Genomic DNA, 142,029 nt, shown 5'->3' on the forward strand with positions numbered 1-142,029 from the left:
ACTACTGGGAAAACCATAGCTTTTACTATACGGACCTTTGTTGGCAAGGTGATGTCTCTGCTTTTTAGCCATCTTCAGATGTCTGTTGCATGGAAGGTGGAACAAGCTTGTTTTCACCTGCTCTGGAGGGGTAGGACCCGAACCAATGGATTCAAATTGCAGACAAGAGATTCTGACTAAACACCAGGAAGGCCTTTCTGATGCTACGAGCTGTTTGGCATTGGAACGTACTCCCTCGGAAGGTGGTGGACTCTCCTTCATTTTTTAAACAGAGGTTGGATGGCTATCTGTCATGGATACTTTAGCAGTGACTCCTGCCTTGCAGGGGGTTGAAAACAAAGGGGCACCACCCCCTAGGAGAGATCTGGGCACTGTGAATATGGAGAGTGCAAAGAGTTGGCGTATTTAGGTTAAAGTAAGGCTTGCATTTCTCCCCTTCCTTTCCTAGGATAGGCAAGAGGGTTTGTGATGTAAACAGTGCCTGTCCTTAGATGGAAACGAGAAATAAAGGAGTCTGCTTCGAAGCCTAGTTCTAGCAAAGGGGAGCTAGAAGCAGTTTCGAGCGAGTTCAAGGCCATTCACACTAGAGTCGAAGAACAGGCATCTCAGGGTTGAGTGCAGTCTCAACCCGAGAAGACAACGTCTCTGTTTGGAAACACTTTAAGTCTTCGCCGTCTAATTAGTGGCTAACAAATCAGCGAAGGCTCTAATTAGGGCTTCCCAGAAAACTCCAGCTTAAGAGGCACTGCCTCCCCCCCCCCCGCACCCCCCAGGAAGTGGGATCTAATTAGGAGAAAAGATGCTCCTGTTATTCCAAACAGAAAAAGACCAGCCATCTGCCCTGCTGGAAACCCCAGTAACTCAGAACCACAGAATGTGGGTTTTTCCCTTCTTCTTCTTTACAAAATTCTCCCTATTCTAAAACCAGCCACCGTGACGTGTTCCAGGAAGGAGGAAAAATAATCAGGTGGATGGATGACTGTGCTTCAAGCTCACCCCAAAGTTTTGAGTCCAGTGCTGGCTGGTCCATTAGGGCAAGTGGGGCAATAAGCTCCATCTGCCCCTGACTAGCCCTCCTTACAGATGACTAACTTTGTGGGTGGCACGGGCTGTCAACCTCCTCTTTGGTCTTGCCTTTGTAGAACTCAGCAAAGAGGGAAATGGAGTCAAAAGCAGGATTAGTTCATCACCACCATCACCATTTTTAATTTGTATACCGTCTTTCTACTGTTTACAAGCTGAAGAAACAAAAAATGTACATCTTATAAACAATCTAATGCAATACAAAAATGTGATAATTAAACGTAACTTTAAAATAGGCAAGCTACATCAAAAAAGTAACATTCGACAATCTTTAGAATAGTATTAAATAATAATAATAATACAGTCATACCTTGGGTTAAGAACTTAATTCATTCTGGAGGTCCGTTCTTAACCTGAAGCTGTTCTTAACCTGAAGCACCACTTTAGCTAATGGGGCCTCCCGCTGCCGCCGCACGATTTCTGTTCTCATCCAGAAGCAAAGTTCTTAACCCGAGGTACTATTTCTGGGTTAGTGGAGTCTGTAACCTGAAGCGTCTGTAACCCGAGGTACCACTGTAACATATAAAAGTTAAACAGAAATCCACTCAACAGTTACAATAAATGATTTCTAAACTATAGTCAATAAAACAACAGCAAGCCACAGTACATAAAATAATGCAATACAAAATGAGAAGCAGAGACTGGAGGGTGGGGCAAGGCAGATGGAAGGAGGCCTTGCCTGATGAAGTCTCTCCCCTCACAGTTCTTCCTTTAGGACCTTATGAGGACTCCAGTTTGCATGGGCTGGCCTTCAGTGTTATTCTTTGGAGACTCACGCCCAGCCTCAGTAATAGTAATTGGCTATGGCTCCCCCTGCTGTTGGCCTCCCGGCCTTCCGCCCTATCAGCCCCAGGAGGAACCAGCCTCTACTGTCTGAGTCTCCCCAGAGTAATCAGTCGGGGAACCCAAGGCGAGAGTCTTCAAGGAGGCTGTGCACGCCTGAATCTTCCTTCCCCTTGCCTCTTCCTCCGCAGATGGTGCTTGTCATCTTTAATTGTGAGCCATTTGGGACAAATGCATCGACGTAGCAGGTGTTGGCAGAGGAAGCAGCCAGAGGGGCTGAAGGAGGAGCTGGGTGTAAACCGCAGGCAAATGCACACCATCATACACCTTGGCAGGGGGAAATGTGGCCGGTGCATTTAGATAGCTGGGAAGCTACTCAGGTGCTGGGGCTCCAGCTTGTTCAGAACCAGTGTGGTGTATTGGTTAGAGTGTTGGACTAGGACCTGGGAGACCAGGGTTCAAATCCCCGCTCGGCCATTCGCTGGGTGGCCTGTTATCGCTCATGTGCTCTCTAGGTCACTTTGGGCCAGTCACTCCCTCTCAGCCTAACCTACCTCACAAGGTTGTTGTAGGGGTGGAAAGAGGAGGGAGTGAACTATGTATGGCACCTTGAGCTCCTTGGAAGACAAGGTAGGGTATAAATGCAATAAACATACAACACCCCTGTCATTTGGGAAGCCTTTTGCCTCTTCTTTGACAATCACTCGTAGCCAAGTAAGATTGTCTTCCATGAACACGGTCTTAACAGTCAGTCTGGGAGTGATTATGCAGGCCAATTCTGGATCCACACATCCTTCTACAGTGGGGACATAGGTTTCCGGGCGAGAGTTGCTCATAGTGTGGATTTGCCAAGTGTCCCTTCCTCTTAGCATATTTCTCCCTTTCGTCCTAAGTTTGAGCCTCTCCAAAACCCATGACACCTTTGGTAAAGGTTGTTCTCCAACTGGAGTGCTCGCAAGCTACTGTTTCCCAGTTGTCGGTGTTTATACTACATTTTTAAGATTTGCATTAAGAGAGTCTTTTTTAAAAGATTTGCCTTGAGACTGTCTTTAACCCTTTTTTGTTGACCACCAGCATTACGCTTTCCATTTTTAAGTTCAGAATAGAGCACTTGCTTTGGAAGACGATAATCAGGCATCCGCACAACATGACCAGTCCAACGAAGCTGATGTTGAAGAACCATTGCTTTGACACTGGTGATCTCCGCTTCTTCCACTACACTGGCATTTGTTTGCCTGTCTTCCCAAGTAATGTGTAACATTTTTCGGAGACACCGTTGATGGAATCTTTCGAGGAGTTGGCGTTTATAAGTGATCCATGCTTCACAAGCGTAAAGTTGGTAGTGCAATAGCTTTGTAAACAAACATTTTGGTTCCCCTTTGAATGTCCCAGTTCTCAAACACTCGGCACTTCAATCAGCAGAAAGCTGCGCTTGCAGAGCTCAGGCGATGGTGGACGTTGGCCCTTGTGAAAAGATAACTGCCCAGGTAGGAAAACTGATCAACACTTTCCAGCTTTACACCATTAAGTTGGATTTGTGGCGCCGCAGAGGGGTTGTTTTGTGCTTCTTGGTGCAGCACTTTGGTTTTTTGGATATGGAGCCATAGGCCAAGTTTTCCATAAGCTTCTGTGAAGATTGTTGAAGGGAAACTCCCCACTGGGGTAGAAATCATATATCGAATAGATGGAAACCTCTTTCATCTGAGTAGACTGAAGAAGAAGAATTTGGATTTGATATCCCGCTTTATCACTACCCGAAGGAGTCTCAAAGCGGCTAACATTCTCCTTTCCCTTCTTCCCCCACAACAAACACTCTGTGAGGTGAGTGGGGCTGAGAGACTTCAGAGAAGTGTGACTGGCCCAAGGTCACCCAGCAGCTGCATGTGGAGGAGCGGGGACACGAACCCGGTTCCCCAGATTACGAGACTACCGCTCTTAACCACTACACCACACTTCTACACACTGAAAGCAAAGAGTTTCAGACACGGGCCTTTCCCTGGAAATGCTAGGGGCCTTCTGAAAGTGGGGGCCTTCTGAAAGTGGGGGCCTTCTGCATGCCAAGCACCTGCTCTGTCTCGGCCTCAGTCCCTTGTTCCCAGCACTTGGTAATCAAAGGAGTGTGCTGCTTCAGAGCAGATTAGGAGCAGCTGGTGAGTCATATCAGCAAAGGGGTTTCCTTTGTTGCATTTTTTCCTAAGGGGACTGTTTCATTGCAGGTATGTAGGGAGGTCAGGCAGCCTCCTCTGCAGCAGAAGCCTGGAAGACTTATATGAACACAGCCGGCAGGTGGACCTCAGAGGACGGGTGGAAGAGAGAGGGATGAGAGCCTGAGCAAAGCTCTTATAGCGTAGCTTTCTGGTGGTTGGCTTTGGTTCTGCAACGCTGTGCTCAGGCGGGCAGCGTTTCACTGGCCCCTGTGTCAGAGCGCTGCATGCCCAATTTCAGGCAGGTAGGCAGGCGGTGGTAGGACGCGGGTGGCGCTGTGGGTTAAACCACAGAGCCTAGGACTTGCCAATCAGAAGGTTGGCGGTTCGAATCCCTGCGACGGGGTGAGCTCCCGTTGCTTGGTCCCTGCTCCTGCCAACCTAGCAGTTCGAAAGCACATCAAAAGTGTAAGTAGATAAATAGGTACCACTCCAGCGGGAAGGTAAATGGCGTTTCCGTGCGCTTTACCTTTAGGCAGACGGTGGTCGATCATACCTTTTGGAGAAGGGATCTGGGAAGGGGGGTCGGCAGCTTACAGGAACTGGCACCACAGCCCAACACAGGAACACTGGCTCAGCAAAAAAAGCAAAACAAAGCCTCCAGAGGGCCCCTTGCCTGTGTTTTCTTCTCAGCAGCAGGCCTGACAAGAAGGTTGGTGGCGGATGTGGGAAGGGGAGGGGGAGGCGATAGATGGAGATTCTCCCTGGGGATCCAGCAGGGAAGCTGGCAGAGCAGGGCAGCTGCAGCAAGAACAGGAGGGGAGAGAGAAGGAGGAGGAGTGTTTGGGGGGAGAGAGATTATTGCCTAGAATTGCTGTGTTGCAGATTCCGCGGTCCCAACCCCTCCACCTGCCCTGAGTTAAAACCGATACTTCATCCAGGAAGGTGTCTCTACCAACAAAGAGATAGATAAGTCTCCCCCGTAAAGCAAGGAGTTCCAGATTTCTGTTCAGAGCTCAGCTCAGGTTTTGTCGACAGCGACTGGCTTTCTGGTGGCAGTTATAGCAGTACAGCGGAACCTCGGGTTACAGACCCTTCAGGTTACAGACTCTTCAGGTTACAGACTCCGCTAACCCAGAAATAGTACCTCGGGTTAAGAACTTTGCTTCAGGATGAGAACAGAAATCGTGCGGCGGCAGTGGGAGGCCCCATTAGCTAAAGTAGTACCTCAGGTTAAGAACAGTTTCAGGTTAAGAATGGACCTCCAGAATGAATTAAGTTCTTAACCTGAGGTATCACTGTACTGCTACTAACAATAATCTATATTTATCTGCCTCCCATCTGACTGGGTTGCCTCAGTCACCCTTGGCCACTTCCAACAAATTCAAACATCAAACAGAGTAAAACATCAACCATTAAAAATTTCCTATACAGGGCTGCCTTCAGATGTCTTCTAAAAGTCAGATAGTTGTTTATTTCCTTGATATGGGATGGGGGGGGGCGTTCCACAGGACGGGCGCCACCACCGAGAAGGCCCTTTGCCTGGTTCCCTTGTAAACTCACTTCTCACAATGAGGGAACCGCCAGGAGGCCCTCAGAGGTGGACCTCCGTGTCTGGGCTGAACGATGGGGTTGGAGATGCTCCTTCAGGTATACAGGGCTGGTATACAACAAATTGCACTGATACTGCTTTTTTATATAGCGTTTTAGATTGTCTTCCCCGGCCACACACCCACACCCAAAGTGCTTTTCAATGTGCATTGTGCTTTATCCTTGTTGACAGCCAAGCTCACTTAATGGGCCTGTGGCAGAATATGGTATAAAAACTCTTCTTCCTGGTGGTGAATATTCCATTGGGTGGAACGGCTCACCAAGTCTGCCCTCGGCCAGCCTCTATTTGCTTGCCTTCTTACTTGCATCCAGCCCAGAAGATGGCACTGGATGTTGGCTTCCTCTTCCTTTGTCATCATGTTGCAGCTTGTAGAAGCCGGCAGGAACAATATTAGTTGAATCTGCCTATCTAGTGCCACCTACTGTTGGCCACCTACTGTTGGCCACCTACTGTTGACCCATCACTATTGCTTCCCAATGCCAAACCCCATCTCTTTTTATTTCTGATGTCATTTTTATTGGTGATGGCTCTTGTTATGTAAAAAAACGAAACAGCATTATAAAAAAAGACAAAGACAAAATAATCCGAAGACTAAATAAACCATTCATCATAATTACAACAAACCAAGTGTTTTCTCAACAGCAGCAGGTGCGTTGTTAAGATGCAATATATACTTGCTCTGAATTTTCCATTTTAAAAAATCCAACCCATAAATAAATGCATTTACTTCCAAAATGACTGCATCTAAAGTATATTAGCTTCCCTTCACATAACTAGATATTTCGTCCATTGCAGCTACATTACTCAAATCTATGCATCCACTCCGTCACATTAGGTAGATTTGTGTCCTTTCAAATATTTGCTGTGGAGATTTTCGAAGCTACTGAATAAATTGAACCAAGGTCGTGATCTTCCCTCCTAACGAAACCTTGAACACATCCTAAGAATAAAACACCAGGGGCATCCAGAAAAATGCAAGCAAGGCAACATCTCTACCCAGTTTTTCATTTGAAACCTGGGCATCTTAGGCTGACATAGCTGGTGATCCACTGAGCTGAATGCAGCCGAACCAGCCATGCAGGGTTCCCTGCCAGATGCTTAATAACTCTCCACTGCCCCTTGGTTTATTTGGTTTCTTTGGCAGTTCCAGATGGGTGATGAAAACAGGGAGCTCCTCAAGCCCTGGGTGGGCCTCCATTTTTGGCTTGTGAGCTGCAGTTACCTTAGCACAGGCATGGCCAAACTTGGCCCACCAGCGGTTTTGGGACTACAACTCCCATCACCCTTAGCTAACAGGACCAGTGGTCAGGGATGATGGGAATTGTAGTCCCAAAACAGCTGGAGGGCCAAGTTTGGCCATGCCTGCCTTAACAGGTCACAGATTGTACAGGCCTGCTCTATCCAGTGCACCAGTGACATAGGCAGGGAGAACCTGGGACCAAACGCATCCCTCCAGGCCTCTCTGTCTGGACCCTGAGGTCTCTCCCCCTGCCACACACCCCTACTTGGCTATTGCCACTCATCAGCCTTGCTTCACACCTTCCTAATTTTCCTGGCCTCTGGCCCCGCCCACCGCTGGCATGTGGCCCCTGGAAAGTTGCTCAGAAGGCTCAGAAAGGTTCCCCATCTCTGGGTTACCTTTGTGAACATTAAGTCACTGTTATAATTGTTGGCATCTGTCTGTCTCAAGAGACAATGGAGTGTGCCTTCAAGGGTGAAGTCAGACCACTGTGTTAGCAGCACTGAAGTGACATCTCTGGGCCACGTGCCCTGCCAGTCTCTTAGTTTGGCCCCAAGGGAGGGCATATCTTCATAATAAATGTATTGTTGCTTTCAGTTCCATGTTTTAACTTATCACAGCTTCCCCCAAAGAATCCTGGGAATTGTTGTTTGGTGAGAGTCCCAAGTATTAAAGGTTCCTAGCATGCGCAAACACACTCCCACATAGTCGTTGATGCCTGTTGGTTATGGGGAAAGCTGGGCTGAGCACAACCAGAGGAAGATTATCAGGTGTGCAGGACGGAGAGTCAGGAGCTGATTTAGAGCAGCCTGACTTGGTTGCAAGGCAGCATTCCCTTGCTTCTAGGTTATTCTACCCTGGAGGGGCTCCAGATCATTACACATTGCTGCTGTATATACTGTGCTCGCCTGCCAGGTAGCCTTGCGGGTGGGTGGATCTATATTCTGTATGCTGGGAAAAGCCGAGGTCTACGCTTGGAATACCTTAATAGCCGTCATTTATACTGCCCTACAGTATGTTATTTGGAGGTTTTGCTTTCGGGAGGGAAATGTCCTAGCAAGGACGGCCGGACTGGATGACCTGATATGAAAAAGGACAAAGCTCTTTTTCTTCGTAGTTGTGCAAAAGCAGCCGTTTCAACAGGTGCAGCTCATCGTGTGTCTCTGGGGAACATTACAGGGCTGCCAGCTTTCCCGGGAGCCTCTGCAGCTGTGCCACCAATAGCCATCAGAGGTGCGTGCAGATTTTAGGAGCCAGTGTGGTGTAGTGGTTAAGAGCGGTGGACTTGTAATCTGGGGAACCGGGTTCGCTTCCCCGCTCCTCCACATGCAGCTGCTGGGTGACCTTGGGCTAGTCACACTTCTCTGAAGTCTCTCAGCCTCACTCACCTCCCAGAGTGTTTGTTGTGGGAGAAGAAGGGAAAGGAGAATGTTAGCCGCTTGGAGACTCCTTCGGGTTGTGATAAAGTGAGATATCAAATCCAAACTACTACTACTACTACTACTACTACTACTACTACTCTTCTTCTTCTTCTTCTTCTTCTTCTTCTTCTTCTTCTTCTTCTTCTTCTTCTTCTTCTTCTTCTTCTTCTTCTTCTAGGGGGCAGTGGCATTTATCCCCATGTTGCACTACTGCTGTCTGCGCATCAGGCTGAAGCCTCTGGGAGCAGTCTAGGCTGGCCATGCGCCCCCGAATCAGTTGGCACCTTTAGTGAGAAAAACTGTAACTGCTGTAGTCACCTCTTCCCCAGGTTCTCTGTCTTCCTTTCCATCTGATCTCATCCTTTTAGTTGGGGAACATAAGACTTGGGGTGGTATTCAGCTAACTTTTACTCAGGGTGGGCCCACTAAAATGGCCAAGTTAGTCAGAGCCATTAATTTTAATAGGACTCCTCTGTGAAAAAGTTTTGACTGCAAGCCCTGGTTCCCACATGCAGCAGAAATGAGCTGGTATAGTCCTGAGGTGTCAGAGTGGACTGTACCACCATAGGATCTGCACAGGATTGTTGGGCCTAATGAGCACAACAACTCATCTGTGGCAGATTTTGCCCCCATCCTGAGACTGAAGGTCCCCTCCTCCCCCCAGTTGCCTCCAATCCAGGGTTTTCCCCAAGCAATCTGAGACTGCGCCTGCATGACGTTAGTTTCTCCTCTGCCCTCTTCATGCCTCTCCTGGTTCTGGGAGATGAGGGGGGGAGGGGAGCTTGTTGCAGCAGGATAGGGAGACAGACACCTGTGACTCTTCGCTAGCCAGACTCATCTCTTGCCTCTTGGCAATCTCCCTCCTCTCCTGCTTCTGCCTCCGGTTCTGGACTCCTCTCTGCCACAGACTCCCCCTGCTCACAAAGCCCTGTTATCTCTCAGCTTTTGACACCTCCTCCTCCCAGTCTTCTCCCCCTGACCCCTCATCGCCATCCCCCAACCAGTCTCCTTCTTCCCTTGGGGCTTCCCCAGCTGGACCATTCCTCTGCGTCCAACCAGTCCCTGACATTACAGTGGCCAGCCAGAGGCCAATGGGAAGCCGCCGGAAGGACCAGGGTGCAGCAGCCACTCTCCTTGTTTGTGATTCCCCCGGCAACTGGCGTTCAGAGGCCTACTGCCTCCGACAGAGGAGGTGGAACATCCTAGGCGATGGGCACTGCTTGGCCTCCAACGGAGCTCCTATTCAGGAAGGTTGAGGAAGCCTGAATGGTGATAACTGCTTTCCCCTCTTGGTATTGCACCAGGGCAGTAGAAGCCAGGCCTTACCTGCTGAACCTCATCCTGTCAGGTGGCCACTAACGCCACAGGAGCCTGTTTAGGGGTCAGCAGCCGGGAACAGTCATCAGAAGGCCGCACACGGCTGCCAGCAGCATGGCTGCCTGCCACGTTCTTGCATTCCTCCAGACTGCACTGCTTTTGCGCTTCCCCTCCATGGCTCTTTGCTTGCTTATTCCTCATTTGTTCAGCATCGGCTTTGACGCTTCGTTCTATGACAGCACCTCATCTTTAACACCGGAGAGGGAGAAGAGAAGCAGGGAGAGAATGAAAACAAAAGCACAGCATTTTGCTCCTGTGTCCTTGGTGGCTCAAGGCAAAGCAATCATTCTCCAAATAAGTCTGCCTCTCCCCTTAATTGCTCCCTTCATGTCCTGGCACTGCAGCTGACGCACAGATTCACTTCTAGGAACCGTGCTGCTTGCTTCTCTCGTTGCCTTTAAGCTGCCGGTCCCTGGGTCAGTCACACTGCCTTTACTCATCCCCAGTGGGAAATGTGTGCCCCTCCCGATGTGGCTGGACTACAGCTCCCATAATCCCTTGCAGCTGGTGATTCATGCTGGGTCTGACCGGGTCACGCAGAACCCTGGTTTCTTAATCTCCACCATTTCTCCAAGCTGGACTGTCACACATCTCCTTCCTGTTCTATTAAAATGTGAAAGGGGTATTTAAGTTCCCACCTGAGATACTACCTGGCGCCCAGACCATGGCTCTCATTGGTCAGAAAGAGCCATGGGTCTCTCGCTCTAGGAAAGGGGAGACAGCCTTTAAAAGCTGTGATGCTCTTGAAGCCTGAACTCTCTCTGTCATCATGAATGTTGTGTCTGCCCTGAGATCTATTTGGTATAGGACGGTACAGGTAAAGGTAAAGGGACCCCTGATCATTAGGTCCAGTCGTGACTGACTCTGGGGTTGCGGCGCCCATCTTGCTTTATTGGCCGAGGGAGCTTCCGGGTCATGTGGCCAGCATGACTAAGCCGCTTCTGGCGAACCAGAGCAGCACACGGAAACGCCGTTGACCTTCCCGCCAGAGTGGTACCTATTTATCTACTTGCACTTTGATGTGCTTTCTTCAAACTGCTAGGTTGGCAGGAGCAGGGACCGAGCAACGGGAGCTCACCCCGTCACGGGGATTCGAACCACCGACCTTCTGATTGACAAGTCCTAGGCTCTGTGGATTAACCCACAGTGCCACCCACGTCACAAATTGAATAAATAAAATAAAATCATCATCAGGGACCTGGGTCAGATCTTCTAGACCAACTGGATAGAGGCTGGCCACTTTTGCTGCCTACTCACAAGTAGACATAGACCATTGTGTTGCTAGTAAGTAGCCTAGAAGTGAATAGGCTAGAGACTGGGAGGAGATACAAAGGCCATTGTCAAGTATCTGAAGGGCTGTCTCATGGAGGATGGAGCAAGCTTGTTTTTTCCTCCAGAAACCCAAAACCAATGGCTTCAAGTTACAAGAAAGGAGGTTCACACTAACCGCCAGGAAGATGCTGGACAGTAGAACAGACTCCCACGAGAGGTGGTGGATTATTCTTCTTTGGGGGGTTTTTAGGCAGAGGTTGCGTGGCGAGTTCCTGACCCCCCCAGGTGGAAATAAAGACACGATTATTAAGGTTAATGGGCTAAAAAAAGGCCACAGCATTATTGGTTACAGGTGATGAGCGGTATTGTCTTAGGCAGGGGTCCTAACCGACTATATCCGACTCCAGCCCATCTGCTTGAAGTCCCGGAAGGGTTAACCACCAGTAGGGGGAGTCCTGCTGATGCACATCAACTAGGAACTCCCCCGGGGTCACCGCTAGGGGGCGTGCCTTAGGCCCTCACCTCCTTAGGCTTCGGACAGGGCCACGCCCCCCAGAATCCTTTAATGGACTACCCTTCAATATGTGGGGCAGGTGATGGCGCTACCTCCCCTCTTCCATCTACAGAACAATACCAGTGCCTAACCGCCAATACCCAGAAAGTTGTGACGATTTGCTACGAGGTAGGCGAAAACCAGGAACAGCTGGGGGCAGGCCACGCCCCCGAGCCAGCCAATTGGCCGGCTAGGGAGTGACGCGGCCGGGAATCCCCCCAATTGCATGGGACTGGCCTCCACCCGCCTCCTTAGGCAGAAGTGGCTTTGTTTGGCCACCTGTCATGGATGATCTAGTTGAGATTCCTGCATTTCCAGGAGTTGGACCAGGTGACCCTCAGCATCCCTACAATTTTATGATTCTAAGTAGTCCGGTTTTGGAGTCACTGGGCTCTTTGTGCTTTGAAAGTTTCCGTTGGACCCAATTGCCCTCTTCCTAACATATCCCTAATAAGGTTTTCCAATTAGACTTGTGTTTGCCACATTCAAGAATCCCTAGGCGTCCACATCACACTATTGGGGGTCTTAAGACCACGGCTACGGTGGGTAAAGCCAGGAATTAGCCTGTCCTTGGGGAGAAGCAGAGGGCTCTGTGTCATTTGCAAGGGGTTGACCGGAAGCAGGAGGTGTGCTCATCTGGGATCCCAGGATTTACCAATTCTTTGGATGTCCCCAGTTTCCCCGCTGCCACATGGTAAGACTCAGCTGGCAGCACTGCAGGGCTGTTGTACAGCAGTTGGGCAACAAAGGGGTGTGAGATATTCTTCTGAGTGGTCCCTCTTCCCCACAGATGGGGGTTAGAGTCCAGCGATAAACATCAGGAGAGATTCCAGGCTCCTGTATCCCTGCCGCTTGCCAGGGATTTGTTATCCAGCCCCCATTTGTTGTCTTATTTATTTCTGGGAAAGGGCCATAGGTCAGTGGTAGGGCATATGCTTTGCATGCCAAAGGTTCCAGGTTTAATCCCTGGCATCTCCAGGTAAGCTTGGAAATGCCTCCCCACCTTTCTGAAATCCTGGATAGCCTCTGCCACTCTTGGTCCCTTCCAACTCTTATGATTATATGAAATGGATTGGTGGTTTGTTTCAGGATAAAGTAGCTTCCTCTGTTAAGAACTTTCCTGTAAGGAATGCAAAGGGATGCCCATGGTTCTCACGCACCCTGCGCTTACACTCACAACAACCCTGTGAGGTTGGGGCTGGCTTGGAGGTCGCCCAGTATGCTTCATAGGAATCCTATGCTTCATCAGCCAGATAGCTCAGTTGGTTAGAGCGTGGTGCTGATAACGCCAAGGTTGCAGGATCGATCCCTGTGAGGTACAGCTGCATACATTGGCTCCCAGTATGTTTCCCAGTATGTCCTAAGGGATCTTTACTGGCTCCCAGCATGTTTCCAAGCACAAGTCAGCGTCTTGGTGATGACCTTTAAAGCTCTAAACAGCCTCAGCCCAATATACCTGAAGGAGCTTCTCCACCCTCATCGTTCAGCCCAGAGACTGAGGTCCAGCCCTGAGGGCCTTCGGAAGGTTCCTTCACTGTGAGAAGTACAGGGAACCAGGGAGAGGGCCTTCTTGGTAGTGGCGCCCGCCCTGTGGAACGCCCTCCCATCAGATGTCAAGGATATAAACAACTATCTGACTTTTAGAAGACACCTGAAGGCAGCCCTCTTTAGGGAAGTTTTTAATGTTTGATGTTTTATTGTGTTTTTAATATTGTGTTGGGAGCTGCCCAGAGTGGCTGGGGAAACCCAGCCAGATGGGTGGGGTATAAATTATTACTATTATTATTATTATTATTATTATTATTATTATTATTCCTGCATTGCAGACTGTTGGACTAAATGAATCTCAGGGTCCCTTCCAATTGTATAATTCCGTGATTCTAAGATCAACAGCCTGTGCACAAATAAAACGAAAGGGGTGGGGAGAGAAGATACCACTGCTATTAAATAAGCACTGTTTTTGATGGAGTTCATAGAATTGTAGAGTTGGAAGGCACCCTGAGGGTCATTTAGTCCAACCCCCCTTGCAATGCAGGAATGTCCCATAGGGGGATCGAACCTGCGGACTTGGCACAATCAGCACCACTCTCTACCCAGCTGATCTGTGTCCTCCTTGGCAGTGCTGGGCTCAAACTAGTCAAGAAAGACGCTGTGATTATTACTGAAGGAAGGTCACATCAGGGCACTCTCCAATCCAAGTACCCCCCCCCCAGAGTCTTAGTGAGCTGTGCTCTTCCTCCCCTTCACTTCCCATATTGTCTCTCCTCCCCCCCCCCTGCCGCCGCCTTTCCTCTGCCCTTTCTGCCAAACTGGGCTTTTAATCCTCGCCCTATTAGGATGGGGTTAAAATGCGTCACGCAGAGGCTTTAGTCCTTTTTAATGACACATCTGTTAATTCGGCAGCCTGGCAACATCTGGAACCTAATGTCACTTTCTCCCACGGAATGTCATTTCCCTACAGCTTAGTCCCTCTCCCTGAGCTCCTGTCGCCCACACACAGAACTCTCCCTTCTTTTACCTCAGGAGATGGTTGGCCCTTTTGCCAGGATTGTCATTCCGGTGAAAAAGAGATTTCTTGTAGGGGGGAGGCGGGAGAGAAGATTGACAGCGCAGGTTCAAAAACCTCTTTGCAATAAATTTCGCAATGAAATGTAAACGTTTCAAGATGCCTAACCAACAGAGATATGGGTTCTCCTGAGGTATAAGGGCATGTGGTCTGAACATGCAGGGAAAGGCACATTTGTGCTTGTATGAGGGGACGTCTCCCCCCCCCCAAATGGCACTCATGCCCCCAGGCAAAAAACCGGCCGCATCCCGTTTGCTGTTTTCTGCTCTCTCTTTCGCCAAGGGAAAGGTGCGTGGAGAGTTCAAGAGAAGGTTTCTTCAGAGAACAAATATCTACGGTGTCGTTGTGATAATCTGCCCCTTCACAAATGTTCAGCTGGAGCAGAGATGATGGAGGTGCAGAAATAAGCACACGTAGCATACTGGACCTGCCTTCAACAACTTCATGCTCTCTTCAGGTGTTTGTGGACTACAACTCCCATCATCCTCCAGCTGTTGCAACTGGGGGCCAGTCAGCTTGGGTTGATGGGACTTGTAGTTCAAAACATTTGGGGAGAGCATGAAGCTGGCCAAAGCTGTACTGGGTTCACAGCACAATCCTTATCCAAAACAGTTCTGATCCCTAACAAATACAGGCTACTCTCGAGAAGTTTTTCATGTTCGACGTTTTATTACATTTTTATATTTTGCTGGATGCCGCCCAGAGTTGCTGGGGAAACCCAGCCAGATGGGTTATAATAAAATTATTAGCATTATTATTCTCATTCCCATATATATATATTCATTCCCATATATATATATATATATATATATATATATATATATATATATATATGAATGAGAATAATAATGCTACCTAAAATATTATATTACTCAACCTAAATAGGTCGCAATTTCATCCTACAAATCTTCAGATAGCCCTGCAAATTATGGTAATTATTATTATCCTACAAATCTTCAGATAGCCCTGCAAATTATGGTAATTATTATTATTCCTAGGAGTTAGCTCTCCTTACACTCCAGACTGAGGCTAGCAGTATAATTCTATACATGCCTACTCAGAAGTAAATCCTGTCACGTTTTCATGGGACTTACTCCCGTGGTGAATGCGTAAATCGACTCCCAAGTCAGTTTCAGGTATTTTGGTCCCATCTGCGCTAAACATTTTAAAGAGTATCATACCACTTTTAAAGTTGTGGCTCCACCCCCCCCCCAAAAAAACATCCTAGGAACTGTAGTTTGCTAAGGGTGTTAAGAATTGTTAGGAGACCCCTATCACCTCAAGGTCTGCTTCTCCCCATATGAACCAATCTGGGCTCTGGGCTCATAATCTGAAGCCCTTCTTTGTGTGCCTCCTCCACAAGAGGTCTGGAGGCTAGCAATACGAGAGCAGGGCCTTTTCTGTGATGGCTGCCCGTTTGTGGAATCTTGCTTTTATATGTTTAGCACCAGGTGAAAAACATTCTTCTTCAATCATTCGCTTTGTCTGATTAACATTCTATGGCCTTTTAAGTGTGTTTGTGAAGGGGGGGGGAGAGCTATTGTTTTGTTGTTTTTCTTTTAACTATTTATTTGTGGTTTTTATCTTGTGTTTTTTTATCTTGGGAATGACTGCCCTGCCATCTTTTGATGAAACGGCGGTATATAAATTTAATAAATAAAGCAATTAATAAATATTGCCCTCACTGAACTACAACTCCCGGGGATCCCTGGGAAGAGGGTTTGATTGTTAAACCAGTCCAGGGAATTGTAGTTCTTTGAGGGGGATACAGTGGTACCTTGGGTTAAGAACTTAATTCGTCCTGGAGGTCTGTTCTTAACCTGAAACTGTTTCTTAACCTGAGGGACCACTTTAGCTAATGGGGCCTCCCGCTGCCGCCACGTTTTCATCCTGAAGCAAAGTTCTTAACCTGAGGTACTATTTCTGGGTTAGCGGAATCTGTAACCTGAAGCGTCTGTAACCCAAGGTACCACTGTAGTGAGGTCTCTCAGCAAACCCATAACAGACTGCAGCTCCCTGGATTCTCCTTGGGGAAGCCATGATTGTTTTAAAGAGCTATGATCCTGCTTTGAATGCAGATGGGGCATTTGAAGGCAGGTGTGCTACTCTGCGATGGTTTCGTAGGATTTCAGGGGATCTTGTGTAGACCATCCTTAGCGCCACATTCAGAGAGGATCAGGCTATCGGGTCCTTGCTACTAGCCATGATGTCGGTGGGAGCATGTCTCTGCGCACCAGTCGTCGGGAATCACAGGTGGGGAGAGTGGCTGTTGTGCCCAGGTCCTCCTGCTTGCGGACTTCCCATGCAGCTACCTTGTCGGCCTCTGTCAGAACAGGATGCTGGACTTCAGCATGATCCAGCAGGGCTTTCCTTATCCCCTTGTGTCCTCTGTCTCAAGGCAGGGAATCTTCCTTCGTTCCCTGCACTCTGTGCAGCTGCTCCTCCTCATCTCTGGCCTCCTGCTGGGTTGCTCCTAAAGCTTCTCAGATGCTCCAAATTAGCAAAGTACCCCTTCCATCACGGGGGATTGGTGCCTTGTCGCAGAGAACCTCCCTGCTTCTAATTTGTGGTCCCCCATTGTTTGCGCCTGACTCATACGACGCAACCCCCTCCTATTAATTTGTTTTTGCCGAGGGAAGAAAAGATAAGCCCTCGAGGGAGGTGCGCTGGTCTCCTTGCCGAGGGGACTCTGAGAAGGTGGCGAGGGAAAGGCGGTGGTGTGAGGGGCAGGGAAGACAGCCAAGACTGAGCTTCTTCCCACACCAAAGCAGCCTTGAGAAACTCCGGCAGGAAAAGCTGCAGCCCACGGGGCCTGACACAGATAATCCTGTCCCTGCCTTTGCCTCCCGGGCCTTAAAGCCCACTGCCTCCTTCAAAACCTTTCTGGGACAACCTTTGCCTTTTGCTGGCCACCTCTCTGCTGCTTGGTGTGGGAGCTGGTGGGTGAATCTGCGTGGACGGGGCTACACGACTGCATAACAAGGACGGTCACCTTACGTAGTTGAGCTTGCTTTCTTCCTCCTCCCTCCCCTTCCCTTTTTCCTCCTGCGTGATTGTCCGCTGCAGGGCGGAGATGGTCTTACTAGGGATTTCCGCAAGCTTGCTATGGGAGAGCACCTTTCAGCTCAAGAGCAGGGATGTAGATTCAGGTTTTGGAAGTAGGAAAGCCAGGCTCAGATAATAATAATAATTTATTATTGATACCCCGTCCGTCTGGCTGGGTTTTCCCAGCCACTCTGGGCGGCTTCCAACCGAATATTAAAAACAATACAGCGTCAGACATTAAAAACTTCCCTAAACAGGGCCGCCTTCAGTTGTCTTTCAAAAATAAAATACAGTGGTACCTCAGGTTAAGTACTTAATTCATTCCAGAGGTCCATTCTTAACCTGAAACTGTTCTTAACCTGAAGCACCACTTTAGCTAATGGGGCCTCCTGCTGCCACTGCGCCACCGGAGCACGATTTCTGTTCTCATCCTAAAGCAAAGTTCTTAACCTGAAGCACTATTTCTGGGTTAGCGGAGTCTGTAACCTGAAGCGTATGTAACCTGAAGCATATGTAACCTGAGGTAACACTGTAGTTGTTTATTGCCCTGCTGGGAAGGTGTTCCACAGGGCTGGTGCCACTACCGAGAAGGCCCTCTGCCTGGTTCCCTGTAACTTGGCTTCTCGCAGTGAGGGAACCGCCAGAAGGCCCTCGAAGCTGGACCTCAGTGTCTGGGCTGGATGATGGGGGTGGAGTAACTCCTTCAGGTATACTGGACCATATGCTGACTGTACGTTCCCAATATATAGAAGTCAATGCTATAGGAGTGGCACGCTTGGTTTTCGCTTGCATTGAAAGGGGATTGAAGCGGACAAGTGATCAGGGCTGGCCTCAGCACCCAGCATTCTTGGACAGCTCCAGCAACGATTGATCAGGGCCCATCATGGATGTCTGCCTAGGAACCCTGTCCCACCTGCCCCCCAGCCCTCCAAGCAGTGAAACCAAAATGCTTGTTTACAAAGCTATTGTTCTGCCAACCTTACTGTATGCTTGTGAAACATGGACCACTTATAAACACCATCTCCAGCTCCTCAAAAGATTTCATCAACAGTGTCTCCAAAAAACCTTACACATCACTTGGTAGACAGGCGAACTAATACCAGTGTACTGGAAGAAGCAAAGATCACCAGTGTTGAAGCAATAATTCTTCAACACCAGCTTCGTTGGACTGGTTGTGTTGTTCGGATGCCTGATGATCGCCTTCCAAAGCAACTACTCTATTCCGAACTTAAAAATGGAAAGCTTAATGCTGGTGGTCAACAAAAGAGGTTTAAAGACTGTCTCAAGGCAAATCTAAAGAAATGTAGTATAAACACTGACAACTGGGAAACACTGGCTTGCAAGCGCTCCAATTGGAGAACGGCCTTTACCAAATGTGTCATGGGCTTTGAAGACACTCAAACTCAGGACGCAAGGGAGAAACGTGCTAAGAGGAAGGCACGCTTGGCAAACCCTCACCGTGATCAACTCCTGTCCAGAAACCAGTGTCCCCACTGTGGAAGGATGTTTTGATCCAGAATTGGCCTGTGCAGTCACTTACGGACTCACTGTTAAAACCGTGTTTGTGGAAGACAATCTTACTCGGCTACGAGTGATCGCCAAAGAAGCAGCACGTGTTTTTTGCATGCATTGAACACATGACAAGCTACACCTGCTGAAATTCTCTCTTTTATATACCTGTTCGAGTTGCAGAAGCCCCTTTCTCTTTCCCCCCTCTGTCCACCCTACCTGTTACCTTTGTGGTGCCGGGTGAAGATCTTTTATCTGCTCTGTCCTTTGAGCTGTTACAACAGGTTCATTTTTAATTTTGCCGGCTTTGGGTGCATGTCGTTTAAACAGAAAAAGTCCGCTTCTTCTTATGCCATCCTTTTCTTTCTTTTTTTTAAAAGATATTTATTGGCAATTTCACAAATTTTATAAAACATAAAAATCACAAAAAAGACACAAAAAAGAAAAACAAAAATACATACAGCTTACAAGAAAAAACCACATGTATAACTTCATTCCCTTATATGCATGAAACTTACTTTCCCGACCTCCTCATACTTCTCCTTACTGTATTCCATTCTCTAATTAAGTCTCTTCAACAAATCCTTCCCTTAATTTCTATTAGATTTTTAAGCTTACTTTCCATATTCACATAAATGTTACAGCTAGCAACCCCTTAATTTCATAATCCACATCGTCTTAGCATTCCACAATTTTACAGTATTTCTTAAGATAGTCTTTAAATTTTTTTCCAATCTTCTTCCGTCTTCTCTTTCCCCTGGTCTCGGATTCTGCCGGTCATCTCTGCCAGTCCCATATAGTCTATAACTTTCATCTGCCATTCTTCCACGGTGGGTAGTTCTTCTGTCTTCCAATACTTTGCAATAAGTATTCTTGCTGCTGTTGTAGCATACATAAAAAAGTTCTGTCCTTCTTTAACACCAGTTGGCCGACCATACCCAAGAGAAAGGCCTCTGGTTTCTTCACTTATGCCATCCTTTTCAAGGTTTCTTGTTATTGGCTGTTTTACATGATTGTTAGCCACTATTGTTTATTTATTTAATTAATTTGTATGCAAACACACACCTCAGGGCAGTTCACAGCATAAACTATGAGAATGTAAATGTGTCTTCATTTTGTATGCTTATGTTGTGAACCACCCTGTGGTCTTTGGATGAAGGGTGGTATACAAATTTAAATAGCTCAATAAATAAATATTACACACACAAACACACACGCGTGCACACACACACACACACACTTCAATAATAATTATTAATCAATGCCATTTATTGGTCGCTTTATACCACTGTTTGGGTCTCCAGCTATTTTTGGACTACAGTTCCCATCATCCCTGACCTCTGGTCCTGCCAGCTAGGGATGATGGGAGTTGTAGTCCCAAAACAGCTGGAGACCCGTGTTTGGGAAACATACAAAAGGAAAAATCTCAAATTGGCTTGACAATAAATAAAAATAGTCCAGATTATTATTTTTTTGTTTATTTCAAAATGCACATCAAAGCAACACTTTTCTTAGGACCAACTGGGGGGGCAGGGAAGCATCGCCAAACCATGAGCAAGCTTTCGGGCTTAGCTAAGGCCCGTTTCGTTTTCACGGGGAGAATTTCACATGGCTGCTGTCTCTATTAGGTGGCCAGGTGCAGATGAGGACTCTGTGTTTTCCTGGCCATTGCCCACAGCTGCCCAAAGCCAACTGCATGGTTAACCCTGCGTTCATTAAGAGGCAGCTGCCGCCCTGTGTCACAGAAGGGACATCGGGGAGATCCGATTGTGGGCTGAGCAATGGTGCATCAAAGAAAAGAACCCTAAAGGGATGAAGGGGGAGGGGGGATTTCATGCTGCGAATTTTCACCCTGTCATGGCTCAGCTGGCTTTCCTCAATCCTTGGAACAGACAGAGATACCTTGGCTTTGATCTCTCATCCCAGCACAGTCGGATTCTGGCCCCATCTGCATTCGAAGCAAAATCTTATCAGCCCTCCTGTGGCGCGATGGATCAGTGCGTCTGGATGTTAGCCAGAAGGTTGGTGGTTCAAGCCCACCCAGGGATGGCTTTGGGCAGGGTTCCTGCATTGCAGCGGGTTAGACTAGATGAGCCTCAGGATCCCTTCCAACTCTATGATTCTATGATAACCTTGGTTCTCAGTCCGTTCCGAAACCAAAGTGTCCTAAAACCAAGGCGTGCTTTCCCATAGAAAGTACACTGGTACCTCAGGTTACAGATGCTTCAGGTTATAGATGCTTCAGGTTACAGACTCCACTAACCCAGAACCTCGGGTTAAGAACTTTGCTTCAGGTTGAGAACAGAAATCGTGCTCTGGCGGCGCAGTGGCAGCGGGAGGCCCCATTAGCTAAAGTGGTGCTTCAGGTTAAGAACCGTTTCAGGTTAAGAACGGACCTCCAGAAAGAATTAAGTAACGTACTTTTCGCTCTATAAGACGCACCAGACCATAAGAAGCGCCTAGTTTTTGGAGGAGGAAAACAAGAAAAAAATAATATTCTGAATCTCAGAAGCCAGAACAGCAAGAAGGATCACTGCGCAGTGATCCCTCTTGCTGTTTTGGCTTCTGGGATAGCTGTGCAGCCTATATTCACTCCATAAGACGCACACACATTTCCCCTTACTTTTTGGGAGGGAAAAAGTGAGTCCTATAGAGCAAAAAATACGGTACTTAACCCGAGGTACCACTGTAATGTGAAATGGATTAATCCATTCCAGACTTTTAAAAACAACCCCTAAATCAGCAATTTAACAGGAATTTTACTATCTAACGAGACCATTGATCCATAAAATGAAAGCAATAAACAATGTGCTGCAGTCACACAATCCATCAGTAGCAGAACCGGGTTCCACACAGTCACCAAAACAAAACAAAAAAGCTGCAAAAACACAAAATAAATAGTCAAAACAGACAGACCTCAGTATAGCTCAAAACTGAAGTGTGGCACTCAAATTGGCAACATAACATTCAAAATGGAAGCATGGCACTCAAAACGGAGCATGTTTGGCTTCCGAAAAAGAGCCAGTGTGGTGTAGTGGTTAAGAGCGGTAGTCTCGTAATCTGGGGAACCGGGTTCGCTTCCCTGCTCCTCCACATGCAGCTGCTGGGTGACCTTGGGCCAGTCACACTTCTCTGAAGTCTCTCAGCCCCACTCACCTCACAGAGTGTTTGTTGTGGGGGAGGAAGGGAAAAGGAGAATGTTAGCTGCTTTGAGACTCCTTAAAGGGAGTGAAAGGCGGGATATCAAATCCAAACTCTTCTTCTCTTCTTCTTCGCAAACCGGAACACTTAACTTCAGGGTTTGCAGTGTTTGGGTTCAAAGTTGTTTGAGTACCAAGGCGTTTGAGAACCAAGGCACCACTGTACTGTGATTCCGTGACCACTTTAAACAGTCATGGCTTCCCCCAAAGTATCCTGAGAACTGCAAGTGTGCTGTGAGTTCTTAGGAGACCCCCTATTACCAAGGGCAGACCTTTGTCATGTGCCCTGTGCAAGGCCAAAATTTGACGCTGCCCCACTCCCTCCAGCCTTCCCAAAGCTGGGCAACTGCTAGCTAGGCTTTGGGAAGCAAGAAGGAGGACTCTAGGACCCTGTTGGAGCCCTCACACCTCCTTCCCAAAGCCCAGCACTTACTAGGTAGGCACCCCATTGGCCCCTATGCCCACCTCTGCTTTTATGATTTCGGGAGCCACAATTCCCGGAGTTCCCAATGAAGGGGGTTCCAGAATTGTAACTATGCAAGGGGAGCCAGAGGGTCTCATCACAACTCTCAGCACCCTTTGGAAGCCAGTCACCTTAGTTATCAGGGGGAAGCTATGGCTGTTCAAGAGGGACGCGGGTGGCGCTGTGGGTTAAACCACAGAGCCTAGGACTTGCCGATCAGAAGGTCGGCGGTTCGAATCCCCGCGCCGGGGTGAGCTCCCGTTGCTCGGTCCCTGCTCTTGCCCACCTAGCAGTTCGAAAGCACCTCAAAGTGCAAGTAGATAAATAGGTACCACTCCAGCAGGAAGGTAAACGGCGTTTCCAAGCGGCTTAGTCACGTTGTTGTTGTTTAGTCATTCAGTCGTGTCCAACTCTTCGTGACCCCATGGACCAGAGCACGCCAGGCACTCCTGTCTTCCACTGCCTCCCGCAGTTTGGTCAGACTCATGCTGGTAGCTTCGAGAACACTTTCCAACCATCTCGTCCTCTGTTGTCCCCTTCTCCTTCTGCCCTCCATCTTTCCCAGCATCAGGGTCTTTTCCAGGGAGTCTTCTCTTCTCATGAGGTGGCCAAATTATTGGAGCCTCAGCTTTAGGATCTGTCCTTCCAGTGAGCACTCAGGGCTGACTTACACACGCACACACACACACACACAAACAAACAAACACACACTTGTAAATCTGTCTGTACTTTGTTACCCAGAGCTCAAATGTACGACATTTCACACATATGCAATACATACAGGACAGGGCAAAAAATAAATACAGTGGATGCTCAGGTTGCGAACGTGATCCGTGCGGGATGCATGTTTGCAACCCGCAGCGTTTGCAACCCGCAGTGTAACCTGAGGTATGACTGTAAATAGGGGGTCTTATTCCAATGAGGGGCTTTATTCCACATCAGGCATAGGCAAACTCCGGCCTTTCAGATGTTTGAGACTACAATTCCCATCATCCCTAGCTAGCAGGACCAGTGGTCAGGGATGATGGGAATTGTAGTCCCAAACATCCGCAGGGCCGGAGTTTGCCTATGCCTGTTCCGCATGTTAGATGTTTGAAAGGTAGAGGAAACAATGGGGTAGGGCAAGCCTTGTGGGGAGCTACTTCTCCCCCACCCTAATCTCTCAAATACCATGCAGGTAATTATGTTCAGAACTTCTAGGCCACACTGACACAAACCCCCTTGTTCGTAGAGTCCCCAAACCTGTTGCTCTCTGAAGGACTGAGCCTGGCACTCTGCATCCTGTATTGAATCAATGCAGGGTGTAGCATTCCACACTGAAATACGGGACGATCCCGTATTATACAGGACAAGTGGCAACCCTACCTGTATACCTCTGAATATTTGTGACTGGGAGGGTGCTGTGGCATCTGTTTGTGGGCTTCTCACAGGCATCTGGTTGGCCACTGATATTGGATTCTGGATTCTGAAGGCCCATTAGCCTGATCCAGTAAGACTCCCATGCCAGCACTGACCATGAGGCCAGGAGACTGGAGCGCAATTGCGGGCAGAAACACCTGCTACCTGCTTCTTGTGAAAGTGGCCGTGGTGCCTGCATGCTGTTGCCATGGAGAAGGGGATTAAGAGGCCCTTTTTCCTGTCACCCAAACTCACTCTCTTTTCCTTTTGGAATCGGGAAGGCAACGCCACCTTTTGCACAGGGAAAGAGAACAGATTGTGGAGAAAGGTTACCTACATTGGTTCCCAGTACATTTCTGAGCAGAATTCATAGTGTTGGTGCTGACCCTTAAAGCCCTAAACGGCCTCAGCCCTGTATACCTGAAGGAGCGTCTCCACCCCCATCGTTCTGCCCGGACACCGAGGTCCAGCTCGGAGGGTCTTCTGCCAGTTCCCTCCCTACAAGAAGTGAGGTTGCAGGGAGCCAGGCAGAGGGCCTTTGTGGTGGTGGCACCCGCCCTGTGGAACGCCCTCCTATCAGATGTCAAGGAAATAAACAACTATCTGAATTTTAGAAGACACCTGAAAGCAGCCCTGTTTAGGGAAGTTTTTAATGTTTGATGTTTTATTGTGTTTTTAATATTCTGTTGGGAGCCGCCCAGAGTGGCTGGGGAAACCCAGCCAGATAGGTGGGGTATAAATATACAGTGGTGCCTCGCAAGACGAAATTAATCCGTTCCGTGAGGCTCTTTGTATAGCGGTTTTTTCGTCTTGCGAAGCAAGCCCATTGACAGCTTAGCGGATTAGCGCTACAGCTGTCAAGTGGCTTCCAGCGATCAGCTGTTAAGCGGCTTATCAGCGGAACAGCTGATAAGCGGCTTAGCGGCTTAAGAAAAGGGCGAAAAAAGCGAAAAAAACCCGCGGGGGGATGCAAGATTTTTTTCGTCTTGCGAAGCAACCCCATAGGGGAATTCGTTTTACGAAGCGCCTCCAAAACGGAAAACCCTTTCGTCTAGCGGGTTTTTCGTCTTGCGAGGCGTTCGTCTTGCGGGACACCACTGTAATAATAATAATTTATTCTTTATACCCCGCCCATCTGGCTGAGTTTCCCCAGCCACTCTGGGCAGCTTCCAATCGAGTGTTAAAAACAATACAGCATTAAATATTAAAAACTTCCCTAAACAGAGCTGCCTTCAGATGTGTTTTAAAGATAGGAGAGCTGCTTATTTCCTTCACATCTGAAGGGAGGGTGTTCCACAGGGCAGGCGCCACTACCGAGAAGGCCCTCTGTCTGGTTCCCTGTAACCTCACTTCTTGCAATGAGGGAACTGCCGGAAGGCCCTCGGCGCTGGATCTCAGTGTCCGGGCTGAACGATGGGGGTGGAGACGCTCCTTCAGGTATACTGGATCGAGGCCATTTAGGGCTTTAAAGGTCAGCACCAACACTTTGAATTATGCTCGGAAACAATATTATTATTATTATTATTAGGTTTCGGCCGCCCTTGTTTCTGTGTGTGTGTGTGTTGTTTTAAACCTGACTTTTGGGTTTATGCGTATTTAGCTCAGCAGCAGGGCAATCTATACAAATGATTTAACATATGCAAATCAAGCACTCCCCCTAACTGCTTTATTTCCAGAACCATATTCCAAGGTCTTGTAACCGGCTCTTGAGGCACACTGCTTGTGCACATCACAATCTCAGAAATGCCTGGTTGCTCTGTCCCACTCCTAAGTAAATTTGCACAAAAAGGACATTCAAGTGTTCTCTTCTTCCAACCATACTTTGAACTAAGTGTGTTTTGGAGTCTTACATGTAACCTATGATTTCACTTTCATTCCACCAAGGAGTTCAGGGTAGCGTACATGTCAGTATTCGTCAATGTTCTTTTCTAAACATAAGTTTTAATCATTGATGCATCTTCTGTTTCTGTGACTTCAAATGATATTATGCTCATCAGCCAATGTCCCAAACTATTGCTGAAAGCAAGGTGAAAGAGCAATGTCGTCCATCTTCCAAGGGTTGCAAAATCACCTGCTTAGAACTATTTTTGAAATTTTGGGCATTTAGAACTCATGAATCAGAGAATTCTGCAGAAGAAGGTATAACCCATGAGGAAAGATGACCATTCTAGGTCTGGCATGTGAGAGGTTCATAGACCTTCACTCAAGAACCTGAATTATATTTGACTTCACTTTCTTCATGTTTGTATACATGTTGTTGATACATGGCTATTATGACAATCTTTCAGTTCCTGGATTCAACAAGCCGAAGTTTCCGAATTGTGCTGGTTTTGTGCAAGGTTGTATCTTCTAAGTTTTAGATTTTTGTACCTAAGGGAGGAACTCAACATGTTGTCGGTGCAAACAGACCAATCTCCCCTCTCCTCCCTGTTTCAGGTCGTGTTAATTATCATTAAGGGTCAGGCAGGAGTATTCTAAAACCAATAACTTTATTTAAACAAGCTTTCTTCAATGCCTAACTCTCTCTGATCCTCCTGCTCTTTGTCTATATACTTTCTGGGCCACATGACTTCTTGGTAGCTGTTCCCTTAACCTGTGTCTTCCCTCTCTGTGTCATTAAATTGAAATTTGAGATAGACTCCAATATGGATCTGGCGAGAACTCCCAAAAGATGGGCACCAATAGCCTGGCAGAACCACTGAAGCTGGCACTGGCTAGTAGTAGTAGTAGTAATAATAATAATAATAATAATAATAATAATAATAATAATAATAATTTATTATTTATACCCCAGCCACTCTGGGTGGCTTCCAACCAAAGCTCTACAAGCAAAAGGCATAATTTCCCCAAGTAGATAATACTACAGCATAGATCAGCAGCCTAGTTATTCTCCTAACCCTCTTGCTTAGTTCCACATACAGTGGTACCTCGGGTTACAAACACTTCAGGTTACATACGCTTCAAGTTACACACTCCACTAACCCAGAAATAGTACCTCGGGTTAAGAACTCTGCTTCAGGATGAGAACAAAAATTGTGCTCTGGTGGCGCGGCGGCAGCAGGAGGCCCCATTAGCTAAAGTTAGCTAAAGGTTAAGAACAGTTTCAAGTTAAGAACAGACCTCCAGAACGAATTAAGTACTTAACCCGAGGTACCACTGTACATTGATGTGCTCCCCACCATGCACTGTTCTGGGGGTTCTCCTGAACCCAAGCCAATGTGATGAGAGAGAAAGCTCCATGTTGCTAGCAGAAATCCCCGTGTGGGCTTCTCCTAGCAGGACCCGTTAGTTGAATTTAGCCTCGTTTTTTAAGTCTTGCATTTATGAGCAATTTAAATTCCGCTCTCGTCACATGCTTATATAAACATTGCAAATGCATTTCTTCTTCTTTTGCAATGCAGCTGTTAAGTTGACTTTATAAGATGGTGAAAAATGCAATATATTTTTCATCTAAGCTCCCCCCCCCCCCGTTTTTGTTTTTTTTACCTTGACCTTTGTGGTCTGCGTTCTTTGCTTCTGGTGCACAGTCAATTATATTTTATCTCCGTTCTGGTTTGTTTTGGAGAAAGGAATTGTGTGTGTGTGTGTGTGTGTGTGAGAGAGAGAGAGAGAGAGAGAGAGAGAGAGAGAGAGAGAGAACTGGGGAGAGAATGAAAGAGAAGACCTTTCATCTCACGCCTTGCCTTCCCGCTCTCCATATCATATCATTAACCATTCCAGACATTCCTGAGCAGAGAGGTCTCCACGTGCAACAGGGACACCTCAACCTTGGTGTATCAGGCAATTTGAATGCAAATGACTTTGGTCTTTTGGTGGGGGGGGGCAGCTTCAAGAGCAGAACAGAATCCTGAGAGAGACTGATAAGGGGTGGAAGAAAGGTGTGTGCCTTTGTAGGGCGTTAGGGATGAGTTAGGAATGACCAGGCAGTGGAGATTAACTAAAGAAGAGGGTTGCGTTGTGACCCTTCTCTCTTTTGCCCCTTTTCCTACGGATCTCTTCCTGAAGGCGATCCTGCATCTGTACACTGGGGGGGGGGGGGGGGAGAGAGAGAGAGAGAGAGAGAGAGAGGACGTTGACAATATGTTCCAGAATAAGAGCAGCCGTGCAGAGTATCCCAATAGCCTGCATTTGCTCAGCAGCTCTGCTTTATAGAGAAGAGCAGGGGTGTGTTTTTTGGGGTGGGGCAGGAAGGGCATAATAGCTCAGTCATGGAGCATGTGATTTGCATACATAAAACCTCAGCTGGACTTCATGGCATTTCAGGTCGTAGCATAGGGCTCGGGAACCATTTCCAGCTTCCGAGGAGGGAGAAAGAGACTGCATGATGGTCACCAGCCTTGATAGTTATGCTCTGATTCTAAAGTTGAAGGCAGCAATGCTTCTGAATAGGTAGAAGGTAAAAGGTAAAGGACCCCTGGATGGTTAAGTCCAGTCAAAGGCGACTATGGGGTTGTGGTGCTCATCTCGCTTTGAGGCCGAGGGAGCCGGCGTTTGTCCACAGAGAGTTTTCTGGGTCATGTGGCCAGTGGGACTAAACCACTTCTGGCCCAACGGACACTGTGACAGAAACTAGAGAGCATGGAAACACCGTTTACCTTCCCACCACAGCAGTATCTATTTATCTACTCACACTGGTGTGCTTTCAAACTGCTAGGGCAGGGGTCAGCAAACTTTTTCCCTAGGACCTTATGGGGGGGCTGGACTATATTTTTTGAGGGGGAAATAAATGAATTCCTATGCCCCACAAATAACCAAGAGATGCATTTTAAATAAAAGCACACATTCTACTCATGTAAAAACACCAGGCAGGCCCCACAAATAACCCAAAGATGCATTTTAAATAAAAGGACACATTCTACTCATGTAAAAACATGCTGATTCCCAGACCATCCACGGACTGGATTTAGAAGGTGATTGGGCCGGATCTGACCCCCGGGCCTTAGTTTGCCTACCCATGTGCTAGGGTGACAGGAGCTGGGACAGAGCAACGGGAGCTCACCCCGCTGCGGGAATTCGAACCGCCGACCTTCTGATTGGCAAGCCCAAGAGGCTCAGTGGTTTAGACCACAGCGCCACCCGCGTCCCTGCTTCTGAATACCAGTTGCTGGAGGCAACAGGAGGGAAGTGTGTTCTTGCAGCCGAGAATCCTGGGAGCTGTAGTTTGTTAAGGGTGCTGAGAGGCAAGGACCCCCCCCCCCCATTCCCCTCACAGAGCTACAGTTCTCAAAGCGGCTTAACAGTCAATCTCAAGAGCTCCAGGAATGATACCTCTGGGAGGGGAGGGAATAAAGACATTTTGGTGACTAAGGTGACCCGAAATGGCACCCCCCCTCCCGCCTAGGGAAGAAGGGATGAGTGAAGATCTACATCAGGAACACAGGGAGGGATAAAAATCTGCTTCAGGATCTGCTGCCCCTAGGAATCCTGCTACCCAAGGCCTTACATTGCCTCATGTACAGGCCGGCCTGGTTCTTTGCCAATAGTGCACGGATGTTTCTTGGGGCTAATTCCAAAAGGCAGGGGCCACCACGCTGAAGGCCCTGACCCCTCAGTGGTCTTGAACACAGATGCACCATGTCTATCAACACAGAATCCTGCCTCAAGGCCCACTTTTCACTAGTTTAAACCAATTAATTTATCACCCTTTCATACTATAATTCCAGATGGGCAAGCACTGGCCCTCCCAGATGCCATTGGACTCCCATCATCCCTAACCATTGGCAATTCTGGCTGGAGCTGTACAATGTGAGTTTCAAACACCTGGGGAGGCAGGGTTCCTATTTCCGTTCTACAACACCTAAAATCTACTTGCTAGTGTACAAAAATAAAACAGAAGACAATTCCTGCCCACAGGTATACACAACCTAAATAAGGCAGGCAGCCAAAGAGAGTTCTGGGAGAGCCAGTACGATTTTGAGCACAATTCAAAGTGTTAGTGCTGACCTTTAAAGCCCTAAACGACTTTGGCCCAGTATACCTGAAATAGCGTCTCCATCGTTCAGCCTGGACACTGAGGTCCAGCTCTGAGGGTCTTCTGGCAGTTTCCTCACTGCAAAACGTTACAGGGAACCAGGCAGAGGGCCTTCTCGGTGGTGGCACCCGCCCTGTGGAATGCTCTCCCATCAGATGTCAAGGAAATCAACAACTATCTGACTTTTAGAAGACATCTGAAAGCAGACCTGTTTAGGGAAGTTTTAAATGTTTGATGTTTTATTGTGTTTTTAATATTCTGTTGGGAGCCGCCCAGGGGGGCAGGGTATTATTATTATTATTATTATTATTATTATTATTATTATTATTACTACTACGGTTTTATAATTTGTTCCAAGCTGCCCAGAGTGGCTGGGGCAACCCAGTCATTATGGGTGGCATATAAATAAATTAGTAGTAGTAGTAGCAATAATGATGATGATGATAGGGCAGGGACGGAGTACAGTGGTGCCCCGCAAGACAAATGCCTCGCAAGACGGAAAACCCGCTAGACGAAAGGGTTTTCCATTTTGGAGGTGCTTCGCAAAACGAATTTCCCATGGGCTTGCTTTGCAAGACGAAAATGTCTTGCGAGTTCCTGTGGGGGTTTTTTCCTTCCCCCCCCTTTTCCCCAAGCCGCTAAGCCGCTTAAAAGCTGATCCGCTAAGCCGCTTATCAGCTGATCCGCTAAGCCCGCTAAGCCGCTAATAGCGCTAAGCCGCTAATGGGCTTGCTTCGCAAGACGAAAAAACCACAAGACGAAGAGACTCGCGGAAAGGATTATTTTCGTCTTGCGAGGCACCACTGTACCAAGATGGGACAGGAATAGCTTGTCATTTTACAGGTTGAACATTTGAAATGGCTCTTTAAAAGAAAAAGGGAGAGAGAGCTTTGCTCTTCTTAACCTGGCAACCTTTCTGCATTAGGATTCAAACCCCAGATCCTCAATTGCCGGATGCTGGTTTGTGTTCATAGTGCCAGGCTCTGTGGATGCTGTTGGTGAATTTTTAGCCACCCATATGCTCATTGAAAGAGTGGAAGGAGATGAGGGGGGGCGGGGAGAGCCTTGAGGCCTCCAGGCACAACCTCCCTCCATCTCCATGCTCCCCTCCTGTTTGAGCCCAGCTGCTGCCTCCCTCTCTCTGCCACCTAGGCCAAGACCAGGCAAGAGTTCCACATCACTTCTGCTCTGCGTTTGTGTAAATGTCACTCCTTCCTGCAGGGAGCTGGGAGAGTGTTTTCCAGGACACAGTGCTGGCTACAGCCAACCAGAGCAGAGACCTCAACATTCAATCTCCCTCTGTCCCAGCACATCTCTCTCAATTCCCCCCAGTGAGAAAACCAAGCTTGAGAAAGAAGTGGGGGTAGATGGGGAACTGGAAAGGATGGATGCAGATGGGGAAATGAACCCCCGTGACGCTTGCACACAGCTCTGGATTCTAAATTGGCTGCTGCCGCTGAAAAGGAGAGAGAGAAAGAGGAGGGGGAGATCTATTTAGTCATTTGCGCGCAGCAAGCAGAATGTGCTGAATCATCAAGATGTCGAGCCAAAGGTGTCGCTGCATCTCTCACAACACCTCGCAGAGAGGAGGCCTGGTGGAAGGACACCTTTGACAGACAAACAGGCGGCTGCGGTATCTGCTCAGTCCCTTTCTCTAGAAGGGGAGGAGGAGGAGGGGAATCTTTGCCCGTGAAAAGAACTCACGGTTTTGTTTTGCTCAAATGTTCTCGGTTTGCCCGCTTCGCTTGAAGAGATGGCTGATAATATACGACGGGAGCCCCCCTGTTAGCAGGAGAACAGGAGAAGATCCCTGCTTGCAATATAGCCATCAACATCACCATAATTTTATTATTTATAACCCTCCCATCTGGCTGGGTTTCCCCAGCCACTCTGGGCGGCTTACAACATAAAGTGGTACCTCAGGTTACATATGCTTCAGGTTACATACGCTTCAGGTTACAGACTCCGCTAACCCAGAAATAGTACCTTGGATTAAGAACTTTGCTTCGGGATGAGAACAGAAATCATGCTTCAGCAATGCTGCGGCAGCAGGAGGCCCCATTAGCTAAAGTGGTGCTTCAGGTTAAGAACAGTTTCAGGTTAAGAACGGACCTCCAGAACGAATTAAGTACTTAACCCGAGGTACCACTGTATCTAAAAACATACCGGTAATAAAAACACCAATCCTTAAAAACTTCCCTAAACAGGGCTGCCTTCAGATGTCTTCCAAAAGTCAGATAGTCGTTTATTTCCTTGACATCTGAAGGGAAGGCGTACCACAGGGAGGGCGCTTAGTTCCCTGTAACTTCACTTCTGGCAGTGAGGGAACCGCCACAAGGCCCTTGGAGTTGGACCTCAGTGTCCTGGCTGAACGATGGGGGTGGAGATGCTTTTTCAGGTATACTGGGCCGAGGCCGTTTAGGGCTTTAAAAGTCAGCACCAACACGTTGAATTGTGCTCGGAAACATACTGGGAGCCAGTAGAGATCCTTTAGGTCCCAGCAGCCACTCCTGGTCACCAATCTAGCTACCGCATTCTATATTACCGTAATTATAGTTTCTGAGTCACCTTCAAAGGTAGCCCCACGTAGAGCACATTGTAGTGGTCCAAGCGGGAGATAACCAGGGCATGCACCCCACTCTGGCGAGACAGTCTGCGCAAGACAGTCTGTAGGGTCTCAGCCTGCGTACCAGATGGAGCTGGTAAACAGCTGCCCTGGACACAGAATTGACCTGCGCCTCCATGGACAGCTGTGAGTCCAAAATGACTCCCATCTGGTCTTTTAGGGGCATGGTTAGCCCATTCAGGACCAGGAAAACCGCCACATCCACCCGCCCCCGTTCCTCAAGAACAGTAATTCACCTGGTGGGCTTCTCCAATCGCCACAGGTCACTGGCTGGGTTTCTACATGTCCCACTGATTTTAAAGGTGCAGGATGGGGGCCTGGAAAGGTGACGACAACCCTACACACATATAATAGTCGGTGATAAGCAGGTGGCTTGTTTTAGTTGTTTCCCTTTCCGTTGTTTCTTTTTATTTTCAGATCTTGAGCGTTCATAAATCTTGTTGATTTATAAGTCCTGGTGTCACCTCGAGGCCAGCATGTAATGTTCAGCTGTAGCAGCACAGGCCTGGAACATACCGTCAGGACGGAATAGGAGGACTCTAAGAGCCTCTCTCCGGATAAGCCCTGAGATTGATATTATGGCTCAGCTGAGCTGCACATAATACGATTAAGGAGATGAACTCGGGTGGTTGGTCCCAACAAGATCTCGGCACCTGCAGGGCTGTGAGAAATGAGAAATGAAAGGGCAGAGGCTGGATTTTCGTCAGGGGGTGGGTGGGTGGGTTGGCGGTCTGGCTGTAGGTTGGGTTGGTTCGCTCTTAGCAGTTGGACTTAGGATAGGCATGTAGTTGCGGCTGGATTTCAGAGTCATCTGCATCTGTAAAATGTAGCAAATCTGTCGGAGAACAGCTAAGTTAATAGAAGAGAAGGAAACGCTCTCTTCCCTTCTCCTAACCAAAATGTCCTTACAAAAAGTCTGAACGTGCTGTCTCCTGCTTTGAACATACACATTTATTTCACAACAGTGGATGCTGTACAACAGAGGACTTGGATGAAAGGGTATTGCTTCTAGTAGACAACCTGTTTGTTGAGCATCCATCCCAATGGGTTTGTGGAAAATTCAAGCGATGTTAAGTCACAGCGAGTGCCTTTCCAAGCTTTTTAGTGTGTATTCCTCTCACTTCCCTTCTTGCAAAATGACCAACCTTTGAGAAAGAGGGTTTGTTACACTAGACCTTCCAAGTCAGCTACCATTGCGCAACCTGAATTTGCCAGGATGCAGTGGAATCACACCCTAAAATAGCAGCACTCTGGAAGTGCCCTAAAACAATCTAACATTCATATTGGTTTGTTTGTTTGTTTGTTTAAATTATTATTATTATTATTATTATTATTATTATTATTATTGATTTCTATTGTTTTATTGGTTTGTTTGATGCCTAAAAAGGATACAGTGGTACCTCAGGTTAAGTACTTGATTCGTTCCGGAGGTCTGTTCTTAACCTGAAACTGTTCTTAACCTGAAGCACCACTTTAGCTAATGGGGCCTCCTGCTGCTGTCACGCCACTGGAGCACGATTTCTGTTCTTATCCTGAAGCAAAGTTCTTAACCCGAGGTACTATTTCTGGGTTAGTGGAGTCTGTAACCTGAAGAGTATGTAACCTGAAGCATATGTAACCTGAGGTACCACTGTATTCTGTTTCTTAATGTCTGATGTTTTGTTGTGTTTTTATATTCTTCTTCTTTGGCAATCACTCGTAGCCGAGTAAGATTGTCTTCCATAAACATGGCCTTAACAGTGACTGTGGAGGCCAATTCTGAATCCACATGTCCTTCCACAGTGGGGACATAGGTTTCCGGGCAGAAGTTGATCATGGTGAGGGTTTGCCAAGTGTGGTTTCCTCTTAGCACGTTTCTCCCTTTCGTCCTGAGTTTGGGTGTCTTCAAAGCCCATGACAGCATTGGTAGGCTGTTCTCCAACTGGAGTGCTCGCAGGCCATTGTTTCCCACTTGAAGGTGTTTATACTACATTTTTAAAGATTTGCCTTGAGGGAGTCTTAGAACCTCTTTTGTTGACCACCAGCATTACACTTAGCATTTTTAAGTTCGGAATAGAGTAGTTGTGTTTTTATATATGCTGTAAGCCGCCCAGAGTGGCTGGGGAAACCCAGCCAGGTGGGCAGGATAGAGCCATTTAGGTCGACTTAATTATTTTAAAAGGTGGAAAATACAGTGTCTTCTTTAGTTATTGGTTTTTAAACTTCTCCCATCCTCTCCCACCCGAGCCTCTGCCCGAACCTCCTTAGCCGAGATTTTAAAACAATTCCCCTCCTCCCCTTGCTCTGTGTTGTACCTGAGTGTGTGTGTGTGTATAAGCATCTTGTCAAGGTAAGAATAGCTGGGATGATGACTCACATTCCTGTCTGGTTCTAGCTAATGAGCATCCTTCCGCACACCCAGTGCAGGTTTCATATGTCTCCAACCAGGCTTGTTCCTCCCTCCACATTCAGCCCAGGCAGAGGTCCCACAACTGAGGTTGTGCTACAAAAGCAGAGGGTGGTCTACAGGGGAAGGTGTAAACACAACACCCCACACTGTATCAGCAGCACACAATCTGGTGAACGAGGCCTGGGCCTCTGGCGGAGTGGGGTGGCGATGGGGAACCTGCAGCCTCCTCTCTTCTTTATCCTCTGACCGACTGCTGAAAATGAGTTGGAGTCAATCAAGCACCTCGATATGAATGAACAAAAAGGAACTCTTTGGCTGCTGTCATGCAGGGGAAAAAAGCCTCTGGCTGTAGGATCCCACACAGCGGAAACAGGCAAAGCAGATTATGCAGACAAAAGCGTGGTCCGGGAGACAGAATATTCTATACCTGCAGCATCTCTTGACGGATGCCTATGCAAATCAGCCCACCTTTTCTCTTGCAATCCACCAAGATCGGGGCTGCTGGTAGCAATCTGCAGAAGTAATTAAAAACTAAGCGCCCCTAAGGACACAGAGAGCACATTTCCTTTGCAAATGAGTAACCGTGGTTCATCGCCATACAAGAGGGTTTCTATGGGGAAAGTGGGGTCTGCTTTGAGCGTAGGTTCAGCTCCGGCTCCTTGTTCTTCAGAAATGAAGCAGCAATCTAAGGAAGGAGAATCTATCATGTCACCAGCCCCTTTCCCCTGGTGTTTAGTCTAAACATGCATTCCTATAGTTAAAAAGGATTTTCTTCTTGGGCTGGTCTTGGTTGTTAATGGAAAAATCCGAGGGCTCCCTTGGACAAAAACAAAGACACCAACCAGGATAACTTGGAGCAAAACAGCAGCCTGTAGGCTTGGCCTTTATTGAACTGTTGCAACAGGGTGCTCCCCTCACTTGCAGGAGGGAGGAAAGACCCAGAAGAATAGTGTGCAAGGTCTTATAAAGACTTTTGAAATTCCCATCCTGTAGATCAAGCCCACCCCCAGAAACATCATGCATACATCACAGAAAGGAGGGGTTGAGGGAGGAGTTGTGGTGGTAACCTGAGTGTCCTGTCACCTGGCTGGGTCCCCCTTTCCCCCTCCCCATGAGTACTTTCCAGGTGACAGAGGGGAGTTTGCAGTTTCCTGCCCCCAGAGGGAAGAGCTGATTATTGTCCTTTGTTCCAGTCCATGCCGAATCCACTCCCATATGCAAGTTCTTTGTGATCTTGATGGTCTTCTGTCTAGGACCATCAGGGTTGGCATAGCAACTGGGCAGGGCTCCTGTGTATGTACTGGTATGCTCAAGGATTATGGCTGCCCTGTATCAAACCTTCCCCATTTTGTAGTCCTTCCTTCATGGAGTAAAATAAAAGTGGAACAGTGTAAATCCGATGTATGGTTGATTTTCTATGAATTTATAACAGAAGCATAGCATATGTAGTGTGTGAGTGTGAGTGTGTGTGAAGGTTGTACAAACTGAATGATTGGGGGGAGGTTTCCTGCTACAGGTGGAGAGGGTCAAAGCAACATCTCCTTTCTGGGACCCTTTAAAATATTAGGAGACTGTTGTCCTATCTCCTTTCAATATCTCCTGTTAAATAGCTCAACGCACCTATTTTAGTCTTCCGTCATACATTTTTCCACCAACGCTAAGGCTTTTATGTATATCCTACGGCACAACGACATCCTGAGAAGCTTAGCCTCTGTCTTAAAAAAAGGTTTCTAGACCTTATGGATGTAAGGATAGAACCTGAAAACATGTGAGCAGTACCTGAGCCCTTGGATAGCAGCTGAGTAAGGCTTTCAGGGGTCAGAGGGCAGGATGTGAATTCTTTGCCAAGCTCCTGGCACTGCTGCCCCCCTGCCCCTTAGCATTGGGCAGAATAGATGCATGCATGCATGACAAACTTAAAAGTGCATAATATAGTAGTGCAAGCAGTCTCTGTTTGGTGCAGAATTTGGGTTATGTAAGCGAGCTTGAGAATTTGCATAGAACAAAGTATTGTTGTGAGAGTCGGAGGCTGAAGGGCTGGACTAGAGCCTGTCTTAATAGTCCCTTGGCAAAGCTGCCAGGCCCCTCCTTCGTTGTGAAAACAACAGGTAAATGGTCCAAAAGGCCTCTATCTGTGCAACCCTCAGAACTGAGGAGGGTGACTTCTTTGCACCTACATAGGAAATCAAGGGCAAGGGATGATTTTGAGAAAGAGAAGAGCAGAGATCTGCCTCTGGGCTCTGTGAGTATCTTAGGACGCTACGTCGCCCTCCTGCTCGGAGATCGGATGTGGAAGCAGTGAACTGCAGCTGCCTGTCAGGAGTGTTTCAGCTGCACCTCCATCTATGTGCAGCCTGTATATTTGCAAACAAACACATATGTCGCAAAATGCTGAAAAAGCCTCTAGCGACCTCCTTGTATGAAGGGAACCAAACCTGGGTAAGAGCCGAACCCTTTGGCACATGGTTTGTGGGGGAAGCCTACCAGCATATACCGTATTTTTTGCTCTATAAGACTCACTTTTCCCCTTCTAAATAGTAAGGGGAAATGTGTGTGCGTCTTATGGAGCGAATGCAGGCTGCACAGCTTTCCCAGAAGCCAGAACAGGAAGAGGGATTGCTTCTTTCGCTGCACAGCGATCCCTCTTGCTGTTCTGACTTCTGAGATTCAGAATATTTTTTTTCTTGTTTTCCTCCTCCAAAAACTAGGTGCGTCTTGTGGTCTGGTGCGTCTTATAGAGCGAAAAATACGGTGCTCGCTATATGTCTTGCAGAGGTCCCTACTCCTTTCCAGACTGCAAAGCAGAGCAATTGATTTCAGCCCTGTTGCGTTAACCACATGCCTCCCCCACCCCTGTTTATTTCTTTGTTCCATCCAGCTCTCTGCCTGGTGCTGGGCTGCATGATATTCCCAGATGGCTGGGATTCAGAGACCGTCAGGGACATGTGTGGGGAGAAGACGGGCAAGTACTCGCTGGGCGACTGCTCCGTGCGCTGGGCTTACATCCTAGCCATCATTGGCATCTTGAATGCCCTCATTCTCTCCTTCCTGGCCTTTGTCCTCGGCAACCGGCAGAACGACCTGCTTCATGAGGAGCTCAAAACAGAGAACAAAGGTGAGTGTCGCTGCCCTCCCTGTGCCCCTCTGTGATGCAGCAGAGCTTCCTCAAGCCCTGAAGCAGATATCGGGAGTGCAGAAGGTAGAGCTTTGGGAAGGAGGTGTGAGGGCTCTGATAGGGTACCAGAGTCCTCCTGCCTCCTTCCCAAAGCATGGTTAGCACTTACCTAGCTTTTAGGAGGAGGTGGGAGGGTGACAAGCCAGGGTGCGGCCCACGATTTGTGTGTAGAAATACTCTTGTGGCCCACTTGCTGTGAACAGTTGGGCTGCCCTTAGATAGAGGGAGCCTGCCTTTCCTGGCGTTGTGGGTTAAACCACAGAGCTAAGGACTTGCCAATCAGAAGGTCGACGGGTCACCGTGACGAGGTGAGCTCCCGTTGCTCGTCCCTGCTCCTGCCAACCTAGCAGTTCGAAAGCACACCAGTGCAAGTAGATAAATAGGTACCACTCCAGCGGGAAGGTAAACGGTGTTTCCGTGCGCTGCTCTGGTTCGCCAGAAGCGGCTTAGTCATGCTGGCCACATGACCCGGAAAAACTGTCTGCGGACAAACGCCAGCTCCTTGGCCTATAGAGCGAGATGAGCACCACAACCCCAGAGTCGTTCGCGACTGGATCTAATGGTCAGGGGTACCTTTACCTTTACCTTTCCTGAGAAATAACTTCTCTAGGTTCACCTTTATGCTGTGGTGAAGCACAGTCCAAAAAGGTGAGGGAGGGCACAAACCTCCATTCCTGGTCCAAGAAGGACATCATCCTCACCCTGCCACATGACCAATTTCGCAAAAACCCAGTGCTTGCTAGGGTTCCCTACCCGCCTAAACAGGTTGGCAGAAGTTGTCGCGTGTCATTTTCTTTGCAATTTTGCAAATTGATATCTAGCACAGAATTCAGCATGCAGAGAATTTTGCTAATTTTCCTGCCTCCCATGGCTATAGATAATTTTAAAGACAGACAGGGGTAGTTTGCGGAATGTCAAAAGCCAGCGGGGTGTCTGAAGAGAACCCGCCAAATACACACTAGCAAGGGGGTGGGCTTCAGGTGTTTCACCCCTCATTGCCTCTCCCCATAAGCAGAAGGAGACCTGCACGAAGGAAACCAGAGGCGTGTTTGTTTAGTATGTTCGATCTGTTCAGATCAGAGAACTGTGTTGCAGGTTTTTATTGGGTGCAGCGTGCATGCATATAGCAGATTGAAGCTGTGCCTTCAATAAGTGAAATACCTCTTACACAAAACAGAAGCAGTTCATTATATTTACCAGATTTAGGGAAACTTTGGCCCTCCAAATGTTGCTGAGCCGCAGCAAATATGGCCAGTGTTCAGAGATGGTGGGAGCTGTAGTTCAGCGACATGTGGAGCATCAAAGGCCCCCCACATGATTATATACACCAGGGAGAGGCAAACCCGATCCTCCAGATGTTTTGGGACTACAACTCCCATCATCCCTAACCACTGGTCCTGTTAGCTAGGGATGATGGGAGTTGTAGTCCCAAAACATCTAGAGGGCCGAGTTTGCCTGTGCCTGATACACACACACACACACACACACACACACACACACACACACCTTCATGATGAAGGCCAGACTAACTTGGATTTTCATCCAATACTGCTCCCACCCAAGGAAGTAGTTGCTGCAACGGCAAGAGAAGGTGCACCATTACGGCAAGAGAAGGTGCACCATTACGTTTACAAAAATGTGAAGCATGCATAAAATGCACATATTCCTGAAAATAACCTTTTAGAAATGCATTACGAGGCGAAAACACTTTGCAAAAATGTGTGCACGGTTTTAAAATGGTATACAAACATCCGTATTAGGAGAAACCCCTGCTAAAATGCTTTTGAGTTTTCACTGCAGTCCTACCTTGGTTGCCGAACGGGATCCGTTCCGGAAGTCCGTTCAACTTCCGAAAACGGTTCGACAACCAAGGCATGTGGCTTCCGATCGGCTGCAGGAGCTTCTTCCACTCAGTCGGAAGCCGCATCGGACGTTTAGCTTCAAAGAACGTTCGCAAACCGGAACACTCAGTTCCCGGTTTGCGGCGTTCGGGAGCCAAAACATTCAAGTCAGAAGGCGTTCGGGATCCAAGGTACGACTGTATTTTTATCAGTGCCGGATTTACATATATGCTAAACAAACTATAGCTTAGGGCCCCACTCTCTTGGGGGCCCCCCAAAAAAAATTAAAGGGGGGGGGGGAACCGGATGTACATTTCCAAAATATAAGATAAAAAACAAATAAAATAAAACCTACATACCGCAATGGTGGCAAATGGCTTTAGGTACCTATTAGGTCCATAAATTACCATATAGCATATATTCAACTCAAAAAAACCAGCGACAATTTGTTGTTGACAAAGGACAGCTGGACATATAAAGGGCCCCATTACCTTCAGTAGCTTGGGGCCTCATCAAACCTAAATTTATATGGATAACAAACTGATGTGGAAATGTGAGATCTGAATTAAGACTAGAGAAAATTGAGAAACTGAGAGAAACTGAAATCGACGGACTTTCCCATCCCTATATAGACTTAGGATCTCTCTCTCACACACAGACCATTTGTGCTCTTTAAATCAGCCTCCCAGCCCTCCACTTTTGGACCAAGGTGCATTCAAACTCCAGGGTTCTGCTGCTGCCACTCTGAGTCCTTTAGGCCATGGAGGGAAAACAGCGGCCACCTTCTGTTTCTGCTCATGCTTCCCCTGGCCTTGCCGAGGCTTGGGTGGGAGCCAGGGAAACCGAAGGTGCCTAATTGGAAATGTAATTAATCATAATAAATCTCCTGGCCTCCGGGCTTGGTCCATCTGCTCGAATCAAGACAAGGCAGTCTCGCCAGCCGGAACCCAAGTGCTTGAGCTACTGCTGGGAGGGAACCGCCAGCCAAGCAAATCCCTGCTTTTTTTGTTGATGCACAGAGAGAAAAAACAAAATATTCCTTGTGCACACTTGTCCCGAGGTCAGTAGATCCTGCAGCAACCCACTCCTCTGCGGACCCTACAGTGACGGCTCCTGAAAACAATTACCTTCCCCAGGTCTTTTTCAAACAAGGGATGAATAAGCCACATTATAGTCACATTAACCCTTCCCCAACCCAAATTAAGCAGCCTTGTATCCTTTCCTTTATTTGCTAGCTTTGCAGCGACTCCTTATTCCCGAGCGTTTATCAGCAATAAGTCAGCGATAATTTGCAGAGCTGCTTCTCCTGCAGATCAGGTGGATTTTAAAGGCAGAGCTTGCAAGAGCTGGTTGGGAGAGTTGGCAGACTTTGTCCAACTTCACATGCCATGGGGCAAGGGAGAAAAGAAAAATAAATATTGCTGCTGCAGCAGCAACAGCAGCAGGAAGACAGGTGATGTCCTTTCTGCTGTCCCTCTGCTTTTTTGTGTGTGTTTTTTAAGGAATAGCTGCACACTTCCGTGCTGGAGTTGTAGAGCAAAATAAAGTCTCTGCCAGAAAAGTATTCCCAAATGAAAAATGAAATTAATCTTAAGTAATAAAACAAAAAGGGACATGGGTGGCGCTGTGGTAAAACCTCAGCGCCTAGGACTTGCTGATCGCATGGTCGGCGGTTCGAATCCCTGCGACGGGGTGCGCTCCCGTCGTTCGGTCCCAGCGCCTGCCAACCTAGCAGTTCGAAAGCACCTCCGGGTGCAAGTAGATAAATAGGGACCGCTTACCTGCGGGAAGGTAAACAGCGTTCCGTGTGCTGCGCTGGCTCGCCAGATGCAGCTTGTCACGCTGGCCACGTGACCCGGAAGTGTCTGCGGACAGCGCTGGCTCCCGGCCTATAGAGTGAGATGAGCGCACAACCCTAGAGTCTGGCAAGACTGGCCCGTACGGGCAGGGGTACCTTTACCTAATAAAACAAAAACAGAAAGCCGCAACACTAAAACACAAACTGCAGAATTGTTTAAAACAGAGTGGTAGTAGCTTAATGGTGCCCGTTTCTGAACATTTATAGCCCGTGATTAGGCTGAAAGTCACAGAGCATCCATCTTGTGGCATCACACCCCAGGAGGCAATCAGAGCAGCCAAAGAAGCTTTAGAGTGAGGAAATAAGTCTGTTAGGGAACCCCTGGAAGCCAGAAATCAACCCTAACCTTTTCTTTTTATATTTTCAACAGATTTTGTTGGCACTGCGGTAAGTTCTTTGTGTCGGTGTGGCCTCGCGGCCTGGTCTGTGCTACACCTGTTAGTGGAGACCTAGCCTAGTTCTGTCATGTCCCTGTCCACATATCTGTACTGTGTTAGGAGGAGACTACCCCACTTTTTGTCTTAAGAGAATGAGAGTGAGAGTGCGAGAGTTGAGTGTACGGACACACATTTATGTTCCATGCTGTCTCACCCGTCTACCCCTCTCCTCTTTGTCTGGGGAAATGGGAGCTACAAGTAGGCAGATTCGCGGGCTCTTTGTGTTGTGGCAAACCCCTGTCCCCCTGACTATCTGTGCACATACAGTGCTCAGGATGTGACCCAGCCCAGGGGGGTCATGGCGCTGCATCACTGCAGTGTATAGCTCCCAACACTTCAAACTCAGACATCTCCAGTCATTGCAGCACCAACATCTGGTCTCACTATATACAGCTGTGAGGTTAGGATATAGGCACACCACCCATGGGCAGGTGGAAAATCGTGATGCCACTTCAACAACCCTTCCCGCCGTCTCTCACTCAGGGGAAACACCACCAAACCAAACTTCCCCTCTTCCAGGCTATCACCCTGGTCACAGGCCTGTCGCCTACAGTGCTGGGCCGACAATTCGGTCTCCTGACTTGGCGGGGTGCCCCATATCTCCCTGAAGGAACAACCTAAAGGGAAAACACCCTTTGTTGTCAATCCTGCCTCACAGAGCAGAGCCCGTCCTTTAACTAAGGCAGGCTCTGAAGCACAGACCTGCAAGGCATATCTGCTACTAATATATACAGTGGTGCCCCGCAAGACGAATGCCTCGCAAGACGGAAAACCCGCTAGACGAAAGGGTTTTCCGTTTTGGAGGTGCTTCGCAAAACGAATTTCCTATGGGCTTGCTTCGCAAGACGAAAATGTCTTGCGAGTTCATGCAGGGTTTTTTTTCCTTCCCCCCCCTTTTTCCCAAGCCGCTAAGCCGTTTATCAGCTGATCCGCTAAGCCGCTTATCAGCTGATCCGCTAAGCCTGCTAAGCCACTAATAGCGCTGATCCGCTAAGCCACTAATGGGCTTGCTTCGCAAGACGAAAAAACCGCAAGACGAAGAGACTCGCAGAACGGATTCTTTTCGTCTTGCGAGGCACCACTGTAAGGAAGTTGGTGCCATTTAAAAAAAAATTGGTCATCAGATCATTTGCCCAGTCTCATACGCAAACAGAAATTAGATTCGGATGCAGATTGGGTGCACACATGCAGTCTTGCACACAGGCAAATGTTTCTTGTTCCTTCAACTACATCACTGTGTTAGAGAACAGTTCAGAGTGACTTTAATTTAGGAAGTGGGGCTAAATTGGCACCTTTATCATGGCCTAGAATGGTCCATCAGCCTCGGGTTAAGACGAAGCATAGCAACTTGAGCTGAGGGCTTGGTGGGGATCAACGTATCTCCTTTGTTAAATGCTACATCACAATTCTGTATAACAATTGAACTGAGTATTGGGGCACAGAACTAAACATTCTCAATTTCCTTTCCTTTTCTTGTTTCTTTTTTTTAAAAGATCACTACTAAGATTCTAGACCAAGCTTCCTCAAACTCAGCCCTCCAGATGTTTTTTTGGCCTACAGCTCCCATGATCCCTAGCTAGCAGGACCAGTGGTCAGGGATGATGGGAATTGTAGTCTCAAAAATATCTGGAGGGCTGAGTTTGAGGAAGCCTGCTCTAGCCACTATGGCTGTGAAGATAAGCTTGAAAGTGCCTAGTGAAACTGACATCTTAGAAGATTTTGAAGTGGGGAGGGCGTCCAGGAACAACAGCCAGGGTCACACATAGCTCGTAACCCCTCCATGCAAATGGCAGGAAATCTAGCAGTTGTCAATTCGCATAGGTACTATCCACAGAATTCAGCATTCCTCGAGGCAGGGTTTGGGGTTATGTGGATGCAGAATTTTAGCTGTTCTCTCCACCGCTGCCACCACCGCGCACCCCAAGCAAGAGTACATACAGCACTCCTATTGCCAGCTTCTGTGCAGTCTTGTTTATATTGGTGACGCTCTTGTGTTTTCTCCTCCGCAGAGGATATAATGTAGAAGAAGCAGGAGGGCCCTTCTCTCCTTGGTATCTGGATTGAACTCTCTCATCCTTCCTCCTCCCTCCCCACCTCCCTCACTGCCTTTCCTTCGCTGCTGCCAATGGGGGGGAAACGTCCAACTCGAAGCCTCAGAATCTGCAGACCTCACCTGCGTGCCACTTCCGGAGACACGTCCATCCCTCATGATTTGCCAGCTTTGGCCTCCGCCCCCTCTGCTGATTGGCTGCCGATGGAGGAGAGTGTGACACCGGTACCCCTACCCTTACCCCAAACCTACCACATTGGGGGACGAGGCGATGCGCACACTTCGACCTGGTCTTTCAAAGATGTGACGCCCCTGGGACTTTTTAACACGTTCTTTTCAAAGGGATTTCCCAGCCTTTCCGGGAAAAGCTTCCAGGGCGTTCCCCAGTACCCTCCTTCCCAAGAACCAACCAAGAACTGGTGCCAAGACGCTACCGCTGCAACAGACTCTGCCAGGGCCACCTCCTTGCCAAGTCTTTCTCCATTTTTAACCTTTCAGCAACTTTGCCCGCCCTTCGGCCCAAAGAGACTGGCCCATTTGATACTTTTACATGTAAATTTAAATTGTCTCTGAACAGGGTAAGGTGTGCCCGAATCCCCACCCCCGTTCCCTTTGGGGATTTCAGCCACCAGAAAACTTTTGCATTCTCCACTCATCCTGCCCAGGTAATGCAGCTGTATCATGAAGGGTGATGCCGAAGGGGGGACCGGGGTGGGGTGGGAGGATCAGAGTTGGCTAGCTGGCTTCTCTCTCCAGCCGCTGCTGTGGGGTGCGACAACATCTCCGCCTGTAGGGTGACTCCTCTTAACACTGAATGTAACCCTTGGGCCTGGAGAGCGAGCGGTGGAAGAGAAGCAAAGGTGAGAAGCAAAACGGGGGTTCGTGCCAAATAGCATTTTCCTCGAACCTGGTGTCTGCTTGGGGTGGGGGCAATGCTTTGCTTCCCTGCCTGGAACCAGTATTACAACTCGGGAGGAGGGCAAGGCAAAGCAGGAAGTGGGTCAGAGCAGAATTCCAGATCCCCTAACTTGGGATACTATAATCCCATAGGCAGGAGGAATTTCTGGCTGCAGGAATTTGTGCCCAAAAATCCCCCCACCCCACCCTGCTCTGGCATGGTATTCTGCGTTGTAATTGCAAGAGGCAAATGTCAGCAAACAACCTCACGACGCCCTCCCCACCAGAACTGTGATCCTCCATTCACGATCCCCCCTGCTCTCTGTGGCAGCTGAAGACTAGGACAGAAATGGGTCTTCTTAGACGTTCGGACAACTGTGCCCCCACCTGCCGCCCCCACCATCCAGACAGCAGTGTAGCAGCTAACCCAGTCCCCGCGGTTTGAGCTGAATAGAGAGGTAGTTCCACCGGTGCAGCTATTTTTGCCCTGTCCAGCGTAGCCATTGAAGAACTATAAAACGCACCTCCATGCCTCTCGCTAGCTGAAGCGGAATCAGGCTTCAGGGCAGAGCTAGGCCTCAAACCTACCAGGAAGAGGGACCTGCAGAGAGCAGGGCAAAGCGAAACCTTGCCTCGCACCAAAGAGGGGTCCCTGGGTGGCGACACGGACGGATGCGCCATTTCAGCCTGTGCAAAAGCCCCCCCCCTTCCTTTCACACAGCCCACCAGCAGCAGCTATTGACATTATAAGGAGCCTGTAGGACCGTGAAGCGAGCTTAGAGCAGCTTCACAAAGAACCAAGGGCCTGAAAAAGCAGAAAGAATCTGCTCTGGGCAGAGCCAGATTGGGTCAAGAGGAAGGCGAGAAGAAAAGAGGGCTGGATTTTTTTAAAAATCAGAGAAAAAACCTAGAGGGAGGGCCTAAGAAAATCCAAACGGCATCCTGCATAGTAGTAAAAAAAAAGATAAAACAATTGACTATTTGCCTGCCCTGTAAAGGTGCTCCCAAGATCTGTTGCTTGGGGAAGGCTGCATCACCTTGCCTAATGGCAGGGCCGGGCCTGAATTAGTGGCATGAAGGACCCGGTTGGAAACAAGCGAAAAGAGCATGTGGGAAAGGAGTGCATGGGCTCAAAAAGCTGGTGGGCCATGAAGGGCCAAGCTTTGGGGGTGAGGAAAGGACAGCAGGAGGCCTGTGAATGGATATCCAGCTATTTAATAGCACCCAGGATGGAAACCAGTTGGGACTGTGGCTCTAGTGGACGGCTAACTCGTTCCCCAATACTATTTTCCTGGTGACAATTCCTCCCTCCAAAGGTGTTTTTTGTCCCGCTGAGGGAAATTTACCTTTCCTATAGGTAAATTGCAGCTTTTGTTTGTGGGGGGGGTGTTGATATTCATCAGGAAAAATGTCACCGGAGGAAAGGGCTAATCACCCCAGCACCCATGAGCCCAACTGGATGCGCCCCACCCAGCCGCTAAAAATTAAAATTAAAACAAAGAGTTTTAAACAAATCACTGTGGGAAACACGGTAAGAAACTGAGGGAAGATTCACCAGTGTGGGAGACGTAGCGCACGACGTAGCATGGCCATGTCACTATGTTTGCCAAATAATTAACACTTCAGAAGCCACTCAAACATTGCCAACACGGGAACCAAAAGGGTTGTGCAACGATAACCAGCCATCAAGTATCGCGGTTTATGCAGAAGTCCCAAAGGAACTGGATGGCTCACCCAAGACATTTGACAAGCCTCTGTGGAGAGCAAACCTCCCTTCCATGACCTCAGAAAAGCCGCAGCCAAATTATGAGGGGAGGAATGACATAAATATATATATATGTGAGTTTAGCCCTTCAGAAGCCACTCTTTATAGCGAAAGGCCTCAATGTTTTGGGGAGTAAACTTCACCGAGCTCCGTGGAACTAACTTCTGAGTATCCACTGACACGATCGGCCTTTAAATCTCAGCTCTCCGCAACATTAGGGAATCTCAGCGAGAGAGAGGGACAGAGCCAAACTAGATTAAAGGCTTGCCCAGCCATGTAGGCCCAGGCACATACACCCTTAATATTCTCAGCCCAACTTTCCCATCGGTCGTTCTAGGAAAGTCCAAAATATAATCAGTAAAGGTTATCTGGTAGCTTGGACCGAAGGAGCGGCGTTAGCCTGCAACTCCCCAAGCCACTAGGGTTCGTGAGCATACTGTCAGCCACCAGAGGACGTTTCCCCTACGTTGGGGGGCGGCAGGGAGGGCGAGTTGTGCCCTTGCGCCCGTTACGTGACATGCACGGGAGGAATGGGATCGACGGAAATGGCAAGATTGGTGGAGAAGGGAATACAGTAGCTGTAATATATATCTGTATTTTAGTACAAAAAAAAAAGTTTGATACAGTGTTTCACAAAACCTTAACCGGAAAACATAAAAATTCAAGATGGATTGGATCGGATCAGAACCCTGTCACGTCACTGGGGAGCAACAGATTTATTCGGTTTTTTGCCTTGGGATTTGGAGGTGGGGGAGAGGGGGATCTGGCCGTTGCCAGTCACAGACTACGGATTTGCAAGGAAACACTTAGGAATGTGTAAAAATGGGTGATCAGAGGCAGTCTTGTACAGTAATGTCTTTGAAAGAGGCTAGCTGAGAAAATCTCACCATCACCACTCGAGCATTATACAAGGGTGAAACAATTGGTGCATGGGCAGGTAATGTGATTTAGCATAGCTCCCAGTTCACCATTTTTAATTTACATTTACCAGCTGTCGCCACTCAGCCAGATTTCAGCAGCAACACGCTCAATGGGAATCAATTAGCCACTTAACGAACTGGCTTCTTCACCATGCACAGAATTATGCATGGATCCACTCAGCCTTTCTTGTCATGGCAGATTGTACGAATTGGCATTGAGGCAGGGACTGCAAGAAAAAGTATACCTAAGGGTTTTCTTTGCATCTGTAGGTGTTAAGATCCTAACAAAATCATCATGATGAGTGAATAAGGGAAAGCTGTACATTGAAGGGAATCCTGGAGGTGCAGTACATCTGCCCACATGCTACACACTGTAGTTTTTAAAGATAAAATGATCAAGGATATTATGGAAGAATAAGCCTTGCTTATGAAGAATAGGCATGGCTTCTGCAGAGGGAAGTTTCTGCATCATCAACCTTTTAGAATTATTTGAGATTGTCTATTGTTATATTGACTATAATAATAATTTGATTTATTTATTGCTAATACAGAACATCTCTAGGCTGCTTCCACATACAACTAAAAACAGCCATCAAGTTTCACAGTAAAATACGACACACATACATCTGACACAGCAATAAGCATGGTGATCACATTCCCTCAAATGCCCTTGGAGAAAAGGCATGTTTAATCTGGCACTAAAATAGTGTTTATGTGTCCAAACATTTGGGTCGATGTTAACATTGCATATTTGGACTCCCAAAATGTTTTTGACAAAGGCCCTCAGCAAAGGTTCCTGGAGCACACTTTGTCATTGTAGAATAAGAGGCCAGGCCCTCTTACGGATCAGTAACTTTAAAACACAGAAATCACATTGTAAGGAAGTCTTCTCCTTTTCCAGTGCAGGCGTAGGCTCCAGTGGCCAGTCTGTAGTAAAAGAGTTGGGCTTAGTTCAGCTTCTGCTGGGAACTCCTCACCCAGCCCAGAGGAGTCAGACCTGCCCCCCCCCAATGTGTATTGGGGCTTCTAATTTATTTACATTGTTCATAAATGATCTGAAGTTACAGGCGAACAGAGAGGCAGTCAAGTTTGCAGGTACCGACAAATTATTCAGGATGGTGAAGGCAACTTGCTAAAAGCTCCCGGAAGATCTGGGTGGCCAGGCGATAAAACGGCACAACACGAATCAATATAAAGCTCACCCAGAAATTATAGAAACTCTTTTCGGGTTTAATTCATGGATTTTTGAATTTATTCGGTAAATTAGTTAATCTGAATTAGTTTGTCCCAAGTGCTGGACAAAGCCACACAGGGCTAGGTAAGGAGATAGGACATGCATGCTACTGATTCGGGGAGGCTGATGGTCTGGATGGGTAGACTTGCTTATAGATTTTTATTTTCCTGAAGGAAGGTAGTAGGTAGGTGCACGTGAGAGAAATGGCATGGGGAACACAGATCAGCATTGTAGAAGTGCCACTTCAGGTATCACAATTCAGTGTATTTTGTCTCTTACCTTACCTTGCCCCTTAACAACAACAACAAAAGGTTGAGCTGCAGTTTGGAGAATTCTTAGAGTGCCACTGAGATTAGTCCTTGCTCAAGACGACATTACTTACGAGGTATTTTGCACCTCTCCTCTCTCTTTCTCTTTGGTTGAAAATAGCTGTTCAGAACCTGAAGGAGAGATTTGTGCCCTGAAAAATGCATACTAAATTTCATTCCTGTATCTCAGGCTTTAAGGGAGGCGTCACGATGTGACAAAGAACGCCAAACAGGCATGTTAAACCAAAGGGCTCTCATTGCACTGAGCCTTTGACAGAAACTTCAGACTGAAAAATCAGATGAAACCATAAATGTTTGTTTCGCTTGGCTCGGAGCAGAATTGGAGCTACACCTTCCACACCCAGGTAGGTTCTTGGTGAATGCCAGCAAATGGCCAGTTATCTGCTGTCTTGGGAGGAAATCTGGAAAGCTCACCACTGTGCAGTTGCAATCCCTCGGGGATTTTTATTTCACATTTATCAATCCGCCATTAAATTCACACAATTGCCATAATGGCATTCCAGTTCTGCTCTTGCAGTTCAATGCAGAAAAGCTAGTTGAGTCTTTGGTTCAAATTGTCCCCTCAGCCGTGAACAAACTAGTTGGACTTAGGCAGACCTCAGCTCCTAACTGCAAAATGGGTATAATACATACCTTATGGAGTTGTCGCAAGACTGACTGAGAAGGCATTGCAAAGAAGAATGGACACACAGTTGTAAGCCTTGTCATTGAAACAGCACACATTTAATTATACATCTTTCACTCTCATTGACCTGGTTCCATACAACGCAAACCTATCCTGAGATTCCCCCATTTGGTGTTAAGTGAGCAAATGGAAAACGTAAATTTTATTTTTTTAAAAAATACAGTCATAAGCAAGCAGCACAAAAGCAAGCCGCAAATTCCTAGTATCCCAAACCACACAATATAACAAACGAGGAATATTATTGAAAGCCCTACTACAGAGACAAGACTCTTTCAAGAACTCTGGGGTCCATCACAACCTCAAGCACTGTCGCTGTCTTTTTCCAGCTGCATAAATGGACAGAGCAAGGCCTCTTCTGATAAACTTTAGTGAGCGCACATGGAGAGAACGGTTAATGTGAATAAGGGAAGAACGGGTGGGGAAGTGGAATCACTGCCACTGCATGCTTTAGTCAAAACAAAAAAATTCCTTCCAGTAGCACCTTAAAGACCAACTAAGTTAGTTCTTGGTATGAGCTTTCGTGTGCATGCACACTTCTTCAGATACACTATCTGTACGCCGGCTCCCTCGGCCAATAAAGCGAGATGAGCGCCGCAACCCCAAAGTCATTCGTGACTGGACCTAATGGTCAGGGGTCCCTTTACCTTTACCATTAAGGAGTCTCAAAGCCGCCAACAATCTCCTTTCCTTTTCTCCCCCACAACAAATACTCTGTGAGGTGAGTGGGGCTGAGAGACTTCAGAGAAGTGTGACTGGCCCAAGGTCACCCAGCAGCTGCATGTGGAGGAGCGGGGAAGCGAACCCGGTTCACCAGATTACGAGTCCACCGCTCTTAACCACTACACCACACTGGCTGCAGATAGTTAAACTATGGAACTCCCTTGCACAGGAGGCAGTGAAGGCGGCCGAGTTGGACGGCTTTAAAAGAGGATTAAACAAATTCATGGAGGAGGAGGGCTATCGAGGGCTACTATAGCCACAATGGCTGTGCTCTGTGCTCAGTTGGAGGCAGCAGTGTTTCTGAATACCAGTTGCTGGAAACTGCGACGGGAAGGGAGAGACCTCTTGTGTTCGAATCCCACTTGCTGGTTTCCCACAGGCATCTGGTTGGCCGCTGTGAGAACAGGATGCGACTGGCCTGATCCAACAGGCTCTTCTTATGTTCTTAAGAGGATCCTGGGGGTGAAGAGTTGAGTGTGACAGCCAACAGAGACACACACACACACACACACAGCTGAAGTGTCAGCCTCAAAGCACGATTAACTCATTCAGCAGAGTTAGATGGGAGACTGAGGGGAGAAAGAATTCTGGGCCACTTCAGATTGCAGAGGGATGCATCATTCTTTAATTTTTTTTTTAAAATCCTGCTTTAATAATAACACAGTGGTACCTCGGGTTACATATGCTTCAGGTTACAGACTCCGCTAACCCAGAAATAGTACCTCGGGTTAAGAACTTTGCTTCAGGATGAGAACAGAAATTGTGCTCCGGCGGCACAGCAACAGCAGCAGCAGCAGGAGGAGGAGGAGGAGGCCCCATTAGCTAAAGTGGTGCTTCAGGTTAAGAACAGTTTCAGGTTAAGAACGGACCTCTGGAACGAATTAAGTACTTAACCCGAGGTACCACTGTAATAATTTATTTATGCCCCATCCATCTGGCTGGGTTTCCCCAGCCACTCTGGGTGGCTCCCAACAGAATATTAAAAACACGATAAAACGTCAAACATTAAAAACTTCCCTAAAGAGGGCTGCCTTCAGATGTCTTCTAAAAGTCAGATAGTTATTTATTCCCTTGACATCTGATGGGAGGGCGTTCCACAGGGCGGGCGCCACCACCAATAAGGCCCTCTGCCTGGTTCCCTGTAGCTTCACTTCTCACAGTGAGGGAACCGCCAAAAGGCCCTCGGCGCTGGACCTCAGTGTCCAGGCTGAACAATGGGGGTGGAGTCGCTTCTTCAGGTATACTGGGCCGAAGCCGTTTAGGGCTTTAAAGGTCAGCACCAACACTTTGAATTGTGCTTGGAAACGTACTGGGAGCCAATGTAGTTCTTTCGGGACCCGAAAAGAAAAAAGCACGCTCCCTATATGCAGTGAACTAGCACACCAGGGAGAAAGCTTAAACATAGTACTTGCTCCTTGATGTGGTACTTTCCTAGGTGTAGAGAGGACTATTTCATGTATACATAAACAGTAGAGGCTAGTCTATTGGAGCAAATGGAGCGCTGTTCCACTATACAACCAGTCCAGGAGGGTTGTCACTAGCTGCCAGGTTCATCCTCCCTGGTCTCAGCGTTGCCCCTTGTCGAACTCTGCAGGGCAGAGCATGAGGACACTAGAATTAGTGGGCTCTGCCTGTCATTGCCTCTGGCTCCACCTACTGTTGGCCTCCTGCCTTACACCCTACCAGTCCCAATGGACATCAGCGTCTACTGGCCTTCAAAATAGCGCGCGCACACACACACAAACACACACACACACACTGTCGCTTTCTCCAGCTGCAGTCTGAAGTGTTGGAGCTCAGAAGCCATTTCTGGAAAATATATTCACTGTGCTTCTGGCTCTTGAACTGGGCCAGCATAGGCAAGCTGCCTTTTTTAAAAAAAATTAAATTTTTATTTTTAGTATCTGATACACACAATACAAAAATACAAAAAACAGGTTACATACGCTTCAGGTTACATCCTCCGCTAACCCAGAAATAGTGCTTGAGGTTAAGAACTTTGCTTCAGGATGAGAACAGAAATCGTGCTCCGTTGGCACGGTGGCAGCAGGAGGCCCCATTAGCTAAAGTGGTGCTTCAGGTTAAGAACAGTTTCAGGTTAAGAACAGACCTCCAGAACGAATTAAGTACTTAACCCGAGGTACTACTGTACAAAGATATAAAAGAGACACTTGACAAAAGAAAACCACAAAAAATGATATAGATAAAATTACATTCCCTTGGCTCCCCTCCACCACACCCTGATTTCTGTTTTCTATTATGTTAAATCCTTACATTGCATTTCTTATCTGAATTTCTTTCATATCTCATTTACACATCATTCTTCTTATATATTCTACAGTCTTAATCTATACATATCAACATATTATTTTGTGAACAGTGTTTATATAATCTTCAAAGCATTTCCATTGTAATCTTAAACTTTTGATTTGACTGTGACCTTATGGGTGCTATTAATTTTGCCAAATGTATATAGTCACTCATTTTACATATCCACTCCTCTTTGGAGGGAAACAATTGACTTTTCCATTTGCTGGCTCGTACTGTTCTGGCCGCCGCTGTAGCATACAGGAAGATTATTTTCTTTTCTTGTGGAATATCTTTTCCCAAAAGACCCAATAGGTAGGCCTCGGGTTTCTTTTCTATGGGACTCCTTAACATCTTTTTTATTTCTTCCTGTATAGTATCCACAGGGGAGCTGCCTTGTCTGCAGTCCCTGGAAGGAAAAGGGCCAGGGCAGAGAGAAAAGGAGAACCCACTTGATTACCAAAAGCTCCCATGAGAGATTTCCCTCTGGTCCTATGTTTACAATGTGTTCTGATCACAGAATGCAGTTCCTTGGATATACTGTACTGTGGTACCTCGGTTTACATACGCTTCAGGTTACATACGCTTCAGGTTACAGACTCTGCTAACCCAGAAATAGTACCTCGGGTTAAGAACTTTGCTTCAGGATCAGAACAGAAATGGTGTCGCGGCAGCAGCAGGAGGCCCCATTAGCTACAGTGTTACCTCAGGTTAAGAACAGTTTCAGGTTAAGAACAGACCTCTGGAACAAATTAAATTAACAAGGTACCTCTGTATCCCCTTCTGCTCTAAGAAGGTGAAGGGGGAAACCCTATGTTTATTTTAGTTTTTCAAATCAGCATCAATAATTCGCCCGGTTCATCTACTGAACACACGTCCTGTTCTCCTGCCTCTGCTCCCCACAGTGACTCATTGCTACACCTTGAGCTGGTGCCTACCTGCCTTTCTCCAGTCGTCTCCATGGCAACCTGGCCTGCGTAACTATGGAGACTGTTGATCACGATGCTGCCGGTGCCAAGGGCACACTGGTGGCAAGCGCTGGGGCAGCAGGTATAGGTAGGAGAATATTCCGGGCATGGCTGTGTGATCAGGCTCTTTGCTCCCTCACTGTGGGGCAAATGGGTAAAAATTAAGGTATTTATGCGCTCCCGAATCAACGTAGAGGATCCACGTAAACAGTAGTGGCAGCAAGGACCAGAGAGGCTGCATGTAGCCTGGCAGGTGTGCACATTAAGAGCTCAGCTCCACGACTGAGCAAGCAGCCTCCACTACAAAATGTTGCAGTGCATCGTCCCCTCCTAACAGGAGAGCTCCTGGTTTTGAGTTCCAGCCAGCAGGCCAGAGTATTCTTTAGGAATACTGTACTCCATTCCGTTCCTCACCCAGGTTTCTTTTCTGCAAACCTGAGGCTTACTCCCAAGGATGCCAGTAGCTCCTCCCAGTTTCTCAGCAGCTCAGTTTTGGTTCCAGTTCTGCTGGGGCTCGACCACCTGAGTTCACTGTGAGAGGGAGTGGTGGGATTGTGGATTATTAAACTGCAGCAAAGGCACTCAGCTGAGCAATAGCCGCAAGGTTGGAATGCACTTCTGCAACAGAATGCTAACCATGCAGTGATCATACGCAGCTAAGTTTTCTAGGTTTATATCAGGGTAAGGTTGCCATGTTATTATATTGTGTATTTTGGGCATTTTGTTGTAAAGAGCCCCGTGATCTCTTAAAGAAGGGCAGCAAATAACTTTTAATAATAATTCCGCTATTCCTACAAGACATGGGGAAAGGTCGTATCTCAGCAGTAGTGCCTGGAGAGAATTATGGGCTTATACCAAATTTTATTGTGCTTATATCACGACTGCTGTATCAGTAGGTGCTGCACCCCCCTTCTGATGTGCTAAAAAACAACTTCCAGCCCCAATGGTTTCTATACTGCGCAATGAAGAGCACGGAGACCCTGCCTAGAATTAATTATTTCCCCTCTTGTCCTCATCATCCTGGGGTGAAGGAGTCCAAGATGGATGCGAGTTTCTTAAAGGGGAAATATTGAAGGCATAAAAGCAGACAATTCCAACAAGAAAGAAACCTGAAGAAACTGGTGTGGTTGCATAAGGAGCTTGCAGATGCGCTGAGATGTGTAAGAAATGGAAAAATGGGGAATCACAAAGGAAGAGCATGCACAAGCAGCCAACATTTGCAGGGAGGAGGCCCTGTGGGCCATATCTCAGAATGAGCTCAGGCTTGCAAGAGGTTAAAAATAATTTTAAAAGGTTTCTTTGGCTATGTTTAAAAGCAAGAGTAGTAGGTCCCTTGCATGTAGAGGATGGAGAAATGCTATTGGGTGACAGAGAAAAGGCGGAAATACTCAACACCTACTTTGCCTCTGTCTTCATCCAAAGGGAAAGCTATCGCCCATCTGGCGATAACAGAATAAATGATGCAAGGATGCTGCAGTCCAAGATGGTGAAAGAGGTGGTAAGGGAACACATAGCTACTTTAAACAAACTCAAATCTCCAGGGTCTGATGAGCTGCACCTAAGGTACCTACTGACCAGTGAGCTTGACATTGATACCAGGAAAGGTCCTAGAACAGTCAGTCTGTGAGCACTTAGAAAAGGATGCTGTGATTACGAAGACTCAGTATGAATCGGGATTCAAGATGACCTTAACAGGTTGGCCCAAACAAAACGAATTTCAATAGGGACAAATGTCTGGTCCTGCACTTAGGAAGAAGAACCAGCAGCAAAAACATAAGACTTGCAAGTAGCGTAGGGAAGGGACCTAGGGGTCTTAGTAGACCCACAAGCTTAACATGAGACAGCCATATGATGCAGCAGCAAAAAAAGGGTAGCCCAGAAAAAGTGATTCCCACCTCTGGGCCCTGAGCAATGAGGCAAAGAGGAGGGCCAGATTTTTAACTGGGTCACCCTGCAGCTGCAAAGAGGGTGCCTGCCCATCTGCAGAGAGAATTGGACCTTAGTTAGTGGAAATATAGCCCAACCATCAGCCACAGCACCTTATTATTCAGGATAATACTTTAAAGACTGTGGATCTACCCATTCATATCGTTAGTCCAATCAGCCACTGTCCTGGCAGAACATGTGAAAAGGGGGCCAGTGTGGTGTAGTGGTTAGAGTACTGCACGAGGACCTGGGAGATCAAATCCCCCACTCAGCCCTGACACTCACTGGGTGCCCTTGGGTCAGCCGCTCACTGTCAGCCTTACCTCAGAGAGTTGTTGAGGATAAAAATATGAATGGAGGAAGAGGACCATATACATAACACTGAGCTCATTGCAGGTAAAGTGGGACATATACCATTTCCCAGTGAAGGATATTCAGTCCACTGTATTCCACCATGCTTGGTACTCCATCCCATCGCAAAGGTTATGTGAGACAAACAGCTTTGAAGTCCAATCTTTGGGACTGTTAGGTAAAGGAACCCCTGACCGTTAAGTCCAGTCGCGGACGACTCTGGGGTTGTGGCACTCATCCTGCTTTATTGGCCGAGGGAGCCAGCAGACAGCTTCCAGGTCATGTGGCCAGCATGACTAAGCTGCTTCTGGCGAACAAGAGCAGCGCATGGAAATGCCGTTTACCTTCCCACCAGAGTGGTACCTATTTATCTACTTGCACTGGTGTGCTTTCAAACTGCTAGGTTGGCAGGAGCTGGAACCAAGCAACGGGAGCTCATCCCATCGTGGGGATTCGAACCACTGACCTTCCGATTGGCAAGCCCTAGGCTCAGTGGTTTAGACCACAGCGCCACTCGCGTCCCTTGGGACCATTAGGTGTGGTAAAATTGGCTTCTCAGCTAGAACAAAAAGTTCAGTATAGCCCAGCATGTGTAAAGCATTTTGAGTTTTGTGTATTGGATCTTCAGTTTACTTTTATAAATTCATTAGGTCAAGTGTCAACTCTGGGCATTTGAAAAACAAAAACATACTGTTCTGGTATTGTTCCGAGTTCCAATCAAAGCAGTGGCAAACCTAATGTGAATTTTACAAACCCTTTTGCCACCTTCTCAGCACTCACAAGTCCCAGAGGATGATGTCAGTTGCTTGTCAATACCACAAAATGCTTCCCCAAGAGATTTCACAGGTTGCCACTCTGCCACCACACCTGTTCATCAGTAAGTTCCGAGACACCCCCTTCTCATTTGGTTTCAGTAAAAAAGCTAAAGGTAAGGGAACCCTGGACAGTTAAGTCCAGCCAAAGGTGACTATGGAGTTGTGGTGCTCATCTTGCTTTCAGGCCGAGGGAGCCGGCGTTTGTCCAGACAGCTTTCTGGGTCATGTGGCCAGCAGGACTTCTGGTGCAATGGAACACAGTGATGGAAACCAGAGCGCATAGAAACGCCATTTACCTTCCTGCTGCAGCGGTACCTATTTATCTACTCGCACTCGAGTGCTTTCCAACTGGTAGGTTAGCAGAAGCTGGGACAGAGCAATGGGAGCTCACTCCGTCGCGGGGCATTCTGATTGGCAAGAGGCTCAGTGGTTTAGACCACAGCGCCACCTGCATCTTAGCAGTGTCTAAGAGTGCTCTCCCCGTGTCGAAGCATGGTGGAGGCCATATTTATTTGGCTGCGAGTATTTTCATACCACACTTCAACCAAAGCCCCAGCAAAAAGAACAAAAATATGGAAAACATAATGAACTAAAGGCTACACAATCATAAAAACAACACAGGAGTCAGCAAGATTAAAATGGTTATGTGAAAAAGCTTGAGACAGTTAAGGTAGGCGACAGGTGAATCTCTTGGGTGGGGGAGAGCATTCCATAATAAAAATATAAAATCGATACACCTCAGCAGAGGCAGCCTTTGGACAACAAGTTATTCACTGGCAGACAACTTTCCCCACCTGATAGGATTTTTAAATAGCTTTAGTTAGTACAACACACAATGACTGAGAACCTCTAGAGAAGGATCTGTTGGTTCTTACCTGAATAGTGTGGTACCTCGGGTTACAGACGCTTCAGGTTACAGACTCTGCTAACCCAGAAATAGTACCTCGGGTTAAGAACTGTGTTTCAGGATGAGAAGAGAAATCGTGCTCTGGTGGCGCAGCGGCAGCAGGAGGCCCATTAGCTAAAGTGGTGCTTCAGGTTAAGAACAGTTTCAGGTTAAGAACGGACCTCCAGAACAAATTAAGTACTTAACCCGAGGTACCACTGTAGTTGGTTGGTGGTTCTTACTGTTTACAAGCATGATTTCCTCATACAAGTTCAGATTTGTATTAGCCTGTTTCCACAGCTTGCCATTCCAGGTGACTGGATTGATGGGGGCATACCTGACGTTCAAAGACCACTCTGCCTTTCCAGTCTTTGGCAGGAAGAGGGCAGGATAACTCACCATGACGTTGCGTTCAGCATCTCTGGAGAAGTTAACGATGTGGAGCAGTCTCTGGCTGTTCAGGAAACAGACCCAGGGCTACTCTTGTATTCACGTCCAAGCCGGGATGGACAGGTTACACTAGGGATCTGGGATGTGCTCTTTCAGGCTGTACTTGGAGAGAAGGCTGTGATTCTTTGTAACAGCAGCAGATAGGGCAGCATTCATGCATTCAGAACGCTGAGCCTTGACTCCAGTAATGCACTTCACGCAGGGCTGCCCTTGATAACAGTTCAGATGCTTTAAACTGGTACAAAATGCTGTGGCTTGTCTTGGGCAAGGTAATCAGGACCAAATTACACCAGTGCCAGAAATAGCTCCAATAGCCTTCCAATCTTTAAGGTACATGTGAAAAGGATCTAGGAGTCTTGGTTGACCACAAACTTGACATGAGCCAACAGTGTGACGCGGCAGCTAAAAAAGCCAATGCAATTCTGGGCTGCATCAATAGGAATTGATCAAGGGATCTAGATCAAGGGAAGTAATAGTGCCACTGTATTCTGCTCTGGTCAGACCTCACCTGGAGTACTGTGTCCAGTTCTGGGCACCACAGTTCAAGAAGGACACTGACAAACTGGAACGTGTCCAGAGGAGGGCAACCAAAATGGTCAAAGGCCTGGAAACGATGCCTTATGAGGAACGGCTAAGGGAGCTGGGCATGTTTAGCCTGGAGAAGAGGAGGTTAAGGGGTGATATGATAGCCATGTTCAAATATATAAAAGGATGTCACATAGAGGAGAGAGAAAGGTTGTTTTCTGCTGCTCCAGAGAAGCGGACACGGAGCAGTGGTTCCAAACTACAAGAAAGAAGATTCCACCTAAACATTAGGAAGAACTTCCTGACAGTAAGAGCTGTTCGACAGTGGAATTTGCTGCCAAGGAGTGTGGTGGAGTCTCCTTCTTTGGAGGTCTTGAAGCAGAGGCTTGACAACCATATGTCAGGAGTGCTCTGATGGTGTTTCCTGCTTGGCAGGGGGTTGGACTCGATGGCCCTTGTGGTCTCTTCCAACTGTATGATTCTATTATTCTACTTTTACTCATCGCTCTGTTTTATCATTTAATAGAGATAAGGAATACCATGTACAACAGCAAACCAGGTCCACAATGATGAGAAAAGGGGCACTCTCAGCAACTGCCCCTTAACTTTGGGGTTCTCTTTCCCTGATCTTGAGAGCTGTATGTTGAAAGGAGGGCTGAAATCTTGGACTGTGTGCAACAAGGCACCCTGTCCCTTCGGCTTCACCTGGATTTTGCGCAAACAAAACCACACTTCATCGCCCAAGAACCCAGTGAGAGAGCGTGACAGGCTGGTTTTCAAGTTAAGTATTTTATTATCAAAATTATTACATCTCTTGTGAAAGTTCAAATGTTACAGCACAGTGTACAACTCCACTTGAGGGCAGCGCTACAGCTCGCCCGCCTGCCCCCCAAACTTCCTGGTGGCTCCTTCCCAGCGACTGCACATAGAAGAGGCGCATCGCCTTTTGCCTGCTGATCTCCAGAATCATCGCTTGCAATGCTCATCCCCACGAGGCATGCTCAGCATGTCGGAAAGGGAGGCTGCAAAGCCCAGTGAAGCTGACACCCTTTTTTTATACAGTATATAGGACTTGTCTTGTGGGCGACAAGTTCTATCCCCAACACGCTAACAGCCAGACACTTTTGAAGGAAAGGGTTCGTTTATTTCTTCTGCTCTGCTCTGATCAATTTTAAAAGTTTCCTCTAAGTCGAATGAACACCTGATTTCAGTTGTGGATTAGAGAAACTTGTAACAGTCCTAATTATTATTATTTATTTATTTTTAAAAAGAAAGAAATGGGAGGGGGGGAAAGACTGTGCATCTGAGAAATGAGGGAAGACATGCTCACAGCAATATCTTGTCCGAGAGGAAACGAGAAGGTCCTTGGCAGGACCAGGGTTAGACCTGCCTGATATTTTTGCTAACCTACTATGGTTATAACTGAATATAAAATTAGATAAATAAAAACGCACGCTTGACAGGTAAACAAGTGAGAAAAGCTGGCAACTGTATGGAATTTGACAGAGCATTTGGCGGGCCTGGTGTTGTTGCTCTTGGGCCTCAGGGGGAGGTAGCAGGCGTGTTTCTCATGCACTCCATGATACTCTTTGACCACAGCAGCAGCAATGCCACCAGACTGGGCACCTCGCTCATCACCCCCACCTAGAATTAGGGCAGGCGCCTAAAGCAAGCCACCGTCCATATTCCCACTGCCACAGCACTGGCCTCTTGGAACGAACTGACCACACCCCTAGGCCACCCCCTCACTGGCAGCGAGATGCCAACTTCAGAGGCATAGTATGGACTTACTAGAGTGACTTTTTGCAGCAATGCCTGCATGCACACCCTGCCCTCTCTCTCTCTCACACACACACACACGCACGCACGCACTCACACTGCTACCAGCCCCACCCCACGGCTCTTGCATCTCTCCCACAAATGCTCTTTATTTGCAACTGGAATGATCAGAATGGACTAAGCCCCCAACCCTCCCCGACCAGAATACTCTGGGAACCCAACCTTGCAGAGAGCACTTTGGGATTTAGATTAACGCCCCCCTCCCCCCACATCTCCCCATCTCCCCTATTTATTTATTTTTTCTGATTTGCACTGGTTTCATATTCAAGCTTTCCCTACCTGCCCAGGTGGCTACAGCTAAGGGCACCGGTAGGAGACAGAGGCCATGCCACTCAGCACCGTTTGCTTTCTACAACGTACCCGGACACCAGGGAGATGCTTTTCTGCCCATTCTGCTGCCGCCGCCACTGCCTTCTCCTCCTTCCAAAGCCAGGGGCTGGCCGGCAGTGCTCTCTCTTGCCCAGGACACCCCAGAGCCCCAGAATCTGGGCCCTTTGCTGTCCCGGCATGGCTCCCCCACCAGCCACTGCCAGAAGGAACGGTGGGCTCTAGTCTGTCCTGCCCTAAGAAAGGCCGGTCTGAGTCTTTACGCCTGAGCCTGCAAGCTGCTGCAGTCTGTATTGATTGATGCCGCCTCCTCCCCCTCGGTGAGAGTAGTGCTGCTGCGAGCTGGAAAGTGCTGCGGCTCTGGAGCTCTGGTACAGAGCAGGCTGCCCAGAGGCGGGAGGGTTGATAGTCCGCAAGTCTGACTGCGAAGGCCTGGACGACGACGACGAGGAAGAAGACGACGAGGAAGTGGTGGAGGTGGAGGAGGAGGAGGAAGGAGGGCAGCCGGCGGTTCCCACACAGGGATGAGACCCTGTTTCAGAGGGGGGCAAACAGTCTACGGCTGCCACCGTTTGGGCAGGGCTGGGAGCAGTGGCTACAGGGCAGCTCTTCTTCAAGACGCCGCTGCCAGACGGCTGCTGGCTGCTATAATACCCAGAGTTCCCTGCAAACAGAGCCGAGGAGTCTGTGGCGACCGGGGGGGCAGAGGAAAGGGAGGGTTCTGAGGAGCCGAGGGGCGGAAGGTGCCCTGCTCTCTGGGACTGGGACCTGTAGCTGTAGCCAGGGGATGGCATGGGGTGTCCTCGGTACGGGGAGGCGCTCTGGAGGACGGTCTGCGACTCCGCCCGCGGGCTGTCCGACTGCAAGAGCTGCAAGGCAAAGAAGCAGGCATCACAAAACCGCCGTTCAGCATCCGGCTCTGCAGCTCAGCAACCTCGGAAAGAGAGGCTGGACTGCACCCGAGAGCCAACTGCACGGGATCCGTGAACGGCACGAGGCGGGTACTGCCTCACTTACCTGGTAGCTGTAACGTGAAGGACTATAAACAGCTGGTCCCTTGAGGGAAGGGTTGAGGGGGTCTGTCGAATCTCCTTCCGCAGCATCTGGAAGGCAGAGCAGAGAGGGTCTAGCAGCAGAAATACAGGTTGCTGGATTAGGAGGAACCAGCTACAGGTGAGCCCCTGTAGCAGGGACAGGTGTGAGAGAGACCCCCTGAAGAGCCCCAGCTCTAGAAAAACTGAAATGTAGGCAAGGATTAGAATAAAACTAACAAAATCTCAATAGCTAGAGGAGCAACACTGAAGGCAGGGGGGGAGGGGGGAGAGAAAGACTCTTTTTCACAGAATCATGGCCTTATCTAGTCAATCCCCTTTCCTCTCTTCTGCCTTGGTAAGACAACACCTAGAGTACTGTGTCCAGTTCTGGGTGTCCCAATTTAAGGATGATACTGACAAGCTGGAATGTGTGCAGAGGAAGGCAACCAAGCTGATCAAGGGTCTGGAAACCAAGCCTTACGAGGAACAGTTGAGATAAAGAGGAGACTGAGAGGAGATACGATAGCCGCCTTCAAATATCTCAAGGGCTTCCACATGGAGGATAGAGCAGGCTTGTTTTCTTCTGCTCTGGAGGGCTAGGACCCAAACCAAGGGATTCAAATTACAAAGAAAGGAGATTTCAACTCAACATCGGGAAGAAATTTCTGGTGGTAAGAGCTGTTTGACAGTGGATCAACAGACTCATGCAGGAGGTGATGGACTCTCCTTCCTTGGAGGTTTTTAAGCAGAGGCTGGATGGGCACCTGTCATGGATGCTTCAGCTGAGATTCCTGCATTGCAGGAGGTTGAACTAGAAGGCCTTTGGGGTCTCTTTGAACTCTTCAATTCTATGCCCGCCTAACCTCTTCTTGAATACCTCACTGTAGATTTGTAAACACTTGTGTAAGTCAATCAGTAGAGAGAGAGATAGACTTATATCTCCATCCCCAAGACAAAGCTAGCGAATGAATCTTCACTGCTTTGTTTGGAGTGATGTGAGCCTGCGCCACGTGGAGCAGAAGTCCTGTAAGTCACAGACGGTCTTGAACTCCGTCATTCCACAAGATCAGAGCCTGCCTGTAGATTCAGCCCCACCTGCTCAAGCTCCAAAGGCAGCTCTCCCCCCCCCCCAGTTCATTCCCATTTACCTGCTTCTCTCTCCCCTAGGCTCTCCCGAGTGGGTGAGGGCTCTCCTCTCTGACACAACTTGGCGCTGCTGCGTAAAACCTTCTCCAGAATCCCACGGCCTTCTCGCAGCCGCTCCACCGAGGTGGGAACCATCCTATAGCAGGGCACAAAAGAGCGTGAATGGGAATGACACCTCTGGACCCTTCAAGAGGTCTAAACAATTTCAAACATCTCGTGACAATATTTTTCAACAACAACAACAACAACAACAACAACAACAGTTTATTATGTTGAAAGGTTCCCCTGGGGTCTGGAAGGGTTGTGTTCATGTGTATTTCTACATTAAGCGCAACCTGCAGCTTAAGGCTTGTGCACCTTAGTTGTTGAGGCAAGTGCTGTTTAATTCTAGGGCAGAGTGGAGCTTGCCTCACAATGATGGCTAGAAAATATTCATTAGAGACAAATAACCATTTTAATCAAATGGTAACACTGCAGCCTATTTCTATAGTTCCGTTGGGGGAAACAGAAGGCAGTTACCCTGGGATAAGAGTCCGAGGCATACACAGGATATTGTACGAGCAACCCAACCACTGCTGGAATGCTGCCACGGCTGCAGTGTTTATTAGGATGGTTTGCTCTGGGGCAGTAAAAATATAGCCCGAGATTTTACTTTGTGCTTTAGGATCATGCAAAGAGAGATCTCCAGTCAATACACAAATATAGTTGTAAAGCATAAAACAAAGCTCTATTTCACTATGCTCTGCTCGCCAAGGTAATTTGAAATGTTAAAATGCTTATTTTACACAGCTGGTATGGGTTTTCCTCTGATTAGGACCATTTTAGTGAGAAGTGGACTCGCTGAAGTGGCTCTGGGTAGGTCATTCGACTCTCAACTTTTTACTGTAAGTAAAATTGGAACAATGGTGCCCAGCCTCCTTCACAAGGCAGTTGCAAGGAGTGAGAAAGAAGGCATGTACAGCATGTTCTACGCTGAAGCACAGCAGCCAGAATTTTACCCTTTTGGAAAACCCTTTTGAGTTTCATAATTATGCTAGCAACCCAATTTTAAAAATCACCCCCCCCCCATTCCTGGCTTAACTCCAATGGGTACTTCCACTCCAACTTTTACAGTACAATCAATGCTGGTACAGTGGTACCTCGGGTTAAGTACTTAATCCTTTCCAGAGGTCCGTCCTTAACCTGAAACTGTTCTTAACCTGAAGCACCACTTTAGCTAATGGGGCCTCCTGCTGCCGCCGTGCCACCAGAGCACGATTTCTTTTCTCATCCTGAAGCAAAGTTCTTAACCTGAAGCACTATTTCAGGGGAGTATGTAACCTGAAGCGTATGTAACCTGAAGCGTATGTAACCTGAGGTACCACTGTATTTCAAGTATTGAAATCAAAAAGCCTACGCACTAGATCCCTCCCTCCCATTGAATCTGCATATTTTATGTCTTTATAGTTAATTTGCAAAAATGAGCTAGACAGGTGGTCACATTTCAATGAGGATATATATATATGGGTGGGGATGTGGAAGGAATGTACATATTTACTGCTGCTTTTTTTTTTTGGCTAGCAAGAGCTTCCTGCAGGGCAGGGTTAATAGGAGGAGGAGCCCATCTGTTTAGATTGCAAAAGCAGTTCCTTGGCAACTGAGAGAGATGGAAACTTCATTTCTTTTAAAATGAAACCTGTGTGCCGATATTGCAAAGCACAGCAAATCTGTGGAGGCTCTTGTGTAAATATGGCTTGTGATTCGAAGTCACCGCTTGTCCCCAGTATAGCTGATGCAGCAGAAAAGGTTAGTTATCTGTACGCAAAGGTAGAGGAAGGTCCTCAGGAGGAAACGTAACAAGCTTGAGTGTACAGGACTCTAACCCTGTCCGTCCCCCCCCCACTCTGAAACAGCTCTGCCCCACCACTGCCCGCTAGTTGCGAAGGGCAGAAAAGTTGGAACTCCTGAGCGCATGTAGCACTGCAGATCTAACAAAGACCACAGTCTTTGGAACCACTGAACTCAGATGCTACTACAGTGGTACCTCGGGTTACATATGCTTCAGGTTACAGACACCGCTAACCCAGAAATATTACCTTGGGTTAAGAGGTTTGCTTCAGGATGAGAACAGAAATGGCGCGGTGGCAGCGGGAGGCCCCATTAACTAAAGTGGTGCTTCAGGTTAAGAACAGTTTCAGGTTAAGAACGGACCTCCGGAGCGAATTAAGTACGTAACCAGAGGTACCACTGTAGTGCTGCAACTTGCTTATAGAAGCAGTATCAGTACGTGGCAAGGTGAAAACAAAAATTTGGGAAGCCAAGTTCTGTAAGTTCACTGACAGCAGAATAATGGCAATTAGCTATGATAACTTAACAGAACCTCTGTGTTCAGAGGCAACTGGACTCTGAATACCAGAAGCTTGGGACGAGTAAGAGAAAAGGGCTGTTGTTTTCTGATCTCCTTGTAAGTTTCCTGAAATTACCTTACTGGAAACAATGCTGGACAGGCCTTTGGTCGAATCCAGCAGGGTGGCTCTTTGCAGACTGCAGCCCACAGTAAGGGAGAGCTGTGAAAATTGCTCTCTCTGTGCTCAAAGTTCGCTATCGAGGTTATCATCCTGCCCTTTAAGACCAAAGTGAGGCAAGACACGGCACAGGGCATAAACATTTTTATCTCTTCTCCTCTTGTCAGGGAGGAACTCCTAGAAACAACACGTGTCTCTGCCATAGTTTGCTTCCTGAGACTCACCATCTACTGCTGATGCTGTCCTGGGATTTGCTGTGCGTGGTCCCCCGTGGTTCTGGTGGGCTGACTTCCTCCAGGTGAGACGAAGAAGAGTGAGAGGGGGAGAAGCCATGCTGTGGAGAAGACAGGGTGTGGGCCCCCGAGCCCTGCACGAGGCCAGCAGCATCCACATCTGCCCCCGAGCAGCTGACACTCAGCCGGGTGGGTGTCCCTGTGCATCGAGAGGAATCCCCTCCCTCCTTGGCTTCCTGCTTTCGTTTGCGGTACTCCAGAAGGGATACCTAGGAGAGAAATGGCTATCATCAGCTTCAGGCAGGTGACGTGACTCAACACTCATGCATGTGTGTGCGCGCGCGCATGCGCTTTAAAGGCACCTGCTGCAATGCACTATGGGCTACATTTTTGTGCTGGTGCTCCAGCCTATGGCCAGCAGGAAACCTAAAGCCAGACCTCCGGGTCACATAGACTCGAGCACAACACAAAGCAGAGATAAGAACCACCCTCTAAGAACAGACTCCGCACCCTGTTGCATGGACTTCTGAGCCTCCAGGGAACGTGATGTGTGCTTTCATCCTGTTCCCACCAAAGAAAGATTCCTCAGCTGCTCACCCTACCAAGTAATGGAGAGTCTGCATGTCTCTCAGCAGGCTCCAGGCTGCCTCCTCTTGTACGATTTCCCAGCATGTGCACACACACACACACACACCCCGGGCAGGCCTTCCTTTCTCCCTGGAGCGACTGTGCTCGTGTTACTCATGTCGGATACTTGCCTTTTTCCTCTGCGGAGGGTTCTGGGGTGTGGATTTAACGCCTTCGCAGGTTTTCTCACCGCAGGGGGGCAAGGGTCCATGCGCGGCTTCTTTCAGAAGCGCCTGCTCGTGCCTGCCAAAGTATCCCTCCGCAGGGGAACTGCAGCAGCCCCTGTCTGGATTCAGAAGCTTCCCGTCGGCTATCTGCGGAGACTCTCGTAACAATCCGTCTGCCCGAGGCATAGCATTCAGAGGGGAGAAGGCATACATCAAGTTAAACTCTGTCCGAAAAGCCTGGTCGGAACTTCGTAGCAGCGCCTGGGCTTCTCCACTCTTTCCTGGGAAGCTGGTCTCCAAGGGCTGGGATGCCAGGTCAGAATGCCCCGGAGTGAGCAAGGAGGGTTTCTCTGGACAGCTGTTAGTGCCGGCATCCAGGAATCCTGCCTTCTGTAGGTCAAGGTCCGTCCTAAGGCAGAGCTGGAAGGACCAACAAAGGGGGTGTGGGGGCGGGTGAGGGAGAGGATATCAGACAGGGTAGAGAAGCAGGTGAAAGGGGCAGACAAGAGAAAAACACTTTTAATTCAGGAAAGACCCCCTTTCCCACGGACAGCACATATACGGCTTTCTCACTCTTTGTTCCTAGTCTTTTGCTCTCCGCTCTGCCTGGGTTTTTTCTCCCCCCTAGCTGCATAGTCGCTCTCTTCCTCTGCGGAATTTCTGGAGGCAAATTAAATTTGCAGGGTCCCTCCCCCTCGTGGATGGTGATGTTGGCGGCTCAAATGAGCCTTGGTGTGTTTTCAAGGTCACTATTTAACATATAACGTCACAACCATTTCAATAAAAGGTGAAGAATCAAGGAAAACTTCAAGGCACCACACACCAGGTACTCTTATCCACCAACCTCTTTGTTGTAAAGCTAGTCACAAGCACACTTTGCAAGCACGCTTCACGGCATTCAGAAATCTCTGAAGAAGAGAACTGACAAGCACATGTGACAGAATCTAAGCTTCGCAGGACGGCATGCAAGCCACGGGCAGAATCCTGGGTTAACAGGTTTCCAATTATTACAAGGCCCTTAAAAAAGTGTGCGTGGTGGCTACATCAAAAAGCAATTGGGAGAGGAGCTGCCCATTCAATGGGGATGAATCTTTAGCATCCTGCACTGCTCCCAAACTTTCCTCTGCCCCCAATAACTCCCATCCCTGTCCAAGCTGTCAAGGATTTACAAAAGCCTCGGTACTCTGATCAAAATAAGACCAACGAACATAAACCATACTGCATAGCTCATTCCTGCTCTGCAACTTTGAAAACTGTTGACAGTGCACTGCCTACCTCAAGCTTTGCAGATATGTCCATTATTAGCTTCTATCCCTTTTATGTTATCGTGAATTTTTGCCATGGTGGTGTTTAGATACAGCATCCCAACATTATGCTTGCAGGCTGACCACCTAAACTGAAATGGGGGTATAACCCCACTCTACAAAGTGCTGCTTCTCCATTTGATAGGCTGGAGTTAGGAGGGTTACAAAACAAAGCTCTCTTGTCCCACTGCCTTGGAGTGAAAGCAGACAAACCTAAGATCTGCATCGCACCCCTTTCCTTCACAAAGATCAATCTCTAGGCAAGGAAAGGTGTGCGTGCTTGTGTATACTGTAATGCACAAAATGCCGTGTGGGTGCAAATACATACATCATACAAGATGTGCGTGGCAGATTTAGGGCACTTGGGGTGGGGGGAGTACAAATGCATAAAGGCAAGAAGGCACCCATAAGCCTCTGCCGGAATCCTATGGCCTGCAGTCTTCAATCCATTTTGCTCTTCACGATTGAGGACAGACTGTTGTGTCTAATGCTTTGGAAAGTCCAGGCACTTTTTGGCTATCCAGGAGGGCAGCCGTCAGTGAGCAACTCCCCAGTTTGGTACTTGTTTGAGACATTCAGGTTGAGGGCTGTTGGCCTTTTGCAGTTCCAGACTGGCTTTGGCACCCGGCACACTGTTTTAACTAGATTTCTGGGAAGCTGGACCTAAGTTTCCAGTCCTCTTTCAGAATCTGTCCCTCCCTTCTCCTCTTGGGCTCTATGTTCCGCTACTCATGCATTTGTTTTTATAAAAGTGTTACATTGCTTTTCGGTGGAAGCCATGCATCAAAACAGTTTGTTATAAAACAATCATGGCCTGAAAACAAAAACAGAACAAATCCTGCCAGAAAAATGATCTCTAGGTCTGTACAACCACATAGCCATCCTTGCCCTCTTAGGAGCCATATCGCTCCCTGGCCTCAGACTCCAAACTCCACCAGACAAAACAATTAACTTTGCATTATGCTTATCGAGTTGCACAATTGAATCTGACCGCAGAGTTTGTATCTTGAAGAATGTGGACTTTTGGCGCAAAGCAGGAGCAGGACTGTCTATGCTGCAATGGATTAAGAAGATGGGTTCAATAAAACATACAGCACAGTGGTTGCAAGGCCCAGGGCCAGCCACCAAAAATTAAAAGAGTCTGATTCATTTACTCCTCTCCCTTCCCTTCCCTTCTCTCTCTCTCTCTCTCTCTCTCTCTCTCTCTCTCTCTCTCTCTCTCTCTCTCTCCCCCCACTCCCCAGGAAATGCTACTTCAGAAGAATTAACTGGAAAGTGGTTGGCATTTTCCCTTCGTTCACCACTCAATTCTCAACTTCAACAACAAAGGAATCTGACTTGACTAGCCCCTTCTTCCCCACCCACTGCTTCCCCTATCCCTCCTCCCTCCAAGTGTGTACACACACACACACTCACACACACACACACACGCTCACCACGCAAACTACACACTCTCTCCGCCTCCAATTGAGATGGTGTGATAACTACCTCGGGCGACAGGGACTCGGGCCTATGCGCAGGGGAACTCTCAGGGGAGGATACGTTCTAGGAGGGAAAAGCATCTTGTTATTCATCTAATTTTACAAGTCAAGAAGCAAAATAAAATGAAGTAAAAAAAAAGAAAAAAAGAAACAAGCATAGAGGTTAGCCACAACTATTTGCGGGGGGTGGGGGGCAGGATAAGAGACTATCAAAGGGGTGGCCTCATCACTTAGGGGGGGAAGTGAACACATTACATGGATTTTAGAGTAGAGGGAAAAACAGGATGGAGTTACTGTGTCTCATGCTACAACTTTAGTATCCGGATGAAAGGACAGCGCAGAAACCGGAGACCATTCCATTGCCTTGTGTTCCGAGGATGCCTGGCCAACCAGCAACACCTCACAAACCCCATCACTCGGATGAGAGCTGGTGTGTCACTCTCTACCCACAATGCCTTGCTTTCAGACTGGACTAAAAGGTGAAGGCATCATGTAGAAAATCCTCAGCTGGCTGCTCCTTGAGATACAGTGGATATGAAATTATGGTACTAGCTCCTTGAGGGAAGGTGGGCATGAAGCATGGGAGATGCTTCCATACCTGGAACTGCAACGTTGCATGAAAGCATCTCTCTCTTCCTCCGTAAACCTAGGGTCCTTCCTGAGGTATGCAGTGCTGGAAAGCATGAGCTGCAGGAGGAGACCCGCCCCCCTCAGAATCTGCTGGGTTATGCTGGCCAGAGAGCCACATTTGGTTGGGGCAAAAAGAGCAGCGACACATGGCAGAACCCCTTTATTAAGCTGATGTCGCCATGCCATAAATCCTTTTACCAAGAAAGCCACTTTGGGTCTCTCTCTCTCTCTCAAAAACCCCCCACCAAAAACTGATTCAATATTGAGCTTCTGAACACTTCCAAGGTAAGACAGCTTCAGATCCCTAAGCACAGAAGCCCATGAGACACAGACCCACAATAAGTACCGGTACTTTTACCTAAACTACCCTTCCCCACCCCGGGGCTCCTCAAATGCTTTGGACTACAACTCCTAGGCTGATGGCGTATGTAGTTCAAACATCGAGAGCACATGGGACTGAGAAAGACTGGTTTAACTCTAAACCACATAAGTACAGTGAAATATGTTCTTGAGCAGGGGTTCCCAAAGTTGGGTCTCCAGCTGTTTTTGGACTACAGTTCCCATCATCCCTGACCATTGGTCCTGCTAGCTATATGTTGGGGATTGCAGTTCAACAACAGATGAATTCCAAAGCTTGGGAAATAAATAAATAAATAAAATAATATTTATAACCCGCCCATCTGGCTGGGTTTCCCCGGCCACTCTGCGCGGCTCCCAGGCGAATGTTAAAAACACAATACAGCATTAAACATTAAAAACTTCCCTAAACAGGGCTGCCTTCAGATGTCTTTTAAAACTAAGATAGTTGCTTATTTCCTTGACATCTGCTGGGAGGGCATTCCATAGGGCAGGAGCCACCACCAAGAAGGCCCTCTGCCTGGTTCCCTGTAACTTCACTTCTCGCGGTGAGGGAATCTCCAGAAGGCCCTCAGCGCTTTGGGCTATTTTGTATTGTGTGGTTTGAGTTTTTTTTGTAACTTTTTATAGCTTCGCCATTGATTTTCTAGGAGGTAGGCTCAACTTGATGGCTGCTCAAACTGCTTTGAACTATTTCTATCTGCTGTTTAACAATGCACTATTATTTAACTTGCTTCTTCCTTTTTTAAAAAGATGGATTGGGCAGAAATGCAGCAGAAAAAAAATTAAAGGAAACATAAATAACGTGTCATGAATGAGTGGAATGGTGTGAAAAGGGGAAGCCTCAACACAGGGGAACTGGGGAGAATGGGTGGTAGAAACTTTAACACGTTGCAAGGCTCCTTCCCTACAACACACAGAAAGAGAGGGGCAGGTGGGCAGAAAACTCAGTCATACAGCGGCAGAAGCCGCTCACTTTCTTACACGGGGCAGAAGAAACCTTTGAAGTCTGACTGAAGTTTGCTATGACCAACACTCCTCATGTGCCGCTTCAAATCAGGAGTGCAAATTGGGGCCAATGTCCAGACTCAAGATACAAAGTCCTAGTGACATAACATGCCACTGTCTCACTAAGACTGGTGCAGCTAAGGCCACTCAAGTTTCTGTGGCTTCCGGCAATACCACGATTCTGCATTTCCCCCCAGCCCAATGAGTCCTGTCTCTGTTTCCGTGCAGAACTGGAAGTGGCCTAGCCGTGCAAGAGCCCACGAGACCTGAATCCAAAAGCGCTGGGAAAGAGACTGGGGATCTTGCCATTTGGACAGTAAGCAAAATTAATGATCAGGCACCGTACAATGACCAACCCACTTGCACTCAAGCAGCAGGGCCATAATCGCGGTGGTGGAAATGCTACAATTATATGGAAGTATAGAAAAGCCACAGGACACCAGCCACAGAATTCAGCTTAAGAATCTTTTTTTCTTCTTCTTTTTTCTTTTAAGGAGCAACTATGGTTGCGAAGCTACACTTGAGAATATGTGGGCAATGCCTGGTGGAATCTTAGGAGCCAGGGCTGCTGGTGAGCAGGATTTAAAGCGGCTTAAGTCAGCGGAATAAATCCTCCTTGTAAACCACTTAGAGGTTATGTTACAATCAAGCGGTACATACATTTCGTTAAATAAAAAATAAACAGAAGTAGAATTCTGCAAAGAACGAGAAATCATGCAAAGGCTTCCGATTTGCACCGTTTTAGAAGCTGCAGAATCTGGATTCCAACAGTCTGGGTTGTCTCGGTGCAATAGCGTTTTCTTACGTGTACAGAAATGCACAGCCCAGACTCAAAGCCCATACAATTATGCAGAAAGTTGAGAACAGCAGAAGATCGAGAGTCCAGAATCCCTAATTGTGGTCATCTCAACTTTCATAAGAACAGACATTTCCAGGGAGTTTTGCTAAGGGGCAGCAGCAGACCTAATGAGTTTAGTGGCCCAATATTGAAAAATGGGAATGGGAAGCTCCACCCCAAGCACAAATATGGGACACAATAAAAAGTAAGAAAACGGGATGCTTCAGAATGAAAGCACTGGCATGTGCTTGTCATGAGGGAAACTGCAAAACTGAGGCTACCTGCGCAACTCACACCTGCACTGCACTACAAAGGTTTACAGAAGTTTTGAAAGGGGGAGGCAAATGGCTGTAAGAAGAACAGGAAACACATCATGCAGATGGGGAAATCTGGGGATGCAATACAGCTAATGTTCTCCAAAGCTTAGAGTTTGCTAAGAGGTGAATGCAGGAGAGCAGCAGCCCAGAAGCTGACAGCATCTCTGGATGCTACTGGGGTGGGGAAGCTGAGATTAAATGAATCAGAGGGCAGGGAGTAGTGTTTCTGGTAACCTGTAACCCTTTGCACACTCTAGTATCCATCTACTGTGCGTAACAATAAAGGAGAATAGGGACTTTATAATCTGCAGGTGCCAGGTTCTCGGAATACACAGGATTCTTTAAAAAACCTATCTGCTCATTTCTTAGGTCTACCTGCGTCTTTCCAAGGAGTTTTGATGCATACTTCCTAGGTCTGCAGGGAAAGCTGCCATCCTGCCCCCCAACTTACCTCAAACTGTAGTGGAGTATTACAACGACTAGCAGCCAAGGAGGGAATTGGTGAGAAGATCACACCGCAGCTACTTCGACATTCCTCCTCTCCTGGCATAGATGAGGAGGACGTGGTGAGGTGTGGGCTCAGCGCATCTGGAGCCGAGGGGTCAGGAAGTGGGGGAGTGACTGGAGAAAGCGGTCTCAACAACTTGGTAACACTCTGCTCCATTAGATAGCGAGACTTCCACTTCTTCAGGGGGCTCAGGAAATCTGAAAGGCAACACAGAACCCAGGTAGTGACCCTACCGTTACAAAGCCCCAATCTACGCTCATCATCTACTCCCCCTACACGAATCTTTAAATTTTTGACTGGTTCTTGCCATACTGACAACTCTTCAGCTCTCTCTCTATAAAAAAGAACCCTTCTTTTCTCCAAAGAGGAGCACTACCAGAACAGGGGAAGGTAAGAAAGGGAGGCAATTTCAGGGCTCAAAGGAACTCGCTGAGATAAAAAAAGGGTCCAAATCAAAAGCATCCGACAAGCTAATAAAAACACCTGTTAAGGTCTAGGTTGTCCAAAATCTAAGCCTCTATAACATCACCTCCATACATCTCCACCAACACAGCAGTATGCACCTTGCCAAAAGACAGGGTCGTGGCCCAGAAAGTGATAACCCCAGCCTCTTCCTCTGCCACTCAGCCGCATCACTTGTGAAGCTTGCTTTCATTTACCTGCAGTCTTCCTGAGCTAGGAATGGTGCATCTTCCTTGCGCTCATTAGGCTGATGGGTAATCTGACAAGGATTCAAAACAAGTTGGAACAAGAACTAGTCCTTGCAGGAAACATCCAGTAATGTCCACAAGTCCCCCTATTAAGTTTCCTGTTGACAACATCCAGGCCTCCCTCTCTGCACTCTTTACTGTCCCCAATGTTTTCAAATCAATCCTCAAAGTACAGTAAAAGGGTTATTCTGCTCTATTATCTCTATCCTCAGACACCAAGCAATCTTCACTGATGATTCCTCGTTAATTTTATTTTGTCAAAATTCCACTACCCTTGCAGCAGCAAGTCTCCTGCTAGGGTAGAGACCAGCTACTGATGGCAAGACCAAAAGAGAACTTTGAAGCCCCCACTTTCCTTCAACTGGAGTGTTTTGCATCTGCACACACAAGCTAATCTCTTTCTCAATAGACCAAGGCTTCTTTCGCCCACTCATACAGTTGGATAACTTAAAACACTTTTCCCAGCTGCAAAGTAGCTGCTCAACAGTAAGCCATCCCTCACACTATCAGTAGAATGTCTAAAGCAGGGTGGGCAGCCTTTTTTTTTTTTGCTGGGGGTCACATGCCCCGGAGGGTAATCTGCTGGAGTCGCCTACAGTGGTACCTCGGGTTACAGACGCTTCAGGTTACAAACGCTTCAGGCTACAGACTCCCCTAACCCAGAAACAGTACCTTGGGTTAAGAACTTTGTTTCAGGATGAGAACAGAAATCGTGCTCCGGCAGCACGGCGGCAGTGGGAGGCCTCATTAGCTAAAGTGGTACCTCAGTTCAAGAACAGTTTCAGGTTAAGAATGGACCTCCAGAACGAATTAAGTTCTTAACCCAAGGTACCACTGTATTGGTGGTGGGTGGAGCCTGAGCCAAAAGTGAGAGTGGGGTCAGAGGTCAAGGTGTCCACTCTGCTCCTCTTTCCTTCCTTGCCACACAAGAGGAATCAGGCCAAATGGAATCTGGCTCAGAGCTGCAGGCTGCCCACCTGCATCCCAAAGGGAACCTCTATTAGCCCATATTCCATCGACAGACATCAATCCTGTTGGCCAAAAAACCACAGTTGCCTTCTAACCAGTGAGAGTCAACTATTCCAAGGGAAGTAGGGGCTGCTACAGTGTTTCCATCCATCTACTGATAAGATTATGCTCTACCTTTCAACACACAATGCAAACCTTTGCCTAACAGCAGCCCCAGGATAGTTTTAAGTGGATAGTGGGAGGTCATTTGCCAAGTTTTTGCTGGTAGATTAGATCCCCAACCCCACAACTATTGATTTCACTAGCTGCTGCAAGCACTCTTGAGTTGTTCCCCCAAGATGCTGACTTGCATATGTGAGCTGTCCCTTGCATAAGAATCTTGTACACAGCCCTCCCCCCAATTTCCCTTCCTTCTCAAGCCACGACAGCACCTCTCTTCTCTCCCGCCACCCTATTAACAAGGGAGTTGCATAGGCCTGCCCTTCCCAGCACTTCTTTACGTCCTGTGACAGAACTTAATCTGACTTGCAAGAAACCCTCAAAAGCCAAATGATTTTGTGGTCCTAAGAAATGCCACTGGACAACTTTTAACTCAAAGAATCCAACCCATAGAAGCCTCTTAGAAAGATCACCAGAGAGCCTTTTCTGCTCCCCCCACCCACCTCTCGCTTAAAATTGCAATTTGCCCATAACTAGTGCTTTTTCTGCTTTCGGTGCCTCTAACCTTTGTGTAACACACAGTTATCTGTACACTGCCTAGGGCCTCGTCTCGCGTCCTTGGAAAACTGATCCCTGACTTGGATAGATCGCCACCCTCTTCCTCTGCAAAGACAGATGCAAAGTTACTGTTTTTAAAACTTGTCTTTTTGCTTTGCTCACAGATATATGCTCCGGTGCTGGAGAGTGGCTGTTCTGCAACCAGGTGCCTACTCTTTAACCAGTTATTTTCCCAGCAAGTGGGGGAAGGCGGCGGCACTGGGTTTGGTGCAGTGCACCTCCTCCCTCGGAATAATGTCTCTGTTTCTAGATGAAACCCAAAGAGGAATGGGTTCTCTTGATCTTGGAAAAGGAGGATCCCCTTCTTACTCTCCTCCCTGCCCCCCTCCGCAAGGGAAATGTCAGAATGAGTAGTCACCCGGCAAAAGAAAGACCAGCTTGTACGCTTTTTTCTGCTTGTTCCCCCTTGGATTCCCCTCAAGAGCCTGCTAACAGGTGGGTTGATATCTGCAGAATGGCAACAGGCCCGTGCCATAGTCACAGAATTGTAGAACTGGAAGGGACCCCAAGGTTCATAGTCCAACCCCCACCATAGCGACCTGAGGAGCTGTGAAGGACATCGATGTTATACAATGAGGAGAAAGGAACTTCTGAGCTCTAGTCCATTAGTCCATCACAAATCCTGGGCCAAAGACTGTAGCTCCTGAGTTGTTGGGAAATAACAAGAAGGAATGAGGAAGAAGGAGGAGGAGGAGGAGGAGGAGGAGGAGGAGGAGGAGGAGGAGGTGCCTGTATCAACAGGTAGCAACACACTACGCAACTCTATGTGCACTGTACCTATTATTGCTCCCTAGCTCACTGAGTGACCTTGGACCAGTCACTGCTTCTCAGCCTAACCTACCTCATGGGGTTGTTCTGAAGACTAAATGAGGAGGGGAATAACTATGCACTCCACCTCGAGTTCCGTGGAGAACGAGGTGAGATACAAACGCAGTAAACAAACGAATAAATAAACTGGTTAGTACACGGAGGCCGGAGTTATGTAGAGTTATTGACAGCAAATATGCTTGCTTGCTTTCTAACTGGCCCTTCAACTGAAACAACATCCACAGTGCACCACTGAAACATGGAGGCCGCTCAACCAACCTGCGTTTTCCTTGCAGATGCCAGAAGTGCTACTGCTCTCGTTGCTTTGGTATAGACACTGAGTTCTGTTCTCTTGGGAAGCAGCTGAGGTCTGAGTCATCCCTTCTTCCAGAGCCTGCTTCATCCAACGCTGCAAAAACAAACCTTGCTCAATAATGCACAGGCTCCCACTTAAAGTGCCCCCCCCCCGACTTGCAACAGACCACTTTCAGCAATTTCCATCTGTTATCGGTCAATGCCCCAAGGGATGGGGAGGAACTGTTTTCACCTCAATCGCTTTATGGGTGGGGCCGTTTACACCCTGCACCCCAAGTCAAAGCTGTTGTTTTTACTGAAAATAAGTGATGCCTCTATGCATTTTCCACGAGGTCACTCAATATACATGTTTTATGATGAGCCCATATTTTTAACTGGCAAATGATGATGAGGTGGAGAAGGAAATGGCATAAGGCAGGGAGGGAAGCAGAGGCTTGTGTCTAGGGAAACTTAGCTAGGAGCCTTCAAGGAGAGAGAGGGAGCCAGTGCAGGCCTAAAGTTTCACCCCCTTGAACTCTGAGCCATTCACCTATTATAGCCCATTTTCAAATGCATCTCCATAGCCATGAGAACTAGAACAATATATTTATATGAAAAGATTTGAACGCCAGCATCCGGCTTTTTTGCTTTGCTTTTTTTTTACTAGGGAGGTACCACTATTTTAGCATATGGAAATGTAAAAACAACAGCTTGCCACTCCTACCTAGTCCAAGACTCTCATATGTTGAACATGCACACGGTAAAACCTGATCTGGAAATTAACAATTCTAATTAAGCACACAGGATTATGTTATTAAAGCTCCAAACTTAACTTAGGAAAGCAAAATTGAATTTTTTGCTTTTGCCCAAAAGCACACTAGGGTTAGCTGGTCAGGACATTCACATAGAGAAATGAACCAGATTCAGGACCCAATTAGCAGAAGGTGTAATCTTAATATGTCTTATACCGCTGTGTCAGAGCAATATATGGCAGAGATATGCTTACCATTCTAAAAGGAAATGTCAGGAGCCCATTTCTGGCCTGGTTGCAGCATAGAATATACATTCAACCAAAGCAGGTGAAGAAATAGAGATGACCAGTAGTATGGCCATCCTATGCTGCTCTAGACTCACCACACAAATGTGCACATAGAACATCCCACAATTTTGTTGGAAAACAAGTTTCAAAGCCCTCATGGATGTTCAAGATAGTTGTGAAAATGCTCTAGCCCACTCAAGACTGAAAAGTCAAATTCCAGTAGACAGAAGCCACTTCCTCATAGCTCTGTTGCTGACTATCCCTTTTCTTCCACCTTGCCCTTGACAGGCAACTTGCCAAAATACAAGCAAGATACCCAAATATTAGCTTTATTAAAAAGCTGTCATGTATTATGAGAACTACTTTCATTACTTAAGCAGCCTAAACCGGAATAGACTCCCAATCTGCTTATCTGCCTGAGGGGTTATGTTGACACAATTTTGTGGGTGGGGGGATTGTTTTGTTGTTTTATACCAGGTAGCTCATGAGGCCCAGGAAACTGCATACAGGGCATTCCTGTGTCCATGGGCCATTCCTTTGCAGCTTAGAGCCCTCTGGAAACCCAGCTATTAATCCTGCCTTTGTAAGGCATGAAAAACAAGCTGCTTTAGGCAGACTCTGAGTAGGTATTGCCTCTCAAGGCAAAAAATACATTTAAAGAAAGCATTAGACACACAACGTAACTAGTAGTCTAGAAAAATCAAGCAAAAGATTAAAATGAAAACTTGACTTTGCTAAGGTCTATGGAAAATCTAGAGTTGGCATCACAATGTGTGCATCATGGTGAATGTCTCACACCCAGTCCTGGGCTATGCAAAGCCCTTCTTGAAACAGATACTCTTGACTTTCCTAGTCTCCCTAGTCTAGCTACAGCTTGGGGTGCAGAGAGAAAACAGGTGTGAAATGCACTTTCCTTTCTGCTCACCTAACCAAGAATCATCACAGGTTATCTCTATTCAAGAGATCTCAATCAGCAATATCTTGGCAATCACAAAATCCAAGATGTGTACAGTGCACCTAATTTAGAAACTTAGTCCCAATAGGCAAGGTGCATCAATTACTACCTAGATGTTTCAGCGACTGCAGTTTTTTAAACCCATACAATAAAGCGTTTTAAGAAATCCTGCAAGAGCCTGTATTTAAATACAGTGGTATCTCGGGTTACAGACGCTTCAGGTTACAGACTCCGCTAACCCAGAAATAGTACCTTGGGTTAAGAACTTTGCTTCAGGATGAGAACAGAAATCGTGTGGCGGGAGGCCCCATTAGTGGTACCTCAGGTTAAGAAACAGTTTCAGGTTAAGAACGGACCTCCAGAACGAATTAAGTTCTTAACCTGAGGTACCACTGTAGAGGAGTTCAAGCACACCACAGTCTTGTCTTTCTAACAATACATGCAGTGCATAGTCTATTCACATCTAGGAATAGCTAGTGAGCCTATGGAAGAAGACCGTGCCTTTTCTGTAATTTTTAAAGTGTCATGGAGCAGTGTTGCAAGCAGGGAGAAACTGTTCCCTACATCCACTGAAAATACGAGAACCAACTAAAACAATTTTAGTTGTATGTTTCTTTTCCAGGAAGAGTTTCAGTAAACCAAACTTGGGCAAGCATATTTTGGGGTGCTTTGAAGAAAGTCATGCACATTCATTAGACATTCAAATCCCCCCCCCCCCAAGAAATATTGGGCCAAGCGCACAGACCACAACCAAAAGCAGACATACCTTTTTGCATGAGCTGTAGTTCCCATCCAGCTGAACCGGCCGCCTTCGCCTTTCTGGGGTGAAGGGAGAACCAAAACGGATGTAGTGTTTGGGCGTGGTGCAAATGAGCGGGGAGTGGACAAGGCCTGGCAACATATTGAGGGTGGTAGCCAGCACGGTTGGGTCAGTGGTGATACGTAAAGGGCACTCAATGGGGCACTCCTGCTTCTCTGCCTTGTCATTCAGCCATTCTGTAACTAGATACTGAAAGCAGAAATAACAGAAAAACAGTGGTACCTCGGGTTACATACGCTTCAGGTTACATACACTTCAGGTTACATACACTTCAGGTTACAGACTCCGCTAACCCAGAAATAGTACCTCGGGTTAAGAACTTTGCCTCAGAATGAGAACAGAAATCGCACGGCGGTGGCGTGGCGGCAGCGGGAGGCCCCTTTAGCTAAAGTGGTGCTTCAGGTTAAGAACAGTTTCAGGTTAAGAACAGACCTCCAGAACAAATTAAGTTCTTAATCCGAGGTACCACTGTATGTCTTACTATGCAAGGAACTTGTAAAGATAAGACAAAATAAAGTGTCAATAGGGAGAGGTGGGAATGGGTTGGCCCAGAACTGTCTAATCTGCCTGAGCCCTGGTTGTCCATGGTTTCAAGCAGGGAACTTCCCCAGCCCTGCTACCAAACATCTCTTTATTAAAGTTGGAAGTAGCAGAGATGAAACCTGAGGCAGAGTATATGCCCTACCATTGGGTTATGGCCCAACAACACCCCCCCCCCATGAAAACCCTCAAATGCACTCTTAAATCTGGTGCGTAAGATATATACAAGTGGCCTGGCAATGACATCTTTGGAAAGGTCTCATTGGTGTAATTAATAAGGTCTTACAAAGAGAACTTCTGTTCTCATCAATCACCTCCTCCTGGAAGAAATCCCTGTGATCTGGAAGGTGCCAAAACCTGCCCCATTGTTGGGTTGCAAGAGTGCCACTTGTATTATTTTAAAGGTCTAGAAATCATGTTCTGAACCTCTTATTAAAAACTGAGTTGAAGAAGTGTCCATTAAAAAACAGATCTTGGCTTAAGATGCGTTACACCACAGAAAATTAAGTTCAGCTTGATTGCTTTTCCTCAAATGGTTCTAAGTGAATGTTAAGCTTCTACTGCAGCAGTTTTCAATTTTTATTTTATTTATTTTCTTGGCAGACCACTTGTAAATTGCTGGAGGTCTTAGCAGTCCACTTAATAAACCTTTTTGTTGGTTCTGGCACCATTATCAAAATCAGCGCACTATTACGAAAATCACAGGCCCTATGAAATTACTTGTTTGTCTGTTAGATAAATCTGCCCCTTGGTCAAAATGGCCTCCCATCTCCATTACTCAGATAAAAAAAATAAGACAAGTGCAGGTCCAAGCACAGATATTTTCAAATGTTTTGCAACCTTTCCACAGTCAACCTGCCTGGAGCTCACAGTTTGAGAATTTCTGTCTCACTGGAATCTTATAAAAAGCAGTTTTCCTCCATTTATTTTCCTCCAGTTCTTTACAATTTTCATTAGGCTAAAATTATTTTGACCCTTTTGAAAATGGATAGTAATTCACTGGAGAATGTTGATAGGGTTGGGAAACCAGTGGGGGAGGGTTTGGAAAATGAGGATTGTCAAATCTTGTCTTCTTGACTCAGATAGCACCACTGAAGTCTCTGGACAGCTCCGGTTGTAATTTCTAAACCTGCCACACACAGTGTTTGTTACCCAAACATAAGCATATTGCATCCTGCAATATGCTTATGTTTGTCTAAGCCACAGAGCCTAGGGCTTGCCAATCAGAAGGTCGGAGGTTCGAATCCCCACGACGGGGTGAGCTCCCATTGTTCGGTCCCAGCTTCTGCCCACCTAGCAGTTCGAAAGCACATCAAGTGCAAGTAGATAAATAGGTACCGCTCCGGCGGGAAGGTAAACAGCGTTTCCGTGCGCTGCTCTGGTTCGCAAGAAGCGGCTTAGTCATGCTGGTCACATGACCCGGAAGCTGTCTGCGGACAAACGTCGGCTCCCTCGGCCTATAGAGCAAGATGAACGCCGCAACCCCAGAGTCGTCTGCAACTGGACCTAATGGTTGGGGGTACCTTTACCTTTAAGATACATCCTGCCCACCCCTCAGTTGATTTACCTTTTTCGTTTTGGGATACTTGAGTGCAGCCCGGCTGGCCTGTGTTCCTGCAACTGCAGCCACAGCTGGGTCAGAACCAATCAACTGCTTCCCTTCTCCTGGACCTTCCACGCTGCTGACTTCCGCTGCCATTACTGTGCTCACGGCGTTTCCCTCCTCTGGAGCTGCTTGAGAGAGCTCAGCCTGTTGGGAGCTGGCTTGCTTTTGCCTTCTCAGTCGCTGTGCAGAACTACTCCGATAACGGGAAAACCGGCTTTTCGGTCGCGGCCTAGCTGGTTTTGACGGTGCTGTTTTAGAGACTGGTTTCTCTGCTGCCGTTTCCTGCAGAGCAAAGCCCAGTGTAAGCTATGGAATTATTGAGAACCTGCACCTCTACACATTTGCTCTCAAACAGGAGCAGCCTGGTGAAATATATTTGTAAAGGTTTAATTCCTGGAGTGTAAAGGGAGAGTCAAGGGAGAATCTGGGACACTAGTATTCTTTAGGGGGGTGGGAGAGTTTTACTTGCATCTTAATGCAATGCTCCCTCTAGAATACTGTTTTCACCCCTTGAAGCATTTACCAAACAGGTGCCAGCTGGCATATTTTGAGTCCAATATGAAGTGCCCAAGGGTGCCAGTACAACATGGTCTGTGAAAGTAACTGTGCTGATTTGTGGACAGCAATTCCATGCCAAAATATGGCCCCCGCCTTCCCTTGTGCTCTCAGCACGCCCAATGAAACGTGACTTCTTTCAAATCCAGCACATGTCTGGTAACACTGAAAATGCTACCAGTCAGGGGCTCACAACCAATTGTCATGTTGGATCAAGCCAATGGTCTAATTATATAATATATAATTACATTCCAGTGGATGTTTTAATACAACAGGAAGGTTGAATTACACTTCCAGCATCTGGCAGCTGGAAGGATATCCTTTCTGAACATGGAGTTGCACACAGCAATTCCACTGTAATTCCCAAAGTTACTTGAGCCGAACCCTTGGCAGTTCTACCCTTCTTCTTACCCCGGCCTGTGAAGACCTCCGTGTGTTCACTCCAACGCTGCTGGCACTGGAAGGGGCACTTGGCACAGAAACACTTGAAGCCAAACTGCTCTCCTCAGTTTCATTTGGCTCAGCTTTTACTTCCTCCGGTTCTGGAGTCTCTGCCGTGACCACCACTTCTGCGTCTGTGCTGCTCCGATCTGATGGGAGATCTCTCCTCCTCTTTCTTTTCTCCAGGTTCTCAAACACGTGCATGATGGCTTCTACCTTCCGATCTTCTCGGGTCTAGCCCAACCGAAGCACAAATCAAAGTCAGCAGAACAGGTACAGATGGGTAAAAAAAACCGGCAGACCAGACAACAAGGGAAGAAGGGGAAACACAACAGGATCAACAGTGGCAAACTAGTAGACATCCCAATAATGTCCTGCTCTCCATTCCTCGTAGATCAACTTGCCTGAGCACTGACCACACAGAACATGGGATGCTAGTTCTGTCAACTCAGAATACACTGATCTCAAAGCAATTGCAATTCAGAAAAGCATGGTCATGTGAAAATATTAGGTGCCTAGGATTAAAATGCGCGTTACCCCTGTCTCTCCCCCCCCCCCATTTATACTTAAAGTCATTAAACTGCTTGCTAGGTCATCTCTCACTTGCCCCCCCCCCAACTTTAGGTCTTCCTCAACTGTAGCTTCCTCTCAGCATATTCTGTGCTTTGGATTATACCTTTTGAATGAAAGTTTGGTTGTTGCTGTTTTTTAATCGATAATGAATATTCCACTTCTCTGTATAAGCATTTAAAGGACACTGTTTTGTTTTTAAAGGCCGTGACAAGAAAGCATCTTGTTTCCAAGGCTACAGAAGCCCAACCGATGAAAGTGTGTGCTGCTCATATCAGTTTTAGCAGGAAATAAGAAAGAAGCAATAGTAGCAGCCATTAGAAGAACATAAAAAGATGGCTGTTCAGACAATATACGCTCCAGGGGATTCAAAACAGCGATACAAGCAACAAGCTAGTGTTGCCGGTTGGGAAAATGCCAGCTTTTCCTCACCTCCCACCCTATTCAATCCTATCCCTCATATACATACACTGGTAAGGCTAACTGGACCAAGTTATATTTTTTTTGTTTGGCACTGATAGGCAGTGCTAAGATTCAAGAGGGGGGGACTATTGCCGTTTACCTTCCATTTCCTATGTCTGTAGGCTTCCTTTGAAGCTTCCTCATGTTGACTAACCTCTCTTCTTTTCTTGCCTGTCTATTCTTAGGTTCAAGGATGAAAAGGAACTGCTGTTATCTGAGCTGCTGCCATTTTACTTCACTTTCCACAGCCATGGGGTAGTGCTTGAAAATATCAGGGCGCCAGCCGCATTTCACAACAGGCAACCAGCCTTTTGTGAGGCAGTGGAGCTACCTGGTTGCCAGGTTTGCTGAATAACATCTCCATCTGGCTGGCTGGCACTGCTGCCATGCTGGGCCAGTCAGCTGGCTGGTGGGGCAGCATGGCACCAAAAGAAATGCCTCCTTTGGTGCTGCGCTGCCCCGCAGAGTGGCTGATTCGCAGAGCAGCACAGCACCAAAAGAGGCAGATCTTTTGGTGTTATGCTGCTGCATAGATCAGCTGATCTGCAGGGCGCTGAGGCATTCCGTAGTGGCAACTGAAGCCTAGATTATAAGGTGCCATTTGGCTCCTAGCTTTTATATCTGTTTCTAACACTGCCATGGGGAGGCCTAGATGGTTGTTAAGATTTCTTAACAGGTTCCTGAATCAAGCCTGCTGAGCCCCTGACTCTGACTCCCTTCCACAAGTAATCTTGCTTTTGCATCTTTGTTTTGCAGGGCATCCTGCTGTTTCTCAGAAGCTTAACAAAGCTTTCCTTAGTAAGAAGATAGACCTGTAGTGGGCAAGCGTTATGGAAGACAGCACGGCCACTACTCCTGTTCTTCCCTACAAATGCAAAGCCACAGGCATAGACTTAGTTCAAACAGGGCACTGGTGAGGCCCAACAGATCTGGCCAGCTTCCTGCTTGAACAGAACATGGACACTATGTCCCAGAATCCTTTGCAGCATGCAGAGTTCTGCTGCAGACCATAGCTGCCAACGTTCCCCTTTTTTTAAGGGAAATTCCCTTATTCCGAATAGGATTCCTTGCAAGAAAAGGGAAAAGTTGACAGCTATGCTGCAGACAAGCTAGCATGGAAAAGATTCCCTGAATGCAGACACTTTGAAAACCACTATTTTAAACCACATAATCAGAATCCACAGCCAACTCGGCACTTGGGCTAGTGAAAACAGTAGCAACCCTGAAGAACAGGAGCAGAACAACAACGCTGGCATGAGGGAGACAGATCAGACTAGCTAACTAGACAACACTGTGTGAGAAGGCAGCATCAAAACTCACTACCTATGGGAGGGACTGTACCCATTACAAAAAAGAGAAAGTTAAAGATACTTGCCCGTCTGTTCTGAGTGAGACCTCCCTGCTCATCCGCAGTGGCTTCTTTCTCCTCTTCTTGCTTCTCTTCTTTGTCTGCAACCTGAAATGTGAGAGAAGGGACCTCAGCAGCAGTCACAGCTGCAAAAAGATATGGGACAATTACCGCGAACGTCCAGCATTTCACTGGGGCTGGGGCTGCTCTATGCCCAGGGACGTCACTCCCTCTGGGAACAAGTTCCTCCAGAGTTAGTGACCAAGACTCAATGCTATAGGATGGTGGAGACTTTACCTCATTATCACTGGCTGCAGCAAGTCCCTCAGGGACTTCCTCTGGCTGTGGATTGCTGTTCTCATCTGATGCGGCTTCCCGCTGCTCCAGCTCCTTCCGACGAGCTTTCCGGCGCCTGGTCTCTGCTCCAATCAGAGTGTCTAGAACAGGTGGAGGCAGCTGTTCTACAGTGTTTGGGCTCCGTTTCTGCACAGGGCAACTCCGGTTTCCCTTGTGACAGGCACAATCCACTTTATAGTTGCTGCCCCATCACAAAAGACACAGAATGTATTAGTATCGCTTCACAATGTCTTGAGAAACAATATGTAAGTATACCTTTGAGCTAAATGTCTAGGAAAGAGATGGGGGAACTGCTCCCATTTATGACCTTTACCACCCGAGAGGCTGAGAATGTAATTTGACAACAAAAACCAAAAAGCAGGGGCACAAATGAAAAGGTCAGTACTGAGGGAAGAAGGGCAAGTCTCCAATAAGCAAGTAACAAGAACGCTCACCAGTTATTGTACTCATAGTCAAAGGCAATGGTGACCTCTGCATCCTTGGCAATGGACGTAACAGCATATATGCACAGGTGAATCATCCCACCTGCTATCACATGGCGAACCTTCAACACACAAACAGAAACGTTACAATCCCAAAAATCAGGCATGTGCCACATTGCAAAAGCTGAGTTTCAACGAAGTAGCAGCAAAGCCAGTCTCTTTAAGCAACTGTTAGTTTAGAACAACCAAGTTGTGAAACGTGATGTATACATTTGAGACTGGAAGGATTTGCTTTGCTAGGTAGGGAATTCTGAATTCTGTCAAGGACTGGGATACTTGATGGAGAATGCAGGACAGATGGACTATAATTCCACCTGCTGAAGACCACAATGTCCAAGTGTTTGTCCTTTTGGGGCTACTGGTAAAATATTCTGCAGGATCAATATTGTATAAAGGGACTTCATCTGAGGATCCAGCACTTCTGGGCTGGTGGGGCGATCTTTGTTTGAAGTCGTGGCCGACCACAAACTCAACCAATACGAGCCAAATCTTCACACCTATCAAAATGCCGAACACCACAGCAACCACTTACCTCTGCATTTGGTGTACAGGAGCGTCTGATGAATCTAGCGTCATTACCAAAAGTCCGAGCATCCACGCACATCTCAACACTGTTAAACTTGGAGTAGAACAGCACAAAGGGATACGGCCTAAAAAAGAAAGAACAGCACTTGTAACCTTAATGGCAAACACAGCCAAGCCTACAAGGCATCCGTGGAGGGCTGGACGCACCACCGCATAACGCATATTCATTTCTAAAACCAATCGATTGTGGGGAACCTCCCACCCGCACCAGCCCCCCAAACGGTTCCACTTTTCAGACCGCTCAGCATTCTTACTTTTTGAAGAAGTGCCCATTGACCTCGAACTGTTGCCGCAGCATCACTTTCCCACGATACTCAATTATAAGAGTGTCCACAGCCAGATCTCTGGCCGCCCTCAGGATCTTCCGGTGCTTCTGAACCCGCGTCACTCTCCCTAGCTGCAGCTGCCAAGTTAAGAGAGAGAATTTAGGACCCACACCGCAGAGGGAAGGTCCATGTGTATGGCTGCATTTGTTAAAAGCAGCTGAGCAACCAGGGTCTGAGATCACTGGCCATATTTAATTGTCTACCAGAATGCATGAACTGAAGTAGCAGACATGCTCAAGGTAGCATTGCTGGCCAGACCAGGAATATTTTATACCTGAAAAGAATCTTATCTAATGAGCCAGGAAAGGAGGACGGGGAGAGAAGGACTGTCGTTTCATACCTCCCCGAGCTTCACCTTATCTGCTCTCCCCTATGTATAAGCTTGCTTGCATCTAGAGGCAAAAGAGCATCTTTCAAACCTGGGCCTTATCAATGACCCACCACCCTGGCATGCAGCCAACTGGCCTACCGCCACTTTGGGGTCTACTTGTTTACCTGCATCTGAGAGCCAATGACAGTGTTGTTACAGAACAGCTCTGTCTTATTGATTGTGTCCAGCACAGCCGCCTTGCCCACAAACTCTTTGTTGGCATTTAGATGGTGCTCCAGGAGGTTCTGTACATCCGCGCTGTATTGGTTAGTGAAGGCTTCTTCATACTGATCGGTCCAGAGCCTTATGCGGTTTTCCCACCCCTCTGCCGTATTCTCATCCAGGGCATGGGCTTCTGAAGGAGAGTTCTGCACCAAAAGGGAGTCAGTTCAATGTCTATACGGCATAAGGGCTCTGTGAAAAGCACCGGGGCTGCTTGTGGTGACAGAGCAGCCTATAACTAGGAAAATAACCATCTAACTCTGTGTGGTCCTTGTTCTCGGCCTGCTTTTTTGTGGCATTTTCAAAGTTCTCCCCATCCTGGTCTCTACTCAAGTAGTCTCAGGTAACCAGCACAACAGTACTTGAGCCCATTCCAACCACATCGCTTAGAAAACTAATGAGCCCTTCAACGTCTCTGCTCTTCAACAACCCTGCCTTGCACACCAAAGTCCTTTAAATGTGCACCTGTCTCAACAATAATGCCACAACCATCTTGGACCGGGTCAAAGGATAAACATGAAGTTTCATGCATGCTGATGACCAATAAACTGGGCTCAGTAGTCCTTGAGAACAAAACCAGGAGTCATTAATTGTGTTACAGGCATGAAACTATATTCTAGGATCCGGTATGTGGCTTAACTCACCTTCATCCGCAAAGACTTCCGTGAACCTTCTCTAAAAGCCTGTTGAAAGAGTAAGACAAATGACCATCAGTATTTTTGCCCCATAAATCTGTGCTCATTCATGCTAAATAGGAGGCACAGCTGCAAAACTGCAACAAGGTTTAGAAGAAAAACGGATCCTAGTGTACTTTCAATGGTAGACTCCCCCACCTCCCTAAAGGGTTGGCTGCCTTTTCCAGAACCTCCCTAGGTGACAAGCACGGATTGTTGCAGCTTTGGCCAAATAGCACTTCCACAAAGCAAAGAACAGGCTCTGAAAGAAAAGCAAAGGAACCACAGCAGAATATACACAGTTATGCCACCCTAAAATCTTTCTGCGGGTATCAAACAGCAAAACGAAATTCCCAAATAAAAACTCTTCCAAGTATCCAGAGTGCCTTCTAAGTAAGAAGAGAGCTGCTGCTTAAGAATTACTTTAATATGCATTATTTTTGTTAGCTTATGCAGGAGAGAATCATGTAAAATGTGTAGAATATTAACCAAAAAGTAACTTTTATAAACAAATTTGCTTTGTGGGAACAATTCTTCTGTATATGCACAATATTTATCAGCCAGATTTTGCTGCATCCAAACCCCCAGTTTTCCACCCATGGGTCTCTATATCTGAAGTCTGAACATTGTGTGGTAAAGGAACCAAAGATCATATATGCATGGGGGGGGGGTGTCAATTTGAAATGGAAAAAACTAAATGCAAGTCATTTCTTGATGTTGTATGATTAAAATACTATTGTTGTTCTTATTTAGTGGCAGATGCTTAGCATTCATTTTTTTACTTGATGCTGATTTGGCTAGAATGCTGGAAGTCAAAGTCAGTTTAGTTCTTACTAATTCAATAATACTAGGTTTGTATCTCTGTAAGTAAGATGCATGTAGAGTCCTTTGGGGTTGTTGGTGTGGTTTTGTTGTTGTTGTTCAAACGACTGCTTAAGCAGTCAGGAAAGCCCTCCCTTCCCCCACAGTTGCAGCCCTGCCTGAGCTGTGGGCAAGGTGGCACAATTCCACTTCAGGCATCGGTGGAACACATTGTCACTGTTCTTGTTCGTTTTGTCCACGGCATCTGTCCCCCCCACCCCACTCCACAAAAAAAAACCCAGAAGGAGATCATCATCATGATATGGAAGGCTGCATACCAATAAGGAGGAGATTAGAGGGAAACGGCCAGACATCCTCCCCAACGCTTACTTAGTTAACTGGCTGGAGTCGCCGACAGCCATATCTATTGACATACCTTGATTTTTTTGGCTTTTGGTGCCGTACGAGTTCTCTCTGTATTTCTTTTCCTCTTTTTGGGTTTGGTTCTGCAGACCCTGTTGACGGTCAGAGTGATGCTCGTAGGGGTGTGTTGTGTAGCAGTGTACAACACTGTGGAGGGAGAGAGCTCCTCGTCCCAGCTCTCAGTTGCACTGCTGTCCCCGCCTGCCGTGAAAAATGTCTTGTTGGCAACTTCCCCTTTGTTCTGAAAAAACTTGTACCTGTCCCATCCCACCCCGGTGAGTTAACATTGCACTCTTCTCCCCAAAAGGCTGCAAGGAACCATCATCTTCCACTCACAGTGGCAACTTGCTCTGCGCTTGCCCCCTTCAGCTCTTCCAATGTACCTACCCTATACTCTTGAGATCTCAGGTAAACTGGGAAAGATGACAAAGAGAGGCAATGAGACACAGAGCACTCTCGCTGCATCAGGGCACCCGCTCATTCAAATCCCGCAAGCCTGGGGGGCACTAACTCACCTGACACGTTGTCTTGCTTCCTCCGACGAAGTCTGATCACTTTCCCTCGGCTAAGCCCCCTGCAAAAGGACAACAGAAACCCAAAGTTGGCATTATTAAGGGTTATATTGCTTAACTAACTTTGGGTCTTCAGCGGAACACCAGATCACCTGACACCAAAGTGTTATATAAAGTTAAAATGAATTTAATGGCCACGTCTCGGCTTCACACATTCACGTCCAAGGCCACCGCTTCAGCAAATAATAGGCTGTGCGCCCCATCTCTCAAGAGCCCCATCTTTCAAGTTTCAGAAAGACCACATTCTTAGGCCTCATAAGTGTGGAAATAAGCCTACAGTGTGTGAAAGAAGAGCCACTGAAATGCTCTGGACCAGTGATGGCCTGGAAGGACAGGAAAGGGGAAAAGACATCAGATCTCCCCCAAGCCCCCTTCTGCTGCTTGCCAATCTCTGAAGAAGTTCCATCTCTAATTCGCTATTACTCTTTCACCACTGCATTAGAAGTACCTAACTTCATGGAGAGTTTCAGACACACTCCAGTGAGCATAAGGTATGATTATTTAACCAACTGCATTTGGTCAGCTCAAGCAAATCACTTTTAGACAATCTGTCATTGGTACTATTTATTTGATCTGATGAACTTGCAGGATTTGGCTCCGGCATTGTGAAAATGTGTGTGTTGATTTTGTGTAAGTCAGCTCCTTTGCTGCAGCGAAGGCTGGACCAATTGAAGGTAAAGAAAATGGTCCACTGAGCAATCAGGAAGCCTCTTTAAACATTCTCCCCACCCCACCCCTCGTTTTCCCATGTATGAGGCTGCCTACAGGCAAGAACTTACCTGCACTTCTCACATTTGATGAGGAAACCATCTTGGGAGAGACTACAGTGACACCAGCTAGGAATAGACTCTGCTTCTGAAGAACTCTCTGTGTCCCCAGAATTCTCCTCATCATGAGAGTGTAGGCCATTCAGTTCTGCACGAGGGATGATGGTCTGGACAGGGGGAGAAGCAGGAGGGGTCGGAGGAGGAGGGGCTCCGTAATTATGATCCTGAAAACAAACATTTGCATCAGTTCTATTTTGAATGCGGGGGAGGAGAGCAAGAGGCATGACTTTACACAACATGTGAAACCTAACACACTACCAAAACCTACCCACCACCACCACATGCACAGATTTGAGGAGCGACAGGAACTCTGGCTAACAGAGCAAGGACCTACAACTTTGGACTCTCTCTAGAACTGGGCGGAGCAATTGTTTTCTCAGTCCAACCACAGATAAAGAAAGCCCTGATATCCAGGCGTCTTAGCAAAATTTACTAACACTGATTTGAACTACCTATGCTTGTGCTAATGGAAACAAAACCACACTACCCACACACAAGAAAGAAGTACCAGCAGTCTCAGAGGAAATCAGGGACCTGCAACAAGTACCAAAAAAATCTGCAGGGAAAACGCCTCAAACAGCTCTATGCTATCTCTTCAAGGCACAAAATGTGGAGACTAAGGGGAGAAAATAGCAACCAGGTGGAATGCAGGGGGAGAATGGAGTGTCTGGAACCAGAAGACAGAGAAACATGTATGCATATGTATAAGGTAGAAATAAGCATCTCAATGTCTGGATACGTCATTTTCTGGTTCAAACTGAGAAGTTATTTTAAACTGTCCCCAAGTTTGGAATGAGAGCTGCTCACAGATATTGACAGAGAAATTCAATAATTTAATGCGTTTGGGGTTCAGCATAAGTATACCCACTCCACCTCCTCAAACCCCCAAAATGGAAAAAATGCCCCCAAACCATCCAGTGAGGACTGAGCATTCTCAATGGGCACGAAATACGGGCTGGCTGACAGGTGTAGACAGGGTGGCGGTGATGGAGAATGAAAAACGATGGAATGGGATAGCTGAAAACCTGAGCCAGCACACTCCACACCATAACATTTCCTTGCAGGTCCCTCTTGCTTTTCTTAAGGCAGAGACCTGCATGTGTATGCAAGCATTCTGCACTGTTAAGCACAGAAAAACTGCAAGCTGTCTTTCAAACTGGCTCGATTCTGACACCTATGCTTTCAACTTTCAAAATACTGGGGCTTATCAATACACTTTGGGGGGAGGGGCGAGGGGTACTTCATTAGAAAAATATACCTGCAATGGGTAGGTCTACCTAGGTAGTAGTTTCTATGAGCAGTCAGTGCTAAAGACCAAAAAGGGAAAAAGAGATGCCGCCCTCACCTTCTAGTCCAAGCTTGCATTTAACAACTCACTCGGCAGGGAAAGGAGGCCAGGTATTCAATGCAGGTGAACAAACAGGCCCATCGCTCTGTCCTCCTCCTCCTCCACCAGCCAGTTTGCCTTCTGTGCTGGTCACAGTGGAAAGGCAGCCCTTCCTCTGTGACTGGCACACGGCGGAAGAGCGGTAGACCACTCCTCCTCTTGCCAGCTCCCTCGGCAGAAGGCTTTCTTTTAACACTGTCTTGCTAAGAGGCGGGTAGCCTATGTTCTCATGCCGGCTAATTTTCTGGAAATGCGGTAACTTTGTGGGCTTGTTTACTAGGCTGTTCTAGTCCCATACTTCCCTTTCGCAGTAAGTTGTCTGCAAGCACTAAACAAACACAAACGCGGGGCTAGAAATTCAGTACCCATGTGTGTCACTTGGCAATGCTGCCGTCCTCAAAGAAGATACACAGCTCAATCATGCACAAGCCAGGGAGAGGGGATGGGTAAAATAGATGAGTCGGCTGCAGATAAGAGAGACGGTACTCACTGCATAAGGCAGCCCTCGGTAGCTGTGCCTCTGGGAGGCCCCGTAGCCATGACTTGCATACACATTTTTCTCACCAACAGCTGGGCTAGCTTCCACAGACTCTGGGCTGCAGAAAGGGCCAAGAGCAGAACCAATCAGTAGAGGAAGTGGTTCTTTGAAGAAAAAAATTAGCCAGGTCTTAGCAGTTTCTCTCATGCCACGCAGAGATCCGGCCGAGAATGGACATACCTTTTCTGAGGGGCAAGTGAGGTATGGAATCCATGAAGGCCGGATTCTGCATAAAGCAGGGGCTAGGGAAGGGCGAGTGACTGGCAGCTGCCTCAAAATGAGGCATCCCGGATAAGCAATACGAGCAACCCTGCTTCAGCAAGAGGCAACAGGAAGGAAAAAGCTGCTGACAATGCTGCTCGCTGGATTATTCTGCTAGCTGTTCATTTCGCTTTAAACCCTTCGTGGATTTGCTCCTCCTCCTGATCCCCACTCAACTCTATGCAATTTGAGATCACAGCCTCAGACTTTAAATGGCAATACCTTTCAGGCCACAACGTCTACATACTGCTGCTTCAAATGCAATGAGTTACTCAATACAGATAGGAGCCGAGACACAATTTTCTAGTGATGGAAGCTCTTGAGAGTACTCGACAAAAATAGGCCAAGAGCTACAGGAATATCTATGACCTGGATCGGAAGGAACTCCGGACAAACTAAAATATTCAGGATACCCTGCTTTCTTATAGGATGATGCGGTGAATTCCCAACTAATTGCTGACCGAAAATTGCAATTTTCCACCACAAGGTGGCAGGAAAAAATCGACTCAGAATATGGTACTGTACAAAATGGGCAATTAGTGAAAGGCTGTGGGAGTCCTTGTTATAGAAAAGGAAACAGGAAAAGCGTAGGTGATGAAGCCAAAGCCTTGATGCCAGAAGGAGAAATTGCTCTCTTTGGAAGGAGGGGGGAGGACTAAGAGGAGGAGGAGCTGCCGCTGCAAGCACGCATTAGGAATATGGTTCAGGAAATGGCCTTTCTGCAACTGCAGTCAACTTTCAAAAGCTACAGCCAGGAAGAGGACGGGTGGCCACACGGTACTTGCTTATTTGAACTCCTGTCTCTCCAAGATGACCGCAAACTCCTCATTCCTAACTACTGCTTTGTTGTGCTAAATTAAATTACAGATATCTTCAAAACAGTGGGACTGGTAAAACCAGCAACTCCTCTACCTATAGAAGCTTAATCTTGAATCAATGTGTTCCTTTCTTGATACCCTACTAATAAAAGTAGCCTTTCCATGCCCATTTCTACTTTTGCATCCCAAGTCCCTGGAGCTTGCTCTTGAAAATTAATACAACTCAAGCCAGAGACCCTTCTTCAAATTGTGGCTACTCCTTGGCCATGAAGGCTTGGTGGCACATGATAGCAGAGCAAACGTTGACTGGCAGACCCCTTTACTACATGCATCTGAAGTCTAGTGCTATGAAACAATCTTAACATAGCTGCTTCTACCTCCACGCTCCCAAGGAGGGCAAGGACAGGACGGGTAACAGCTACAGCCTTTTCAGGGCTCTCTATATAAGAAGACAGAACGCAAGGCCACTGCAACCTGACAGTATCATGGAATGTGATCCTAAACATTCCCAGTAAAACAAAACACAAAAAACTGTCATCAAAACAAGAAGACCTGACAGAAATAGCTATGAAGTGAGACGTATATTCAGAACAGACCTAACATTAGACAGGAAACAAAGTAAAGGACATTTATTTTGTAGTGAGCTTATTTGCTGAGAATACTCCAGATGCAGTATGACTGAAGCTGAGCTGGACAGGTGCTCAACAAAGCCTGATCAGGTCCGTGGTATGAAACAAAACCAGACACGATATACTACACCGTGTATCCAGATACACAAAAAGATGCAGGAAAAAGGAGTGTTTCATGAATGCTAGCACCTCACAAAAGCCCACCAAACAGAGGCCAGATACACAGAGCTTTCAGTGTCTCCTGAGTACAGTCTGTCAAGCAGGTGGTTCAAACAGTGTGTCTGGCCCTTCACAGTGCTCCATTCTTGGGAGAAATTGCTGAAGACAAGTGCAGGAGCACAGAACAGCATCAGCAAGGCATGGCCCTCTTTCCGTGCCTGACTAAGCTCAACGATCAATTCAACTCCAGGCATCTTCCTTCCTGTAGTGTAGACGCTTCATTTGGGTTTTGGCGCAGGAAGTTTCCCACAAGCTACCTTACAAGCCTCCCTCGGGAAAAGAGCCACACTAAAGGGGTGAAAATCTACTTAACAGTTTGAGATAGGCAAGAGGCCCGATGCCTGAAAGATCCTCCTTACCCACATCACACAGCCATCTGTATCAGCAGCACCATGCAACTTAGGCTACAGGAGAGGAAAAGAAGAGTACCGTCAGGGCTCATGTCTTGCAAGAAACCTATCAACCAAGGTATGATACAACAGGTGTGAATTAAAGATCACTGGGAAAGTAGTATTCTAGACAGTGCCTCTTCTTGGACGCAATTTGAGGGAAAGGGGGAAGTGCTTCTGTTTGGTGTTCCGTCGCGATCAAATGTGTGCACCAGATACCATCTCAGATTTCTGGTTTATCTGTTGCAAAGCTAGCTTACTCCCTGCTATCCCGGGCTCAGCAGGACAGCTCAGGTCTGAACACCGAGGCCTGATTCCATGCCCTTCACACGCTAGCAGGCAAGGCAGAACTTACTCAGATCCAGCAGCCATATCTGAATAAGATGTATCTGGTGTGGTGACTCCCAGAGGGATTGCAATGCTCATGACGTTTGTCAGGGATCACGGAGTCCAAAGGGTAGCGACTGGCGGCTCCAAGGGCGGGGAGCAGCCGCAGAGCCTCGGCCAACACGTCACGGACATGGGGAAACCTGCCAAGGGGAAAAGAAACAATGCACTGCATTTTTGTGTATCATTGCCACAGACATATGGTTCACCCTGCCTGCAAAACTATCCTAATGTTGAGGACAGTGCCGGCTGAAGGAATGAGAAACTTCAGAGGATGCGTGTTGTTTCTTGCCTCCGCATTACTTTTACATAATCTCCTCTCAAATATGGCCACCTGGTTCACATGCAGATATTTCCTCGTGCCATAAAAGAGAATGCCAAGCACAGGCAAGAGGCCCGCAGGCCTGTCTTGCAAAAGACGGTCACATGGGTAAAACTGCCAGTAGGGGAGGCAGAGCACAACGTGTGTGTGTGTGTGTTGAGGTAGAATCCCAGAGCAGCCAATGAGAAAAGAAAGCAGCATGGAAGGCATTTATTCATTTCTGTAATGATTTATTTCAGAATGATCCTCCTCATGACAACCCTAGTGCCAAAATCCAGTTCCTGAGCTTCACAGATGTGCATGAGATGCAAAGTCATCTCCCAAATCCCTCATGCTCACTTGGGACAAGGTTTAACACAAGAGGAACGGGGGGGAAAGGGGCATATCTGAAATGGTGGTGAAAGGGGGAACAGTCGAAGGCAGATGGCTGCACAATGAAGGAAGTAATGAGCCCAAAGGCCGTGCCTCTCTCTGTTTTGTACTCCGATACTAAAGTACAACATACAGTACATGTGCCTCTCTTCAGACCTGAACACAACGTGGACATTTAAACCACTGTGTTACTTGGAAACATACAGAGAAGCAGCTACCAGGAAAGGAACGGGCCCTACTCTTTCATATATTTTGCAGAGACGAGTAACTAAACACACACAGATCCACCATTCAGATTTGGTATGCTATGTAATCCGGCATCTACACTCAACTGCAACTAAGTACAGAATGAGAAGCAGCCCTGATACAAAGGCCAACTTGAGGGAGGGGGGAGGACTTAAGAGTTGCAGTGGATGGTTCGGCCTGCATGCAACCTGTGTGTGCCTGCCTCAACAGAGCTCAAGGCCTTCCAGTAAGTGAGAGGATATCTAGTTTGTGCCTTGTGGGTGTATCCGGGGCTGTGCAGAGGGGCTCTATCCTTTGGGAATAGATTTGTACCTGCAGAACTGATCGCTTGTGGGAGGCGTTTACACCCAAGCTCTTGGAGGGCAGCAGGAGCTTGTGGGTTAAAGCAGGTGGGGAAAGCTCACCAGTAGGTGCTGCTGGCTCTAAAGGGTTCAGTGGTCGACTATCCACCTTGCCTTGCCACAAACTGCTTTTGTGGAACCAATGGTTCTTTGCCCGTGGTAGACATATTACTAATTAACAATCTGTTCATTCCTACTACAGAGAACTTGGAACAGCTGCTGCCCACTGTAGCCTTTCAAGAACTTTCCTACCTCCACAAATTACCCATATGCAAGGATGAGGTCTGTGATGTGATCATGGTGGAATGTGGGAGAAGCAAATAAATGTTGCACTTTCTTTCTGACCTAGTTCCTTTGCACTTTCTTCCCATTCTTCAGGGCTAGCCATGCCATCAGGGCAGCTCTTTGCGTGGGAAACAAGCATTCAAGCTTTGTAATAATTACTAGTACAGGTTGGGCTAAATGCAGAAGGCACAGAACTTAACATGCATCGCTCCCAGGCACCATCAGGTATCAAATCACTTCACCGATAGGCAAGCCTAGAAAAGGCTAGTAATCGTTCCCTTCTGAAAGAGGGTGTAGAAATATGGATCACATCTTGCTAGGAGGGGCTGGAAAATTTCTTCAGAATGTTTCTGCAGTTAATAGCATTATCTGCAGCCATAAAAGGAGCTATATCACATGCACATTTCTACAGAGGAAGTATTTACCTGGCACATTAGAACCTGTGTGTGAAGGCATTCCTGAATACACACACACACACACACACACACACACACACACGGTAAGAGAATATGCAATTGCAGATTGTCTTTGGAGTCTTCCATTCTGTCCAGGAATGCTCACTACTGTGTGAAGCAGTGAATGTGAGCTGCACTGGTACTCAAACAAGGTTTTGCCCCACTTATTCACAGGCAAGAGCATGGGAATCCCAGGGGTTCCTTTAAGGTTTGCCAAACAGTCCAAATATTGGTTTGCTTGAACTGAAGGGCAGTTCAGAAATGCTGCCACACAGAATGGCAAGCACCATTCTGGTTCCTTCTGAGAACTGGCCACGCAATGAAAGAAAGGCCTGCATCTGTTTCTAGTCCAACAGCCCTAAGCCAGATTCGCAAGGAATTAGGAAGAACATCAAGGCTCATCCTTAATTAAGAAAAAACAACAACAGCTTAATTATGGACAGTATCTTGTAGGAGGAACTTCAGTAATGGAAAAGCACAGGGGAATTTAGTTGCTTTCACCCACAAGACTATCGCTACTTAATAGTGGAGCACCAACAATGTGCTAGACATGGAACCCAATACCAACGCAATATGACCCCTGAACAAAGAGCTCACAAAACTAAGTACAACAGAAATAACAAAGAAAATGGGAGCCAACAAGGCTTGATAAATGGAAGAGCAGGGACATGTTTTGGATCTTACAAGTGAGGATTATGCAGAGACTGGAAGCAGCCACTAGGCTGACTCATGCAGCCCTACAAACATTAAGGAGAAGGTCTCACCCATACAACACAACGAGGTTCTCTAGTAACAACAACAACAACACCAGGGCAGGTGTACAACCAGGCTGTCGTTGTACAGGAACTGAAATTACTTGATGCCTTGATCTGGGGATCTGTTCAAGGGAGAGAGGGCAGTATCAATTTTTTCCTGGTAGTGTTATATGGAAATGGCCAGAATAGACTAAATATGCCATCTATAAATCAACTCCATGACTATCAAATCTGAAACTGCCTCAACATTCAGGATGCAAGAGCAACAGAATAGTGCAACCTTTGTTTCAACCATCTCCCTTTATCCTTCACTCCCATCTGACCGATGTGGCTGAGACTTTGGAGGCAAGATGAAGAGCCGGCTGGAACGTTTTGTCTATAAAGACAATAAGACAATGAAGCTCAGTGCCCCCTCCTCTGGACTAGGCTGGGTTCAAACCAAAGGGGCTGCTCTGTGGGGGCTTAATCCTTTTCTGCTGAATCTCATGAGCTGTGTCTCTGAATTCTGAAAAAGAAGGGGGCAGGGCTCCCAGTCTAGTTTGAGCCCCAGACAAGGCAGAAGGATGCCCAGTCATTAGAATTCTCTCTGGCCGACATAATGCAGCCAATACAAAGCACCAAACAATCATAAACATTTCTAACACCCAATAATGGTGATAATGTCCACCTTTCTTCTAAAGACCAAAAAGGGCGTGCATCTTTTGAAAACCGCATTGTAAATCAAGAGAGGGGGAGCTGGACAGGAATCAGAATTAGAACTCTCCTGAAAGGTTTCATCAGTCTATACAAGTCTCCCACACTGATCTTACTTTCTACATGGCATAGGGTAGATTCAGGTGGCTTCAAGACTCATATGACAGTGAAGAAAAAGCTATACCACCAGTGAGATTGAGGAGAGAAACTCTGAGTGATCCATGTGCAACTTTTACTGCCATCCTCAACACACAGTTCTTAAAGGTAAAGTAAAGGGACCCCCTGACCATTAGGTCCAGTTGTGACCGACTCTGGGGTTGCAGCGCTCATCTCGCTTTATTGGCCGAGGGAGCCGGCGTACAGCTTCCAGGTCATGTGGCCAGCATGACTAAGCCGCTTCTGGTGAACCAGAGCAGTGCATGGAAATGCCGTTTACCTTCCCGCCGGAGCAGTACCTATTTATCTACTTGTACTCTGATGTGCTTTCAAACTGCTCGGTTGGCAGGAGAGAATAAATAGCCCCTATACTGCGAATATGGTTCCAAACAAACAAACACATAGATTTGCAGCTGTAATCACGTGTTTGATGGTAACTTATGAAGCTACAGACAAGTCTTTATTTATTAAGGTATTCATATTCCACCCTATGATGAAATCAAATTCAAAGCAGCCTACAAATAAAATAGTCAATTGATTAATTGCAAGCTTAAAATGTCAATCAACCAATTTCAATGGCCAATGGCCTCTGAAGATGTGAGACAGGTTATGATACAGCATTAACTTGTATCCTAGACAGAGCCACATAACATCCGATATCAAAACTGGTGAATATCAAAACTTGGGAGTTCTGTGTATCTATCCAAAACAATGATGTGATCAGCAGTGATCTGCTGGTCACCCTTCAATCTGGGTGTCACATTCTGAAAATTATCAAGGAAGCATAGTACTGTATTCAGGCCCTGTATACCTGGTTGGGTGTAAAAGTCAAGTGCAATAATGCATAAAATAGGGATAGCGACAGAGTCTGTGTTAGATGTTGAACCTGAAACATTGCTTTAAGGCCTGTAGCAGTTTGCATTATTCAGGGGTGTGGGTGTAGGTGTGGGTGGGTGTTCCTAGCATATATAATAGCAAAGGTGAAGAAGAAGAAAAACTGCCTTAATTATATTTTTCCAAGTTTCTTCACATTTGGATACAGTTATAAACTACCACATATTCACAAAATACACTGTCATCTTAACAAAAAACGTTGGGAGAATTATGCTAGCAAGAAAACTGCAGTCACAGTTTTCACTGTTAACAAACTAACAGAGTGATCAAGATGGTTGACACATAACATTAAACCGAACAGGTTGAGTGATAAACTCAGTTTGGTAGAGCATGAGACTCTTTAATCTCAGAGTTGTGGGTTTGAGTCCCAAGTTGGTTGAGAGATTTCTGCATTGCAGACGGTCGAACTAGATGACCCTCGTGGTCCCTTCCAACTCTACAAATCTATGATTCTGTGAACTTGTGTTTAACATGTGCAAATTCTTTGCTCCTCTCCAGCTCCTGGATGCACTGCGTGTGGCAGAAACAAAACCATAAAGAAGGCAGAGTCTGGTGGGCCATGTCATGAGGAGCAGGCCCCTGGTTTTGTTTCTCTCCAAACAAACCACGAAGAGGGGCCAAGGTTTGTTCTTGGCCAGCCTATCGTTGTTTGGAGAGAAACAAACCCCGAGCCCACAAAAGCTTGGGTTTGCACATGAGGCCCAACACTAGCTTGTTTCCTCTGACCACAAAGCACAGGAAAGAGCTGAGCGAGGAGCAAAACACCTGCATGTGTTAAAACTATGTCTTAATATTGTTTGCAAACTGGGCCACTGCCTCCTTGGCTTCTGGGTCACGGCCTCCATATTTCAAACCTTCCTTATCTGCCCATGTCTCTAGGCCTTGTGTAACCATTTCTCCCAACACTTCTTCCTCAATTTCTTTCCCCCTCAGATCTGTGCATCCTCTGCATATGCCTTCCCTTCATATTCTTGTTTCCAAATACACTGGGTTCTTCAGCCATGCTGATAGCTCTGTAAAATCAGCAAAGTAGCAACTACACACCATTTTACAGGATTGTCATTCTTTGTCACGCCAGCCCTGAAAATGTCGTTCTGAGATGGTCCTGAAAACTGGCTGAAAGCACACAAATATGAACAGAAACTAAGAAAGAGTCAAACAGTGAAAATCAGGAAGGACTAGCATTATTGAGTCAATGATCTAGAAGAGAAACACATGTGCAGCTGATACTAAAGTAGAATTAATGAGAATGAAAATCAGAGGAACAAGCAATTTCAGAAACACACCAAACAACAAAAATGCAAGCCAACTCTTCTGGATTCATTTCCCCCAGACCACATTCAGAGGGAGGGGAAACAGCTAAGGAGGAGGCCAGCACAAGGCACATTAGATCTTAGTTTGATATCAACTATAGGAACGAAGCAGCTGGGGTGGTTTTGGAACAGCACAAAGACAGGCATTATGTCACAGAAGAGGCCCCTGCATTCACTTATAGCATATGGAATAGTGCATCTGACAAAGCAAAGGAGAGGAAGGGGCCTAGTATCAAATGCTGCAGTTGCATCCCCTGATTTTTGGGTAGCTTCCCTGAACAATTTGGTGGGATGAGTAAACTTGGTCACACACCACTGCTCACTCCTAACACATCAAAAAGTTTTTTGCAAGTCCAAGTACACATCTACTGGATTCAACTCTATTCATATTGATACTCTCAAAGAACATGAATAGGTTAGTCAGGCAGCACTTATATTTGCAGGAGACATGCTGATTCTTCTTCAGCACTATTTGTTCTTCAATATGCTTGATAATGAGAGCTGAGCTCTCAACTGTGGCTCCTAGAAGCTGCCAGCATGCAACAGTGGCCACACCCCAGTTATGGCTTCGACTGGCTGGCTAAACCAGATGAGGGTAGCCAATGGGTCTCAAACTCTTAGTGAGTTAGGGACTTCACCTGAATGCGAAGACAGGCTTTGGCGGATTGAACAGATGAGACCAACCGTGGGTCCAGGGGTCAAGAAAGCGTTTTCTGTTTGTGGTGTGGAGGAAAGTGAGGGACAAATCCAGAGTGGAGTCCCTAAGGCGGTTGGATGGCACCTTGTACACCTCCTTCTGGCAACTCTTGCAGCCAAGCTGGTGCCAAATGTATTGCTCTGCTGTCCTTTAGACCAGTGCTCCCCAACCTTGGGCCTCCAGCTGTTTTTGGACTACAATTCCCATCATCCTTGACCACTGGTCTTGCTAGCGAGGGATGATGGGAGTTGTAGTCCAAAAACAGCTGGAGGCCCAAGGTTGGGGGACACTGCTTTAGACCACACCAGTGAGGCTGAGAGCAGGGTTTTGTCGTCTGGGCAGCCCAGGACCTCCAGACACACTGCCCAGGCTTGCGTCCTGGCGAGGTCGCAAACCACTAACACAGTGGTTTGACCTCACCCCCGGAGAGTCGCTCCATTGCCTCTTGAGAAAGACAGGCACAAACAACAACAACAGTGCTTGATGATTTTGTGTTTAATAATGCTTTTCATATTAGTTTTCCAGAACAGCTAAGTGGTCTGTAATTTCCTGAATCTCTCCCTACTCCCCTGATTTTTTTTTTAAAATGGTATTGCACTGGCCACTTCACAATCCCCAGGTATGGAGACTGTTATTAGGGACAAGTTACATAATTTTATCACAAGAACAGCAATTTCACATTTGGGCGGGTGCCATCTGGATCCAGGGATTTGTTAAGCTTTTGACAAGGCCTAGAATTTGTCTCCAACCACTATTTAAATTGTAAGTTTATTAAATTTATTAGAAAAGCTTTATTAAAAAAAACTTGGCATCTTACAGCAATTAAAATATACAAAATATTTTTTTAAAACTGTAACATAAATGTGTATAATAAAATGAGACAACCCTCTCTCCCTCCAAGAATGAAAAATAATCAGGAATAGTTAATTAACATTATGCTGATATTTAAAAATCAGCCAATCACATCCCATTAAATGAGTGGGAGTAGAGTAATAGCCTGGAACCACTGTAAAGCAGTATACCCCTCCCCAACTCAGGCAATCTCTCCATGAAGATGCTACAGGAAATACTACTGAAAAGCACCAAAATCTCTCTCCTGGCACAGTTCCTTGAGCATGTCACCCAGGAAAGCTTCTATACCTTAGATTCTTCCTAAGAGAGTTGGTACAGGCACAGCAATCTGAACTACATCTTCTGCATTGAGGATAGATGCAAAGAATTCATTCAGCTTCTCTGCTCTCACTCTTTTACTCCAATCGCTCACATTTAACTCCTTCATCATCCAAAAATCCAGCCATCTCCCCAGCTGGTTTGCTGCCTCTAATGTATTTTGAAGAGGGTTCTTTAAAAAGTTGACTTAAGTGTTTTTACTGATGCACTGTCTCATTCTTCTTTTGCATCCCTTGTTATCAGCTTGCATTTCTTTTGCTCAAATTACTGCTCATTTTTGTTCTCATTTGGGCATTCAGCTTGTTCTACACTTTTCATATTAGACAGCCATTCCACAGAGTGTAGCCACTTTAATTTTGTTTTTATGCTAGTTGCCTCGTTGGTGGATAAGGCGGGGTTGTGCTTAATAGCTTTCTATTTGTAAATCATAGGACACGGGGTATAAGGCCTGAATAAAACAGAAGCTGGTAGATGAAGCATATGAAAAAGCAGGAGGGGGGGTGAGCCATTTCAGCACTGAAGGCTGAGCTGGAAATAGATTACAAGCTAGAGGGCTGCAGTTGATTTACATATTTTAGTTGCATGTTGCCAGGCATACTGCATTTACTCTACACTGGATCCTCAGCACTGTGATCGATTGTCTCAGATGTGAAAAACCTGAGTTATCCCTTAAATTATAAATTCAACATCCAAATTGATATTTGTTAGTTGGGCAATCAATTTTTTGCTGCTTTGCTTCCTATTTCTATTATTCAAACGTTGTCACTGCACGATTTTTCAGCCACAGGACAAAAAGCTACATTTACCAAATGAAAACGAGGGTTCTCTAAATTGGGAAAGCCTTCCCCAGTCTTTCTCTGACACAAAAGGATGGTTCAGGGACCAATATGAAATACTTTCATAGTGAGTCAGACTAATGGATCATCTAGTCTAGCAGTCAACCCCAATTAGCATCCGGCCACAATTTATCACTCCAAACTGTCTGGAAGCCTTGATATTAGAATTCTAATTCAGGATATAACAGTGAAAAAACCTGGGATGACCACAAGGAAGGTCCATGCTCTATCATAAACACCACATGAAAAGGTGGTGACACCACGTGTCTTCTGAGATTCACAGTTAAAGGGGGCCATAGCATCAAGGTGAGAACTCATAAATACCTTGCTTTTCAATCCAAAGTGTGTGGGAGGTGGTGATGGGGGATATGTGAAAGCAAAATACCTTATTGGAAATAGTTAAAGCAGGCCTTTGCTTTTAAAAACATGAATCCTTACAAACCTGTCAGTAAAGTATCACTCCCTAAATTATTTTACATAGATGGCATTTGGGAGAAAAATAATGCAAACAGCTGAATCATAAGAAAACGGTGCAGTAAACAGGCTCAGCTGGACTGGAACTCAAATTCAGATCAACCCCTTCAGAATTCCCAGGACAATCACAGAAGCTGCAGCAAATTACCGATTACAATGCTAGCAACTGTAATGTGCACATGCTATATATCTGCCACCAAGAGAAGGCAATGCCTGACAAAATTTGCCAGGAACCGGTTGCTAGATTGGAAAGGAGAGAGCTCTGCATCTGCAAATCTGGCGACAGGCTTCTTATATTCAAGGACGTCATGTGACAGGCCTACTCTGCCTGCTTGGCCACTCCCAGAAAAGGCAAACAAAACCACTCCAGAGTGAATTCCAGCAGGGATTTCAAAGGCAGACATTGCATCAGCCAGGTGTACAGGAAGCAGCTGGGATTCAGAGTCCAAAGGGCAGCTGACCTACTGAGAGGCTCTCAGAGCAAGCTCTCTTTCTGGAATCCTGTGGGAAGGATGAGCAGGAAGGAGGAGAAATGCTTCAGAGACAGAACAGGCCGCATCTGCTTCACAAAGTCTTTGTACTAGTGCTCCGGACCTGGCTGCTCTCCCAGAGATGATGCAATCCCAAGGAACAAGGTCTGCGCCAGAGAGAAGTATTCACAGCCTATGCAGATGGCAAGTCAGCCAAGGGATCTCTGATGAAAACACGCCCGAGCCAATCCAAAAGCAGCAGCCTCCCTTCCCCACAGCTACCCCACCCCACCATTTGGTAGAGGAAGGAATCCCACGTTTCATGTCATTGCCCCCGTGACTGAAGACCGACGGACGGAGGAACTAAGCATTTATGCTGCCTTAGAATGTTTCCCACCTCAGACTGTCTGAGGAGGAGGAAGGGAAGGAATAAAAATGCACGCAATATGGGGTGGGAAATACCCAGATCCTTTCCTAACACCCTAACTATAAGCGCAGGGCTCTCTCCAATCACTTCCTTGTCAGTACAAGTCTAAACTCCCCAAACACGTACACAGCAGCTCTGCTGTGACTGGCTGCCTTGGCCCTACTCTCAGAAACCATGCAGAGACACAGCACTGGGAACCATGGCAACACGACACAGTGCAGCAATTATGGAGCCGTGGCAGCTACTCTATACTTAAGGTTCAGCCCCTACCTCCATTATAAACCTGATTTTATTCCTCCCTCCCCTTAAAAGTTACCAGCAAATGATCCTTCAGACCGATCAAACTGATCGTATATGTTTTGCAGGCTGCTGCCATGGGGGTGGGGAGAGGGCAGGGAGGGTGGAACAGTAAACCAGAAACTGTTTGGAAAATTTCAGTACAGAGAAGTGGGATCAGCTACTTAAGACAAACTCCCTCTCCCTCCTGCACTCTCTCTCGTCGTCTTGCAGGGTCTGACATGTTGTTAGAAGCACTCATAACCAAATTTAAGCTTGATGGTGCTGGTATGATTCAGGAGCCACAGAATCAGTCCATAGGCTGCCAAATGGACACTTAAGCCCTTTCTGGGCACTCCTAAACAGGTTTACATTATCACTCACATGATTTGGGGGGTCAACGTTCTAAGAACCATCAACACAGTAAGTACCATGCAACAGCACAACTGGGAGGTGAATGGGTAGCCATATTCACTACAGACAAGTTAGGACTACATGTTGGTGAGTTACTCTGCTGTAAAGCTATGTTAATGGCTTGTACACATCTGTATAGGCCTAGCACCCAGCTTGCTGCAGTATCTTTGGGGGTCAAATTAAGCCTAAATGAGGCTCTAAATGTTTCTGGGGTCAAATTAAGCCTAAATGAGGCTCCATTTTAAAGTTGCTTAGCCCCTCCCACACACAAATGCTAAGAGGCACTGAAGTCCAAGTATTCCAAATCCTCCTTAATTGGAACCCAGGTTTCTCACACAATCTACATACAATGTGAGTGGGTAGAAGATAGATCAGAATCTACCAGTGGATCATAGATTTAAAATGACTCCCAATTTTTGCTCTTAAAGAACAAAACAACTGTTCCCACATAAATTAGGCTGCTAAAATGAAGAAAGCTAAGCAGGGCTTTTGTGTGAAAGGATTGTGAAGTCAGTTCAGCTCTGGTACTGAAAATCAATTCCTAGACTCAAAATATGCTCACAGGCTGTCTGTTTTCTACTTCTAATTCTATGTCTTTTGCACCTGGCTCTGGCTGGTAGATCCTGGGGTTCTTGTAAAAATAACAAGGATAAAATCCACCCACTACTGATCAACAAGGCCATGCATATACAGGTAAGGAACTCCAGGGAGTGGTACAAGCCGTGTGTGGGAATGCAGAAGGCTGGGTCCTTAAACTGGTTTAATGTAAAGCAGTAACAAGCAGAGACCTGCCCAAAAATTACGTCTCTGGAGTCAGACATAGACCTCCAGTGTAGCAGCACTATGCAGACTACTGAGCCTTTCCAAGGCCAAAGAAGCACTGAAGTCTTTTTGGCCATTTAGTAGGCTCAAAATCATGCCAACAAAAACTTTACAAGCCAAAGCTGCAGTGAGCACCAAAAGGAGAAGATGTGAAAGCCTCCTTGAAAGCGCAGTGTGTGTTCCACGAGTAACAAACACGCCTATGAGCTGCTGGCCACAAAAGCGATTCCTATGGTGCCATTGGCCTCTTCAGGTGTTTATTAGTGTCAGTTTTTCACAGAGCTATATGGTCAAGAAGAGTCACTGCCTACAGGCTTCACTAAAATCTGATTTGGTATTTTCAATGAGATGTGCCCTGAAAAAGTCAGAACTAACTTTCCTAAGCTGAACCAGAGAAGCTGAAATAGGCATACAGTGGAACCTCGGAAGACGTACCGTCCTCCTTACGAACGTTTCGGGTAACGACCTCCACTAACCCGGAAGTAGATGCCCCGGTAGCGAACTTTGCCCCAGGATGCGGAAGTTGTGCACCGGCGGTGCAGTGGCAGAGGGAGGCCCCATTAGCGAAAGTGCGCCTCAAGTTAAGAAGGGTTTCGGGTTAAGAACGGACCTCCGGAACGAATTAAGTTCGTAACCGGAGGTACCACTGTATACAGTATAAGGGTGGTGCAACTGTTGCAAGTACACAATTGTATAGTGTAAAAAACAATCCCCACACAACACCACTGCCATGGCTAGAACAATTCAGGAACCTTTTTTAAAAAGCTTTGGAGATCATGAAAGGATAAACACCCAGCCAGATATTTATATGAGAAAAAATGTTTCTTAAAAATGCAAAGCTTCCTGCTCTTCTCAGCGGCCCCGTCACCCAAGAAGATACCCTTCCGCCCTGGAATGAAAGTGACTGGGCCAAAAGCTGTATTAAGGGAGTAGCAGTTGGGGGGGAGCAGATATTGCTACACAAAAATAATCACCTCTGCCCAGTCTTAGGTTAAAGGGCAACATTCTACACCACTCCCTCTCGTCCACACACCCACTTTATACATTTTCCTCCTTGTCAATCATATTTCTGTACATGCATACAACTAAAGATAGGCAAATACAAGAGTTAGTAAACAGCATTATCTACATCCCATGACCCTGGAAATTTCCACTAACACTAGGATCACCAACGTCACTTTTGTTATTTCTCCTAATTTCTAAAAACGTTCCGAGGCTCAGACTTCTATGATCAGAGCAAAGGCTCTGCGTTTAGCTATTATATACTTGCAATTGCAAGGCTGGAACTGTAAGCATTTTTAAAAATAGCTATGCCTTCAAAAGAATGTCTGAATTACCTCTTTATTCTGCTTACTAATACAGGAGCTGCACAAAACATATCACTACAGAACAGGAAAAAACACTCAGTGGTTAAAACAGAGAAAAGCAAGGCCCACGAACATGAGATCTGATTACGGTTTTTTAGCATTTGCTGACTTCTGAGGAAGCATAGAGAAGCTAACCAAAGCAAATGAGCCAATATCTGAACTATAATGTAAAAAAAGAGGGAGAGGGATAGGCCTGGTTGCATGTGATACTTAATTTGTGAAGTTCCTTAATTGCAACATAGCTTGCTTGAGAATTCTATGACGACTTTGGGGACACAGCAACAACCATTCAAGGGAAGTTAAAGGAACAATGAACAAAAGGACTTTTGGCTTCCATCTATCAACCAAGTGAAGCCAAGTCTATTCTTACATGTAAGGAACTACATTCTTAAGGTCACAGCAGACACTGCATAAACTGGCACGTTTCAAGAAAGGCGATATGTGATCTGGATAGCAAGAGAGAGGCAGGTGATTTGTCTGAAGAGATTTGCCAGCAATGACAGATCACATGCAAGTGTGACCAGTCAATCCTGTGAACAAGGAGAGGGAATACAGAGCAGATTGCAGGTCTATCAAAACTATCACTAGATGATGAGAGTAGAAAGCAAAGAAAATGTGTGAGTTGGGAGTTTGTGTGTACCCCTAAAAAGGCTGGTTCTAGCAGACATTGTGGCATGACAAGAAGTGCCTTTCTGCCCATTCTGTGGTGATCTGAGCATGGCTACCTGTTTGTTCATCAGTGGCCTGAGAGAAGTGCAGCAGATTCACGTCTACTAGGGATTAAGCTCCACTGACGACCCTAATGAACAAGTGGCAACAGCCTTAATCCAAACAAATAAGGGAACCCAAGGCAATCATTTTTAATTCAGTACTGCAAATATATGGCAGTTTACTATTTCTCTGTCTCAGTTTGCACTGTGGAATAAGGGAACACCTATGACTATTAACTTGCACTGCAGGAGAAGTGCACAGACAACAACTGCTAAAGGGACTGTTCTCGACTGGTGTACTACCACCTCTCACCTCAACAATGGTCTGAGCAGAGAGCTTAACTTAAAAGCTCTAAATTTATAGCGCAGAAATATAATGTTGATACTTCCCGCTCTTCAAACTTTTTTTAGGAAGCATAATTTTGGGATGTACCCCTTATTCAACACTGAAGATCAAGGCTTTCAGACGTCCAGAATCTACATTTTATGCTGCTGCTGATTTCAGCATAATTATCCTACCTTAGAGAGGCTTTCCGAAAATCACAGCAACATTAACAACACTCCCTCGTTAAAGTAGCATGTGCTTCACAGGTCATGGGCACGACAGACTGCAGTCAGAATTTGAAAATCGCCAGGCATATTTTGCACCTGGCTATCAGCCACGTGCGACCAAGTGAAGAAGCCCTGGCACCAGGATGGCAACTGATGTCGCCACCATCTGAGGTATATGCCTGGGGATCCTTGGATCTTGACTGTTCTCACAATTTCCCCAGCCACTCTGGGCAGCTTACAGCATATATAATTTTTTTAAAACATCAGACATTAAAAATTTCCTGATACAGGGCTGTCTTCAGATGTCAACAATGAATTCTATCCACTGTATTTTATCTGCACAACCAGAATGAATTTCAGGAAATAAAAGCTGTATTGAAAAATACAACTTTCAAGTTGTCTGGCCCCAAAATGGCAACTAGGTTTTCTGTTTTGGTTACTGTAACCCTGTTTTAAGGAGCCATTTGGTGCCTAGCTTATATATCTGAGGTTCTGTATACCTGAAGGAGTGTCTCCTCCCCCATCATTCTGCCGGACACTCAGGCCCAGCGCCGAGGGCCTTCTGGTGATTCCCTCACTGCGAGAAGTGAGGTTACAGAGTACCAGGCAGAGGGCCTTCTTGGTAGTGGCGCCTGCCCTGTGGAGCGCCCTCCCAGCAGATGTCAAGGAAATAAACAAGGCAGCCCTGTTTAGGGAAGTTTTTAATGTTTAATGCTGTATTGTGTTTTTAACATTCGCTTGGGAGCCGCCCAACGTGGCTGGGGAAACCCAGCCAGATGGGCAGGGTATAAAAATTAATAATAATAATAATAGTAATAATAATAAACTATTATTATTATAATAACACTGACTGAAGTACTTGTTCTGCATGCTAACCGTTGCACTCTGTGTTAATCATAGTAATGACCCACTGCTTTTTATCATCTTCAACCATGGTGACCATATCATAATGAAGGGCTAGGGCAGTGCTGCTGCCCCTTCCTGGACACTCCCACCAAAAAAGGACAGATTCTTCATTTACACTCCCCAGTTATTGATTTCTGAAGATCTTGACCAAAGGCTTATTCTTCACACCTCTTCATCCTTATGCAAATCATTCCAAAGCAACTCCCAAGTCGGAGTTTTCACATACTGCATCTCTGAATTTTACTAGTTTAGTGTCAACATATTCATATATATGGTTCAAGGAGATATATATATATGGAAACAAATGTACTGAGGAAAAGCTAAGCCAGAGAAAAGGTTTCTGAACTTGCTTCTAATGAAGACCTGCCGGCTATCCAACATTCATTCTTAACTATATTTGGTATTAGGAAGCTGCTTCCATCGCATCAGGAACTGCTTCCATTCTGCAACTCCTGCAACTTGGGCCCCAAACACACTGCCTCCACTGACATGTTCCATACCTAGCACACACATCCCCAACACAGCAAAATCCCTACATTAAAACAAGAGTCATCTGCTCTGTCAGTTTTTAAAGCTCTGACTCATCTGCTTCCCTCTTTCTCTTTAAGGCTAAAGCAAGCAAGCAAGTAAAGACCTAAGAAGGAAACCTAACTTTCTAGAGTCTCAGGTAAGCAGATTTTACCAGAGTTCTTTGCTGTATTCTAAAGGGAGACATTTTGCTGCCTAGAATCAGTGCTCTCTTCCAGGGGAGAAAGGGAGCTGCAACACTGCTAGACAGAGTTCAGCTGCTGCAACGCAGCTGCTACTTGTAGAAAAGGCTACGGATTTCCTCTCATGCCTCCAAAACCAGCAGATTCTACTACTAATCTACTTCCCTACATTCTCAGGCATAGTCTCATTAACTGTTTCCTCGGCCAGTCACAATATGCAAGAGGATCTCCAATCTGCAATAATCAACATCTTTAGCTTACATGGAAGTCAAATGTCCCACTTCAGCTTAGCCATTGCAGAAAACTGAAGGATTCTTAACACCTAAGCTCACACGATTTTTCCTGGAGCAAGGGTTTACACAATGTTGGGAGAGTCAGACAGGTTTTCAACGATCATGTCTTGGGAAATTATGAAGCTCTTACAGATATTCCTGTAGTTTTGTGCTACAAACTCCCTGCCCTGTCTGGAACTCGCAACTGTTCATTCTAGTGATCTGCAACATCAACACAATTAGCAAGCTGGCTCACTTACAACCATATCAGTGAAGAGGCCCTTTCAAAATGCTCAGAAAACTTTAAGAGTGACTTTTGACCAAGAGCAGGATTCCAGCATTTATGGGGTGAAAGGAAACAAACCCAAGAGATATAAAGCAAGCTAGTAAATGCAACACTTCAAAATCCCATTCCTGAAAGTAAATGGGCGATAGATGTAGATCAGATTCACCCTAACAAGTCTGTACTGAATGTGCAATATCTTCCAGTCCTAAGGCCTGGTCCTTATGGGTTCTTGCTGCCGACATGCGTCAGTGAACCAAGAAAACTAATTTTTAAGAAATTAGGAGTTAAGCAGAACAGACACTAATTAAATATAAAGGTAATAGGACTGCAAAATAGGGTTTTCCTCCCTCTGAATGTGTGTAGATAGATATAACTATCCTTCAAAAGCCAATGTCCCCAGGGAAATAGACCCCTGTGCCCAAATTCCCATGTTGCAATAAAGGTGCCAGAGGACTATCTTCTTTTCTGTTATGAACTACTATTCTGAAAGATGCAGTCTGGTTAACCGTTCAACTAGCATTTAAAAGGAGGGAAAGCACTTTTAAGATATTACAGGTTATAACTGAAGACTAGGGATGGATTGAAAAACGCCTGACTTTACTGGAGAAACCTTCGTGCCCCAGCATGCTATAAGCGTTAAGGTGGAGTGCAGCATGTTGGGATTTGTAGTGTACACTAGCCAGCAATGCATACTTAAAACAAGCTACTGCAGATCCGCCTCTGAAAAGTTTTCAGTGCAACCACCCCTCTGACTGGACTTGATAAAATTTACTAGGCTATAGATATATTACATTATCTTTTTAATTCTACGTGGGAAACCTATGGCCCTCCAGCTGTTTTAGGGGCTACAGGTCTCATAATTCCTGACCATTAGCCATTCTGGCTCATGTCCAACATGTGGAAGGTTCCCCATTCTTGATATAGGACAGATGTTCTAGCCTCAAGTTCTCTCCAGTTTCACAGATTTCCCCCCACATAAAGAGATGTACAGTCAGATCACCAATAGCAAGTCACTGAAGAGTGACTTATCTTCAGAATTTGTTAGCAAGCCACTGAAAGAATACACCACAAAAATACTATTCATAGTCCGTATTTAATTAGAGTAAGGGGCGGTTTTGTGGTAAACAAATTCCAAACAGTATTTTACTTTCACTTTAGTAGTATTGGACACACATAGCATGAGACACTGAGCTCACCCAAAGTAAGGTCTGACACCACAAAATCGCAAAAGGAGGAAAATACTATCCCCATTTCACAGAAATAAGACTTTTCCAGAAAGGTGAAGCTAACAAAGCTGGGAAGTGACCCAAATTTACTTAAAGATCAACAGAAAAACCTACCTAAAAAAACAACAACAGAAGTTTTCAGCGCACGAGAAATTCTAGTTTTTAAAACTACTGACTATCAACTGATGTAGTTCAACTAGTACAAATCTGTGCACAAAAGATTATTTCTATTTTATCAAACCTATTTCAGTCATAGGTTAAGTCAATTAAGAACAGATTGAAGCTAATCCGAAATAAGCTATTAACACCAAAGTAAGTGTCCAGTCAAGGTTGGCATCACTTAAAACCAGTACAAGTAATATGATGAATTTTAGGTTTCAATTCCAACCCAACTTACCTGGGTGGGAATAAGCTCCTTGAACTCAATAGGATTTACTTCTGAGTAGATATAGTTAGAATTGTGCTGTAAGGATTAAGTACACTATCAAGAAATGAGGCCCATCACTGCTGCCCCATCTCCAACTGTCCTCTTAACAATCATAATTGCCGCTGAAACACATTTGATGTGAAAATATCAGGAAGGTATATGGCAACTCCCATGACGACACAGTTTATAGACTTTCAACATGCATTCAAGCAGACTTGGGAACACAACTCAAGTTTATCTCCAGATGCAAGCCTGACCTAGGCTGTAACACACAACAACAGACAGGTCACAGGGCACCCTAGGAGTCCCAAAAAATATATTTTTAAAAATGGAAGATACATTCAAACTACTGGAGGCTTCTCACAACTCTCCACTTCACTCCATGAAAATGTTTCAAAACTATCTATGTACTTTAGCCCATAAGCAATCAGGGGGGGCAGCATTTATTCTACAGCAGGCATAGGCAAACTCGGCTCTCCAGATGTTTTGGGACTACAACTCCCATCATCCCTAGCTAACAGGACCAGTGGTCAGGGATGATGGGAATTGTAGTCCCAAAACATCTGGAGGGCTGAGTTTGCCTATGCCTGTTCTACAGCAATATACATTGCAGTTCAACCCCAGTAACCTTCAGGAAGCCACAACCTCTCTCTACTTTATATCCCAAACAACGTGAGATTCATGAACTATGCCATAGGGTTGAAGGGCTATGTAAAACAAAGCAATGATGATAGGGATCATTCAAGTACATCAGGCATCTAGATTCTAGGGGAAGAGCAGAAGTAACACAGATGTGACAATTTGTGACAAGGAACAAAGTGAAACTAACTGAAATGTGATACCACTCATTCACTTGCGTCTCAAAAACAATAATTTAATACCTGGTGCAGGTACGTATATTCTCTTGACTCCGCCCCCTCTCCACACTTGATTTATACATAGTAAAGGAAGTTATACACAGGTCTATAGCACTAGTATTACTAGTACTAATCAGCAACAGTACTAATAGTATTAGTAAATTAGTCCTGGACTATAGTTTGCAGGAGGTATAAACAAGAATAAAACTGACAATGGAGGTTTAAAGCTGTAGTTTCCTTCTCACCCCTCTAAAAACGACCAACTTTCCGGACAATCTTATAGCCTGCCATAGGTCTACAGCATAGGACACAAATCTAGATAACATATGACTTTCCAAATGTTATCAGATTAGGTAATCTAGAAATGAATTTTGTTTCCCAGTAATGCTGTGAAATTTCAGAAACGTTCTTGTGACCTCCATCTCAGGAGTGGTCTACATGGCTAGAGGCACTCTTCATGCCACACTTTCTGTGTTATATGGCTCGAAACATCCATTTTCTAGCCCAGGTTTAGCTGACAATTTTGTCATGGCATAGGATGCAACAGAATCTAACTGACACACCTTGAGGTCTATGGGCCCTGAAGGACTAACAAGAGTAAACTTGTCTGCATCAAACAACAACAGCAACTACAGCTTTAAACATGAGGTGTTGCTTTTAGTCACACTTGCATAATTTCCTAAAGTTGCATTCAACTAGCAACTTGTCAGTGCTTCGTTTCACTCTTTCGATCCAGAGTGAGAAAGGCATTAAGATTTTTAAAACATTTCAGAATAAGAAATGCTTCCGCAGCTTTCACATGGCTTCCCATGCTCTTCAGCAAATTTCATATCTATAGTATGAATGCACAAAAGCCTCCACTATATAATACATGCCAAAAGAAACTCTTTTAGTGGTAAACAAGTTAATCTGAGCATTATAAACTGATTGAGCATGCTATAAAAGCACTGACTAAGATTCCTAGCAACGTACTCAAGTCCTATTCCCTAAGCAGAGTCCAGTAGGACAAAAGTAACTGTTGAATACTGTCAGCGTGGAAAAGGGAAGGAATCCTCCATGGTTAGAATAGTGTCAAACTTCCACCCCTGTTTTTTGTTTAGCCAGAAGGTAAAAAAAGAAAGAGATGTGGTTTTCAATCCATCTGTATGTACAGAAGTACACTTTTCTCAGTTCTTCCAGATAAAAAGGATCAGGCCTAGTGAAATGCCATTAAAGTTTTCCCCAAATTTTCCTCTTTACTCACTAACTGTTTGCAATCCATATGCTAGAAGCAACTGCCAGAGACTGCCATTCCTTTGGGATACTGAAATACCTCAGAAACAGAGAAATCCCTACTCTACTGTGATTCTAATGAACAAGCAGTAAAGCAGAAGGAGATGTAGATTGATTGATAGCTATATAGATGAAAAATATTCTTCTTTGAAAATGCACTACCACCACATAAGTCCTATTTTGTTCTCTGAAAGAGATTTGTTAAACCAGCTGTTAGAATAACTGAAAAGCCTGATATTTGCTAATTAAAGTATTCAAGACTGGGTTCTTAATGTTAAAAGATTCAAGCACAACATTTAGGCTACCCATTATCATTTATCTGGGATAAGACATCAGTGCAGCAAGAACCCTGATAATCCAGGCCCACAAAGAAGAGTGAAGAACATAGCAAGACTGTAAAAACTTACATTGCCTAACTTTCTATTTTTAAAAGTCACACAAATTAGATGTACAGGAAGTGAGACTATAAGCGACTGTTTTTGTCTTCAGCAGGAATGCCCCCAAAATAAATGAATTCCAGAACTTCTGCTCAAGGAATCCATTCAAGCGCCTCTTCTACACTAGTGTAGTCCCATTGTCCATCAGAGAAAACTGCTCCATAATTGCCCCTAATATGAGTAAAATCTGCCAGGGCAATGACTAACTTTTCAATTTCTCAAACCCGATGTATTTATTTTCAATTGTCAATACTTGAAAGCCAGTTCCTTATCTGTTAGCCATTATTCAACCTGAGTAGCCAACCTTTATCAATTTCTTTCAGTTCCTCCACCTTACAGGATAAGCTTTTTGCTAACACCATTCCAATTAAAGCCATTTGTTCAATACCGGTTTCTATTGCCCTTATGTTTTCTACAAGTCAACATCCCCACAAAACTGCATTGTTGTAGTGTTTTTGCAGTCTGGCTTAAGGGACCAAAGTGTGTGCTACCTAACGTACAAAGGGCACCAAGCATCTTAATGTAGGCAACCACACCAGTGTGACTTACAAACTGAAATTCCATTTGATAAAAGGTGCACAAAAGTGCAATTCCATGGATCTTGACTGTTTTCACACACTAATACCACATCCTGTAGAATTCTATCAGTTATATTTTGACTGCACAATCATAATGAATTTCAGGAACCAAAATGCTTTTTTTCACCTACCCCACCCCCACCCTGCTCACAGTTGTGAAGACTACAGTATTCTTACATCATGAATGGTCCATGTCACCATTAAGAAAAAGTAGAAATAGGTCAATATATATGTGGGCTGTTCCTGGATAAAGTTCTCAAAGTTCTTAACCTAGCTTAAGGTTGTAATCTGTACAAGCCAGATATTTAACTAATAATCAATCACGGTCAGTCCATCATTTGCAAAACAAGACTTTAGAGCCATCTTATCCCAAAATAGCAACTAGACATTCCGTTTTGGCGACTGCAACATTGGTTTAATGAGCCATTTGCCCCCTTGCTTATAAATCTGAGTTTCTAACAACAATTCTGATGTGACAAAATAATGTTCTGAATGAGAAGAGGGCCCAACGAAAGGGGCCTCAAACACAAGTAGGTTGAAAAGCCCAGTGGATACTCAGAAGCCACATGCTCCCTTAATATACGAGAGGGAAGGGAGCACAAAGTTGACTGGTAACAGGGTATCCCAGCCTTGAAAACAGCTTAATATTTTCTGTGGAATACAGAAGAGGAGCTCCAGGCCATGTTGAAGACCAATGAGGGATCTCACTGCAATTAATTCTGTTTGTGTCCTGAATGGAACATGCAGCCATTAGCTCCATTTCAGTGGCATTCAGAAACGAATTTCAAGTGAATACTAAAGATCTTAGGGCACTGCTCACTGACAAGCTCAAGGGTCTACTGCAGTTGCTTTGGAGCAGGGAACAGGTGGCACACATTTTTGCCTTTATCTGCTGTTCTTTGTATTGCTTTACTTCTGTTTTTACAACCAGTTAGGAAGCTATCATCAAACTGCTTACTCTGAAGTATTATTTCCAAATGAGCTCAACAGAATCACTCTAAAAGCCACTTCAAGGTTCACAGTGGTCTTCAGTATCATAGCTAAAATTAATAGAAAAGCACTGTAAAGTTTTTTTAAAAAAAATTGTAGCATCTGAGTCAAGCATTTTCTAGCAAAAACGTTCATTTTCCTAGAACCAGCTAATACCCTTGACACTCAAGGCACAGAAACATCAAGAATTTTATCAGGATTCCTCCAACTGTGTGAGGGGAGAAAACCAGCATGTATGGTTATTAGGGCTCCTAACATTTTGGGTCTCAGGAATATGAGTTATTTTTTCAGTTTTACAAATTCTCATATTGAAAATGATCCTGAACAGTATGGTATATTTGAAATTAGAAATATTTCAAATATACCATACTGTTCAGGATCATTTTCAATATGAGAATCATTTGTACTCAGTCACTGTAGGATAACACTGCCTAGCACAGCAATACAAATATCTTTCTTCATAACAGAAATCTGCCAAAATGAGTTGCAGCCTAGACTTATGTGTTAAAGCAGCTCTGCAGGTTTTAAAAAACACTTTTTTAATATGAAAGACCCTGCAGCTTGTTTTTGCATTAATGTCATATTATGAAACCAGGATGCAATTTTAAAGTGTCATCGTTTTCAGTATAAACCATCACAAATGCCACCCTTTAATGTAGGCAAATCATGCCAGATTCTTCTGGTGTTTAAAAAACATTTTCAAGGGTGTTGAACATCTATTCCAGGGGTTCTCAAAACCACAATCTTAACAGCCTCCACCAAAACCAGCCAAATCAGAGATTTAGCAAGCATAATCACTTAAGTCCTAGACAAATGGATCAAATCATGGTTGAGGGGCGCACATGATGTGTAAACATATAATAGCACTTGCAAGGAAAGCTCCCCTCCTCCTCCATATTGTCAGTTATGGATATTAGGCAACTGCCCATGTCTTACCAACCAGAGGAGGGCACCTCAACACTTTGCTCCCTGACAGATCCAGCACACAAGACAATGTCAAGGAGGAGCTCTGTCTTCCTCTTACAACTGCCAGTGTCTCTTTATAAAGACTGCATCACAGTGTTTAACCATGGGATTAGACTATGGTGACTGTAAGACTTCAAGAAGCAAGAATATTAAAGCACCACAATACTTGAGCAGGAGCAGATATTTATAAGCACCAGAAATAGACCACTGTTGTATTAGATGGGGAACAGTGTACTTGTTGTAAACCTGCCTCAAGCAGTTCCATGTATGCTTTGCCCAGGAAGGGGCCATTCTTTCAAATGGGCTCTGCTGCCACTTGCAAAATGTGTCATATTTTGACTGCACTCTCTGAATGGAAAATCCTCTCAGCGCTAGGAGGCTAGTGTCTGCTGTACACACCCATTGCACAAAGCAGAAATTCCTGTCAATAAGGCAAATGGGGCCCAGGCAATGTAAGGGGAGGAAAGAGACCTACAAACAATAAGCAAAGCATCTGGCTCTCTGATTTACTGGAAGGGAAGCTAAAGTCAGACAAACTGTAACCACAGTGCTGCACCTCCCACTTCAGAAAGATCAGATCAATTCTTGCAATTGCAAAGGCTGTAAAGGAGACAGACATCCCTGGATATCCAGGCCAAATCCTAAAAGCAGTCCCAAAGACTGTGACAGCGATGGGTGAAAACTCAATTTGCATCATCCTAGTTGAAAGCTTGCATGCCCCAGAAAGAAGAGTCCCCTCTCAGTGCATGAACCAGCCATCTCCTAAGTGCAGCACTAATGGAGGTTGTGCTGCTGTCCTTCCCTGGAGACAGCAGCCAACACTACTGAAGCTTCTCACGTAGCAACCAGAGCTCCAGAGCCAACATTAGCTGCTTGTCAACGCTCTGAACGTTCACCCACAGGATCCAAAGCAACAACCTCGGTCACCTCTGTGCTGCAAGACATAGCTAGCAAAACCGACTTCCTGGGCCAGCTGGAGGGGGGGAGGGGGCAGACTGCCTGATGTCACCTTCATAGGTGAAAAGGGAGAGTCCTGAACGCCATTAAGGAAGTAGTCCGTCTTTGTCTAGTCTGTAACCCATATCCTCAAGTGTCGGCAGCTCATTTGGAAAACATTTTTGCCATCAGGCCTATGTCTTCGCTGCCAAAAATCATGGGTTTTGAGGCCATGGCCCCATCCCCCTACAATACAAAACCAATTCATTGTGCTGCCCACAGCCTCTGCCTGAGTGAGCCTTAAATACTCCAATTACATAATGGGCCAGGGAGAGAAACTGCAGGAGGCCACACTGCAAGGGCCATTATCTCCTTAAAGTAACACCAACCTCAGCAAAAGGAATCCCAGTAGCATATTTTGTTCCCTTCTGCAAAAATCTCCCTGAGCATAGGGGGCTGCTGCCTGAAGTACAGGAGACCCCCACTGGTTAACTGCAGAGACCAAAACCTCTCTCAGCTAGGTAGTTCACAAGGAAGAAGCTCCTGACATTCTCTAACCTCACCAACCACTTCCCAGATTACTAAACAAACTGTAAAAAGGAATTTTGTCTCAGTTCAAGGCAGCTGTTTCAAGTAGCCACTGGCACCCCAAGGACAAGCTGCTAAAGACAAGAGTGGGGGGAGACTGTGACGACCTTGCCCACAGCACTATTACTGTGTTTACAAGGGGCTGTGTTACCAATTAAGACGCAGAGATCAATGCAAGAAAACCGAAAAAAGTACCCTGATAGAGCACAAACGTCAGACAATGAAAAAGTTGGGGGAGGGGGTCCATACTGCAGCCTCCAGCAGCAGGCAAGGGAAAAGGAGAAGAGGATTATTAAAGTGCACCACCATCGCCACACAAGCACCATGAGAAAGCAGAAAATGCAGGTCAAACACCTCCTCCCCCGTTGCCTGAAGGAGCGAGCAAGTCAGAAGCAGACAGCCGAGGAAAGGGAGGGGGCGGGAAGGGAAGGAGCAGCAGCAGCAGCAGCTCAGGGGAAGCTGCTTCAGCACACGGAGGAGGAGGGGTGGAAGCAGAGGGGAGGCAATGGTGAACTCACAGAGGAGCACAGACGGGCGGTCGCACACACACACACACACACACACATATATACACACACACCCTTTCCTGGCAAACAGCTGCTTTGAAGTGGAAGCCATCGTCCCAGAAAGGGATTTTCCCACATTCTCACAGTAGGCTTTCCACAGAAGATTGGCCCGGCTCCTTCCCCACCTCCAGCACGACCCTGCTCCACACGCGCACACATACACACTGCACCGAGAGGATCCTGCCTGGGAACCCGAAACAGGAATGAATTCAGAGGTTCCTTCAAACCACCACCCCTCCCCCACCACCCATTCTCTCTCCCTCTCACAACACACACACACACAGGCCACTCTCCCTCCCACCTCCTCCAGGACCAGACACGCAGGTTCGCCATGACGCCCCCGCTCTCCTCCAGCGCCTGGCACCAGGCAAGCTCACCCGCACCCCCCCCCACGGCCAGGAAGGTGGGGGATGGGTGGGAGCGAAATGGAAAACAGTCCCACCACCTCCCCTCCCTGCGGGAAGACCTCGGCGGGGATTCCCACTCAGGGACGCACCCCCAATCACACACACACAAAAAGCACACTCACAGACACACAAAAAAGGGAGGTATATAGAAATATATATACACACACCTATGCACCTTTGGAGGTATCAGGGTGTAAAGACAGGAGTGCGTGTGAATGTATGTAGATATACAGATATATAGACATATATGCACACACGTATATGTATACACATTCACACGCACCCCTCTCTTCGCATCCAGGTGCCTCCAAAGGTGCAGGGAAACCGGGGTGTCCAGCGCAGGCCAGGGAGTGCGACCTCTTTCTTTCCCCTCCGACAGGCGGGAGAGGCTCCACTTCCCCTGGAAGAGCCAGGCTGAGGTACTTCTCTCCCTCTCGCCCTCCCCGCCCCCCACATCCCTAAACCCCCCACGGCAGGGCAGAGAATGCATGGAGAGAGTTCCGGGGCAGCTGGAAAGATGCGGGAGCTTGAAAGGAGGCGGTGAGAGAAGGGGCTGGAGCAGAGGAAGGACCCCCGAGAAACAAGCCCTCACCACCGCAGCCACCTCCATAAGTTTCCCGCCCCTCCCCCTCCATGGGTCTCTTTCCCACCCGCCTCCCGCCTTTGGAAGGGGTGTCCCCTCTTCACCCCACACGCCCCCTTTTTCCTGCTCTTCATTTGCCTTGGCTGACCTGTCCGGCCCGTTGCCCGGGCCCCCGGCACTAGGCCCTGCTGGGCGCCACGGTGTTTCCTAGGCGGCAGGCGGGACCGAGAGCTCAAGCTCCACAGAGCAGCGGCCGCGGCCCCTCCCCCTCCGCGGCACCAGCGAACAGCCAACAGCTCCTCCTCAGCAGGCCGGGCGGAAACGGCACTGAGCGCACGGGGATTCCCAGCGCTGGCGCCAGGGGCGCCCCAGCCACGCCCACCGGCCCCACTCATTGGCCGGCTTTTCCGCGCGATCTCCACCCCCTCCGCTCTTCCCTCCCGCCCCCGCCTCTCCCGACTCCTATTGGGCCCCTTCTCTTAGGGCAGGCGGTCGCCCCCATCCCGCCCCCCTGTAAGCCCCAGCGGCCCCAGCCGCCGCCAGCTTCCCAGAGGCGCTGCCCTATTGGTTGTTGGAAACGCCACTCAGCTTCGCGTCAGCCTCAGCAAAGGCTATAAAAGCAAGCGCGGCAGCTTTCCCCGGCTCAGAGCAGTGCGGGTGCGGTGGGTGGAAGGATGGGTTCTATAATAGGGAGGAGAGAGCGAGAGAAGCTGTTCAGGGCAGTTTGGCTGCTGCCCGCGCCTCTGCGCACGTGGGTCTGCTGCTCTACGTGCTTAAGGGCGAGGCAATCTTCCGATTGGCTCGTCTTTAGCCAGTCCCACGTGGGGTTAAGTGCTGCTTGGGGACACGTGGCATGGGAGCGGGGTGGGGGGGAGGGGCCGGGCTCAGCGCTGGCTCCGGAGGGCGCTTCTGTGCATGCGCGTCGAAGAACCGGTCTGGGAGGAAGAGCTGGCTGCAACACGGCGCATGCACCCTCCTCCTGGGTGGCTGGGCTGCAGGCGGGCGGGGGTGACTGCAGGGGAGATTCGCGCCAGGAAAGGGGGTGTGTGCTAGGCTGGAAGCGCTCTCGGTACTTAGGGCAGGTTAGGGCTCGCACTGCTGCAGGATGTAATGCGGTCTCTGCCAATAAGCCCTATTGTGGCGGCGGCCCTCTCGTCTTTCCGCCGTCCGCCTGCTGCCCTCCCCACGCCAGGATCGACTGACTTTGCCTGCTCTGCATCGCTTCGCGCTCCCTCCCCCTCGTGATCTTGAATCCCAAGCCTATAATGCTCGTATTTACTCGGGGCCCTGCTGAATTAGCAGGGATTTGTTCCCAAGTAAGCGTGCACAAGATCCGGCGGCCCTAATAATTTGTAGCTTACCCTGTCCACGCACACCCAAAAAAATACCCCCCCCTTTGCACAGGTTGCCTTCCCTGAGAGTAGATCCTCTGAGGGAAGGGCCGGTTTTCTTCTCTTATAAACATTGGCGGTGCTGTGCACACTGTAATTTCATCTTGCCGCTCTCCTTGCGCAGCCTGAATTTGGGCGTACATCCTTTTCTAACGCCCGTCCGCCCTTTCTCACAAAGCGTCGTGTTAAAAATGAGGAGCAGCACTTTTTAAAGAAGGGAGGGAACGCGTCTGCGGAGAGATCGAGACCAGTTCTGTACCAACAATGGAGTAAAAAGTGATGGTCGGAGGAGCTCCCTTCCTGTTGTGTCGCGATGGCCTGAGGTGTTCATTGCAAGTGCTCCCTCACGAATAGGCCCAGAGCAATATGTTATGGCAGAATTCAGAGAAAGCCCAGTATCAAATTTTGCAGTGCATTAAAGCATATGCTGCAGTCAATGTGTTAATCATTAAGGTGCCACACAAGTCTCCATTGTTTTCACCGCAATAGCCTAAAAGGGCTACGCCTCTGGAAAGTCAAGATAGCTTTGGCAGCTCTGGATAGCTTTGCCAGCCAATAAGAAACAACATCGATTGGAGTGATATAGAGGTACAAGGTTTAGAGGCTGGGGTACAAGACCAAGACTCCACATGGGCAGAGATGGAGAATCTGGACTTTCAGGTGCTGTGGGACAACAGCTCACCTGGTCTATGACCTGGGTGAGGCTGATGAGAATCCTGTCTACATCTGTAAGGCCACAGGTGTGTTAACATAAGCAGCACCCATCTCTGTCCGTGAGGAGTCCTGGTCATAGAATCATAGAGTTGGAAGAGACCACAAGGGCCATCGAGTCCAACCCCCTGCCAAGCAGGAAACACCATCAGAGCACTCCTGACATATGGTTGTCAAGCCTCTGCTTAAAGACCTCCAAAGAAGGAGACCCCACCACACTCCTTGGCAGCAAATTCCACTGTCAAACAGCTCTTACTGTCAGGAAGTTCTTCCTAATGTTTAGGTGGAATCTTCTTTCTTGTAGTTTGGATCCATTGCTCCGTGTCCGCTTCTCTGGAGCAGCAGAAAACAACCTTTCTCCCTCCTCTATGTGACATCCTTTTATATATTTGAACATGGCTATCATATCACCCCTTAACCTCCTCTTCTCCAGGCTAAACATGCCCAGCTCCCTTAGCCGTTCCTCATAAGGCATCGTTTCCAGGCCTTTGACCATTTTGGTTGCCCTCCTCTGGACACGTCCCAGTTTGTCAGTGTCCTTCTTGAACTGTGGTGCCCAGAACTGGACACAGTACTCCAGGTGAGGTCTGACCAGAGCAGAATACAGTGGCACAGAGTCTGGTACCCTAGAGACACTGTACCTTATGTGGGTCATACTCTGATATCTATTCTTGATCCAGATGGGCTGCTTAGCCTGCTTGCATTTAAAGAGAAGCCTAGTGTGGCCCTCTGGTCATCTGAAGTGTCTTTTAGATACATTTGCAGTTCCAGGAAGTCTTTTCTCAGCCACCGTCTCTCCTGTGTCTGCGTAGATTTGTCTGCCACCCCCCTCCCACCTCCCCCCACTATGGGAACCAGCTAAACACAGACCTGTGTCTGCTGCAGAGCAGGAAAGCTGCACAGCTGAGCTGCGTGCACCTAAGCCTGGCAAAATTAATGAGCATGCCCCTGGCTGCATAGTTATATTTTCATCCCTCTTTTCAGACCGGGATTGCTTCCCCAAAATGGGTCAGAGCAATTAAAACTCAGTACACAACGCCAGCGGTGGGTGCCAAACAGAAATGGTAGAGGCTCGCAAATTAAAAGGCACGTATGCGAAAGGTGCTGGTGGCAGGGGAGGAGAGAGATCTGTTTGGCAATGCCGTGTGGCTCTAGCCGAGGCTGATTCCCTTTTGCTGTATATTATGCTGGGACAGAGGTGGCGTAGCTATCCGGCAGCTCTGGGTTGGGTGGGCACTGAGAGAGGGCCTCAGCCTTCCCTCTGCAGTTGCTGCCACTAAGGAAAGGAGATCCTGTAACAGTCAAGGACAGGGAGAAAAAAGTGGGAACTGCAGGGATATGTTGCAATGTGGAGAACTCCAGTTTGCCAGTAGGGTGTGTAGATGCACATATATGGTGTTCCATGTTGCATGCACACGATAGAGCAATCCACCTTTTTGTTTTCTAGCAGGGCTGCTGTTTTTCAGAGCTACGTGACTCACAGAAAACCAGCAGATGACTTTCCCCATGACTCTTATCTGTGGTGTGTGTGTGTGTGTGTGTGTGTGTGTGTGTAACTTTACCTACTAAATATCTGCTTTGTCACTCAGTGGCTGCATTACCTCTAAACTCAATATCCACAAACCGAGTCTTGTATTTTTAGTTCTTAGGCCCTCCAAAACTCCCTTCCCATCTCGGTATTCCCTGTCTGCGTTTGCAGGATGTAGTAACACTTAACATCGGCGCAATGGGACATGAGGCTGCCTTCCTGTAGGCTGAGATTTTGGAAGTCCCATCCCCCACTTTAAAAAGAAAAAAAGGAGAAGCAGCCGCCACAACCCTGTTTCTATATCAGGCCCCATAATGCAACAGTCCAGCCTCCCTCCTCCGCCAGGATGTGGAGAACAGGAAACTGGCACAGCTGCTCCCCATGTCTGTGGCAAAGCAGGGGACAGACAGCGGCACCTGGTGGCCAAAAAGGCATTGTACACGCTGGACGATTAGGTTATTTTGAGAGCGCTGGGCTGGCTGCTGTGAAAAATACCCTTGCTCACTGTCATCAGGCATGTTGGGTCTTCCATCAACAACTTAAATTCATATTGGGGGGTGGGGAGGTGATAAACAGCAGTTTTCACCGCCTGGTCATATGAACCCAGAAAACTGCCTTACAAAGTATTTGTCCATCTAGTCCGCTATTGCCAAAGTTTGGGATGGGGTGGGTGGGAACACCTGAGGCCTGCAAAATGTTTCTGGAATACAACTGCCCTCATCCCAGACTGTTGGGTGGGTCTGAAGGGGACTGGGGCCCACCATCCAGGTGTTAGAATTCCTGCTCCGTGATTGCAGTCATGGGAGTTGTATGATGGTGTATGTTATGACTCCACAGAGCGGGAAGTGATGGAGACAGGATGTTTGTGTTACTGTGTTCCATGGACTATTGTCCTTTGTTTTTCCCCTCTTTGCTGTCCGATGCTAGAGAGGGAGCCATGTTGCAGTGCTCCGTGTGTGTTTCTATGTAAATAAAGTAGATTAGCCAAAATGCTGAGGTCTGTTACACAAGCTGTGAAGACTCTGCGGATCCCGAAATGTGTCAGTGTCTGTTGGCATCGGTTGCTGTGATGTTCGGGCTGAAGAAAGCTAATGAAGCTCCTGAAGGATCGACGAGGAGGGAGAGAAGATGCCAGTTGGGCATGTGTCTCTGCAAGGGTCCTACTCAAGTGTAGGATGAGCCACCGACACCAGGTTCCCCAGGTCCCGCAAATCAGACTAAAACTCATCGTCTCCACCATCCTGTACCCCTCGGCAGCAGCAAACCCAAGGCCACTTAGGACCCCAATGCTGTAGCCCTCTGCTGTTATTTCACAAAATGATAAAGTGTTGGAAGGGGACCCAAGGTCACCTAGTCCAACCCCCTGCAATGCAGGAATCTCAAGTATCCAAGTCAAGTCACCGTCTGCCCTGACTGGCAGTGGTCCTTGAGGGTCTCAGGCTGAGGTCTTCACTATCCAATGTTCCCTGCTCTTTTTTCAGATGCCAGAGACTGGAACTGGAACCTTCTGCATGCAAAGGATGTGCTGTGGCGGAAAGGAAAATAAATATAAATGTATTCAATAGAATTTTGACCTCCCACACGACAGAGGAACAATCCTTCTCCCTGGACATCTGTGGTTAAGAGTCTATTGGTTCTCATTCCTACTATGAATCAGACTCGTGCACTTTTTTGGCCTTGCTTATCTCAAGGGTTTCTCTTCTCACAAACAGCTTCGTGCTCAAAACATGGAACCTCATGGCAGATTTGGACAGTGGTACCTCGGGTTACAGACACTGCTAACCCAGAAATAGTACCTCGGGTTAAGAATTTTGCTTCAGGATGAGAGCAGAAATGGTTTGGCAGCAGCAGCGGGAGGCCCCATTCGCTAAAGTAATACCTCAGGTTAAGAACAGTTTCAGGTTAAGAATGGAACTCCAGAACGAATTAAGTTCTTAACCTGAGGTAACACTGTATGCTTAGGATCCCAAGTTGGTGTTGGAGCTTGCTGGAATCTATGCCTCAACTCAGCACTTTTATATTGCTACTAAGGCAGAAATTCCTTTTTTTCATGTTTGTTGATACACAGTACTTGTAAATACTGATATTGAGTGGGATTCAAACAAACTTTAGTCAGAGTAGACCTACTGACATTAACGGACCTAACCTAGTCATGCTCATTAATTTCAGTGGGTCTACCATGAGTAAAACTGAGCTGAATAACATCTGCAATCTGATGACGCAAAGTAAGGTTTACCCGGACTAGTATATTACTATAATGCAAGTCATTTAAATGCGATGTAGGATGTCAGGTATATGCAAATTTAACGTTTAATTAAAAACACGATACGCTTGGAAGCTTGCATACATTTTTAATCATTTATACAGCACTATCATGGAACCCTTACGGCGCTGATTTAAGGAGAAAAAAAGGAGGCAGGTCCCTGCCCCCATGAAGCAGCAATCTAAATTTTGACAGTATTAGATAGAAAGGGGGAGAGGAGAGGAATGTGAGCAAATGCCGTTAAATATACTTAAGAGGAGTCTTTTAGTCCTCATCCACGTGGCTAGTAATGATAGGACATGGCCAAAGGCTTCGACGAGAAAAACCCAGCAAATGAGAGAAAACACGGTCGTTTCACATGGGTATTCACACTGATGTATAAACCAGACCAATGGATTGCAGTGCCACCCACCTGCATTGCAGAGAGCTGTGGCCACAGGGTGGTGTCTGCACTGCCACACAAAACCCTGCTTACCGTAGCACAGTCTCCCTTAGTCGTAGCGAAGGGGAGACCAAGGGGCCAAATCTGTTCCCCAAATCTGGAGCCAAGATGGGAAACGGGAGGAACCGGTGGTGGCAGCAGCAGCAGGAATGCCCCAATTTTTACTTACCATACAGGTGTTTTTAAAAAAAGGCACAGGAGCTACCCTAGAAGGGGGGGGCGAGGCAAAACTAGCAAGCTGAACACCTCCTGTAGCAACAAGTGCAAAAGCACACAGCCACACGCAACCGGTTAAAGCAACCGCCCGACGAACGCACATATATGGGAACGAGTTCTCTTGCAAGAAGCGGGATGGGCCTTCGAGCCTTTAGAACAGGGATCAGGCTGCGCACGGCTTTAACCCAGCTCCTAAGTGGAACCCGTAGCACAGATGGGAATACCAGGCAGCTCCCAAACGTGACTCCCCCCCCCCTCTTTTTGCCTGCCTGCTTTCACTCTTCTAAACCCTCTCTGCTTTCCGCCACGGAGAAGCGAGGAGATAGGAGGCAGCTGGCTCTCTCTGCCCCTGTTCTAACCCTCCAGCCTTGCCAGCGCTAAATACGCCAGGCAATTTGTTTCTTTACTTTGCCGGTACATAAACTTAGCAAATTGCACACCTACCAGCAGGACCCTGTATTACGAGTCACTCCAAACCACCGGGGGGTTTATGACTCGGCTGTAAACATCACGTTGTCTTTATTCCAAGAGGCTCTTAACCTAGTTGCAAGCTTTTTTGTCTTCTCCTACCCCCCCTAGCCCCCCCCCACCCTCCGCCTGCAACATGGGCTTCTGCCAGCAATTTGTCTCATTGTGTGGCAAAATACTTGACCTAAATGGCAGGGTGAGAGAGGCAGGCTAACAAAATGCTTTTATTGGATGACACACACAAAAAAGGACCCCCCACTCAACCCTCCTTACCCAGAAACGCTCCTCGTGACCTGTTAAAACGGGGCCAGGCTATTAAACCTGCTGGTTCGTGCCGAACTCGCCTTTTAAGCACGTAAGATGAGCCTGCAAGATCAGGTCAGTATGGCTCGTCTAGTCCAGCATCCTTTTCTCACAGTGGCCAACTGGATGGCTGTGGGAAACCCTCGAGCGAGATCCCAGCACAAGAGCCCTTTCCCTCTCCGGTGGAATCCAACAACCGAGATTCAGAAGCCTCCAAGTGTACACAAGAAGAAGAGGAGGAGTTTGGAGTTGATATCCCGCCTTTCACTCCCTTTAAAGAGTCTCAAAGCGGCTAACATTCTCCTTTCCCTTCCTCCCCAACAACAAACACTCTGTGAGGTGAGTGGGGCTGAGAGACTTCAGAGAAGTGTGACTGGCCCAAGGTCACCCAGCAGCTGCATGTGGAGGAGCGGGGAAGCGAACCCGGTTCCCCAGATTAACCACTACACCACACTGGCTCTCACAAGCCTCACCACCATGGCTGGTAGCACCAGCTAGGCTTATCCTTCATGACTTTGCCTAATTCTCTTTTAAAGCTATCCAAGTTGGTGGCCGTTGGAGCGAGTGCAGTAGCTTAACTACACAATGTGTGAAGTGCCGTTCTTCATCTGTCCTGAATCTTCCAACATTCAGCTTCGTTGGAGGACCAAGAGTTCTAGTGTCGCAAGGGGGGGGGGCTTCTCTACCCACCTCCTCTAGGCCATGCCATAATCCTCTATCATAGCCTTTCTCCACCTGTGAGTCCCTGGATGTTGTTGAACTACAACTCCCATCACCCCTAGCTAGCAAGGCCAGAGCTCAGGGATGATGGGAGTTGTAGTCCAACAACATCTAGGGACCCACAGGTTGAGAACCGCTGCTCTATCAGGGCACCTCTCCTCCAAACTAAAAAGTCCTCAATGCTGCAACTTTTCCTCCATCCCCTTTGGTTGTCCTTCTCTGAACCTTCTCAAACTCTGCAATATCCTTTTTGAGGCGAGGCAACCAGAACTGGACGTTTTAGTATTTCAAATGCAGTCGCACCATAGGTTCGTATAACAGCATGATGAGATTATATTCAGCGTCTTTAATAATGACATTAAAGGCAGGGCATTTGCCTTTTTCACAGCTGCTGCTGCTGCTGCTGCCAACATCTTCATGGAGCTATAGACCATGACCTCAAGGTCTTGGTCCTGGTCAGTCACCACCACTTCATATTCCATGGGGTTATATGTGAAACTTGCCCCAACACTTGTTTACATTGAATTGCATTTGCCATTTTGCCACCCACCGGAGAGATCGTTTTGGAGCTCTTTTTGTTTTAACGACACTGAACCATTTAGTATCGTCAGCAAACCTTGGGCCACCTTGTTGCCTACTTCTAACTCTAGATCCTGAATATAGCAAGTCAAAAAGTGCAGGTCTCAATACCAATCCTTGGCGGCCCTCCACTTTTTACATCTCTATTCTGAGAATTGACCATTTATTCAGACTCTGGGGCCTCCAACCTAAGCAATCCCTGATCCTTATTCCAGGACCGCTAAGCTTACTCAGGAGTCTGTAGTGGGCTACCTTGTCAAAAGCTTTTTGAAAAGTCACAAGTCCACTATGTCAACTGGATCACCTCTATCTATATGCTTGTTAACACTCTCAAATACCTCAATAGGTCCGTGAGACAAGACTTGCCCTTACAGAAGCCATGCTCGCCTCTGCTCCAGCAAGACTTGTTCTTCTATATGCTTGGTTATTTTATCTTTAGCAATACTTTCCACCAGTTTTCCCAGGACAGGCGTTAAGCTAACCGGCCAGTGATTTCCAGCATCCGTTTTTGATGTTACATAGAGGTTACTTTCCAGTCCTTGGCTATAGAGGCTGATCTGAGTCACTTATTTTTGTGAGAAGTTCTGCAGTTTCACATTTGAGTTCTTTGAGAGCTTTTCAGGCGGACGCCATCCAGACCTGGCAAGTTGTCAGTTTTCATTTTGTCTGTTAGACCTAGACTTTCGTCTCTAAACACCACTAACTGCCTCGGTTCCTCAGGCTCCATCCTGCAAAAAAAGTATTTCAGGCACTGCAATCTGCCCTATAACTTCCACTGTGAAGACAGATGCAAATAATTCATTCAGCTTCTCCATCTCCTCCTCCTCCTTTGACGACCTTGTCATAAAGGTCCAACCACATCCCTAGATGGTCTCCTGCTACTAATGTATTTAAAGAACTTCTTTGTTGTTAGTCTTAGTGCTTTTAGCAATGTGCACCTCAAATTCCTTTACGCACCCCTTACTGTGTATATGCACCAAAGCTTTTGCTTCCTCCTTGTCCTTTTCATTTAGATAAGGCTTCCGTATTTTGAAAAGGGCCTCCTTAATAACTTCCTTGACTCTGGCATCCTATTGGCCCACATGACATCGTTCCTGGTCTGCCACAAAAATTCCTGCTGAGCTTCCGATATGGCATTTTTAAACAACTCCTAAGCATTTTGGAGTGACTCAATCCTCTGGGCTTCACCTTTCAACTTTTTTATAAGTCTCCTCACTTGGGGAAAGTTTCCTCTTTTGAAGTCAAATATTGGGCCACACCACAATACTGTGCCACGTTTTAAAGGAGGGGAGTTTGACGGCAAATCTTATCCGGACTGCAATATCCCGGGCCTCTGGGTGAATGGCCTATTTGCAACACTCATAAGCTTTTTCTTTTCCAAAATTACTATAACAGAACCATCGTAATTCCCATGGACATAGAGCTATGCAACCAACCAGCAGAGAGGTTTTTTTATATTAATTGAAGCTACAGCTAGAAAAAGACCTTCAACTAGAGTTCCACCTGAAAACAAAATTAGGGGGTGGGGATGATATTACATCTTCTGTTCCAACTTTTGACATAGAATTGGCAGCCATTTCCACAGCTGTCAATGTGTACTGAAAACTGAACTGGACAAGCAGCAATACAGGTGTTACAGGTGGCATCTAGAGTTACCTATGTATTTTTTAAAAAAAACAAACAAACGCTTAAAAAATTAAAGCAGACAGCTTTTCTCATCACGTCATCTGCATGCTGGGATAAACGACACCTAGGGAATATCTGTTTCAACAGGCAGAGAGCCCTGTCGGAAAACAGCTGGTAACTTTGGTCAAGCAACCCACACACCAAGTTTACCTTCTTTCATCTAGACAAGCTAACAGTTTTGGCCTTCAACTGGCAGGGCCACTGACATGGGTGTAGCCAAGGGGGCAACTCCCCCCCCCCAAATCAATAAAAACACATAGCTAAATGAGGTCCTGCCCCCCCAACAAAAGACCTGCCCCCCCAAAAAAATCTTGGCTACGCCCAGAGCCACTGACCCCAATTTTATGACCCAAGACTTGAGTGAATACAACCCTATATAAAAGCTAAGCCAAGCCATGCAATCCCAGGCTCCTCTATAGACTGTACCCCCAAGTTTCTGCTATCATAAAAATTCAAAATGGCCGCCATCCATTCCTTTCACAGCAGAAGACACCGGTGGGAAAGGACGCAAAGTCCAAAAATGGATTGCAGGTTGCAGTTTGGTATAGGGGAGAGTCCTGGAAATATAAATGTCTAGCAGGTAGAAAAACCGCTACAACAAGAGACCCACGTTCACACCAAGCCTCCGTCACAGACCTGGTGTGTGGGACTCTTGTTCTGAATGTCTGAGAATCTGGAACAAACACTAAAACATGCCTTAGGGAGATGTTCTGGGAACGACACCAAGACGAGCGGACATCTGTTTTGCCACTTGGGAAAATGCCCCGCCACGCGACAAGCACCTGCGCAGCAGAGCTCTCAAGTCCCGTCCCCCCCCCCCCGCTTCCCTTTTCATGAATCCCTTCTCAAGAGGCGCGTTTTTCATTTATTCGTTGAATACTGTTGTTCTACCGAAACAGGAACACTCACATTGGGTTTTTAATCGGACAGGAGGGGAAGGAAAGGAACGCACACCGCCGAACACCAGCAAAGCTGCATTCTCTTCTACATTGGTCCTTAGCTCTGGGCTAGGTAGCAAACATTGGGCCTTCCAGGTTTTTGCTGAATGGCCAACTCCCAACACACCCCAGATTATTGGTCACGTTGGCTGAGGCCAATGAGAGTCCGACAACGTCTGGAGGGCACCATGTTGACTACCCCTGCTTTGGCTGCCTCTTTCTGCTGCTTTAAACCAAGGGCGGGCAGACAAACGTCACAGTCTAATTTCATGTTGGTGGCTGGGAAAGGAGCAAAATGGGGGGGGGGGAGAGATGAAAAGGCAGGGGAGAAAAGGACGGCATCCCACCCACTTTGGACTCGGATCCTACCCACTGCTAGCATGCAGCCCTAATGATTACCCCCACCCACCCAGGAATACAGCCCCCCAGCAGGAAAAAAAGTTCTCCATGTCTGATTTAACCCTCCTGTGTCAGCTATGGCCTATTTCTGGATGTGCCCAGCACAGCCATTCCTTATTCCACCCCCCATCCGTTGGCTGGAGACGTGATAGTACATTGCGAACTCTATTTTCAAAATCCTTTTCCACCCCCCACCCCCCGCCTTGAAGTCATCTGAAAAGGGTAACAGGAAGGATGCCGCAAAGATGGGAAAACAGTCCACAAGCAGGAATACAAAGACAAGGGATTTCAACTACTTTTGGCTAAAACAGAGATAACGACAGCTTCCGAAGAGCAGTTCAGCGACAGAATAAGCGGTCCAGAGGGGTTGCGGCATCTTCATTCCTTCAGTAATAATAATAATGCCCCGAACAAGACTGACAAGAGGCGGCGATGCGCTAGGTACAAGGTCAGCCTTCCCATTGCCAGGTGACCCCAGCATTCCTTTCATGGTTTCCCTCCGCACGGAAGCTCGGGCCACACCTGTACATCATCTCACCTGGTTTGAGGGCGGTATGGGAAATGCAGACCTATATCCATGACAGAGCCACTCGGGGGAGAACCCTAACAATCCAACTGGGGTGGGGGGAGAGAGCTTTAAAGCCTCTGCCGTACTGGAAAAAAAAAGAAAAGGGGGGGGGAGAAAAGGAGCGCTCCTCTTATCGTAAAGGAGAGCCACCCCTCCGTTCGGCATGCTGCCCTGACGGGCCTTCGAGAGCTGCTGTCGGCAGGAGCTTCCTCTTCCCACGAGAAAAGCGTGTGCGTGCACACAGGGGCGGCGGCCCCGCGGACTCCACGTGGGGCGGACAGAGCCACGCTCTGAAGCACTTCTCAGTTCAGCAGTTTCAGCTGCCCAGTCACCTGGTTCACCATCTCTTCCTCCCCCATGATGGCGAGGACTGTGTGGGAGCCCGTCGGAACCTGGAACACAGAGAGGACATCCCAAAGCTGGAGCAAGCCAAGCCCTGAGGAGAGAGCGGCCAGAGCACTGGGGCCGCACCTCGATCTACCGTGCTCTCACCCCTGCTGTATACTTTCGATAGCTCTCAAGGTGGGATGCAACATCACTGAAGCAGTCAAGTACAGCATTTCCTGTTTGCCCAGAGTGGACACACAGGGGACGTTGCTCCAGCCAGGAGGACTTCCTGTCACACCTGGTCTGGAGCATCCTTCCCCTGCGTGACACCAGGTAGATGGGCGTGACCCTGGCAGACTCTATAAAGCGGCTAGTCATGCAGCCATCTTTCTCTTAAAGGTAAAGTGACCCCTGACCATTAGGTTCAGTCGTGGCCGACTCTGGGGTTTGGTGCTCATCTCGCTTTATTGGCCGAGGGAGCTGGCGTTCAGCTTCCGGGTCATGTGGCCAGCATGACTAAGCTGCTTCTGGCGAACCAGAGCAGCGCACGGAAACGCCGTTGACCTTCCCACCGGAGCGGTACCTATTTATCTACTTGCACTTTGACGTGCTTTCAAACTGCTAGGTGGGCAGGAGCAGGGACTGCACAACGGGAGAGCACCCCGTCGCGGGGATTCAAACCGCCAACCTTCTGATCGGCAAGTCCTAGGCTCTGTGGTTTAACCCACAGCACCACCTGCGTCCAATCTTTCTCTTACTCTCTCTTTAAAAAAATAAAATAAAATTATTGCTCAATTTCCACATAACAAATTATCAAACCATATAATCACCTACATAATTCCCCCCTTCCCCCCCCCCGCCACCAAGGACTTTCCTCAGCTCCTCTCCCCGATTTCGCTGCACATATTTTCTTTGCTTATTATAAAATTGTATATATCCTTACATACCTGTCCATCATGTTATCAACAATAAATTTGTGTACGTTTATTCAAAACCTGCCAAGGAGTCCACTTCATTTTGTTGTGTTTTTAAATAATTTGTATAAAGTTCCCATTCCTCCTTGAAGTCACAGTTGTCCTTGTCTCACAATTTGTATGTCAATTTGGCCAGTTCGTCAATTTCTCTTGGCACTGTTCTTTTGTCGGGGTTTTTTTCATTCTCATCTTCCTCTTACTCTCTTGATCCCTTCTCTCCATTATGCCTTTTGCTCTCTGCTGGTTCTCAGCCAGCAGCACATGGACTCATCCCTCACAGAGAACGAGCCCACACATTTCTCTGTAACTGTAACCAGAGCCGGATTCAGGTTTGACGAGGCTCTAAGCTACTGAAGGTAATGGGGCCCTTTATATGTCCAGCTGTCCTTTGTCAACAACAAATTGTCAGGTTTTTTTGTGTTGAATATATGCTATATGGTAATTTATGGACCTAATACGCCTCTAAAGCCATTTGCTTTTATCTTATATTTTGGAAATGTACATCCAGGTTTTTTCCCCTTTAAATTTTTTGGGGGGCCCCACTTTCTTGGGGCCCCTTTCTAAGCTATAGCTTCTTTACTTTATACGTAAATCCGGCACTGATTTACTACACGCTAAAGCCTGCTTTCAGGACCGTACTGTGAACTGAATGTAAGTAAACCTTACCATTACTTTTAAAAGAAGACTGTTGTGTCATTATTGTTTTTAAGAGGTAACTAAAGGGGATTTACCAGGAACAATCCGATCTGGACAAGCCAGACTGGATTGCTTAACTCAAATGGTTCTAACGAATCTATCAACAAGCTTCCTGTGATGTACAAGGGAATGTGCTCTGCTACTAGCTCATTAGCATGAGTGAGGAAATATATTATTTAATCAATATATCCTCTCCTGCTATCCTCAACATTCCCACACTCAAGGTATCGGGAGATTATTTTGCTGGGCTACTACAGTAGTTTAAACCAGATCTTTGTAAATAAATGACATTCTTACTGTATGTGCTGTTGAACATAGGTAGGTTTTTTGGGAGGGGTAGGGGTGGGGATTCTAAAGAGGAAACAGTTGAGGTCAGCAAGATAGCCTCATCGAAATTGGCAATGTGTGTGTGTTTTTTTAAGTGGATGTGAATTTTGAATGTCAGGCTGAATTTTTCAGGTTTGTAGCTTGCACCTTGGCAGCAAAGGATCTTTCAAAGTAGCAACTGTACAGCTAGCCACAGAACACAGCTTTTGTTATCACCTGGAAGGAACCTTTCAGAAATAAAAGTTGCGTAAGTTTGCAACTCTGCTCAATATTGTGGGGGGGAAACCTTAATAGACACCAGTTTCAACTACAGGCTTAGAAACAGTATTCCAGTGCTTAAAAGGCAGAAGCTTTGTTTATTTTATTTCTAAGTCTTCCCATAACCAAGGTTCTCCAGTATTCAGTAGAAACTTTCATAATTTCAAAACCTACTGCCCTTAATGATCCTGCCCTATAAAAAGAGAGCCCTAACTAGAAAATAAAAACATCCTTTTGCTCCCCTTCAAGTTCTGAAACCAGAATTAGGTATTTGCAAACATACCCGATCTGCCCAACAAAGAAGTCAACCCCCCCATGTGCAGAAATTAAAGTCCTCTTTTCTTACACACCTACCAGCTAGCATCCCTGCAAAACACAAGAACCAGGTACATTCGCTTTGTTCAAGGCAACATACCTAGGAAGCGCAAACCGACTTTCTTTGGTCAATTACCTGGGTCCTCCCTGCGTCTTGCACTAGGTATGTTGGCAGTTCCAGGCTCAGGGCCAAGGCGTGCAGCTCCAGCAACTGGTCAGTGTTGGAACCCTGCAGTACGACTTTCTTTGCGCTGGGAGAAAGGCAAAGCAATCTTGAGTGCAATACCAGCTCCCACTCCACCCTGGCGCAGAATCTTGCACCTCCAGCCCAAGAGTCTGCCCTAAGGCAGCTACAGGGACCAGCAGCCCAGGAATTAGGACCTACAAGCCTATTTCAGAGAGTACAAACAGCAGCAGCATTGTGTGCCAGGGATCAGGCACACGCCAACCTGCGTACCTGGAAAGCTCTCAGACCTCCGTGCAGGACTGGCACAAAGATCAGGTGTATTTTGTTTACAGGACTTAAAAACCTTTTTTCAACTGGTGTGGAGAGATCCACACCCATGCCCCCAGCACTGCCTGTGTGACCACCTCACCCCCCATAAAAAATCAGCACACATGACACTGAAATATGCTCTGCAGGGTACCAAGCTAGGCGTGCTGGATTCATAAGGTGCTCAGCAAGCCGGTTAAAATATCAAAAAGCCCCTGGGCCATGTCATCTGCTGGACTCAAGAGGAAACCATAAAGTACTACGGTCAAGGCTTCAGGCCTGGATCAACAGACTATAAGCAACCGCCTTTAAGCTCCTCAAGAGGAGCGCACCTCCATCTCGCCAATGCCAACATGCAAAGTTGGGAATTGACTCTGAACCCAAGCCAGCGTTTTTTGATGCACCTTCTCAGTTCATCTGGGAGAGACTTGGGAGGAGTTTGCTCTGGCTCAGCCAAAAGCTGAATAAGCTTCGACACAGACACACGGTGCCCCTTCTGCAAGGTCTTAGGACATGGGTAGGCAAACTAAGGCCCGGGGGCCGTATCCGGCCCAATCGCCTTCTAAATCCGGCCTGTGGACGGTCCGGGAATCAGTGTGTTTTTACATGAGTAAAACAGCTGTCCATGGAGGCACAGGTCAAATCTGTGTCCAGGACAGCTGTTTACCAGCTCCATCTGGTACGTAGGCTGAGAGCCTACCTGCCTGCAGACTGTCTCGCCAGAGTGGTGCATGCTCTGGTTATCTCTCGCTTGGACTACTGCAATGCACTCTACGTGGGGCTACCTTTGAAGGTGACTCGGAAACTACAACTAATCCAGAATGCGGCAGCTAGACTGGTGACTGGGAGCGGCCGCCAAGACCATATAACACCGGTCCTGAAAGACCTACATTGGCTCCCAGTATGTTTCCGAGCACAATTCAAAGTGTTGGTGCTGACCTTTAAAGCCCTAAACAGCCTCGGTCCAGTATACCTGAAGGAGCGTCTCCACCCCCATCATTCTGCCCGGACGCTGAGGTCCAGCGCCGAGGGCCTTCTGGCGGTTCCCTCATTGCGAGAAGCGAAGCTACAGGGAACCAGGCAGAGGGCCTTCTCGGTAGTGGCCCTCTCGGTAGTGGCGCCCACCCTGTGGAATGCCCTTCCAGCAGATGTCAAAGCGATAAACAACTACCTGACATTCAGAAGACATCTTAAGGCAGCCCTGTTCAGGGAAGTTTTTAACGTGTGATTTTACTGTATTTTTGGTTTTTATGGAAGCCGCCCAGGGTGGCTGGGGAGGCCCAGCCAGATGGGCGGGGTATAAATAATAAATTAGTAGTAGTAGTAGTAGTAGTAGTAGAATGTGTCCTTTTATTTAAAATGCATCTCTGGGTTATTTGTGGGGCAGAGGAATTTGTTCCATTTTTTTTTTCAAAATATATTCCGGCCCCCCACAAGGTCTGAGGCCCTGTGGACTGACCCCATGCTGAAAAAGTTTGCTGACCCCTGTCTTAGGAGGATGGTGCCCTCCGCAGGCCTGATTCCCCTTCTGCTTCCTTACCCTTGTTCATCCCATTGGTTGATGATATCCCTGTGAGACGACTTCTCCTGCAACAACTGGAACAGGCCAACTGCAGCATGCCCCACTTGAGCGGCTATCTGCAACAATAAGCACCAAGAATCAAGAAAGGGAAAGAAGACAAAGGTCCCAACCAGAGAGGAACGGCAAACCAAGCCAAAATGGCAAAACCAACTGGGAAACTCAGAAACCAAGAGGACAAAAACTTCATGAAAGAATGGAAGAAAATTATAAGTTATTTAGGAGACCACTATAATGAGATGGAAACATTGGCAGGATTTTGATTTCACTTGTAGTTTAACAAATACCATGGACAATATGGACTGATATAGACGTCAGCAGTATGGAATAATACGCAGTTGTAAATGACCAAACTGCAGGAGGCAGTGGAAGACAGGAGTGCCTGGCATGCTCTGGTCCATGGGGTCACGAAGAGTCGGACATGACTAACAATGACAACAAGAAGAGATGGAAACATACCTGAAGGAGCGTCTCCACCCCCATCGTTTTGCCCGAACACTGAGGTCCAGTGCTGAGGGCCTTCTGGTGATTCCCTCACTGTGAGAAGTGAAGTTACAGGGAACCAGGCAGAGGGCCTTCTTGGTGGTGGCACCCGCCCTGTGGAACGCCCTCCCAGCCAATGTCAAAGGAAAAAACCAACTACCAGACTTTTAGAAGACATCTGAAGGCAGCCCTGCTTAGGGAAGCTTTTAGTATCTGAAGGACTATTGTATTTTAATATTTTGTTGGAAGCCGCCCAGAGTGGCTGGGGAAACCCATCCAGATGGGCGGGATATATATATATAAAATATTATTATTCTTGGCAGGATTTTGATTTCACTTGTAGTCTAACAAATAGCATGGACAATACGGATTTATATAAAAGTTAGCGCATGGAAGAATATGCAGTTGTCAATGTTCAAAATGGGACCCCGTGGAGGGGGTGGGGGGAAGTTGTGAGATTTGAAGTAACCTCTGCACATGGATTTTTATAACTTTATATTTGTAAAAATCAAATAAAAATGAATTCAAAATTGGGGGGGGGGGAGAGAAACAAGAAACCCACTTCCCTCGCACGGCTTGCGCCAAAGCATAGCTGCAAAGGCAGAAGAAGGCAGCCTGCTGCAGAGATACCTTGCCATCGCTTGCAAGGCGCAGGCTATCAACGTTAGCCCTCATAACCCAAATCATCTTCTAGACAGGGCTCAGCAATAGCAGGTTGACTTATTTCAGTAGCAGCTGCGTCAGTATTGTTACTGGGCCTCCATCCACAAATTTGTTGGAAAACCAGGAGCCCCTCATTACTCGAGGGCTCTTGCTCGCTTTCACTTTTCAGCCTTGGAAAAATCCCCTTGATGGTGTGTAAGCAAATCAGCAAGCAAAGCCAAATGCCACTTAAAAGGGCCGGAACACAACCCATGAGTAGCTTTACCTTTCCAGTCCCCATGGAGAGCTCCATGTTCACCACAAAGACCATCTTATAGTAACCGCTGCCTTGTGCATCCTCTTCTTCCTGGAAAGAGATGATGATCAAGTCCCTTTTGTCACAGCGTAGTCACCTGCCTCTCCTGTTTACAGCTCAGGATCACAGATAGTTGTGTTATACTGAGTTAGGCCACTGGTCCAGCCATCTCCCTATTGTCTACACTTGGCCAGCAATGGTCCTCCAGAGTTTCAGCCAGAGGTCTCTCCTAGGCTTGTCTCTGGAGATTGAATATGTCCTACAGCCCTTCGCCATTTCCCACAAGCCTGGTCTGACACCCAGGTCCAGCCCACCCTCAAATACAGCTGTGGAATTAGGTCCGTTCTACTTCACCATGGAAAGAGGTGCTAAGGAAGCCTTTATGAGGGTCTAGTGTACTGCAATCACTTCACCAGAATAACAGGGTGAGACAGTTGCAGGACCACAAATCTCAGCTATGCTATTTACACAAGACAGCCCTTTGGCGGGCCTGCTGCAACCTTCCTCCTGCAGCAGAGCTGAATGAACTATATGATTATTCTGAATGCATAGACTAGGACTCCGAAGGACCAAGGTTATGTTTTAGGTTGTGAACTGCTCTGTGATCTTCGGATAAAGGGCGATATATTACTATTTTTTTAATTTGCTTTTTTTTTTTACTAGTATTACTAATAATAATAATTTCCTGCCACTAAGATAAAGGACAGGTTTTTCCTTTTTCCAGTATTTTTTTTATTAAAAGGACAGATTTTTCCCTAAGGAGTTTTAATCAGCACAAGGCTGGGGTAAGAAGAAAGGTATTTTCCTGATCTAACATTGCTTTCAGAGCAGGGCCTTTATAAGGTTTCTGCTTCCCCTTGCAAAGAGAAGATCATTGTCTCAATTGGGGCAACAATTGGCTTAGTTTCTTAAAGCCTAGGGAACAGCTAACAGTGCTCCCCCAGGATTGTATGAGTTATTGATTTGGGCTGTACAGAGGAAGGCAATCCTCAAGCAGCCCTGGGCCTAAGTTATTCAGGGCGTTGTGCATAGAAGGATAGAAATGTAGAGTTAGAAGGGAAACCCAGGGTCATCTAGTCCAACCCCCTGCAATGAAGGAATTTCAACTAGATCACACATGACAGATCCACACATCCAACCTCTGCTTAAAAACTTCATGGAAGTTGTCTCCCACACAGTGTGGGGAAAGGAGATGCTGAAGGCATTACTTAGAGAGAACAACACACAGTCAATGTCCACACCGATTGTAGAAACCCAGAGTATTGGCAGGCAGCTGGAGGTTGAAGCCATGGCAGATTGTGTGGGCTCAGTCCTTTGCACGGATCTGGTACAAAAACCTTGAACTTGGTCCAGTAGCAAATGGGAAGTCTTAGCAACAACGTCATGTGTTGCTGGTAGTCTCTTTCCTGTCTAGCCATAGCATTCTGCACTAACCAAAGCTTCCAGACCCAAGGGCTTTGCACTGATCAAATCTTGAGGTTACCAACACGTAGATTATGCATATTGTAAATCACAAGTGGACTTGCTTTATGTAAAAAGCAGGGCTTCTCGTTTTGCAGGAGGGATGTAGGCTTTCTGTAAACACTCTCCCCCTTCTATTGGTTTAATGCAAATCCAGCATTGCGGCCTTCAGTGGCTATCACAAAAATCTAGGCGCTAAATACTCTCATTGCTGGTCATCCATAACCATTCAGTATGAACCAGTTAATCGGCACTGTACCAAGTTGCATCCTAAAAACCAGACAGGTGCGGTGGATGGGATCTTTCATTAAGTAGGTTAACAGAGCAAAATGGAGAAAGAGGGGAAGAGCTTCAGTTATAAGTATTTAACATGCTTATACGTGGGTGTTTCAGACACAGTTACTCACAGAGACAGGCTAAAGAATAATGGCTGTGAAACAGGCAGCAGCGATTAGTTTCTATTGTCACAGGTCACCAATGTGGAACCCACAGACATACATAGACACGAAAGAGGCCTTCCCTGACACCCACAGGTTCCTATTACGTATTTCCACTAAAATTAGGCTTGGGGAGGTTAATCCTCATCTGCGCTTTCCAGGAAAACCACACGCACGCAGACTG

General features: G+C 46.9%; 3 protein-coding genes and 1 long non-coding RNA gene across 6 annotated transcripts in view; 2 read left to right on the forward strand and 2 right to left on the reverse strand.

The window, feature by feature from the left end:
• The window catches only part of LHFPL4 (LHFPL tetraspan subfamily member 4), a 52,616-nt gene extending 8,075 nt beyond the window's left edge, over nt 1-44,541 (forward strand). Inside the window, exons 2-4 of one of the 2 annotated variants that reach the window (XM_081903347.1) lie at nt 37,531-37,767; nt 41,897-41,913; nt 43,973-44,541. In XM_081903347.1, coding sequence (XP_081759473.1) covers nt 37,531-37,767; nt 41,897-41,913; nt 43,973-43,981 — 263 coding nt within the window. In that variant the 3' untranslated portion in view covers nt 43,982-44,541. The remainder of the gene's footprint in view (nt 1-37,530; nt 37,768-41,896; nt 41,914-43,972) is intronic. The other variant, XM_081903348.1, reaches the window with a different exon arrangement.
• Nucleotides 41,920-43,429, forward strand: LOC309365462. The gene is made up of 2 exons (XR_014166170.1): nt 41,920-42,696; nt 43,052-43,429. It is a non-coding gene; the product is annotated as an uncharacterized lncRNA (long non-coding RNA).
• A 15,023-nt stretch (nt 44,542-59,564) lies between the features above and the next one.
• Nucleotides 59,565-121,647, reverse strand: SETD5 (SET domain containing 5). 2 transcript variants are annotated; one of them, XM_081901334.1, is made up of 24 exons: nt 121,474-121,647; nt 95,240-95,414; nt 92,521-92,626; nt 90,596-90,807; nt 89,760-89,818; nt 89,258-89,445; nt 87,991-88,029; nt 87,250-87,492; nt 86,683-86,831; nt 86,376-86,493; nt 85,796-85,905; nt 85,302-85,542; nt 85,032-85,112; nt 82,595-82,858; nt 81,590-81,910; nt 79,429-79,671; nt 76,654-76,783; nt 73,055-73,308; nt 69,461-69,517; nt 66,633-67,088; nt 65,866-66,143; nt 63,140-63,273; nt 61,975-62,060; nt 59,565-61,826 (listed from the first exon to the last, which is right to left on the reverse strand). In XM_081901334.1, the coding sequence occupies exons 2-24, from the start codon at nt 95,308-95,310 to the stop codon at nt 61,194-61,196; spliced, it is 4,473 nt and encodes a 1,490-aa protein (XP_081757460.1). In that variant the 5' UTR covers nt 95,311-95,414; nt 121,474-121,647; the 3' UTR covers nt 59,565-61,193. The 2 variants fall into 2 exon arrangements, with proteins under 2 accessions (XP_081757460.1, XP_081757461.1); XM_081901335.1 differs by lacking the exon at nt 69,461-69,517.
• Nucleotides 121,648-131,619: 9,972 nt separating this feature from the next.
• Nucleotides 131,620-142,029, reverse strand: part of LOC309365186 (putative peptidyl-tRNA hydrolase 2) — an 11,362-nt gene continuing 952 nt past the window's right edge. Inside the window, exons 3-6 of the mRNA XM_081903399.1 lie at nt 139,918-139,998; nt 138,468-138,565; nt 136,571-136,685; nt 131,620-133,929 (exon numbers count right to left, since the gene is read on the reverse strand). Coding sequence (XP_081759525.1) covers nt 133,840-133,929; nt 136,571-136,685; nt 138,468-138,565; nt 139,918-139,998 — 384 coding nt within the window. The 3' untranslated portion in view covers nt 131,620-133,839. The remainder of the gene's footprint in view (nt 133,930-136,570; nt 136,686-138,467; nt 138,566-139,917; nt 139,999-142,029) is intronic.

Source organism: Podarcis melisellensis, assembly GCF_964234715.1.
Source record: "Podarcis melisellensis genome assembly, chromosome: 2".
Taxonomy (NCBI): Eukaryota; Metazoa; Chordata; class Lepidosauria; order Squamata; family Lacertidae; genus Podarcis; species Podarcis melisellensis.

Coding starts and splice junctions, on each gene's coding strand:
- SETD5 (XM_081901334.1), bottom strand. CDS start 95,310: ATGAGCATTGCAATCCCTCTGGGAGTCACCACACCAGATACATCTTAT. Junction 88,030..89,257: donor CAAAAGCCAAAAAAATCAAG/GTATGTCAATAG, acceptor CTCTTTCAACAG/GCTTTTAGAGAAGGTTCACG. Junction 73,309..76,653: donor CATCTGCAAGGAAAACGCAG/GTTGGTTGAGCG, acceptor GTTGCCTTTCAG/ATTTCCTGAGCCCCCTGAAG.